General features: G+C 33.0%; 4 protein-coding genes across 8 annotated transcripts; all 4 read right to left on the reverse strand.

Moving 5' to 3' along the window:
• Positions 1-6755: 6755 nt before the first annotated feature.
• Positions 6756-22155, reverse strand: LOC105326469 (cholecystokinin receptor type A). Of its 3 annotated transcripts, XM_034482416.2 has the most exons (3): positions 21983-22155; positions 21706-21773; positions 6756-8751 (listed from the first exon to the last, which is right to left on the reverse strand). In XM_034482416.2, exon 3 carries the CDS (start codon positions 8728-8730, stop codon positions 7573-7575), a length of 1158 nt encoding a protein of 385 aa, XP_034338307.1. In that variant the 5' UTR covers positions 8731-8751; positions 21706-21773; positions 21983-22155; the 3' UTR covers positions 6756-7572. The 3 variants fall into 3 exon arrangements, with proteins under 3 accessions (XP_034338307.1, XP_034338306.1, XP_034338308.1); XM_034482415.2 differs by lacking the exons at positions 21706-21773; positions 21983-22155 and adding an exon at positions 14167-14437; XM_034482417.2 differs by lacking the exons at positions 21706-21773; positions 21983-22155 and adding an exon at positions 9048-9309.
• Positions 22156-43227: 21072 nt separating this feature from the next.
• On the reverse strand, positions 43228-49483 carry LOC105322280 (uncharacterized). Of its 2 annotated transcripts, XR_010711965.1 has the most exons (3): positions 49335-49483; positions 43512-49120; positions 43228-43297 (listed from the first exon to the last, which is right to left on the reverse strand). XR_010711965.1 is itself a non-coding variant. In XM_066079048.1 (2 exons), the coding sequence occupies exon 2, from the start codon at positions 49038-49040 to the stop codon at positions 43698-43700; it is 5343 nt and encodes a 1780-aa protein (XP_065935120.1). In that variant the 5' UTR covers positions 49041-49120; positions 49335-49483; the 3' UTR covers positions 43326-43697. The 2 variants fall into 2 exon arrangements, 1 of the variants encoding a protein (XP_065935120.1); XM_066079048.1 differs by lacking the exon at positions 43228-43297 and having other exon boundaries at positions 43326-49120.
• A 13319-nt stretch (positions 49484-62802) lies between these two features.
• LOC105326981 (cholecystokinin receptor-like) lies at positions 62803-63879 on the reverse strand. The gene has a single exon (XM_066077832.1). It carries the CDS (start codon positions 63877-63879, stop codon positions 62803-62805), a length of 1077 nt encoding a protein of 358 aa, XP_065933904.1.
• LOC105319605 (uncharacterized) lies at positions 63778-103172 on the reverse strand. Of its 2 annotated transcripts, XM_066079049.1 has the most exons (10): positions 102420-103172; positions 99530-99709; positions 99250-99367; positions 97783-97950; positions 95591-95761; positions 93009-93161; positions 92558-92663; positions 92302-92420; positions 91604-91842; positions 63778-63892 (listed from the first exon to the last, which is right to left on the reverse strand). In XM_066079049.1, exons 1-10 carry the CDS (start codon positions 103019-103021, stop codon positions 63889-63891), a joined length of 1860 nt encoding a protein of 619 aa, XP_065935121.1. In that variant the 5' UTR covers positions 103022-103172; the 3' UTR covers positions 63778-63888. The 2 variants fall into 2 exon arrangements, with proteins under 2 accessions (XP_065935121.1, XP_011415504.3); XM_011417202.4 differs by lacking the exon at positions 63778-63892 and having other exon boundaries at positions 90755-91842.
• Positions 103173-103438: the final 266 nt, after the last annotated feature.

A 103438-nucleotide genomic window follows, 5' to 3' on the forward strand; every position in this document is an offset into this window, starting at 1 on the left:
ATATAAACTATTAAAAATGCCTTACTGAGGCTTTGTAAACATTAGAATCGTAAAAATATTTTTTGGCCAAAAGCGTGACCATGCCCCTTTAAAACTAGAGTTACGTCAGACGACAAATTGGCAACCAATTTGCTCTTATATTTATCAATTTATTTTATGTGGTTTAGATTTTGTTAAGTTCCGTTTTTCGCAGTAATTGAGAGCGTGTCTATTTCATGGATATCTCTTATCGTTCACATAAGAATCTTAATGGTCACAGTGGTATCTTAAACAGCCATGATAAAACAATGGTCTACAATAGATATCCCCGTCAACTGGCAAGCACAGCCGTCTGCGTGGCGATCATATCTTAGGATATTGCTATTCAGTTTTGATTTTTCCCTTGACTGAAATAATAAAAATTAAACTAAATGCTATTGTGTAATCCAGTTTATGGATTTGAGATTCACTGTTTCATCATGCGATCAAGATACAGTGATTTACTGCAGCCCCGAGGAGCGGACTGCCATTTACATGTACTTAATTAATATGAGTCTGTTTATGCATTGTTGGTAGAGATCGTATGTCGATTATAGAGTAAACTTCAAAAATGTCAATGTTTGTCCATGAATTTAGAATATGTTAGCTTCTTTAAATATTTACATTTTCCAGTGTCTTTGTTTGTGATAACACAGTGGTTCAAATTGTAACGTATAGTCCAATACATATCGTTGATGCTAGTGATAACGAAAATACGAAAATAACGTATAAATGTCAATAACTTGATATTTAACCGCACAACATTATATGAACATAAGTATTACGGAATCAGACTTTGAATAGTATGAGGTGATAATTATAGGCAGGGCTTTATTGGATTTGATCACGCCTCGACCGAAATAACTCAAAGAATGGTAACCTTATTCCTTTAAGAAAAAAGTGTGCAAGTTTGGTCATGCTATGCTTATATGTATATGTTTACATTCTACTGTTTTTCCATTAAATTCTGTGATCTTCAAATGCCTCTAAATGCAACAACCTAACCACTGCGTATGAATTTACATGTAATTTACATAACTACCGTAGTTCCCAATTATTGATTTCTATGTTACCAGTTAAAAATTATATTTCATACATATTGTTAAAACCCATGTTTTATAATGTTTAACTATAAAATTTATTTTATTGTTAAAGGCAAAATCAAGAGGTACATGTATTTTTCATGGACTATATTTTCATGCTCATCTTTAAGTAACAGTCTAAGTGATAACCAGTTTAAACTGGTTTTACAAAACAGCTGTTCTCGATGTTACTAATTTACTTCCTCCGTGATCTGCAATTTGTACCGATTTATTTAATAAAATAATTGATTTTATCAGTAAGGGAATGTAAATATAAGCATTGAATGGTTTATTTTTGACGTCGTCGTGTCAATAACTGCCGTCAGGTGAGAAGACAAATTATCATAACGCGCGTTATTCAATTTGTCTACTCACCTGACGACAGTTATTGACACGACGACGTCAAAAATAAACCATTCAATGCTATAATAATTTTTATTTTTTAGTGCGACATATTTCACTTCCTTCCTATTCCGGCACGTGCACATAATAGTACATGTATTTAGTTTGAAATTATGAATACTAGTATCTACTTTGATATTTACACGTATTGTAGACAACCGACTGAACCAAGCAAGCAAGACAAGCATTACAGAGAAACATATGATTGATAGCAACATCAGTATTTCTTGTTCATAATGAGCAGAAAAGTTGTTGGTCATTACATGCAAATAAGCTCATTGTTGAAGAACGCTTACAAATACATGTAATACTAGTATATTGTTAATAAATTTTGCATGTCTGTTACTATTTTTAAAGCGCAAGTACCTCTGAAATAACAAAAATACTCAGATATATTTTATGAATCTAATGGCGGTCAAATTTGAGATAGAGAGCGAATCAATGATTTTTACCCTAAAAAACATCGATGATAAGGCCAGCTTTGCCATTGGTTTGCAGTGATTCATCAAACAAAAGCTTCTTTTTAGAAAGGTCGTCAACATCCTTTTTTTTTTTTTTATTTCTATGCAATAAATTCAGAATAAAATAACCCTATCAATAGATTAACGAGGATTTATAGCTGCGAACAATTTGTCAGATTCATGAATGCCTCAGTGGTCATTGCCAAACATCCATTTGAGGACGTCAACCACTGGCTTCACCGGAAGAATGTCAATTTCGCCTGATTTACATTATCTGTGTTTAAATGCTTGTGGTCGACCATGAGAGGAGCTACAAGGTTAGCTTTTGTAACAAGTACATAGTGTTTTCAAATAGTTTACCGTCTCTAGAACAACTTCCAAATAGCTGTAAATCATCAAAGACAATTCAATTCTTTAAAATTTAGCAAATATATATTAAAAATTTGCGTTACTTGTAGAACTTTTTTAAATGTGTCACTTTTAGCTTGAATAATATAGTGAAACACAAATTCATTCTTCTAAGTAAAGTAGGAAATATACTGAGTATTTACATGTAAAGTACATCGTATTACTTTTATAAATCAAGAAAATATCTACATTTCTTTTACTTTCAGGAAATCCAATGTGGTTTGGAAATACGCCCCTTTTTTCGAACGGAGGTTGGCGAGATTTCTTCAGTTGGTAGCTCTCTAGAATTATATGTAGCCCCGTTATTAAATCGCAAAATAATTTTTGTATCTAGCCTTCTGTTAGTTAAATCGAAAATCAGACCATAGGCGCTCCCCATCTAATTTTGTATATGACGAATGATAAGTCTATATACCCTTCAGGCTCTATACTACATTAAAAAATAAACTAGATGGGAAGCGCGTATGGTCAGATGCATGCATTTGGTGCAATTGAAACCACGCGTATGAAGGCTTCCGCATTTTTCTCAAAAGTTTGCATTATCGCCGTAAATTGTACTATAGTCTGTCCCAAGATATTTTTGCCGCATATTTTCTTAAATTATTCAATATTTATAAATACCTCTTGATTCAGACGATGTTCATTCAATAGTATGAAAAAATCCCAAGATTTCCCCTTTGAAACGCCCCCTCTAGCTTGTCGGGTATCAGTACACGGCTAAAAACAAAAAGTCTACGAGGTTTTTCCATTGCCAGGGAGATGAAGACGCCCGGATGATAACGTTGAAAAATTGCGCGAGGTGTCCCGAGTACTTCCGAATGGAGAAAAGATGTCAACATTCCCCATTATAAATCTCCGTAGAAAATCTGTTTTCGTTCCTGTTAATTTTTTGATTATTACAAATTATTATTACAATAATTACAAATGATAATGTGTGAATGAAGTTATCTTGGGAATTTTCCCTTTCATCGATTTTAATTGCACTTCAGTCACAGGTATGTGTATTTTTATTAAAAATCGTTCAAATATGCAGCATAAATATCTTGGGACAGACTATAAACATTGTCGCCATCATCAATATTTCAATGAAATGTACTCACTATTCATCCTCGAGGAAATGTGCATATTGAAAACGCTGTTCGATATCAAATCAACGAAACATAGCAATTTTTATGTTGATCAATCGGCTTTTTCTTTGGTACTAGTTTTCAAGAACTGTTAACGTATTCACACACACACACACACACACACACACACACACACACACACACACACACACACATACACACACACACACACAAATAAAAGAACTCTGACCACTATCACGTGTTTAATATTCATTTGTTTGATTTTTACTTTTGTTAACCAAAGTAAATGACTAGTAAATGTCACAGCTATACTAGTCGATTAGTGCATATAGTGACAAGTTTCTTTTTTAATTCAAACAAATACTTGCGTACGTATACGTAGTCTTGTTTGTGTTCATGACATTATCACTTAAAACGAACGAGTTTTGCTTTGTAGCTAGTGGATTTTGAATTATAAATATTCATGAAAACGCGAAAAATTCAGAGATGTCCCAAGCTTAAGAGTGACGGACACTTGTCCTGGATTTCCGAAAATGCTGCAAAATTCAATTCAATTCAATGGTTTATTGACATCACCATGCTGACATACAGTCAAAATGAAATCAAATGACAGACAAAAGAAAATTATAACATAAAGGCTACAGCATGTAAGACAGTTTTATACAATACTTCATAGGCCCTGGAACTGTTTTCTCTGCATAAAACATTTATCCAAGTAGATACATAGACGTTTTGTAGTATTATAATCACATGGATTAACAATTTCTTTTATGGGTGTAATCTATAAAACATAAACTTTCTGTGAAACAGATCTTTTTATGACAAAAATCCCTTTCTGTTAAAGATTAGCTATTTTATAGTTTTTAAAGCAATATGAGCTGCAATTTTTTTTATATTACGAAAATGTTATTTTCTATTAAAATGACAAAACTATTATGGTTTTTAAATTTCTTTTCGCCAAATTGTTGTAAAAAAAGCCGTTAAGGAGCCTTAATGGAGCAAAATTGAATTATTAAAATTGATTTGCTATACGTTCCTTAGAGGAGATATCTTTCTTCTAAAAAAATTAATGATTTTTTCCAACCTTGTTTATCATAAAATTTTAAGTTATTTGTAGACTTATCATACTATCAGGTTTTTACAGAAAAATAAAATTTTAAAAAATACAGCTCATATTGCTTTATTAATAATCATTTGAAACTACTAGCATATCGGTATTCTGATTGAAAAAAGGAAACGTTTGTATACCAAGTATCTTATATGCAACGAAAACATCGTGTTGAAAACCGACAAATATCACTTTAATACGTTTACATATATGTAACGGAAACGTAGAAATAGACGAACAAGTTATAAAATACGATTTGAGTTAATCGATAGAAGCCGAGTCCAAAATAATTTCGTGACAACGCATAGGCCAATGCCTTGCTCACAAAGATACCATATTAGGCGTTCATTTCGGGCATTCAGATGCCTATTTTACGCCACCATAAAAGACGTAAATTTTTATATCAACCATTACCCCTAAAATATGGTAAAAAGAACATCTTATCAATGACATTTTCTCTTCCTGAATCTTGTAAAAGACATACACTTGTGTTAAATTAAGTTGGTAATGTAAGCATGGAGTCTATGTAAATTGGTAATGAATTTAGGATATATATTATAGTACGTGTAGTTTTTCAAGTAACGCAGGTAGAAAAAAAATTACTGTCATCATTCAAACTAGAGGTCAGACTTTGATTCTGTTAAATGGGGCCTCAGATATGCCATGATAATATTGTGATGGTGACGCAATCTCCGTAGCTCAAAATTAAAGTTGACGCAGGTCAGAATGAAAAAAAAATTACAAAATTTTGTAGCTGAAAGTAATTTCCTTGGTCTAGAACTCATCACGGAAATGACTTTGTCAAGCAGCTCCGATGACCTGTGACTTTGTCAGCTTGAATATTGATTTGATTGCTGATGTTCTTCGCAGACAGTAATAAAAAGCTTGCATGGACACAGAAGCATTGCAATTCTTCTCTGAGGAAACCTGTGTGAGAGTGAAGGGGGAAACAGGCCTTCCGGCATCTGTCGTAAGCACTAAGTAAAAGGGCCCCTTTGGTCGTATATCCAGCACCAAAGGAAGCCATTTGAACCAACCTTGGTAAAAATCGATTGAAACGTCCAAGGGAAATAAAGCGAAAAGAATAGTAAGAGGCATTTCAATAATGCAGTTTCCTAAATTCAGTGCCAGACAAATAATATTAACGGATGCATAAATAAATAAAATTCATGATAAAAAAAAAAACAAAAACAAAAAGCAACAACATACGTTTATTTCTGAGGACTAGCACATTTTTGAAACGATATACCGGTATTTAAACAAAGATTCCCGCAATGTTTTGAAAATGTATGAGGTTTGAACTGTCTGATGTTTGGTAATTAACGAAAAACTACTTTTCGCTTAATCCACGTGAAAGTAAAAGTTATTTTAAAAAAGAATAACTAAAAACCTCTTCAATAGACATTTTCCTAACAAAACGTTTCATCCATTTGGAATGTGCAAGTAAGATGAACTGCTGCTAGTTTATAATCTCTCGAATAAAGAATCCCTCTAAACAAAAGATAAAGTATGCCATGCAAAAAAGAAGAAGAAGAAACAATGCCTTATCTTTTAGTGTGATCGATTTAAATGAGAATGGAAACAGAAAACTAAATTCGTCTTATTCTATTTTTAAAAGACGATTTTGTCTATTCTGGTGGGTGGTTCCTGAGTAAAACTGTCCATTTTTTTGAATTGATATTCACAAATGTCGAATTGAATTACAATCGGTTGTCATAAGAATTCGACGAGTTTCACATTGTTGAAAGTTATCTCCCATTCTCCTACTGTATCTATTTTTTGTATTTGCTTCAAAATATTCAAAACCTCTGACGTCGTTTGACAGTTTTGTGCTATCCTTTCATTGCCATCGCATCGGCAAACAAACTGGAAGAAAATATTAAGATTTCATTTGCCCCATAAAATGGCAATGTACTCCGAATGATCCCAGATTTACCATGCAATGGGAAATATCTTTCCTTATATTTATATCCCTGAACAATATTTTTTTAATTCAAAAAATGAATGCAAAGCGATTTTTCTTGTTGTTTATCGTTTATTCAAATACATGTTCATCTACAGGGTGTAATTCTTAGTTTGCTTACCTTTTATTTTAGGTCCGGTTTATCATTCGTTGAAATGTACATCGAATGACGTGGAAATACATGTCTTCTAAGATTACACACCCACAAAAAAATTTACAACTTCAGATGGGGTTGTCCACAATTTTATTATAAGCTGAAAACATTTATAATTGAGTTTCTTGATAAAATGCGTGGAAGTTTCTACACTTACATGTCTTGTACACGAAGTTACCTCCCGTTATACACACTTTTTTTTCATTTCGTAACTGAATACAAATGACATGTATTGTACATGTATATCAAATCTCTATTAAAGTTGCGGTAATTGAGGTTGTCGACATGTCTAGGCTATTTAAAATCAACACAGTATTTCGTTGAAGTTTCTTTCTTTACGAAAGAATAGTGTAGGAAAATTATTTTGATATGAATGTTCAGACATATTAACGTTCAATAAATCAATATAAAATCCCCAGAAGCCAACCGGCATACTTAAAAGTTTGTAAACTAATATTTGATTTCAGTAATTACCAAAGAAGCCCATTCAAAAGTTGTTGACATGCGTGAATTCTTGTTTTAACTCGGTACTTGAATAAAGGACATCAAACAAAAATAATACTTTCTCAAACTCATATTTCAAAACGTAAATACATTGTTCTCCGCACATGTTTATTTTCTAAGGAAAAATGTTTACATTTCCCTAAAAAAAATTCGTTATAATCAATAAGAAACAATGCACGGAAATTTAATACTACTTGACAAACATATCTCAAATTCACCTTTAATTTAAGGCACTGCAGACAGTTCATTGGCAATTGGCGAAAAAAACCCCGCAACTTTAATACTAAATAAAATCTTAAAACTTTGTAATTATGAACTCTCAAACAAGGACTCGTTTTGATAATAAAAATAATTGAATAATTAAATGAATAAATCAATTAATCGTTAATGTTTTCGACTTCCGTTGCACATCTTGCTGTACATATTTTTCAATTCTATCCGAAACGATTGATTCATAAAAGAATATATAACTGGATTTGCCGTGTTGTATACAAAATAAGTGTAGAAAATCACAATATTGTACGGTATGAGTTCTTGGGTCATTAGCAGGGCCGGTAAAAAAGCGACCAAGAAAACAATAGTGACAATGAACAACATGGCAGCAGTTCGAATGTTGGCATAAAATTGCTTTTCTTTTAGAGTTGCGCCTATTTTTCGTCGTTTTGAGGAGTGACCGTTCTTAGTTGGTTCGTCTGCGTTTCCGTCCGACATGGGCCCGGGCATTAGTGTCATATGGGTGTCGCCCAGCGAAGCCTCGGGGGCACAGCTCTGACTTGGATATAGACTAGACCGCTTCCTTTTGGCTTTTCTTGCCCGTCTTACGTGTATTTCCCGATAGATCAAAGAATACAACACAACGACGAATATGAACATGAGAAGGTATAGCACAGCATGGATTTTGGAGAAAAGTAAAACAAAATCTTCATTGAATATATCATAATTTGGCGAACACATCCCATAGCTATGATTGATTAAATCGTCTGATAAATTGGAGGACATGTTGGCGTTATTAATTGTTGAATTACATGTCACTTGTTGGTATGAAGAAGATGTGTTGGAGTAGCAGGAGTTATTTGATTGGGAACTGGGATCCGATATAATGTCATTAATTCCGTACATTAGTGCTACCATGATTCCAAGGATTCCAGCAAAGCTGAGCAAAATAAGAATGATCAGTTTCGCTCGAAATATTGTAATCACATGAAGGAAAGGATGACATATACAGAAGTATCTATCAAAGGCAATCGCCACCATGATGAGGGTAGCAAATGGCACACCACCTGTTATCAAGAACATATACAGCCGACACATCAAGTCGTAGCCGTGTTTGTAGTCCAGATACAAAGTGACTATATTGAAGGGAACTATCACAAGGCACGTGAAAAAGTCGGCCCCCGCCAGCGCTAAGATGAATATACTCGATGTTGACTTGTCCTTTTTTCTGAGATAAATGTACAACACCAAGGAATTTCCGATGGTTCCGATCACGCTGAAGATGCTCTGCATGACATACACAGTGATTTTCTGTTGTTTTTCATCCATTTTGAATCTCCTCTCCTAATTCTATAAAACATAAAAAGACACAACAGTGTAAGTATTGTGCATCACATTTGCAAACAAACTGGTAATCATAGTCAAAAATAATATTTGGCTTATACAAATTATTACATAAACGAGCTCGAGTATAAATTATATATATTTGACAACGGAACAGGTTTGAACATATTAATAAGAAAAGCAAAGGTACATGCTGTACTTGCACGTGTAATATGCCAAATTTTAAGACCAATCACAATCTTGGTGGCAACCCTGAGAGTTTGAAACAATTTGTCTCTAAATATATTTAATAAAAAAAAGACCTTTTAACTTTTTTTCTCCAAGTCAGTCATTTAACAAGATTTATGTCCGAGCAACTTCATACAGTCCACTAATTTTCGCTCCGTCAACGTGCATGTATATCGGTATAGATAATGGAGGCATGCTATAACAACCCAATTAAACCAGGCGGACCAAGGAAACAAGAAGCATTAATCGATTTACAATCAAGGTAATGCCATTGGTCTAGTCGTTTACACTAATGGGAAACAGATCACCTGTTCCAATATACAACTTTATTACCCCTTTTATTTAAACTGAAGAACAAAAATATTCCTTCCCTCGCGGACAAAAAAAGAAATTTAAACTACAAAAGTAAATTAATTAAATGATTATCTACACGGCTCAAATAAATAAAGACAAAACTTTTGTCTTATAATTGAAGTCCTTAATTAAGAAGTGCCAATTTTGTTTCCTATTTGATTTTTGTCGTATTGATATCAAAATTGACCATAATCATTCCACTTCATTAATCATTTGATATCAAAAATTGAATCTGAAATCGGTTTATATTACTAATTGAATTTCACTCTACACAGAGAAACAATACCTCACGGGTAGATACGGTGAATAGAAAAGCTCAGTGCTGAGAGAAAATGCTTCAAAGATCGATTTTTTTAATTTCATAAACGCACAAACGCCCATTGAGTAAGGCTGTTCAATTAATTTGTAGATGTTGTTTAGAACTAACTGGAATAGTTAAAATGAAATCGGCAGGTATTTGAAAAAAAAACCACAAAGGAAAAATTGAAACTGAAGTAGATTGGGGGAAAAGAATTATGATTGGATTAATTAGGATACATTTTATAATTTCTATTTCCAGCAGCGATAACCACGGACATTTCGAGTTACACGACAATGTAATTAACATGCTTCCAGTTGGAATGTGTATACGACCAGAGTGTCGCAACAGGCGCAATGAAAAACATAAAGAGCAGGGTTGCGTTTTACAAAAGGACTTACGACAAAATTAATCAATGCTAATTAATCACCAAATAATCAATGATTTATTCTTATGGCTGGAAAATATAATTATGGGAATTGAAATATTTGTTAACAAATGGTTTTATGTCAATTTTGTTCTCTTAAACCATTTTAAGAGACTAAATATTTACGACTTTGTCGTAATTTCTTTTGTAAAATGCAGCCCAGCAACGCCAAACACAGAGGTGTTCCGTATAACACACAATTTTAGTAATGGCTAATTTTTGAGTTTTCGTTCTAATACATGTATTTGCAAGATTCGAAGGAAAGGGGTCATAAATGTTGCAGTCTTTAGCCTATTTCTCTTTGGATGATAAGCACCAAATTTACTAAAATCTATATTGGCCAAGTAGTTTCTGAGAGGAGCTTAGCTTATCCTTTCTTAAAAGATAATCGGGATCAAGATAAAAGACAATAAGATACTGCAAAATATTGCCACGAATATTCTGCCATTACATGATTTGAATGAAATGTGGGAAAATCTATTTGGTTTTTACAATATCGTTAAATAATGTCTCATTCGTATTTTCTTAACCTTTTTTTTTCATGGACTACCGGGTATTTCAAAATTATCGATATACTCTTGAAACATTGCAAACGACGGATACACTGACTATATCGTCTCCAGTGACCTCTGTTCGGAGTCCTCGTTCTCTCATCGTACGATGTCTGCTGGAACACTTCAGGTGTCGTCTCGCGTAATAAGACGTCAAGTATTCTACTCACCGAAACTGTAACGTACGTGTTTTTTGTAAACTGCAATTAACGGTCACAACAAAGGTTAATAGGTTATTTTGCTTTACTCGCAAGGTCAACATTTGTTCTCATCTCATGCAATATGAGGCGTGTTCAGCATGGATGCTGCTAGCCAAAATCCCCGTATGTCTGTGACGGTTTTGGCGAGCGCTCGTGAGCACCCGCTTTGCTGACCAAGCCTCGGATCGGATCATACATTTTGATATCAGTTTGCTTTGATGCACTCGCACTGACGACATTCTTTTTAGCTGAGTGGTCTATGTAATATTTAATTATTAACAAAGTATTTAAAAGTCTTCTTTTTTTCATTTTATATAAATATGATGAAAGGATAGTATGATTGTAAATTTACACAGCATAATGCGATCAAGGTAGCGATCATTGCAAATTACTAGATATAATCAATAATGAACCAGCAAATCATTGAATATTAAACTGGTGTAAAATGAAATACTAGTACGCCATCACGATTTGACACTTAGAAATATGATAAAAAAAATCGAAAGACAAACGTTAAACTTTCTCTCTCTCTCTCTCTCTCTCTCTCTCTCTCTCTCTCTCTCTCTCTCTCTCTCTCTCTCTCTCTCTCTCTCTCTCTCTCTCTCTCTCTCTAATGAAAAACATTAGCGCGAAGCCATAAAAGAAAAAAACCCAGTTACTTGTACATTTTTACGAACTTGCATATAAAGGACACAAAGATCCAAAGACGTACTCTTCCCGCTATATGCAATAAAGGTTTGCACAAAATGTGCATGTCTTTACTCCAACACTATATGCGGCGTTTTTTGTTGTTGGTTTTTTTGCACTCTATTCAACTTACAAAGTCTTCCAGTAAACTACAACAATATAGGTACATCTTGTTTGATGTTGAGACGCATTCAGCAGGTATCAGCATAGGATCTGAACCACACGACAAGAGTGGGATTCAAACTCGCACCGAAATAGAATGCATAAAAAATGAATGCTCTAAACATGTTAGTAATGTTGCATTTCCTTGTTCCGACGCAGACCACTTTATACCAAATGCATTAGTTACGAATCAGGTGGGTGTAATGACAACGTACCTTGCACAATTTCTATTTGTGAGAGCAATTCTTTAAAGCATTGAGCTGCAATTTTCATGTTGAAATTTTTTTTTACGAAAATGTGTTTTTCTTCCAAAATGACAAAAAAATCATGGTTTTTGAATTATTTGTGGAAAAAGCCGTTAAAAAGCCTTTATTGGAGCAAAATTGAATTATTGTCCTGTACAAAAATTGATTTGCTATATACTCCTTAGAAGAGAATTTTTTTTCTGAGAAAATTAATGAATTTTTCAAACTTAATTTACCATAAAAGCTTAAGTTACATGCAGACTTATCATACTAGCAGGATTCAGCAGCAAAAAAGAATTCTAAAAAATACATCTCATATTGCTTTAACAATTTACACTATGTTTAATATTTAATGATAAAATTTCAGGATATTGCTTATTGCACAGATAACACCAGGAAACGGTCTGGGGTTTCTCTGATATTAATACGAGTGGTGCACAGGTGCAGCATTGGTTGTCACGACTCCCAAACAGTGCAGTGTGGACTACACAACAAAAAGTATTGTATTCCAAATGTTAATAGGGCTGGAGGATTTGTTCCAACAAAAGTCGTCTCTCCATTTACTGTATTACGTCTAGTCAATTTTAAGTGATGTGTCTTTAGTTCTATACAGGTACATTGAAAACTCTTATTGTGAAGACGCACGTTTTGCTTGGTAAATGAAGACTTTATTATATATGACGTCAATTCGGTCAAACCTATCCAGGAATAGAATTGTTTGAATGTCCTCGGTCGCAAACCTGCGTGATATTCGCTGCATGCGACACCTTTGGGTAAGAGACCGAGAATAAAATACGCAAGTACTTCCATAATTTTAATTATCTGTTAAGAGTACAAATGAAATTATATAAATAGGAAAATGGTAGATTATCATCTAAACTCGAAGCTTCGCACTGTCAACCATCTTTGCTAGCCAAGCGTTTTCGGTCCACTCTCCCCACTGTTTGTGAGGAGAGGTGTGGGTCAGAAACCGTTGACTTGGGAAGATGACTGTCAACAGACCACAAATACTTTTAAACTCATACATTGTTAGGCATGTTATCTACTATGTTTAAAATGGCAAATATTACTGCGATTTTATTTATAAACGTACATGTAGGATATAAAGGGGAAACATGGCAATGAGTCCATCTCTATATATTTTGGAGTCAGAATAGCTTCGCACAGGGTGAAGTGGCGTGATCTGTCAAATGCAATTTAGTAACGTTTCGTCAAAAACGTGTTCAAAACAAAGTAGCATTAACGCTTTACGTTCACTTTTACAACACCTACACCAACGTTTTATGGTAATATAGATGTTTCCAAATTTATTTCGATCCATATTTTATCCAAAGGGGAAACATTAAATGTGTTCAAACAAATGAAATGAATCAGCCGACGTTACCGAAAGCGATGGTTATATGTACGCAAACGCCTATTAAGTAAAGGCATGACGACAAACGATCTAAGGATTATTGGGCTAATCGGATGTTTACGGATTTGACTTATAGATTATACATTTACATGCATCCTGTTTACCCCATATTACAATTGCCGATATTGATGACAACTCATCTGAATCCACTCAAAACGATAGCAACCAATTTGTTGTATTCTCAACAACAAAAAATTCTACCAGTAAGTATCCTATCTATGGGTATATGTATCTAGAAAATACGTATAACAACTAATTCTGTATTTTGCTTCCATGACGAAAAAAAAACCAAAAGAAATGAAAACACAGTAAATGGATATCCAGGAATATAAAACAAGCATAAATCATTACACAGTTCCCGTAATCTGAATGCAGAATAGAGATAGCAAAAAAAAAAAAAACACCCAAAAAAACGTACCAAAACGATACTTGGGAATCAAAACACAACCCTCACGCTAAACTAGCACTCAAATTGTTTCATGTATGAAGGCAAGACAATTTTTGTGCACTGCCCAAAGCATGAAACAAAACAAAATTATTCTTAAAATGAGTTAAAAATCACGCTCAAAATAATTAAGGTTTATAAATGTAAATTGGTTCCTGTTTAAATCCCTAAAAATGCGGTAAACACACTATCGAAATACTGTCACAATTTTAGGAAAATTCTGGTTTGCAAAAAACAAGATTTCAGCGTTTATTCGTGTAAAAAATGTATCTAAAATTTGTAGCATAAGTGATGTCTTTCATTTTTGTGTAACTTAATTTCAGAGTGATTGACAATAAATGAAATGAAAATTTAATCCTTTTATCATAAAATCAGTGGAATACATTTAAGCTCAGATGCGGTTTTCTTACCTCTGGGATGACAATTCTCCGTTTGAAAAATAAATCAAACCAGATTAAAACACTATCTCATTCCGACAATTTGCAATCGGAAATCACTGAAGAGTGATACTATACTGTTCCGCTGCGGAATAAAAAGGATTAATAAAATGATTGACAGTAACTATGACACGTGACACTTGAGATCCTCGTTATCATCCCGCGTCCATTTATCAGGTTTATCTTTTTTCCGCAGAATACACACATCTGTCGGTGTATGATTAACTTTCATAAATATGTAAATTAGTTTTTCTCTGACAAACACGGGCTTCTTCCATCGACTGCTTTAGTCGGATTGTCGATATAGGACAGAGATGTGATACTGGTCCGAATATTGTTTGACATTTAATTAGTTAATGTAAAACGTTCTTCAAGTTAGCATTTCATGGTTACAGGACTCACACAAATATATAATATTGGATTTGTTAAAAATTTCTGTGCAGAAAGTTGAACAAAACCTTCGCTAGATGATCTCTTTATCGCCGCTTTCATACAGTTCCATACCATCACAGCAGCGACTTATCGGAGAATCTACCCGGCGGCGAAGCTATTGGAGCACCGGTCATGCAACTCCATCAACCAAAATGTCTCATACCACATGGATCATGATATTACAAAACTGATATCAACTTAAAACTGATATCAACTTTACATGCTGGTGTCAGCTTTACTTGCTATCAATTTTACATGCTATTAATTTTACATGCTATCAACTTTACTTGCTATCAACTTTACATGCTACAGTTATAAGCAAATAAATATTTCTAGGTGGGTAAGTACCTACTGTTCTGACAGTATTAAATTACATATTTAGAGAGTGTTTTAAAAAATCCATATCTAAATGAACCTTTAGAAAAATGACCAATAACATCTACTTGATTGCCGTGAAGCCTATTCTCTTTCGAGAAGTGGACAGGCATAGCCTACATGGATGGACACTATGCCTGTCCACTTCTCAAAAGAGATTGCCGTGGGGCCCTCATTGCCAGACTTGATTATATCCAATGTTGGTTTGATTGAATTCTTCAATATCCTTGAAACGTTTTGTTTAAAATAAAATCTTGTTGACTCCAGGACAAATACCGATCAAATTCAGGCCGAAAATATAAAAGAATGAAAATACACTCGAAATTAAAATCAGTATATTTAAATAAGGACTTTAGGACAAATACCGATCAAATTCAGGCCGAAAATATAAAAGAATGAAAATACACTCGAAATTAAAATCAGTATATTTAAATAAGGACCAGTTTATTTGAATGATAATTTGTTTATAAAGACGATGTGCAAATATATTTTCTTCCTTACGGTTTCTGTTGGGCTTTCATATTTAAAAACTTTGCAAGAAGATATGGGTATCATAAAAAGGGAAAGAAATAAAAAAGAGAGAATTTTTCAGGCCTCTGCACTGGCATGTCGACTCCAAGTTAGCTGACGCTTACATCGTTGGAAAGCGGATGTCTTGAACCGACTTTCCGAAAGAGAGAGAGCCGACAGCATTCCACTAATTACAACTGCATGCTGTGTGTCCTAAATGCTGCAGCGTACCTTAATCTTGTCCCAGCTATACATTGTTAAATCAGTACAGGGTACCTGGGAGGCAAATGTTGAAGAATCCCAGACCAAAACAGTTGTTAAGAATCAATAAAAATCGTTTAATTAATCTGCTATGGAATTACATTGAACATTGCTCTATTTGAAATAAATATCACTTGTATTTTTTTATTTTCGCCCTGCATTTGGTCGTTATTTTTTCTTGAAGTTAACGTTTTTGTGTTCCTGTTTTAACCAATTTTTTAAAGAAGATATATTATCACATAAAAATATTCAAGTTGTTTTCAAACTGCCATTAGGCAGCAGTGGGACGAGGCTCCTAGTAGTTTTAATTGGCGTACATTTTCAAGTTTGCATGTTCTCTACAAGCTTAAGTTGAGCTCATGGTGTTAAAAGATTCAAGGCGCATCCATGCTACCACGGGCAATGCAAAATTAGATGATTTTGATAGTCGGAAATTTTATTAAAAAACGACATCGTAAAAACAACTTGTTATTTCATTAACCTAATTTTAAATTGCAATAAAACCACGGAGATATTGACATCTAACTGTGAAAGTATCGATAGGCAATTAAGGACTGCATAATATGCACAACGTAATGCACCATCTAGATATCTGTAGGGAATGCGTTATGCGTGTATTCTTAGTTCCCGGTTCTTCAATTTTTTGTTTGGATTATATAATTCAAAAATGGGTTTTCTGTAAACAAGAACCAATACGTCTGATATTTAAATACAACGATAATCATTAATTAAAGAAAAAAATAATAAAATGCACCATAAGATATTAATTAATTATCAATATTGATAAGACTGCTAAAATATATCAGCATTACTACATGTATATCTTCCTTCAGTGTTATTCAGGGACATACTTTCATTAAAGCGTTTTCAGCATTTGCTGTTATTGTATTATTAACATTTCTTTCATTCTAATCAACACAAGTTGTGACAATTTAACAGAGTGCATTTGTTTGATTATACAATGTAAAAGCAAAAATATTAAAATATTCTTTTTCGTAAGATAGCCTGTTCTATGTACCAAATGAACAGAAATTCAGAATAACGAAGTCTGTCTGAATTAAATGAGTGCTTACAGTAAGGGTTTTCGCCGACAGACATTAGATAAATAGTGCCTGTTTGGGAGGGTAACAGTTGAAATTGACACCCCGAGGTAACCATTGTCAACCGACGCGAAGCGGAAGTTGACAATGGTTTTCAAGGGGTGTCAATTTCAACTGTTATTCTCCGAAACAAGGACTGTTTATTTTATCATACTGAGTGTCTTAATTTTATAGAATATTTTACTGCTTTACGTGAATTCTACGGCGAATCGTACGCGCATAATTTATGGGCATGTCACAATTCGTTGTGTTACCCGTTGCTAAGTGTGTTGCTAACGCTGAGGGTAATAGTATATAAATAGTGCCTGTTTGGGAGGGTAACAGTTGAAATTGACACCCCGAGAAAACCATTGTCAACCGACGCGAAGCGGAGGCTGACAATGGTTTTCGAGGCACTATTTATTTTGTTATACTGAATGTCTTAATTTTAAAGAAAACATCACTGCTTTTAGATAGGAATAACGTGAATTCTAAGGTGAACCGTACGCGCGTGTAACAATTCGTAATGTTACCCGTTGCTAAGTGCGTTGCTAACGCTGAGGGTAATAGAACAGAATCAACAGATTATGAACTGCGTCTTAACCAATCAGATTTCAGTATTTAACATGAAAGTATAACAAAACGAATTGTTATACTTTCATGTTAAATACTGAAATCTGATTGGTTAAGACGCAGTTAATAATATTTTCTATTACCCTCAGCGTTAGCAACGGGTAACATTAAAAAATGTTACATGCGCGAAAATTATGCGCGTACGGTTCGCCGTAGAATTCACGTTATTCCTATATAAAAGCAGTAAAATTTTCTTAAAAATTAAGACATTCAGTATAACAAAATAAATAGTGTCTGTTTGGGAGGATAACAGTTGAAATTGACACCCCTCGTAAACCATTGTCAACCTCCGCTTCGCGTCGGTTGACAATGGTTTTCTCGGGGTGTCAATTTCAACTGTTACCCTCCCAAACAGGCACTATTTATATATTATCAACTGCGTCTAAACCAATCAGATTCCAGTATCTAACATGAAAATATAATAATACTAAATACCCGTATGCTACCACATACAGTACAATCATACTGCAGTTATTGCCGAGAACACGATAATACTTAGAAGTCAACGTAGCCACTTTTCTAATACGATCTCCTTTGACACCACAAACTATAGTTTGTACGTAGTAAATGTAAATTATATTTAGCTTATACCTAAAATATCAGCATAGTCACTTTTTGACACCTGAATAGGACATATTTATTATTCACAAGAAAGCGGTGCAAGTAAATAGTAATTATACCGGTCAGCTATGTACAAATGAAAACTTTGTACAAAGAAAAAAAATACCGTTAATAGTCAAGAGCTCTATGGGCAATTCTATAAAATTGAGCACAATATTTAAACAAAAACAAACATATTTCTTATTAGAATACTATTTGGTGTCATATTATTTGCTACTTCGCTGACGAAGCTAACTTAGGTCATGACGATCTCTTTAAGTTTCATTTGCCACCATTGTTCCTGGATGGAGGAAATGAGTGGCAGTTGTAGGGATTAGGGGGAGATTGGAAATGGTCATCATCATTATTATTATGGTAAAATTAAATTAAACCCTGCTAAGAACAGGGCTCCCTACCTATGCAGATGTTCGATGAATAAAGATTGGTCTAGTTTTTGAATATAGGTGATCAGAGACAAACACCATAAAAGTACAACCAAGGTGGAACTGTACATGGTTAGACAATACCTATAGTATATTATATTCGTATTGTAACTCTGTCATTTGACAGCAGAAACCCGCGTGTCACTTGCACTGTGTAATGAAACTGCCTTGGTGTGGTATTGCCCAAACGATGAAAGGATGGAAAAATATAAAATAGTTTACAGATGCCAAGTGTTATTAAGCGTTTTAGACTAATGAGAGAGAGAGAGAGAGAGAGAGAGAGAGAGAGAGAGAGAGAGAGAGAGAGAGAGAGAGAGAGAGAGAGAGAGAAAACGTGCCTTTAGTTATAGATCTTACTACTGGTACATACAGAAGGCGCTAAATAAATGTCTCTTCTTGAGCCACTCTATATATAACGTGCATGTAACAATATCATGCAGTGCACGTTCTTAACTTGTTTAGATGATAAAGAAATCATACTAGTTTCTTGAGAAGGTCATGGAAGTTGGAACCTTGATTATGGAAAGAAGGAATTTGCATAAATGTCTCTGTCAGAACCACTGAAGGGTACTCAAATCAAATGGCCATAAACAGTTTTAGATAGAGGGGATATTGAAGAAGTTGTGGGATTCACATGAAGCTATTACATCAGCGATGACCTATATAGAATTCTATATAGAGCTACAAATGAATAGAACAATTTAATGATAAAATTGTTGAATAAGTAGAAATGGAGAAAAATGCTTTGTGATTCGGCAGTGATAATAAAATGGTTCAGCAGTTATCTAATAATTATGATTCTCATCGGACATTATTTATTCATTATGATGGTATCTGACAAAGAATTTGATAGCTGACGTACAAAAATGTATGGTTACTTTTTATTAACTACTAGTATCGTGAATAATAGAGCGTGTAATTTGGTTAAAATGCTAAAACCCTTCAAAAAAGAGATATCCTACTCCATCCATATCATATGGCTCATATATTGTTCTTCACTGATTTCTAATCTAATAATGGGCAGTTAACGGGATGCCGTAACCTGAGCGAGTTTATGGATCTGACTCCGCGTCTAAAGCAATCACATGTCATGTAAGTAAGAGACCTATAGACAGGAGAAATAGTCGTGATCTAAAGATGCGCATTAATGTAGTCCTTATGTCTTCAAGCTAAGTTTATCTTGTTGACTATCAAACTCTCTTTAGCGATAGGAACCAAACAGAATTTTATGCAGTACGACTATAATACTAGCACATACCGGTATATCTCTCTGCATATCAACCGTATGTTATAGTGTAGTTGCTGTGTTTCTTTATCAACAGCTTATATCATTAACTAATCCATAAAGATATTTCGATATTGGCAAAATGTGTCTCGTGCATTAAACTTACGAAATCATTGAAAATAATTCATGTGAAAGATTAGATAAAGTGCTAGTGATTAACATTAAGCCTCAAATAATGTGATATTATTGAAAAAAAAGTTAGAAAACTGCAAAACAGACTTCTTCAATTATGACTACTTCAAAATTACAATATAGAGACACTGTTCATCAAAACTATTCCAATTCTAAAATTGCTTTCAAAGGAAGTCAATAAATATTTGCATTACTGCTAGACTGCAGTCTTTCATTTGATTTATTTGACCAAAATTATCGTCCAAAGTATAATTTTCTGAAGATGATTAAATATAAAAGCGTCGTTTTTTTATCATTCTGTTTTAAAAGTAAAATCGTTGCAGCCGATATTGACGCTTGAAAATCAATGTAACATCAATTTTAACATCCGATTTTTTCAGTCCCAAGCAAAATGACTATCAAAATAAAGGAAACTTTGATCATTTCTACCGGACGCAGCAAAAACCAGGTAATATTTTCTTTACAAAAGCATTCAGTCAACTCCAACCGAATAGAGAATTCTTCAACATTCACCAGAATAACTGGAGTGCAGAACTAATTCTTAATAAAGACGACGTAAATGCATCGAATATATTAGTAAAAAAAAAGCAGTTGGATTCATGACGCCACAGGTGAAATATCACAGCCTCATATGCATACAAATCAAACAATGTTAATACATGTGTAAACGTCAACTACATACAACCAGTCTTTAATTTTCTAATTGAAGTATTCTGTATTTATCGTTCACCCGAGGGTTTGTCAGAAAATACCTGGATATAAATCAAGCAAGCTACGACTTCTGAATAATTGTCTTATAATGTTGTTGAACGCAAAGCAAAGGTTGCTTCAAATTCGAAGCGAATCTCGGTAGAAGTCAGAGAATAAAGAGATTCTTTAACAATAAGTGACAGTTTGAAGGGGGAAAATTAAATTCTGAACACCATCTTCGAGTATCTATGTGGGCAGTGTAATGTTCTTATCGGCTGCGCATTGACTTGCTGTCGTTTCAAATGATGCAAAAAGAAATCACTTAGTTTGTAATTCAGAATATAAAAACGCATTTTAACCGATTTATGTACATATGCAATGCTTTTTTTAGATCTGTATTATCAATCAGTAAATTCCTTATCATGGGAATTTGATTTAATTTTGTTTTTTATAAACTTGAAAGTGTTTCTTCTATAGACAATTTAGAGCTGATGTCTAAATATCTCAATGTCAGCAAACACCCCGCTGTACATCTGTTGATTGTTCTCTCTGTGGCGTGGCATGGCTGATTACTAGCTGGGACATCCAATATCCCTGTTGATATCGCCACACCTCGGCGGTAGTCCCTGTACATTACTTGTGTTCCGGGAAACAGAGCCTCGTATCTTGGTTGTAGTTGTGATTACTTTAAACGCGCTTGTCACTTTTATCTAAATATTCGAAGCAGTTTCTTAATATCACTTGATCTATTTATAGTAAACAATTCCTCTGACAGATTTTTGGTTTAATGATTTCTCTGAACACCTGCTGTTTTATTTATTCTTCTTTATAAATTCACTGAGTGTTTCTCGTGTGCTTTTTTGTCCCTGTTTTTTGTAAGCCACTGAATGTCACTAAATATATATGAGTATAAATGTTAATCACATAATTGCTTTATACGTGTAATATAGTAGGACTCTAGCTATTCTTTAGATCTGTGCAAAAAAGCAATATTACAAGATTTCAATTAAAATTTTTTTAAACAATATTCTAAATGAACAATGTAGATCAAAACATGAATTAAATTTCTTACCTTAAGTACCAGATTAGTTACACAGATGTACTTCCTTCCCAAAACAAACTTTTCTGCATTAACACAATCTAGGAAAATTGAATTAGTTTGTGATTTGGCAATATCGACATCCGTCGTTTTCCTTGTGTCCCGCTAAGAGGAACATCACAGATGTTGTCCGTACTTTTTCTTACATACATATACCTTCTAGATCGATGCCTTCCACCAATAAAATTAAATTGATGAAATCAATACACAGCCGATAAATTTGTTTATGCTACCGGCAAGTACCAATTACCTTGCGCTGATCGAGAGAGGTTTTCACTCTTCGAGTGAGCTCAAACATTTTACTGCTAGGTGATAACGTATTTGTTAATCTCCCAATCAGAGATGAGCGGCCACTGTGCTGATCTTGACGCTGAACCCTTTTCCCTGTGATAAATACGAGGAGAAAAGGGGCTACGTATAAGTGGTATGAGGATTGTAGAAAATAGAGAAGTCAAGGCAAATTTCAGAACTTCCGTAACAATATAAATTTATTAAAGATCTGACATCAAAATACATTTTTGCAACATTCAGGAAGAAATGCGACTTTAAATAAATTGAAAAAACCAACAAAACACAAGGATATTTTATAAAGGTATGCTTAAAAATCTGCACTTATGAATTTGCAAGTTTCTACAAGCCATTTGCATACACTGTATCTAAAAATCTAAAAATGATACGCTTATCTGGAGAAAAATCTTTGAACAAAGATCGTTTATAGAACTTTTAGAAAAGAAATAGACGAATGATCATTTTTTGAAAGTGCTGTAACATTAACCAAACCACAATACTGAAACACACTAAAAAGTTATGTTACATTGATCATTCTAGCTGTAAGCAAGTCATAAGGACATAGCAATGAACAAATCTATAAAATATTTAAATATGCAAATACATTACCTTCAGTGACAAAAGATAAACTGTACTTAAAAGGAAAGAAAGGAAGATATTAAAATTGACATTTCCTGTTTCATCACTTCTCCCTGATATTGATATTTTGTTCTAACATTCTGTTGTCAAGTTGCATTATAATAAATAAAATTTTGTACCTTTGTAAAATCTTTACCTGCATTATCTATGAATTTAATCTTAATTCGCAGACATCGGTCCGAAAATATTTTATATTCTCGTGTGTACTTGTTTCTGCTACGTAGACACAGAGGAACATGATATGATACATGCATGTGTGTCAAATTGACACCGATAGAATCTGGCAATGGTGAGCATTTAAGAATGAAGTTTTTTTTTTTAATGTTTAAATTCCTACATGTATATGGATGCCTACATTTAGAATGAACTTCTAACAACTTTCAAATACTAACACTAGTTACCCAATGTTAATTCTACCGTCAACGTCCTCGACAAAATCCTATTGAGGGGATTATTATTGATAAGATTAAAACAAACAAAATTTCAAACAAGTGATTTTTATTCCTTTATATTAATACAAGTAAAGTGAGTATTCAAGCAATATGTCAATTAATTTCTTATAATGATCTTTCCTCTGTCAGTTTTAAAGACAATCGCATTAAGTATCCGATGTACATGTATAATCCATAATGTACCCTTGAACATTTCGTATTACAACAGATTGTAGATTTGAGTTGCAAAAAGGAAAATCCAACTGGAAAAAATAAAATTGAAAATTGGGGTTTGTTTGATTTTTTTAAACAATTATTTCTTCTAAACGTACTCCCACGGGTACTGTTAAACGAACTATAATTAACTTTGGACATTAACTCGATTACAGCCATTTGCAAGATGTATACACCATAACAAATGTTTTAAAACAAGCTAAAAATTGAAATATTTAGATGTTTGACTTAGCGTGGGCCGAGATTGAGTTGTATTTGAAATATTTCCATAAAATCTGCTCATGACTAATGCATGCTTTTGTATATTATATCTTTCTTTGCTAAATGAAATCTGACTTTAAAAAACCTAGATCTAATTTGATTGTGTGATGCAGTTACTTTAATGTAGTTCGGAATAAAACGCCAGTCTTTTTGTATTTTTTGAGAACTCGAGAATTCTTTTCTTAATCAACAATTATAGTAATTGTCCGTGGGGAAATTATTACCAGGGTTTCAGAAGTCTGATCTTAACATATATTCTGATGGGAACAATGAAAAATTATTAAAAAACTTGCAGCATATGAGAAATCAACCACTACTGAATGCTGTATTCCATTGATTCGTTCGTGCTCATTAATTTTCCTCTAAAAAATAATTCAGATGAAAAGCGATTCCATTGGAAAGAGAGTCTCCAATCGACCCAGTCCCACAACGATGATGTGACTTCAGGTTTAGAAATCTTGACATTAAACGTTAAAAGTTTTTAAAATCCCCATCTCTTATAGGGGCATGGCCACGATTTTGGTCAAATTCAATTTTTAATATTTTTATTATTTACAATGCTTTAGGAATGAATTTATAATGATCAAGTGAAATTTAAGAGTCAGTCGTACTGTTATGAGCAAGATACATGGGTCACAACTTCTTGTCTGCTAAACAAGGCTCGTGCCCTGTTTTTGTTTATGTAGGGTCAATATACCAGTAAAAAAATTTTTAAAGCTGATTTGTCAATCTTCTTATTTATTTTAAGCATAAATAAACAGTTTCTAATGTTTAACACATTCATTTTCAGTTTAAAAATGGAATTTTTGCTTCAACATTCCAAATGTAAACAAAAGCTTTGTTTACATAACAAAGAATTGTAGGCTCTGTAACTCGCTTATAACTCAACAAATGATGCTCAAATTTCAGTTGCCTTTTACAAATGTCTTACTAAAGCATTGTAAACATTAATATCGGAAAAATAATTTTTGACCAAAATGGTGACCATGCCCCTTTAAAAAAAATCCAGTTCAGGCTATAGAACAATGCAACCGTTACGGTTTTATATTTTATCCTTGTACATTCAAATGTAGACAGTCGATCTCAAAACATGACGCGTTTAGATGCAAAAATCATATTGCATAACGTATGCTGGTAGCATCCCTTTTTATTGTTTCTTTTATTCCATCTTTTGTTTTGTTTGCGGCTTTCTTCTTCTTCTTTTTTGCCAAACAAGCTAATTGCTGAACTTATATCGAACAATGACTATTGTATAATTAAACAAATTGTAACAAACAATAACCACATGATGCACAACAGCGGCGCTAGCAAGGCACTCAGAACTGTTGTATTGCTTATTAATGGGAACAATGGTAGCAGTTATACTTGAAAAATTGCTGTGTTTATTTCCACTATTCATTTTCTTATCGCCTAAAAATCTTGATGATTACATGGAGAAATTCGGAATTTTGTCAAAGATTTGTATCGTTCAGATTTACGTGTATTTAAAGAGACTTGATGCATATTACAACTTCAGGATATTAGCTGGCAGCCTGACGTCCAAACCAGATTCTCTAGAATTTACATATACAATTAATATGCATTAACTAAAGAAAACATAGTTTTTTTTAGAGTTTTTCAAACACATATGGTGTCTTCATTTATGTTCAATTCAAAAGTTTACTAACTTCAATTATATAATGAAAGATATCATATGAATATCATAAATAAGGGGTTAAAGATTAAATGCAGAAAAAACAACAACAAAGAAACAGGCTGAACTAGCCATCTATAGATTTCAATTTAACAGTATTTGTCAGTAAAGAGGAAAAAACACTGTGCCGGATAATTATGCCAGACTGAGTGCCAAGGTGGCATTTTTGCACCCGCTTAAGATGCAGTTTCGGAAAAATCCATTTATACCAAATGATAGACCATTGTCTAGAGAGTATATAACCACTTTTGATTTTAATGTATTTCACCTGACAGGTGAGATATTTACCTTTAAAATTAATATCCCATAGGAAAATGATAATTCCCATAGGAGAATTGAATCTCCTACAGGAAATATTGACAATCCTATAGGATTTTTTAAAAGTCCTATAGGAATTATATTTCCTGTTGGAGAATGGTTTTTCCTGTATGAATTTGATTCAGAAATCCTATAGGATATCATGTTTTCCTATCGGATTTTATTGAATCCTATCGGAATAAAAATTCCTATAGGAAGTTTTTGTATTCCGATAGAAAGTTTATAATTACCTATAGGAATATTGTTTTTCCTATGGGAAAAATTATTTTCCTATAGGAATTTGTTTTTGAAAGGTAAATATCTCACCTGAGAGGTGAGATACAATGATAACAAAGATGGTTGTTTACTCTGTAAGCAATGGTCTATCATATGGCATATTTGAATTTTTCGATATATGCAGCTTAGACGGGTGCAAAAATGCCACCTTGGCACTGGCATAATTATCCGGCACAGTGTAAAAACAGTATAGAGCATTGATCTGAACCTTAAATTCCGGGATAACAAAACACACATACTATACTAATGGCTTTATATTTATATATACAAACCATACGCCATTATTCATTCTTCAGGAAATTAATGACATCATTACCCATTATTTCTCAATCAACAATGATTATATCAATGTATGTCATCGGAATAAAATGTCTTACTGCAACATCAACAAAATATAAACGATCTTCGGAATGTGCATCACTATCACTTCCAAATGTCCGATTCCAACTTTTATCCGTAAATTTGTAACTGTAAAAATTACAAGGCTTTTCGACAAATGTTATTTATATACTGTGGTGACATACATATTATATAAAACTACAAACAAAAAATTTTTAATTCTTAGAATTCTAATCTTTCATTTTCTTAATCTATGATGTAAAGATTATACATTGTATGCAAATAAAAATTACGTTGGGTGCAATAAGCAATGTCGGGAACTAGACCACTAGAGAGTTTAGCAAGGTGTTTTGTAATTTGAGTTAGATTTCCTATTCTTGGGTCATAACATTTATAATTATATCAGGCAGTTTTATAGTTTTTCCAAATATAAAGTCAGTTTCTACTCAGTTTCAGTGAACTAAAACAGGTTATTAAACATAATATACAGTAACACGTTATGACCATTTTAGCCCCGTTTGATAGAAAAATCCCTACTCCTGAAGACATGAAATTTGAATTTAAGGAAGAATTCTTTTGAATTTCTTTCATCTTTCAGATGTGTAAATTTTGAAATAATAATCAAATTTGGCTCTGTCCTTAAGAAACTTACAATTCCTGATTCCTTACCCCAAAGATGCATCATACATGTATCACATTTGAATAGGATTGGCCATGTAGTTTTCAATAAGTTAAAACTGTTAATTGTTATAACGCTCGTCGAACGTCACACGGACGGAAGACGAATACCACTTGCAATAGGTACCCCAAAGTTACTAAAAACCTCAATGTGGTATGTCATTATCTCTAATGACTTGCTATTAATTGGTGAACCGCAAGAACTAGCTTAGAACTTTATTGAATCTAGTAAACAAATTATTTCACTCTTATTATTATTTCGTAAAAGTCAAAATTTCATTGATTTAAAAAATGTAGTGACCGCTTACGGCCTGGTACATGTATATTGATGAGATCATGAAAAGCATATCTGTTTTCCTTTTCTATCCTTTAGATCCGATTATTGTTTGTTGGTTTTTTTTTTCAGTAGTACCCAATCACCCAATTCTCACATCCATATTTTAGGTAGAAAATAGCAGTTGTTTATTAAATGATGAAAAGATTAATCTAGCAATTTCGTGTTCATTACAAATGACCAACGACAACGTTCTAATCTTTTCTCGTTCTCTCAAATCCTTTTAAACGTTAAAGAAATTTAAAATTAACGGATAGGATGATTATTCTATCACTTGCAGATCTGCTATCGATTGTGCTTAGGAGATTCCTTTTTTGTAAGAGTTCATTCCGCTCGAAGCTCCTTTGGCGTATTCGATATTTTTACGAAACAGGTAGTGATCACTGTGCTTTGTTCACCTACTCGCTGTGATGTACGACGAAAAGATGTGCTGGATTAGAAGACTGGGGAAAAAACAATGGTCTTCGCTTAAATCTCTGAAGCAAAGCCCGCGACATGAAAAAGATTTTGAAGAGAATTAATGAACGAAAGCTGTAGAGCTTTCCGTAATCATTTAGCGATTTAAGATATTCTTAGCTGATGAATGCCCAGCTGAGCAGAATTTCAAGAGTACTAATATACTTATATCACATTCTTTGGGTTATGGCATCCTTTATACATAATGAAGAATAAATTGTTACGAACGACAAGGAGATACCAGATTCTTTCGAAAAGCTTTAGTTATAGATGGAGAAAACAACAATTTATGTATTTAGAACGCAAGCAAAAGCACAAGGACCTGATTTATGATGGTACCAGAACCCGAACCCTTAGAATGTGATCGACAACAGTGCAATTATCTTGAGTATCCATTACACAGAAATGAACTTTAAGGGTTTTTTTTTTTATTATTATTAGACATGTACCAAACTCTCTTACGTGCCTTTGTAAGACACCCCCTTCAATCTATATACTACATGTAGTAACAAGAATAATATACAGAAGAGCAAGCAAGCAAATTTAAGTCCAAATTAAAAAAAAATAAACACCCCCAAACCATTTAAAATATACATTCTTTACATAGACCATTGAGAATAAAAACTATATATAACTTCAATTTAATTATCATTTATCAAGGAAGCCTAGTTTTAGATCTATGTTACAGCTTTAATTACCTTTTTTTCAGTTAAATGGGTCTCTTGAGTAATTGTAATAAAGACAAAAGGTTTTATAGAATTATTCAATTAAGGAGCTTTGATTAAAAATAACTATTCAATTCTTTAACCAAAGACCCACCCACATTATACATCAAAGAGTTACTTAACAAGAACAAAAAGAATTGAGAATAAACATATATCTCTTGAGTTAAGGGTCTTCTGATTTAATAAATTATTTTCTAGCAAATTCCAATTTGAAAAGAAAAATCCAATTTTGTTGACAGAAAACGGATTGATTGTGTCGAAACAGAAGTGAACATACGTAAACATATTGACTTTAGAGCAGACACCAAAAAGCATTATTTATCTATTGGACAGGTGGATTAGCAGGGATCGCATCAATCGACAAAACTGCACTCATCTTCTTGACAGCAGTGTAGTCGGTGAAGAAAGCTAGACTGCCAAACTATCGTTTAACTATCTCTGAGTCAGGGTGCTACTTTATCGAGACAAGTCACGAGTCTTGTGCTGCTATTATTTCGTGTTAAATAGTAGAAAATTCTGAGACAATACGAGGATATCAAAATGACACTCATGATTTTCTGCGCAAATAATATGATATGCTGAAAATGGAGAAATAAGAAAGGTAAAAAAAAAATTGTGATTCAATTTCAAATCACGTTTGTGAATCAAAATCATTGACTGTAATATGTACACATAATTTCAGAAATTCTTTCTTTTAAATGTTGCTACCACAAAACTTTTAATGATTACCAGATTTTCTTAATTAATCACGATGTTTTTTTTAAATAGACTTCTGTTCTGCGGGCGCCGTCATTTACGCCGATCAAGTCCGTCCGTCCTACATCACTTGTTCGGTGTTTATCTTCCCTAGGCCCAATGACATACTTCCCCCGCAGTGTGCTTTCTGGTATGGGATGTGCATTTACCTTAAACAGAATTTTCTCACACCCATCTATCCTTTGCCCGGACCATATGTTCTCTCCCCTTGACCTTACATGTCTCATACTTCATACTAGGCGGTACTGGCATTGTATGGCATTGTAATATATTTTGTATATGGAGAGGACATTTTTTGGAACTTGTGTCCAATCCTTTTGGCATTAGTCAATAAAATATGTTCAACTCAACACTAGGCGGTACAAATGACGAGGCTTGCCTTATATGTTTTATTCTTATAGGTCTACTCAAAGTAAGAATTCATTGTTTAATTACATACAGAGATTGATCCAAAAGTAATGTTACATACTTTAACGCGCTTCTCATGGGCGCTGTATTACTAGGATATAAAATGTTATAACAAAAGCTGCCAACAAAAGTTTAGATTCAAATTAGAAATTTTATGACATTTCGTTAAATAATTATAACAAAGAGATAGAAAAATATGAAAAATCTCCAGCACGGATTAAAAAAGTACTGATGTTTTCACTTAAATAGTTACATTGCTATACATGTGAGTGGAATACATATTTTATCATTGCACACAAATTGAAGTTTAACACTTGCTACGGTTGAATGTGGTTTGAAGCTTACAGAATCTCCTGGGTCCTGGCAATTTGAAAAAACACCACTGGAATTTCAGCACTAAACACACGAATTTTAATTATAAATTGCAACTCCTCGGGCCTCTCCGGAAGAACCCCGAAAACCCGACAAACACCTCATATGTATTAGTCGCTTCCCATCATTTTAATTATTGTTTAGACAGCATTAAATGTGGGTTTTTTGTGTGGTGTTTTTTTTATTTTTTTGGAAGGGGGGGGGGGGGCTACGTAATACATGCAAGGTTGTTTTTCCGCTTATCAGAAAGTCCCGGGAAGTTGTAATTGTCATTTTTTGTCTACATCAGTTGTTTGTAAACCGCAAACATATATAATTCACTAGAATTTAAGGAATATAAATATCCCGATACAATAATTTAAAACTTCTCCCAAAGAACATAAAGAATAATACAAATGATGCAATTATTATCACTTGAGTGTATCGCTCTCTCATTGTGTGTAGAATATTCAGATGATACAAATAATACCATTACTTAGAGAACTTCTCCCAAAGAATATAAAGAATAATACAAATGATGCAATTATTTATTACTTGAGTGTATCGCTCAACATTGTGTGTAGAATATTCGGATGCATAAACCTTCGATGTTTCCTTTATATTTCTGTGCTATTTGGATTTCAACTCCTGGGAACGGTCTTCCAAAGAACCTCCCCGACTTATTTCCTGGAATACAATTTAATTGATATTTTTTTTCGCCCCCATGTGTCGACATGTACAAATATGATCCAAGTTAAATAAATTGTCGATTGTTTATCCCTTACATGCGACAATACATCTAAGGTTAAATGTTGTCAGTTCTTAACACAATATTTTCATAGCGTCTCTTATCGTCTGCTCTGCAGCTCAAGTTCAAAAGTATATTTCCGGTGGGTTTTCCTTTTATAGAGACCGATTTATCAGAGAGAATCGATTTTTCTATGAAATAGGTGAACACGACAATTCAAGACAGGCTGACCGGCTGGTCCTCATCAAACAGGTAACAACAAGAAGTGTCGATTCGAAATGATATTTATATTGACATGTATGTCTTGTAGTTTAGAATTCCTTGTTTTATAAACAGGGCTAGAGTCTTTTTGTTGTTTACTGTCCATATGTGCTGTAGTGGTAAAAGTTTCAATCAAACCTGGTTTCTTTTTTTTACAATTCTATTTACTAAAACATTGCATCAGTTTATTTTGTTTTCCTGTGGTAAAGGACATGCAAGAGCGTACAAAGGCCTGACAAATCCCCCCGTACCCAGGATTTTGAAATGGCATACACACATATACAAAAATCTTTACATTTGAAAGTGTGCATCTGTTCATGTACATGTATGATATAGAACTGCATTCTCTGACGAATAAATAATATACGTTAATAGATGTACTTGGTACTTATCTTCTTTGTTCGATTTATTTGCTTTCAAAAAATTACAGCATGATCTCATATCTGTGCTAGCTATTATTATTTGGCATTGTGTGTACAGAACATGAACATTACGTAATTGTTATCATTATATAAATGGTATTGGATATTTTTTTCATAACGATCCAATAAAAAAGCCAAAAATGCTTTACTTGAAAGCAAATGAATTAAAAATGAAATGCTGTCTATACGATTCGATCACCCTGTTTGACAATAATTATTAAAGTAAACCGTTTTTGGTGAAAACCACAAATTTGACCCATTATGGGTCTAGACTCCATTTTGATAAATCAATTATAATAAAAACAAATGAAAACTAATACTTTAAATATAAGTACTTTTAGGATGGAGTCAAGACCCATTCATACCTAAATTTTGCAATTAAGAACATTGAACGGTCCCAAATTTTGGCATAAAAAGCTGTGCAGCTTATTTTGAAATTAGAATGAAAGCACAATATTTACTTTCATCGTGAATCTTATACTAAAAACAACACATACAAGCCAACAATTAATATTCTAACCCAAACCGAAATTCTTTTGTCGTCACTGCCACGAGTGGGGGTTATACAACGCCTTGTTCTTCATTCAAATTGAGGTAGTGTATTTCCTTAATATTACAGTACATTATTTTTAAGCAAAAACGAGACTCGAGCTTTGTTTACATAACAATGACTTCTGGCTCCTGTATTTCGCATGTAACTAAACTTCTAATGTTCAAGTTTAGATCAAACATTTAAAATGCTCGAGTAAACTATTTTATACATAAATGGAGTACTTGGTACTAAAATTAAAAAATATTTTGATCTCAAATCATGTCTGTCTAAGTTTCATATCCCAAAAGCTATCTTATCGTTTATAAACTCCATAGTAAACATGTCGATTATATATGAACCACCACTTACTTGGAGGAGAGGGCACAGATATCTACACCATTTTAGTGTAATGCCATGTCAAATTAAGACTTTACATGTATTTGGACAATGACAAAGGCAATGAATAAGGAATCCTTCTTTGAGTATTATGAGGTGACAATTTTGATCGGGCCTTGATCAAATCCTAGAAAGCCTAAATGGCACTATGATACCTTTGATCATGCTACGACCATATTCATCACCTCAAAATTAAAGGAAATAAATATATAGATATATATTCATATATATATTATAAGAAGGATTCCTTATCATTTAATCACATTTATAAAATTTTCATCAATTGTATGATCAAATATAAAATTATTGACATTTTAACGTGTTTTTTCGTAGTTATTATGAAAACCCCGCTCGCTCCCCCGCATTACGTCATTTGCATCATGAATGAAAAGTATTAAACTTTAAGTTACACATTTGATTCGCAGTGTAATCTGGGGCTCGTAGCATAAAGGGTACTTAAGTCTGTGACAGTGCTTAAGTAGGACTTATGTAGGTCCTAAGGTTCCGCCTAAGTCCTTATTATGACGCTACTTAAGTCAACATCTAAGCACGCTTTATGTTACGAGCCCCTGATTCGTAGTGTTATCATAATATATTAAACAAAGACAAGAATATTTTAATGTTTTCCATTGACTTAATAAGCAATGTCTATACGCATTTTCATTTCCTTCTATTTGAGTCTTTTTATAACAAATAATATACTTTAAAGTTAATAAATATGAATATATGGATGAATTATTCATGTATGCCTCTATGTCATTGAGAATACGTTTCCAAAATTTCGAGAAGATTTTTCATCTCAAATTTATGAGAAATTTGATAAGCGGCGAATTTTCTCTGATCGTAATGTAATGGTAAATTGATAATAAAAACATTATTAATAGAGATTAACCAATTTATCATATAAGGAAAAAACTCAGTATTTTCACTTGAAATATGTATCTGCATTTTTTTTCTTCCATAAATGGGAGCACCAGCGGTAGTTGAAATGCAATTTAAAATTGATGAACACATCATAAATATCATGACATATACATGTGTATAGATACACATCACAACCAAACAAAATTACTGACAAATCAAACTTTAAAAAATGGAAACCTCATAAATGGTTTTAGCACACTAAATTCTCCTTACCCTATATTTTGTAGGTTTAAATTACTGGCAGTCTGAAGTTATCTGCGATATCAAATTTGAAAAACAACATAAAAACCATAAAGGGATGAATTTGTAGGAACAATTAGAAATTCTGAACATGTTTTCCAACAATATACAAATATATGTACATGTTTTAATGTTTATCTGTTTTAAAGATGAACACATACATTGTGTTATATTTGTGTAACGTTCATTCAAACTATGAAAAGTACAGGATCATTCTGGTGTTGCGCCATTAAAAGTTTTGGTTTTAAAGTACATATAGGTTCCTTTATTACGAGAGGTCAAAACATTACGCCACTAATTCATCATTCGACTAAAAAGGAAATGTTTATTTTAGGGGTAAAAATATCGATACCAAATAGTGGTGAGAAACTTGTATTTATTTTTTACTTGCAGCATGTTTGCTTTTTTGCATAGACACAAAGCCATTTAATTTTTTAAGTACATGTACATGTAGATTTATAATCTGATATTTTAGAGCCAATGTATTACAAAATGCCAACGAAAGTAATATTTTTTCAACTTTTCTAAAACGGTAATATTGATTTCTTCTTGGAGATCAATGAACCATACTATGTACTGTAATAATTGCAATAATTGTTAACAACAAAAAGATTCATTTGCGTAGCATTAATTGCTGGACTCCTGGTGTTTTCATGATTAATGGGTAAACGTTTATTAAACAGGCCAACCTCAACGATCTATGATCGATTCGTCCAATTTCATTTTTTTACTGCCAAATTATAATATTTTTAATGGCGAGTTTTTCGTATTTATTGAGAATACGAGACAATATAATGATTAAATGTGACACATGAAGCTGTCATTTAACCGTGCTTGAAATATCAATTAAATTAATGAATTGATCCGTCACTATCTGCAGATCTATAGCGTTGTTTATTCCATACAGAATAAATTGTTCATTCAATTTTTTTGCAAGAAGCACAAATCGAATGCAAGGTAAATTACAAATACAACTGCAATTTAAAAAAAAATAGATATATCTAAATTTAATGTTGAAGTGGTCTTTAATTTCTTTCATTTTACTATAATAGGATGTCAGTTAGTTTATTCTACGTTTAACGTCGCCATCAAAATACCAAAAGTAGGAGAGAGGAAAATAATGTTCATACAAGTGTTTTTGTTTATTTACATTTAAACAAATACAATGAGTATTCAAGCTACAAATATACAATTGCAAGGAGAAAGCCATCTTTCTAAGTCAAGAGTTTCGGATCAGAAACTCTTGACTTAGGAAGAATGGAAAAGTTTAACAACAACTAGTTAGTGCAGTCTTATTTCACACGAGAATAATTCTACTCTTTGTGATTCTTTTTTTTAGTTTCAAGTTGACATGTCTTTTGGAATAAAGGATAGAACAATGCAAAATTGTTCAACATCTTTCCAAGATGGTTAAAAAGAAGGGAAAAAAGCTTTTGTATCTTTTAATTAATAAAAATTTAATTAGAAGAGAAAATCAAGGTTTGTTAAAAAAAAAGCTGAATTGCATATTTGCCTTCAGTGATGTTTCAAAGGCTGGGATTATCTGGTCTGCATTTGACGTAGTCTCATTCTCTCTGTCTTAATGGTAATGGTTGTCGTTTTTTTGAGCAGTTTCTGTTTTATTTTCTGCTTAAGATCTCGTTATCAGCTGGTTATACTAGTAGTTTACCACATTTAGCTATACACCGAAATATTTTTATATTTTTTATTTCGTTTGTATTTACTTTGTATTACAACACTTATCTATTTGCTTGCTTACTGTAATTCATTCATTTCAATAGCTTTTATTCCTCCAAATAGGCACCGAAGATGCGGCAATGATTGGTCGTTTACAATGTGCCAATCTCAACCTCTCTATTGTCAATTATGACCTTCATGGTTAGGGTTTTAATTCTTTATTTCTGCTAGCTTACAGCTCATCAGTATAGCACATGTATAACATGATTTGGTAGTGTATTTACATGAAAATTTATTTTACAATATACATATACTACTAAATGTAAAGGTTGAGAAAATAAATTAAAAAAAACATAAATAAATAAACAGTTTGTATTACAGTAGTATCTTAATAGCATGTATTTTGAAACGAATTTATCAAGATTACAGAGATCTTTTATAACATTTTCAGTATTAAAAAGTTTAATTAATCTTAACATAGAAGGTTTCTTATAATAGTATTCTTTCATTATAATTTGTGCAATCTTCTGTATAAAGGACATTCAGCAAAAAAATAAAAATAAAACTAGACTCTTGTTGCTATAGCAACAAAAAGGTCTTCCGTTCCTCATGTATTAATCTGTACAAAAAGTCCATTTCTCTTGTAAACAGAAAATGGATATAACATATACTGTAAATTCCAAAGAAATAAAAAAAAACAAAAAGACAAAATGTCAATTTTTGAGTACTTTCTGTGACGACCGGAAGTTACGCCGGATCATTTAGAGCATAGTAAAGATATCTTCATACATTGTTTTGTCTTTCCTCGAAGTTTTGATGTTCAAGTTTTTGTAAGTTATAATATCTCTTTGAAATTTTTTTTTTAATCTCGGTACCGGAAACGAACAAACGGAAGTGATTTAAGAAATTAAAAGAAGATGTTTTAGTTCATTTGCCTACGGTACGTTTATATTAAAACAATATTAAAACATTAAAATATAATAAAACAATATAAAAAGAAATCAAAAGTTAAAAAAAAACTTATATTCCTTGAACGCTTCGTGTGAGAACCGGAAATGACGTACGACCAAATGGAACCCGTAAAACACATGTTCAATCAAATGTTAATCATACCTATAAATTTTGTTTCTTGATCTCTCACAGTTTCTGAGATCTTGTCGGTACTTTGTTTTTTAAAAAGAAGGCTACTTGAGATTTTTTAGATGTCTCACCGGAAGTAGAACTTTTTGTTGTTTATTTATAATGTGTATATGACCTTTTGTATTTCTATCGCTTAAATGTTACTTCCTTGCTAATTAACCAAATATTTAAAAAAAAAACAAAATTGGGTGTACTGACTGTGACGACCGGAAGTTACGCCGGATAAAACAAACTAATGTTAACCCATGTACATACATAGATCTATCATCCCACAATGTTTGGTTGTTCAAATTGTTACCGTTTTTAAGATCTCGTCGAAATAAGGTTTTTTGTCTCGGGACAGGAAACGGACAAACGGAAGTGCTCAGTGTAAAATGTATTAAATATTTCTTGTATACTTGCCTTTTCTACATAATTGATAATTAAAAAAACTTAAAATATCTAAGGAAAACAGTTAAACTGATAAAAAGCTTGTTTTTTTATTACTCTTCCTGTGTGGACCGGAAGTGACGGAGGACCAAATGAAATCGGTTAAACACATCTTCAATCAAAGGTCTATCATTCATGAAAGTTTCATGATTTGATCTTTTATAGTTTCTGAGATCTCGCGGGTACAAAATGTGTTTTAAAAAAGCTTCCTGAGATAATTGAGATATCTCACCGGAAGTAGAATTTTTTTGTTGATATAACATCGCATAGATAACTTATGTATAGAATTATAGTTTTATGTTTATTCTATGGAAAAGAAATCTAATGCGTGAAAATAATAATTTTTGAAGTGTTTCCGGTGACGACCGGAAGTTACGACGAACAAAACAAAATAGTTTAAACACATCTACAGCTATAGGTCTATTATCCCACAAAGTTTGGGTGTTCAAAACTTTACCATTTTTGAGATCTCGAGGTGACAAGCTTTTTAAACGCGGGACAGGAAACGGACGACCGGAAATAAATTTTGAAAAAATGAAAAAAACGCCTAGAGATATTATCATTGTCTTTCATCCCAGAAAATTTCAAAAATATCTATCCAGCTATCTCCGAGAAATCTTGTGGACAAAAAAAAGGAAAAAAAAATAATAATAACTAGACTCTTGTTGCTATAGCAACAAAAAGGTCTTCCGTTCCTCATGTATTAATCTGCACAATAAATCCAGTTATCTTGTAAACAGAAAATGGATATAATATATATAAGCTTTGTGTCTTGATCTATCACAGTTTCTGAGATCTTATTTATACTTTGTTTTTAAAAAAGAAGGCTATCTGAGATATATGAGATGTCTCACCGGAAGTAGAAGTTTTTTTTACCATGTGTAGATGACTTTTTGTATTTTTATAGCTAAATGTTACTTCAATGCTAAATAACCAAAATATTTTTAAAAAAAAATCAAAATTGGGTGTACTTCCTGTGAAGACCGGAAGTTACGCCGGATAAAACAAAATAGTGTTAACACATGTACATACATAGGTCTATCATCCCACAAAGTATGGTTGTTCAAGTCGTTACTGTTTTTGAGATCTCGTCGAAATAAGGTTTATGGTTTCTGGACAGGAAACGGGCAAACGGAAGTGTTCAATCTGAATTGTATTCAATATTTCTTGTATACTTGCCATTTGTACATTATTTTTCATTTATCTAACTAAAAAATATCAAAGGAAAACAGTTAAACTGATAAACAGCTCGATTTTTTTTAACTCTTCCGGTATGGACCGGAAGTGACGGAAGACAAAATGAAACCGGTTAAACACATCTTCAATCAAATGTCTATCATCCATGAAAGTTTCGTGTCTTGATCGCTTATAGTTTCCAAGATCTCGCGGGTACAAATTGTGTTTTTAAAAAGCTACCTGAGATAATTGAGATATCTCACCGGAAGTAGAATTTTTTTGTTGATATAACATCGCATACGTAACTTATGTATAGAATTATAGTTTTATGTTTATTCTATGGAAAAGAAATTTAATGCCTAGAAATAATAATTTTTGAAGTGCTTCCGGTGACGACCGGAAGTTACGACGAACAAAAAAAAATAGTTTAAACACATCTACAGGTATAGGTCTATCCTCCCACAAAGTTTGGGTGTTCAAAACTTTACCGTTTTTGAGATCTCGAGGTGACAAGCTTTTTCAACGCGGGACAGGAAACGCACGACCGGAAATGAATTTTGAAAAAATGAAAAAAACGCCTAGAGATATTATCATTGTCTTTCATTCCAGAAAATTTCAAAAATATCTATCCAGCCATCTCCGAGAAATCTTGTGGACAAAAAAAGGAAAAAAAAAAATAATAATAATAAAAAACCTTACAATCACTATAAGGTCTTCCGTTGGAAACGGAAGACCTTAACTAGACTCTTGTTGCTATAGCAACAAAAAGGTCTTCCGTTTCTCATGTATTAATCTGTTAAGTCCATTTCTCTTGTAAACAGAAAATGGATATAACATATACTGAAAAAGAATTCCAAAGAAATAAAAAAAAACAAAAAGACAAAATGTCAATTTTTGAGTACTTTCTGTGACGACCGGAAGTTACGCCGGATCATACAGTACATAGTAAACATATATTCATACATTGTTTTGTCTTTCCTCGAGGTTTTGATGTTCAAGTTTTTGTAAGTTATAATATCTCTTTGAAAAAAGGTTTTTAGTCTCGGTACCGGAAACTAACAAACGGAAGTGATTTAAGAAATTAAAAGTAGATATTTTAGTACATTTACCTACGGTACGTTTCTGTTCATCAAATTAAGTAAAATATTAAAACAAATCTAAAGTTAAAAAAAACTTCTATTCCTTGAACGCTTCAATTGAGAACCGGAAATGACGTACGACCAAATGAAACCCGTTAAACACATGTTCAATCAAATGTTAATTATACATATAAATTTTGTTTCTTGATCTCTCACAGTTTCTGAGATCTTGTCGGTACTTTGTTTTTTTAAACAGAAGGCTACCTGAGATATTTGAGATGTCTCACCGGAAGTAGAACTTTTTGTTGTTTATTTATAATGTATATATGAACTTTTGTATATCTATAGCTTAAATGTTACTTCCATGCTAATTAACCAAATATTTTTAAAAAATCAAAATTGGGTGTACTTCCTGTGACGACCGGAAGTTACGCCGAACAAAACAAACTAATGTGAACCCATGTACATACATAGATCTATCATCCCACAATGTTTGGTTGTTCAAATTGTTACCGTTTTTAAGATCTCGTCGAAATAAGGTTTTTTGTCTCGGGACAGGAAACGGACAGACGGAAGTGCGCATTGTAAATTGTATTAAATATTTCTTGTATACTTGCCTTGTGTACATAATTGTTCATTAAAATAACTTAAAATATCAAAAGAAAACAGTTAAACTTATAAACAGCTTGATTTTTTTTAACTCTTCCTGTGTGGACCGGAAGTGACGGAAGACAAAATGAGACCGGTTAAACATATCTTCAATCAAATGTCTATCATTCATAAAAGTTTCATGATTTGATCATTTATAGTTTCTGAGATCTCGCGGGTACAAAAAGTGTTTTAAAAAAGCTACCTGAGATAATTGAGATATCTCACCGGAAGTAGAATTTTGTTGTTGATATAACATCGCATAGATAACTTATGTATAGAATTATAGTTTTATGTTTATTCTATGGAAAAGAAATTCAATGCGTAAAAATAATTATTTTTGAAGTGCTTCCGGTGACGACCGGAAGTTACGACGAACAAAACAAAATAGTTTAAACACATCTACAACTATAGGTCTATCATCGTACAAAGTTTGGTTGTTCAAGTCTTTACCGTTTTTGAGATCTCGAGGTGACAAGCTTTTTCGTTGCGGGACAGGAAACGGACGACCGGAAATGATTTTTGAAAAAATGAAAAAAACGCCTAGAGATATTATCATTCTCTTTCATTCCAGAAAATTTCAAAAAAATCTATCCGGCCATCTCTGAGAAATCTTGTGGACAAAAAAAAGGAAAAAAAAAATCATAATAATAAACTAGACTCTTGTTGCTATAGCAACAAAAAGGTCTTCCGTTCGTCACATATAAATATGTACTAAAGATCCATTTCTCTTGTAAACAGAAAACGGATATAATTTATACTGTAAAGGAATTCCCAAGAAATAAACAAAACAAAAAGACAAAACGTCATTTTTTGAGTACTTTCTGTGACGACCGGAAGTTACGCTGGATCATACAAAACATAGTTAACATATCTTCATACATTGCCTTGTCTTTCCTCAAAGTTTGGGTGTTCAGGTTTTTGTCTCGGGACCGGAAACGAACGAATGGAAGTGATTAAGAAATTGAAAATACGTATTTTAGTACATTTACCTATGATACGTTATTGTTCATCACATTGAGTAAAATGTTTAAAAAATTCTAATGTTAAAACAAAACAAAAAACCTTTTATTGCTTGAACACTTCGAGTAAAAACCGGAAGTGACGTAAGACCAAATGGAACCCGTTAAACACATGTTCATTCAAATGTCCATTATCCATACAAGTTTTGTGTCTTGATCTCTCACAGTTTCTGAGATCTTTGGGGTAGTTTGTTTTTTTTAAAGAAGGCTACCTGAGATATTTTAGATGTCTCACCGGAAGTAGACCTTTTTTTTGTTTTTTTTACCAAGTGTGGATGACCGTCTGTATTTTTGTAACTAAAATGTTACTACCATGCTAAATGACAAACATATTTTTTAAAAATCAGAATTTGGTGTACTTCTTGTGACGACCGGAAGTTACGCCGGATGAAACAAAATAGTGTTAACACGTGTCCATACACAGGTCTATAATCCTACAAAGTTTAGTTGTTGAAGTCGTTACCGTTTTTTGAGATTTCTTCGATATAAGGTTTTTTGTCTCGGGACAGGAAACGGACAAACGGAAGTGGTTAATGAAATTTAATTTTTTTATATCTTGTTTACTTTCCTATTTTTTTTTATTATTCATCGAAGTAGCTAAAACTATCAAATAAAAACAGTTTAACAGATAAACAGTTTAATTTGTTTGAACTCTTCCACTGTGGACCGTAAGTGACGGACGACAAAATGAAACTGTTTAAACACATCTTCAATCAAATGTCTATGATTAGTGAAAGTTTCGTGTCTTGATCACGTACAGTACCTGAGAACTTGCGGGTACAAAATATGTTTTAAAAAAGCTTCCTGAGATAATCGAGATATCTCACCGGAAGTAGAACTTTTTTGTTTATTTAACATTGCATAGATGACATATGTTAGGATCTATACTAATATTTTTATTCTATGGAAAATAAATTAAATACGTAAAAACCAAATTTTTTGAAGAGCTTCCCGTGACGACCGGAAGTTACGACAAACAAAACAAAAGTGTTTAAACACATCTACAACTATAGGTCTATCATCCCTCAAAGTTTGGATGTTCAATTCTTTATCGTTTCTGAGATCTCGATGTGACAAGCTTTTTGTCGCGGGACAGGAAACGGACGACAGGAAGTTGATTTTGAAAAAATGAAAAAAACGCCTTGAAATACGATCATTTTCTATCACTCCTGAAAACTTGAAGTAAATCTATCGAGCCACCTCTGAGATATCTTGTGGACAAAAAATGGGAAAAAAATAATAATAAAAAACACTAGACTCTTGTTGCTATAGCAACAAAAAGGTCTTCCGTTCCTCACATATAAATCTGTACAAAAGATCCATTTCTGTTGTAAACAGAAAACGGATATAATTTATACTGTAAAGGAATTCCCAAGAAATAAACAAAACAAAAAGACAAAACGTCATTTTTTGAGTACTTTCTGTAACGACCGGAAGTTACGCCGGATCATACAAAACATAGTAAACATATCTTCATACATTGCCTTGTCTTTCCTCAAAGTTTGGATGTTCAAGTTTTTGTTAGTTATAATATCTCGTTGAGAAAAGGTTTTTGTCTCGGGACCGGAAACGAACGAACGGAAGTGATTAAGAAATTGAAAATACGTATTTTAGTACATTTACCTATGATTCGTTATTGTTCATCACATTGAGTAAAATGTTAAAAACTTCTAATGTTAAAACAAAACAAAAAACCTTTTATTGCTTAAACACTTCGAGTGAAAACCGGAAGTGACGTACGACCAAATGGAACCCGTTCAACACATGTTCATTCAAATGTCCATTATCCATACAAGTTTTGTGTCTTGATCTCTCACTGTTTCTGAGATCTTGGGGGTAGTTTGTTTTTTTAAAAGAAGGCTATCTGAGATATTTGAGATGTCTCACCGGAAGTAGAACTTTTTTTGGTTTTTTTACCATGTGTGGATGACCTCCTGTATTTTTGTAACTAAAATGTTATTTCCATGCTAAATAACCAACATATTTTTTAAAAATCAGAATTTGGTGTACTTCCTGTGACGACCGGAAGTTACGCCGGTCAAAACAAAATAGTGTTAACACGTATCCATACACAGGTCTATAATCCTACAAAGTTTGGTTGTTGAAGTCGTTACCGTTTTTGAGATCTCTTCGATATAAGGTTTTTGTCTCGGGACAGGAAACGGACAAACGGATACTAATATTTTTATTCTATGGAAAATAAATTAAATACGTAAAAACAAAAATTTTTGAAGAGCTTCCGGTGACGACCGGAAGTTACGACGAACAAAACAAAAGTGTTTAAACACATCTACAACTATAGGTCTATCATCCCTCAAAGTTTGGATGTTCAAATCTTTATCGTTTCTGAGATCTCGATGTGACAAGCTTTTTGTCGCGGGACAGGAAACAGACGACAGGAAGTCGATTTTGAAAAAATGAAAAAAAACGCCTCGAGATACGATCATTTTCTATCACTCCTGAAAACTTGAAGTAAATCGATCCAGCCATCTCTGAGATATCTTGTGGACAAAAAATGGGAAAAAAATAATAATAAAAAACATTACAATCTCTATAAGGTCTTCCGTTGGAAACGGAAGACCTTAAAAACCTTACAATCACTATAAGGTCTTCCGTTGGAAACTGTATAGCTCAGCAATGAAAATTCAACCATCTGTTGTAACCATTTATTCCATTGTTTCAACCTAAAATTACATTTCAATAAATCAATGCCAATTTATGATGATAACAGTATTCCATAATTGTTCATGGCTTGACAAGTTTGTTCAATTTATGACGATAACAGTATTCCATAATTGTTCATGGCTTGACGAGTTTGTTCAATGTTATTCTAAGGCTTAACCAAAATTTTGACTGTCAGATATTTACATATACTCAAATAAATCACTTTTCACTCACACTTTGATGGCTCCAAATTTACTGAGCTACAATATCAATATGTGTGTTCAGAGAAAACGTGGGAGTATCTATCCATGTACACTTCCGTTGATGTCTATAAAAGAAAACCATTCATGTCCGATTCTAAAATTTCCGGAATATCGTAAACGATACACTCCCCCCCGACATTACTTAACAAGTTCACAACTAATTACAGTCCTCAATCGGTAGTATAACTACAAGTCTGTGAACAGATCTGCGAACGAGAGTTCCAGTACATCCGACATATTTTGCACCTGGGCCTATATTTTTGTATTGCACTGTAACATCTCGTACTTTTCCATCTTTTCCTGGCTTAGCCTCAGTAACTTGAGCAAGCTTCCATTTTCCGCGAATAATGTTTGTATCTTGAACTAACACCAGGTCACCTCGTTCCAAGTTCCTCCTGCTAGTATGCCATTTCTGCCTGACAATAAGAGTGGGAAAATAATCCCTAATCCACCTCCTCCAAAAAGTATCCACTACCTGCTGAATAAATTTCCATCTCAGTCGTGGATTGCACCTGTCATCCATTTGCATTTGAGGAACCCGCACACTAGATCTACCCAACAATAAATCATTTGGGCATAAGTATGTTCCTTCATTTGGGTCACACACTTTGGTTCCAATAGGTCTCTCATTGATCAAGTTTGCGACTTCAAATAATACACTTTGCAATTCCGAAAAAGTCAAAATTGAATCCCCAACTGCAATTTGCAAGCATTTCTTTACAGACTTGATCAACGATTCACTACACCCATTCTCCCATGGAGCATCTGCTGATTTGATGACATTCCACTCTACATCATACTTCTTAAGTTCCTTTCCTGCAGCTACTAGTTGTGTGCCTGCATCAGAAATTATTCGCTTTGGATTGCCACGAATAGAAACAAATCTTCTGAAGACAACAATGAAATTCCCTGTGTCGTAACCTTCAGCCAAATCAATGTAAACACCCCTGCAGTTAAGGCAATTAAACAATACACCATATGCCTTTCCATGTGTTCGTTTTTTAACCGTGTCTCGTATAGTGAATGGTCCAAATATGTCAATGGCACAGTTGTAAAATGGTGGTGATGGGTGAAGTCTGTAAGAAGGTAAGACACCCATCTGCTGTTGTATTGTTACCTTATCCCGTTTTCTACATATAACACAATTATCTTTAATTCGTTTTATGATCTTCCGAACACAGGGAATCCAGTATCTACTTCTTATCTTTGCCAAGGTCACTTCTAATCCTGCATGATCTTCACAGTGAACACTGCGAACAACTAACTGGGTAAAACGACCCTTTCTTGGCAATAAAAAGAATTCCCTCTGATTCCATGATTGTTTGATCCATTCGGCCATGCGTTGTCCAACACATACAATCCCATCTTGATTAATAAATGGGCCGAGTCTCTGAAATTTCTTCATGCAGTCCTTAGGTAATTCCTTTTGTGCAAACTTTACCCACCACGTCTCTGCTTCCACTGATGTTTCCGACTTGACTTTGTCACAAATACCCCTAAAGGTCCTCCAGTGAACAATGGACAGAATAATGCCCGTCACTCGAAGTAGTTTCCTCAAACTGGAAAATCGATCAATGTCTATGATAGTACTGCTATGGATAGTGTGATTATCAGAGGTGGCCGACATTGTGACTCCAATAATGTCAGGTATTTGATCATTATCCAAGGTGTTTTCTTGACTTATTGGCCATAGTTCAAATGGAGTTCTCAAGAAATCTGGACCTTTTTGCCACTTGGAGTCAGCCCCCAGAGCACTTGCTGGCGCAACTCTTGTAGTCATGTCTGCAGGATTGTGATCTCCCTGCGCCCACCACCATTCAGTTGGATCTGTAACACTCTGTATTTCAGCAACACGTGTGGCAACAAATGTCCCAAACCCATAACTCTCTCGTTGTATCTGTGCTCTGACAATCATGGAATCAATTATGTGCACAATTTTGCTAAATCTAAAACTCATTTCTGTTATGAGTTTTCGACGAAGTCTAGATGCAAGTACTGCTCCACACAATTCAAGACGAGGGGTAGACAATTGCTTTACTGGTGCGATTCGATTTTTTGCGATCACTAGGCTTGATTCATATGTTTTATTGTTAGTGTGCCATCTGATATAAGCACATGCACCATATGCTTGTTGACTTCCATCAGAAAATATAACAAGAACTGGATCACCTTCAGCATTATCTGGCATAAGACACCTTTTGAATGTCAAAGTTTGTAATTCATAGAGCCCCCGAAAAAACTGAACCCATTTGGCCCTAATATCTTCACTCATAGGTTTATCCCATCCATCCTGAACCTCTCTGGAATATAAACTTCTCATGAGAATTTTTGAAGACAATACATATGGAGCAACCAGCCCAAGAGGATCATATATGCCTGCAACTTGACTTAGGACCATTCTCCGAGTAAGATTCTCAGGAATAAGATGCAATTGTCCCTCTGTGAGATCATCTTCTACATGTACGCCGCGTCTTTTTGATGAAAAATTCAGTTTCACCTTGAACACCCAGACATCGGTTTTGGGTAACCAACACATTCCAAGAATGTTTTCCTGTTCAGCATTTAGCACATTCATTCCTGCAAAATGTTCATCTACATCACCAGAAATTATCCAATGCTTAACACGAAATCCTCCATAGCTTAACAGCATTTCAGTGTTGCGAATTATTTTCTCGGCCTCACAAACAGTATCCACCGAAGTAAGTAAATCATCCACATAACTGTTTTTAATTATTAATTCAGCTGCCTCTGGATATTCAGTTTGGAACATTTCAGCTGTCATTTGCAGGGCCATAGTAGAGATTGCTCCGCTTGGTTTATCTCCAAATGTCACTGATGTTAACGCATAGTGATCCGGCAATCTGTCCATCTGCAAGTTTCTCCATACAAATCTGTGTGTATGTTGATCTTTTTCTGATAATTTGATCGTGTTGTACATTTTGGTAATATCTCCCGCAATAGCAATTTTCCTTTGCCTAAATCTGAAGATGACTCCCAAAAGGTCATTAATAACATTAGGGCCTTTTGCCCAATATTCATTCAAAACATGACCCATATATGATGATGATGAATCAAATACAATCCGTACAGGCGTAGTCCTGGAATTCGGTTTCAAGATTTCATGGTGTGGAATGTAGTGAATGGGTCCTTTGTAAGTATCCATTTCTTCATCCGTTAACTTTCTTGCTACACTCCTCTGCACCATATCTATAATCTGGTCACCATATGCTTTGCTGTATTCTGGTCCTGCCTTTTCCAATCTTTTTTCTGTGGATTTTAATCGGCATACTGCTGCGCTTAAATTGTTAGGGAGAAATTTTGGATCTTTAACCCATGGGTATGTAGCAGTCCAATATCTACCCGTTTTATCATACTGAAGTCCATCCTTAATGAGATGTAACTCGCGTTCTTCTTTCAGCGTGTAGTTTCCATTTCCTGGTGGACACTTCCCACACTTGCAACTTCCACACTTTGGAATACAATGTGTTCCGAGACTCTCTATGTCGAAAAATTGGTTAAGAGTGTTCTTCAAGTTTTCTTGATTTAATCGAATTGGTTCGATTATCCTTCCCGAAGCATGATGAATGCACACAAGATTTGATTCTGTCGTAAGGGGCACATTTAAATTGGCATGACTTCCTCTTAAACAGTATCCAAATTGATTTCGCATCAATTGGAGGTTTCCAATCTGATCAATTTTTTCAGGCAATAAGATGCAACAATCGGCTCCTATGAGAAGATCCACCTTTCCTTCTGGTCTAACAATGTCTCCTTCATTAATCCCTTTAAAGAATTTCACAACTCCATGTACATTCACCTTTGAAATGTCTGCTGTAATTTTGTTCATTCCATACACTTTAATTTTCCAGATCTTGCCATCAGTATCTGTCAGTGGTAGTAAATATTCCTTACTTTGAATACACTCAGAGGTATTTCCCACCTTTGTTACTGATAATGTTACTTCACGCCCCTTTAATCCAAGTTTCTTTGCTGATTCGTGAGTCAAAAGTGAGATATTGGCGCCTGGATCCCATAAGGTAGTTAATGGAATACTGTTGCTCTTTACTTTACTGATCATGAGGATGACTCCCTTCTTCCCCTGCTCTTCATTAATTATGTTCACACTATGATGATGTGCACTTGCATTCAATATTGCCCCGTGTAAAAATGGATGGTGAAATCTGCCACATTTTCGTTGATTAAAATCAGTGATTTCACAAGGTTTTCTGTTAATACACCGTTTTGAGAGATGACCACTTTTTAAGCAACTAAAACAGGCACCATTTCTCTTTAGCAATTCCATCTTTGTTTCTCCATCCAGGGCGGAAAAGCCTGCGCAGTCTCCAATAGAATGAGTATCAGTCTCATGATACCAACATTTTTTCCTGAGAGGGGCTCCATTTCTTTGAACATCATGTGTCACACCTCTTTGCTTTCCATTAAGCAGAACATCTGTTACTTGTGCTAGTCCATCAATCACTTGTTGCATTCTCTGTTCATTTTGCTGCATTTGACTTTGTATAACATTAACAATCGCATTCTCAAATTTATCATTATCTTCCTCCTCGGTATTTGTTATGGTGTGAACTTTTCCTTTACGAGAGACACTGCCACTATCGCTATCTCTAATATCTGAAGTCATGTATTCAATTGCTGTTTTTTCATCCAAAAGGAATCTCAAGAAATCAGAAAAAGCTGTATGCTTCAGTTTTATTTTCAGCAATGCCCATTCTCTCTTCTGAATAGATGGTAATAACTTTTCAATCTCGCTGATCATTGTAGCATTATCCATTTCCTTTCCCAAGCCCATCCGCTTTAGAGTAAGCCAACATCCTTCCACAGTGTCCACCATTTCAATGAATTTCTTACTGTCTCCTTCCGGAACTATTTTTAGTGCCTTTATGTCAGTCAGAACAGTGTCTGCTAATTTTTCTGGCCTTCCATACTTCAAATCGAGGCGTCTAAACATTTCTTCAAAATTGTTATCCACTCCCTTAACAATTTCTAAAGGCTCTCCAGATAATGAATTTTTCAGAGCAAAAGGGTCCTCCCCATAAGTTGGAATCATGTGTGTTGTATAATCTGACTTAAAACTAGGATAATCTCGAATTTTGCCACTGAAGTGGGGCGGATCTAATTTTTTCACCTTGAGGGATTGTTTCTCAATATGGTTCTTTTTCATTGTATTTTCCTTTGAAGTTAGCTTGAGACAAAGAGATCTTGCCTTGCATAACTCTTTATATAAAGTGTTCATGTCATGGTTCACTTCGTTTGCTTTTGCTTTGTCATCTTCATTGTCTGAATCAAAGTTCTCTATATACTCACTATGCCGAACTTCCATGTCTTTGTATGAATGTTCCAGGTCATCTAACATCTGTCTGACTACACCAGCTTCCTCTTCATCTTGAATTTTCTCCAAAAGACGTCCATATATCCTGTGGAATCTTCCTTTCGCAGTACTCCGTTTTTTCTTTAACGTCTTCCGAATTTCCTCTCCCATATTGTACAGAGTGTTGAAATGTATAGCTCAGCAATGAAAATTCAACCATCTGTTGTAACCATTTATTCCATTGTTTCAACCTAAAATTACATTTCAATAAATCAATGCCAATTTATGATGATAACAGTATTCCATAATTGTTCATGGCTTGACAAGTTTGTTCAATTTATGACGATAACAGTATTCCATAATTGTTCATGGCTTGACGAGTTTGTTCAATGTTATTCTAAGGCTTAACCAAAATTTTGACTGTCAGATATTTACATATACTCAAATAAATCACTTTTCACTCACACTTTGATGGCTCCAAATTTACTGAGCTACAATATCAATATGTGTGTTCAGAGAAAACGTGGGAGTATCTATCCATGTACACTTCCGTTGATGTCTATAAAAGAAAACCATTCATGTCCGATTCTAAAATTTCCGGAATATCGTAAACGATACAGAAACGGAAGACCTTAATAAAATAAAACTCATCTTCAACACTTGTTCGGCAATGCGAACAAAGTCTATTACATTTGTGTTATTATATCTACCAGTTTATAAGGCCAGGCGACAGTCGTAGTTTTGTTACAAGGTATATTTCTGTAAGTTACTGGGAATAGGTGTCCTTGAATAGTATTGAGGATATATTCCATCGATTAGATATTTATAAAAATAACGATTTTTTTTTAAAATTTCCACATTTGCAAAAATATCTTGTTTTGCCTGATCAAAATTTTTTGTTTTACAATTTGTAAAATACCTTTGTTTATTTGTTGGTTAGTCCATATATCAACAAAATCGAGGTCCATTGGGATTTTCTTTACATCGAAAACTTAAATTTTACAACCATATTCTTCACAATTAATATATACATTGTACATAACTTCTTAGCAAATGTCTAATTATACAACTGTCACTAGTTAAGACATTTTTCCAAACCTTAATAATGTTAAACATTCTATAATGTACAAGGCGCGGCCCAATTCAGCATATAAATAAGCAGTATTTGTACTTTTCTTCACTCCGAGAATTGGTTTACAAAAGTCTGTATGAAGTTTCTCGATATTGCAACATGTATTTTCCCCCATATATCTGAAAAATAATTAACACTTTCGTCAATAAAACAACCAAAAAGCGACAATAAAGTTTTTAAATGACATTCCCCGTATTTGTTTTAAGAGCAAACAACTTGAATGCTTATCTGATAACTGCTTTTTAGCTTTGGCTTTTTTTTTTGGTTAAAGTTGAAAAGTATTCTTAAATAAATGATTTACAAATTCTAAACCATCATAAACAATGTACCAACACTCACTATTTTGCAATATACTATATCTAGGTTACCGTTATATCTAAAAATTACATTTTTTTACTTTCCACATTAACCTGCATTTTCCAAGTATTATAAGAGCTATATAATTCATTCAAAAGACATTGTAAACCCTCAACATATTCAGAGAATAAAACCATGTCATCAGCTTCCTAAAATCTAATATAAATAGAGTTTAGGAGGATAACTCGTAAAAAAAACAACAACAAGCATTTAAAAAGCTATTTTCAAAATCGTTGACATACAAATTGAATGGAATGGGTGACAACATTTCGCCCTGCATTAATCCTAGGTTATCAAAAAAATATTCACTTAAAAATCCTTCAACACCAATACAGAATTTCACATGACGATAAAACGCTTTAATAACTTCCAATGACTTTCCTTCAATGGCAACCTTTGAAAAATGAAGACACAAAAGTCGTCTATCAAACGCTTTTTTGAAATAGATAAACGCAAAATATAATCTCATTTTTTTTTTGTTTTTACTAATAATAGAATGTTGAGCAAAAATAGCATCACGTGTACCATACCTTGGTTTAAAACCAAATTGCATCATTATAACTTCATTGTATTTTGACCATTCCAACAACCTTTTATTTAATATTGAAGTAAATACTTTACGCATATTACTGACAAGACTTATGCCCCTATAGTTGTAAGGGCCTGTAGAGTCATCTATTTTTAAACACTTGAACAATAATTGATGGAGACCCACATACTGGAAAAAATACTAGTATTTTAAATACAATTAAAAAGGTTATGTAATACAGGTAAAAATAGTATAGGAATTCAATAAAATATTCATTCAAAATCCCATCTTCGCCGTGGGATTTTCCAGGCTTTAGGTTACCGATAACCTCTTTGATTTCATCAATACTAATAGCTTTATCTAACTCTTAAAAAACCCAATTCATATGCAAACCTTCATTTCCACTTTCGGTGTCACCGTCATCCTGCGTGGTAGCAATTGATTTAATGTGCTCATGAAAATTTTCTACAGAAATTTTTGCACTAGTTTTAGACCTTTTTTTTTAATTTGGCGAAAAAATATTTTGGGTTGTTTTGTTTTAACAAAGATAATTGGTCACTTTCAGTATTTTTATAGATATGTTTGGCTTTGGATTCATGTTTTTTGTAGGTACGTTTTTACTCAAAAGATCGTATGATTAGAATTACTTTTGAAACTGTTAAATGCGCAACGCGACAAGATTAATCTTTTATACAAAAATTTTAGTTTTCAATCAAACCAGGGTTTATCGTCAACCGGTAGGTATACTATACATGTACGTCTATGTTTACTGCGTACTTTATTTGTTTGTTTCGGATTTTTAAATTTAAGCTAAAATGATTGCCAAAAGAGAAGTCTTACGAATTTAAAAGTCCTCGTCAAGTTCGTCTTGTGACGTAATACGCCCTAAATATACGGACTTTCTGGCAAAAAGTGCTTTTTTTTTTTTACACATTTCTTAACAGCTAGGATCCCATTTATATAAAAACATCACGGGATCTTGAAAAATCATTGTTTACAAAATTGTAACCATCCAAAAAGCAATGAGGTCCAATATGTTGTGGAGCATGGTCAGAAAACATGATTGTAAAACTACTTACCATATACTAATGGTATCATACATGTCAGATGCTGTTGAAGGGTGTTGTTAGATGACAGTAGCCGTGTTCCATACTCGTTGTGACCTACATCTGGGTTGATCCGCTCGATCAGCTGATCGTCGTTTAAATACGACAACACAGAAACAGAATTACATTGTATGTACAGTTCATTCACAAAATATTAATATGTTTGTTCCACTTTTAAAATCCCCAAATATGATGGTATCATATAAGGATTCAACAACAGATAGGTAAGAGGTATATTCACCTTTAATTAAAATAATTGAGCCTCCTCCTTGAGTTGATTTGGATTTCCTAAGGAAGATATATGCTTTAAAATCTGGATCATCCATTGTAAATTCCTTGTCTATCCAACATTTTGAGAGACTAATAACGTCGTACATACACAAAAAGTTTTTAAATTTGATTCTTTCCATTAATTTTCAAAGCCTCCTTGGATATTCCATTCTATGATTTCTATGTACTTGAGGTTGTTCTTTAGAGTTACAGTAGCATGGCCACTGGGCTGAAACTTGGACTTGTTGTGTACCAAGTCAATTGGTATCAGTAAAAATCCATTGTTCGAGGTGTAAGAGATGTCTAAAGGCTGTATGTATTTTTAAAATCCGTTTTCGACTCTTTTAAAGACGATTCAATACTTCATTCTTTGTTCACTTTAGTCTTTACAGCCCACCTATTTTCATGTAGATACAATACATATTTTATACATATAAGCAAGAGAACAGGAGATTAGACAAAATACTTGAACTGAGGTTATAAATCATTTAGTAATTTAAACTATTACCAATATACTTTCCAAGATTGTTATTTCATTCTTTTTAGCTTAAAAGTTGTACAAGTTTGACCATTGAAGGTCTCCCTCAAAAGGTAGGTTTAATGTATTTTTTTTACGGAAAATATCATAAAAAGGACGTACATGTATCAATATAAAACGAAATTCATCTTCCACGAAATTAATATTACGATTTATGCATGATACCTGGTGGTCCTATTGAATCGACCAGTTTCAACAGCAAGGGTAATAGAAGACTAAATTTTATAAATACATTTTTAAGCTTAGTAGGTACGACTATTGTAAGCAATGTTGTGAAATAGGTATCGATAAAATGAACATTTACTAGAATTTTCAATGCATGCAAACATGTCTTGTTTTGCATTGTTAAATATTATTAAGGTAACTTCATTGCATCTCTGAACATCAGTAGCAAGACGACACATCAACGGAGAATGGTTTAACCTTGAATACCGGGGCCTTATGTCTTGAAATAAGCACTTGATACTAAGCACTAGTACTTTTTGTCATTTATAGAAAGATAAACTTTATGTTACACTGCTTATTTCAAATATTATTGATTTATTGAAAAGATTAAGTATGATTGTACTTATAGTGTAACAATAATGTATCCACTACAATTACACCAAAATATAAGTGTTTGAAGATTATTTGGACACAGTTAACGATTTGACAATGCAGTGTCAAGGTATTATTTGCAAGTATTGTTATTTGCATAATACAAAACACACTGGAAAACCATTCCAGTTCTTTCCGAGATCGATTTTAAATAGTGCTTCATCACGATCACATTTTATAAATTCAGTATGCATGCATCTTTATATCTTCAGACTTAGTTACTTTTATTGTTGATACGTCAGATGGACAACTGCTAACCAAGGTCTTCCTGATAAGTTAAAATGATAAGTAAAACAAATTCAAGATGTGGTTGTGTTCTCTGTGTATTCTCAGTGTTCTCTGTACTCTATCCTGTCGATGCCAAGGTTATAACGGGGGTCTACATCTGAAGATCAGACTTAGATAAATCAAATTCTCTTGATAAAACGGACATGGTTTTGCAATTTATTTATGGACGTTTTGGAAAAACATGGTTCTCATACAGTTAACCCCTTAGGAATGTCTCCGGCATTTTTTTGTGTGATAGGAACTTGTTTTTATGCCATTCGAACCATAGGGTTATTTTACTCCAACGTCTCCATATAAACGGAGTATTCTTGTGGGGATTTGTAAGGCCAATTACTGAAACAATCTTAATCCGTCAATAGACGTTTCAATAACGCTGCGAAGAGCAGACTCTTTTATCACCAGTAGGTAATACCTACTTTATAAATGCCCATTTTGCAAATAGATTGGTCTTTTGACTCGCATGTACTGCAGTGTTTGTCGTATATTGGTAGTCTTGTACACATACCCTGAGGGTATTGTCTTTTACATCTAGAATTATTCCTGTTTCTGTGCCAAATCCACTTAGAACCCCGATGGGTGTCTTTGGTCTAGATTGATCAAATCATCATCAGAACTATAAATATGCAAAATGTACATTGTAAACAAGGCATTATGATAAAAACCAATTTTCTTAGCTTGAGAATTCCACTTGACGACAAAATAGATTAGTGAAATGTTTTTGTAAAGAGTTAGAATATCTAACATTGAATGCAAAACAATGCTTTAACATCAAATAAATAAGAGGCCAATAAGATACAACGCTCATCTGAACAACAGCTATTTTATTTCTTTATAAATTCTTATAAATAAAGTTCTTTTAATAATCTCATACATTCCAAAATTTGACAATGAATAAAAATAATATATAAATAGAAACTCACTTTTCGGACATCATACCCTAAGATAAAAGATGTACCAACTGACCAATCTAGTTGTGTATAAATGGTAACAAAATTGGAAATGAACTTCGTATAATGTAAATAATATACAATGTATATAAAAGGTAAACGGAGGTCACTGTGACTTGATATGAGGATATAAAGATATGAGGATGCATAAAAAGTAAAATCACCAGACATTATGATAGCATTGGTTCTCTTCAGGAATTTTTTAAAAGCATTTTTCCTTTAATATATTTTTGCTTTGAACTTTGAACCCTTATTGGGGCCACATCATTAGTCCGGGGTAAGAGTTAGTAATCTCACAAGTTTGCAAATGTTAAATCTTAAGTTTATCTGCCTGTAATGAGAATAAATTCATTTATACAATTGCAAGCAACAGCAACCGCAACATCAGTCGTGATCCTAACGAGGATCGGGTTAGCTTCAGCTAAACCATCGGGTTTTTGATTTTTGCAATTCAATCAGGCTTGGCATCCTTTTTCATCAAATTATTCCATAATGCTGGATCATCTGACGAAATTTCTGGGTTTTTTTTTTACATGCATTGCAGGTTGACATTACGTTCATTGGTTTTCTGATTTAGTATAAACACATTCCTGGCTTATGCTCCCAGGTGCCCCTGTATCCCCCCTTACCCAATCACTGGTCATGGCTTACCATTAAACTTGCCCTCATCCCTATGCTCGTCCCTTCAAAGGGTTTTGGGTTGCAAATCGTCTGACGGACAAACACCTTAGATGAGCTGTTTGTACTGCAGAAATTTGCAACATGGCAGAGTGTCTCAGGTCTTTGATGTAGGCAACTGTTCTCAGGGCCTGCTCAAAGCTTGTGAGTAGGTGGTCTACTGCTCTCAGAATCTACCTAACGTAGCCATCAACCTGCTTTAAGCAAAAAGCTATTGATCTACTATTTGATCCATTGATTATTTATCTTCTCAATTCATTAATTGAAAATGATGAGTTACATTAATTATTGATTGATCATGGATTGATTGAATAATTCTTTTGCTAATGTTATTAATTTATATTGATCGATCAAACAATTTGATTAATTGATTATGGATTGATTCAACAATCCATTGCTGATATGATTGACTTACATTTATTGATTGTTGATGTGATGATTGATTGATTGATTTATTGTACAGCCATATTCCTGTTCACCAATTGGGTGGCAAGTCGGTTGTATTAAAATGCATGTTCAATTTTGCTAAATAAGCCATGACCAAAAAACGCCAGTTGGTATTCAGCTGCTGTTTTTTATCATGTTGATAAAAATAGATTCACATCTGCAAACGAAAATTTACATTCGTTAACTACAGTATAGAAGTGTTTATCATAATATCAAAACTCGTGAAAATATATTTACATGTATCACATTGATAGCCTTCAAATTAGGTTTCAAATCGTGAAACCGTATTTTTCAGATAAAATATGTTTTGCAATCGCAAGTCATTGTTTTCAGTGTTAATTATAGTTTATACTTCTAAATATGGATCATTGCGTCAACTATGGTTTACAGATGTGAAATATAGATTAACATCGTTAACTAGAGTTTACGGTCCGTAAACTGTCGTTTACACCTGGTAAACCTAGTTAATCGACTGTGAAACTATATATAGTATCATAGTTTCACGTGAAGTGGGGATCAGATATGAATTAAACAACGGGTTTTCTTTCAGTGTTGTTTTCAAAAGAGTCTAGAGAAAGACAATTTCAATGTTCAACGTATCGTATTATAAAATTCAAGAAAACTTAACAAAAGTGAGATTTAATAATACGGACAACAAATCTTGGGGAATCTCGGTGAAAAGATACTTTATAAATAACCATAAGTCCATTCATTTTGAATGAAATTATTAAAGGAACCCTAGAAGTAAATGATGGGTGAATTTGCATCGTAGCAGAGATCACTTTAATTCAATTTACGTATAAATTGTTATCGTTCGACATACTCAGACGAATCATAAGTATTCTCTTAGTCCCACACAATGGGATAACCAGACAAGATAACATTATATAGTTTATTCATCCATTGGGATAAAAGTTCTCAAAGTAGAGGTTCACAGGAATTCAAATCCTAAGATTGCTTAATGGAGGACAGTAATCCTATTAACTCCACTGAGGGCAGATAATTCCAATTAAAGCCGTTATCCTTTAACCTCGTGTTTTCTTCTCCCATGGGATTTTAAATAGGATTAGTTTAAGTGGGAACTTTCCCCAATTAGATGATATCTGCAAGTGTGGAAGAATACTAGAAAAATGTGTATGTTCAGGGTGACATGATGTGGTCAGAGTAAGAAGTCTAACAGAAATACATGAAAAAATAAACTTACGTCTCAAAGAAAGTTTTGGCTTAGAGCCTGAACTTTGTCAAAAGTAGGAATCATTATCATGTTAATTTGCCTTTAGTGGTTAATTGTGGACTGAAAAAAAAAATGGTCAGAGATCACATGTAGAATAATGCTTCATAATATAAATACAATATATATCTCTTATAACTAACACTCTTTGTCCTCCTACAAAAGATTTCGTCTTCAATAATTACTTATCTTGGGTTTAATACTTCTGTTTTAGTGTTTGTTTAGAGTTGCCTCGCTTTGCCAAATCGGAAAAGTATAACTTTTGATCGCTGTTTGGCATATCTCTAAAAAAAAAAAAAAAGAGAAATTCTTCAATAAAACAAACATCTTGAAGTGTCACCGATAATTTTACCTTGATGGTGAAACCAAGCTGACATTGAAAGAAACATCGATAAACCTGATCAAAAGAAGCAGCACAAAGTCACTGATGATATCGACATGCATAGTTCATATGGCGGCCCACCCAAAACGGCAAATAAATCGACAATGGATTTTATCAGATGATTGTCTGTTTCCTACAAGCGTACGTTTTCTATTCAGTCAATGCAGATCTTGTAATTACGGTTAATTTGATGAGATAAAAAAATTAATCGACAGATCTGGTAAACCATGAAAACTACATACAAAACAAGAATTGCTAAGAGAAAGAAAATGATTTGTTCGTTTTAATCCTTGGCCCAATAAAATATTACACAATTATGCTAGCGTCATTCCTATCTTGGTTTTGATTTTACAATGCACCTTTCACTGTTCTGATTCTTTGAAAGATAACACAGTCAAAACAAATGTCAACAAACTTGGAAGTTTGGATCGACGTGAAAGAGAAGCATCGATCACGTAGAAAAAACGTGAAATATTTCGACATGCCTTGATTGTAATTAATATAAATCACGAAAAAGCAAATATATTATGGTCTCATAACAAAGGGTTATTCGCGGATAAACGCGAGTACCAAATATAACGAGTTTATTTTCTTGTAGACAAAAAGTTCAACAAGAGAAAGTTCACAATATCACCGTGTGTGGCAACGCACTTTGACAAAAAATACGCACTTTGCACATTTTTTTTCAAGTGTGTTTTGGGAACATCAACGCATTTTGAATTTTTTTTTTCAAAGTGCATTAAAGGATCTATTGCGAATAACAATTGAATTGACCTTTAGGACCAGTATTGGTTTTTGTCTTTACAAAAAAAACTATTACTATAGATTTTCGTTCCACTTCTTGATTTTAGGCCATACTCTGTAAACTCTTTGGTTCTAGTTCTTATAATGTATAGTTTTATTGAAAAAAAGTTTCACAGTCGTTTTCCGGGCAGTATGAATTATGGTTGCTTTTTACTTGATTATTTTTAAATTTTATATTCAGTTAACATTTTTATACGATCCATTCTTTATATGCCATTATCTACAACCAGAGATATATTAGCGACTATCGAAAGTCTCGTGTTATGCAATTTCAAAGTTGCTGAATATCGTTTGTTTTGGAAGGAAAAATGAAGGGTAGGGGACCTTCTTCTTGCAATCAATTCAATGACGTACTAGTAACTGACCTGTATCTTTGGTTCACCCCCCCCCCCCCCCCCCGTTCTCAAAGACGGTAAATTGGATTCACTAGTGTTAACAAATCATCATACTATCAACAAATTAGAAATTCAGTTCCAGAATTTGTGATTTATGATTTTTTTTTCAAAGTGCGTAAAGTGTTTGATATAAAAAATGTTGATATACCTTCATAAATAGCTGCAGGTCCGTAGCACCCGGTCTAAAATAGTTTGGATGGACGACCTGGGAGCTACAGTGCCACCCATTGAAAAATTGTGTATTTATTGCTTCTTCTTCATGTAACAATTAAATGATGTACTAACAATTGGTCTGTATCCTTCGTTAACCCCCCCCCCCCACCCCCAACAACCCCCCCCCCCCCCCATCTTCATCCCCGTTCTCAAAGACGGTAAATTGAATTTACTAGTGTTAACAAATCATCATACTGTCAACAAATTAGAAAATCAATTCCAGAATTTGTGACTTATACATATTTTTTTCAAAAAGGAAAGTGTCTTGATACTAAAAATGTTGATGTTCTTCAAAACGCACTTAGAAAAAAGTTTTCAAAGTGGGTTAACTTGCAATTGTTCCCAAATTGAACACAAATTGAACGCACTTTTAAAAAAAAAATTCAAAGTGCGTTGCCACACGGCTTGTCGTCAAAGGCAATTTATCTATTTATTTATTATGCGTATATTTCAATTTTTACTTGTAGTTTCTTGTTAATATTCTTCTTCTGATCCGCTCTCCTGTATCAAATTACCATACATTTACGTCTTATATATCATCATTTTCATACACGCTTTTGTACCAACGTTTCTCATACCTCTGACAATTTTTGTTGATGTTTACATTTAAATTTGTTTTCTATGTTTTAATCACTGAAACAATTCGTTTCCATTGGAAACGGAAGACCCTAATTTAAAGAAACAGTAGAGTAATAGAATGGTCTTCCGTTAGAAACTGACAACACTAATAGTTTTATACCAGCACTACCAGTAGAAGGCCCTTGGTTGGAGCGGGAGACTTTTAAATAAATGGTTCAAGTTATGGGGATGGTGGAAATTTCAGTTAATTAAAAACAAAAAATAGATGTTATCTGTATGAATAACAAATGGCAATGATGTAATTCTAAAGGCAATCAATTAGTAAACACGTGTACAGTAGTTGTTATTTATTCCTACAAAACTTGGTCCGTTTTCTGAACTTTTGTCAGTGCTTTCAATTAATGAAATTGAATAATAATAGATCATGTTAATCCCATTATAAAAACATAACTGTACGTCAGATGCGTTTATCAATGCTTCCAATTTTCCAATTAGATTACTCCCTTTCTCAGGTGACGTCCAGCAGATGTAATTAATGTATGATTGATCCAAAATTAATGGACAATTCCTATACCTCATCTATTGATCGAAGGTGGAAAAGTTCTTGTACATCAAAGAAATCGGTTACCTGCCATGAGATGTTTTGTCTCAACCTTGCCAAATCAATTACTGTCGACCCATTGCTGTAAAGAACGCGGTAATATGTAATAGAGAGAATCACAATGTCAATGGAATTGACATGCAGTGGACTGATTCGTGTCCTGTTCATTAAGAATGACGATTATTAAGTGTGAGTGTGAGAATAATTCTTCTTTCTTGCTCCATACTTTAAGTTTCTTTACGCCATTCCCAATGTTAATCTACACAATTTTTTATGGTATTTAATTTTTTATGCACATGTTTTGCCATCAACGACTCTCCAGATAAATCACAGTCTAGAAAAATTGTGGAATCAGATTTTTTCAGCCTTTGAATTTATCATAATAGTATTACAAATTCGCATTCTGCGATTACCAAGTCAGATAAAAACCAAAGTAGTGAAATTACTGAGGGATTTCATTTTTGTAAGAATTTCGTTCGACAAATGCCTGAACATTGCTGATTCATTGTCAGTTGTTACAACTTATATGTGAAGGGAAAGTCTCTGGGAAATTCTAATAAAATTTTACCCTTTATTATAGTCAATGTGTTGCTCTTCAGTAAAAATTTTTAAAAAAATCAAGTAATTGCCATCTGATTTTATTGCTTGATAAATAATCTGCCAAACCCAAATGGCAAAAAAAAATAAAAAAAAAAAAATACTACAAGCGGGTCAGATTCTTTTTTTCCTTCATTTTCAGTTTTCAGTGATGAGACGAGATTTCGCAAGGTTATTGATCCTCACACTCGGTAACAATGCAACAGCTGTAAAAATAAAGTAAACCGACCTTTTACTTGGTGTTTTCATTGTTGCAACAAATGATGGTAACTAATTTTGGGTAGAATGCACGCAAATATGATTAGGAAATTCTTATATTGCTATCTTGTTAGTAAACACGTAAAAAAAATTCTTTACAGTTACGTAGTTTTGGGAAAATCTACATCCCCAAGCTTTGCTTGAGATGAGCATACATTACAGTTCCTGATTGATTATCTAAAGATATGATGTTTGATAAGCGAGGGATAGCGTTCTATGGCCGACAGGGGATATTGTCTTATTGAGTTAAGGTTACTGAAGTAACGAGTGAGTGGGTTGAAGCACTCAGGATTGCAATAAGACTTTCGAAGATTTTTTTAGTTTGTTGTCTCGTAAAAGAAATTATATCTAACTTTAAAATGGTTCAGATTAATTTTTTTTTCAACTGTAGACTTTCTTTGCTTATTCTAAGAAAGCCGCACAATTCATCATTTGGTTTATACGAGACGTCGATTGGGTCAGAAGTAATGATAAGCGCTCTGTTTTGTAAATGGCAAATAAGAAATGATCTCTTCTGTCTTGCAAATGGCGGTGAGCAGGGTTAGGGAACCAGTTTATATAGCTGGTTGTGCAGATAGAAGACGCGTTATATAATGAAACATGGAAACATAAATCATATACCGGTATATGTCAACATAATATTGATAGGCAATACTTAGGACAAGAAAAAGAATCCCACTCCTCGCGCTTCTAACTTGCAGTAATCACATAACGGTAAACAGATATATTGCGAGACTATGTTAGACATTAAAGCGAACGCCTCTAACGTATATGGTTAGTACTGTGCATCAATAAATCTCACTCTACATACCGAAAACAACGCCAAAGGGATCTTAAACTGTTTTATTTTGAAAATAAAGGAAAAAAATCGACCAGTCTTTTTCCCAGAACTTTTCGGCTTCAGAAGTCGTTTTAATTAAGGTAGAGGTATATCACGAAACCAGCTGCCTATCGCTGACGTTATAAATACTGCTGTTGTAAAATCTGAGCAAATGCAAATGTAGAGTGAATAATTCATAAAACTTTATATAACAAATTCATGATCATTTATCCTTTGGGCTAGCTAGTCATCACCCTATTAACCTTTTGTCTGACGTGTATGTAAAGCATTCTCTCTCTCTCTCTCTCTTTCTCTCTTACTCTTTCTCAGATTTATATAAGATAGATAAGAATTGTTTTATTAATTTATTTTATCAGCTTTAAATTGCAGACTTTTTCTTTGATAACAGAATTCGTTTAATTAATCTGTCTTCATATCAAAATTTGAGTATTTGGTCTACGTGAATCTAAGAGAATCGGCGGCGATCCATTGCTGTTACTTCCTGAGTCGTCTGAGGCCATTGGCGGAGTGATGATACATTCTTTTGGGGATAGCTGCAACCTTTTTTTGAACGCATGCAAGTATGTAGAAGTGTTGATCGATTACAAGTCTACACAACACCGAGTCTGTGCTCACATTAATGACAAGAAGAGGCGTTTTCACAATTTCTCTGATCTAAAGTCAACATTTTTTATGAAACGCCCTAGAATCAGATGTTGAGTTCATTTCATCAAAATTACAACACTGTAACACCCAAAGATGTTAACAATTTGAATTTGAATATGATTCTTACCAATCATTTATAACATGCGTATATTTTGATATGACAAGCAATGGTCAACAGACAACGCCATAAGACAAATCATATTTATTCATAATGATAGAAACCAAAGAATAAACGTTATCTTATGATAAACACATATATTAACAAAACGTTCGTATGATACACGAACCCGCTCTAATTCCGATTTTGTTTGGCAATATATATATATACATGTATGTTATAGTGCGGTATGGAAAATTTTTCGCAATATAATTTGGCGTTCTGTTTTCAATTACCATTTATGATTTGGGTAAATAACTAGATGCTGGATAAATTTCTGTTTTGTTTCATGATGAAAGAGGAAGGCATAAATACATGTATGTTATAGTGCGGTATGGAATTCAACATTTGAACACGATTTTTAACTGGCGTCTGAATGCTTTGTTCATAAACGCATATATAATAGGGTTAGCAACATTATAGGCGAAATACATGTAAAATATGACCCGATTGTAGTCAATTATTTGGTGTGCCATTAACCAAGCAGGTAGAAAAACTAATATGAAAACAGCTGTAACAACAAATAACATCAAAGCTGTTTTAATGTTGGCGACAAGCCCGCGTTCCCGGATGGCTAATTGTCGCAAAAGTTCGGACTCGACTGCACTATTACTTTTCTCATTTTTCTCCTCTGAATTTTTCCTTAAACTGGACACCATCGAAAATCTGTATTCCTGAAACCAGGATTCTTTTGAAGTGGTGTATGAACACATTGAGCGTCTCTGGCGTCTTCTTTTGGCCCGCCGGATTAAAACAGAGCGGTAAATCAGAGCGTACAACACCATGACTACAAGGAGAGCCAAGAAAAACAGCGCTGTGTACAGTCTCTGATAGTACAGTGTAAACGTATGTGGAAGTAAGATTTCTGAGGTTTTGCAAACCCCCGTGAATTTCACAACACACGTATCGTTCACACCTCCACAACCCTCGTATACACTGTAGTTCAATGCCGTGATTATGCCCAGCGTGAACGCCAAAAGAGCCATGGATGCTGTGATGATCTTCGCTCTTTGCGCGTTCATTAGGTGTTTGAACGGATGAACAATGCAGAAATATCTATCAAAGGCAATGCCCACCATGATAAATGCAGCAAAAGGAACGTTCGATGTTATGAAAAACATATACATTTTACAGAATATGTCGTACTTGACATAGTAGTTCAGGTATTCTATCACAATGGTATACGGCATGACCACAATACTGGTCGTCAAATCTGTGGTGGCCAGTGATATAATGAACACGGTCGCCGCCAGTTTATTGCGTTTCCTCGTGTATACATACAGAACAAGAGCATTCCCAGTAGTTCCGATGACGCTGAAGAAAGACAGCATGCCCACAACGGCGTGAATGGGTCCCCCATCTCCAGAACCCGTACTGCTGATGTTAGCCGTCTCTGTGGACAGGGCAGTTGTATTCATAACGTTATATTACCTGAAATCATAAAATATTCCATGTCATATGCAACATTATAAACATACAGCAGTCCACAAATTGTATTTTGAAGCTCGTAAATTATACATGTGCCAAGAATCATAAATGTGTAAACCGTGGATCACTTTAACAAGTGCCTTTGAAATTAAAAAAATCGAATACTTTCATAAAAGATATTTTTTCACTTTTTTCCTAGATTAAAGGATCAATTTGTCGAAATCACAAATCCATATTTTATTGTAAAAGAAAAATAGCACTAAATGACACTTCTTCAATGTACTAAAATATACTACAATGCGAATGTGTACAAATGTGTACAAAACTTCTCAAAACAGGAGTATTGTGTGTTTCATAATGAATGCGTACATGTAATTACCCAAACAAACATGGTAGATGTCAGATTTTCTAAAGAAACGAACTTTTGGTTATATTATAGATACGCGTTCTATTGTTAAATTTGTGACTCGTATAGGCTCTGCCAAAAAGTTGAACCAGTACCTGTGCCAGCACTGCCGATGCGGCTTTTTCTTTTTTTTTTACACCTATCTGATGTACATATTTTGATTGAAAAATTTATGCATGCAATATGATACTTGTAAAAATTACCTAGATAGTGTGTATGTTAATTGCCTTTCGTGTCTAGCTTGACAGAAGATATACTTTTGAAAAACCAGAAAAAAAATTATCAGACAAATAAATGTCTTTAAGAATACTTTGATTCTGTAGGTTATTTATAAAAAAAAAAACAAACAGAAATGTTATTTTATTTCCTTACCACTTAAAATACATTCATATGAGACCGTTGGGATTGATCAGAACTTTAATTACCATAAGGTTTTAACATTTGAAAAATCTGTAATTTATTTTTCCTAAATATAATACGATAATTATTAAATGAAACATGATATTTTTGAAAAAGATATAAATATTCCATGCCACTTGACAGGTGATATTCACCAACCAGGAAAGTGGTTCTTATCAACTCTTAATGGTCTACTATATAACATATTCTAATTATCTAGAAACTGCAATGGGTGCACAAATACCCTTTAGCAGTGACAATATTGTCCGAAACGGTGCTATGCACTGGTCAAGGCAATGCATCACATTAAGACTTGTCATTTTGTTTAACTAGTATACCACAATTATAGTTCCAAAACAGCAAAGTAATTCAGTTATCCATAAGATGAGAAGTTTAAAAGTTGAGTTAGGTTAGTCTTGGTGTTGTTAATTATTAAGTAGCTTGAACAGAACAATCAATCAACACAGTTCCATGACCAGAGTTCAGAGACACAATTGAAGACCTGAAAAAAGAACCTAGCACATTCTAGCAGTCTGTGTAATTAATGTGTTTCTATCTTTAATGGGACTACAGACATAGAGATGATACATTTGTCAGATCATTCCTGTCGTTCGTGCGGTAATGCTTTTTGTGGGTTCAGGCAGAAAATCAAATTATCTAAGATTGATATAAAACGGCTTCATGATTTTGAAGGAACACCGACAATTACAATGTTTTGTGCTAAATGGGTTTTATATTTTACAACCAGAATTGCAAAACGAATTTTAAAAAACAATGATTTAAAATTCTACAATAAATGGTGCATTTGCACACAACACAAAACTTAATTCATAAAGAAAGATAGTTTTAATAAAATAATTATAGTCCTTGTTTTAAAAAGAATATAATCATTAATGTCAATCAGTTCAAAAAATACTCTGTTTAAATAGTACCACTTTGAACATCTAAAAATCTGAATAATACATGTATAATTAAAAGACTCAAAGAGAGAGAGAGAGAGAGAGAATGCAGTGTTGAATATAATCATAATTGAATGAATCATTTTTTTTTCTTCTGACAGTGAACACTGTTTTACTTTACAATTAAATCCGATTTTGTGAAATCGGTTCATTTCTTGCATTGTTTGACTTCTAAATTAATGCCAATATACAAAAAAATTTGTTTAGAGAGAACACGAATATAAAGAAATCAAAGATACTGCCAAGTTTTATTACCTCCTTTGCTAAATTTTCAGTAATTTCAGGTAAAGTTTTACAGTTACTATAACAAACCTCGACAAATTAAGCGAGAAAGTAAATTAATTTAAAGGCACATATTGGTCGAAAAAAATGCAATTTTCATCTCTTTGAACAATTTGTTTTAAAGCCCTAAAATTTTTAAACATTATCCAGTAACTTTTAATTAGTTTCCCAATATAAAGAATTGTGTTAAAACTACTAACATGTCAAACATACTTCGTAATAACTGAAACTGACTGCAGCAAAAGTTAGTCAAACCCAAAAAAAACCCACCAATAACAATTTTATCTTCTTCTTTTTTTAAATATCACCGGCACACGCAAATGTGATATCGTTCAATAAGATGAAAAGGCAAGAAAAATTCTTACCTACAGGTAAAGCCTCTAGGCACTCTAGATCTCATTTCTGAGGCAGAGGAAAAAACATTTCCCGCTATCACATTTATCCTATCAAAATCTAACCTCCAATTATAACACAAATTCAAAATACACAAGAAATGACAAATAATCTGTTTCGCTGCTGCTGTTTCGTTAGCTGTAACGCAAGCAGCAGGGCGCTGTTAAAATGCATCATTGATATTGATCGGATAACCCTGAAAATCCTAAGCCTGCTAGAGTCGCTCAGCGGACATCAAGTGGTGTCCTACATGCATGACAGACAAGTAGTTTCTCGTGGTGTTTTTTTAATTTAGGAATAATTTGTTTCTCAATCATATTCCTATATGTGTAGTAGCTTTATGTAAATTGTAAGATGATATGTGTTTAGAGACCATATTGCAATTGTGTGTCAAATTTAATCCTTCTTCAAATATTCGCTGATTTTTCACAAAATGACAACTTTAAAAAATAGACGCTAACAGCAAATGAATTAGTGACATAAAAAAATATATACTTGTAGGATGTATAGTTATAAAACTCTGATAATATGTCATCAATCATAACGGAAAGCACAAACTAAATGAAGGATTCTTTAAAGTTTCAAATGAACTAGAACAACAGAAAGCAACAATAAGTCCTTGCAATATTGCCACATGTTGATGACCGAATTAATGTGACGACGGAGAAGCTTGCAAAAACGTCATTTGATATTAAATCCCACAACAATGTACTGTTTAAGATCTTTCTTAAAAGATCATAGAACAGTCCTGGTGATCTTTTCATTAAAAAAATGTACGTTAAAATCGTAGACGTAAGTTTGACTTAAGATTTTTTGGTAAGATTTTGGTTATTCACAAAATGTCATACGTGTGACGTTACGTCAAAAACAGTCGTAAGTTTACGTCTACTTTTGGGTTGAAAAAAATTAATTATTTAAGGTAGACCCAGCCTTTAAGAAATTTGTGTCTAACCAATTTTTTTTTAAACAACTTTTAAACTTATTAAAAAGACCAAAATAGTTATACCTTTGCACGTTTGTTTTTCTATAGTGAGCTTCAGCTTACAACAAGGTCCAAATATTCAACCGCAAATGTTAATACAATGAATCATGATTTCATAATTTTTTTAAATTATGCACAAAAATAAAAATCTAATGGTAGTCATGAACTAGATAAATTCTTATTGATTTTTCTGTAGAAAAAATATATAAAAAAAAGATATTACATTTATTCTTCAGACGACCTTTTAAAAAATTCCCAATATCGAAAGGAAAATAATCAATGGACACGCCGACGTGGGTGATAACACCTAGTAACTATATTATCGCTGAAACAGACAAAAAAAAAGCATATTTAGAATGTAAATGTATCGATAAACTGACAATAATTTTGACAGTATTTTAAGTATGCCACGTTTTATTACACACAAATTCTGTGGTAGACTTTTTGGAAGTTTAAAACATGAAATAAATTTCATACAGAAATAAGATTTTCTCATATGCGTATGACGTTAAAAATATTTGTTTTTATAACATGTTATTCCCAGGAATATAATAATGCTATGATAAATCAGGGAATTATCTTTATTTTATAATAAAACATATTTTTAACGTCAGGCACATGTGGATTTTCTTTCCGTCGATAATTGTAAACATACGCACATTAGAATAGGCGTATGGAAAGAAAAAAAGTAACTTCTTTATATATGTCAGTGCTCAAATGCGCTAAAAAATGTTCCACCAATGTAAATGCGCGAAAATACAGCGTGACGTCATTTCTCCACAATGCTTACTGCGCATGAGCATGGTCGGTAACTAAGAACTTAGACGCACTTACGACTGTAACAGACGTACGGCAACGCTATCATCTTACGATAGCTTTTTTGAATAGCACAATAAACATTGTCAATATATTGACCCATAAGATGCTTAGTGTACATACCTTTTATTTAATATCATTTTGGTATTTGCACTTACTATTGGTGAACCCATAGTTTTGACTTCATTGTTGGTGCTGTTGTTTTAAAGTCTAGAGTTTGTTTTGATTACGGCCTTATCTTGCTTGCTAACAAAGAATCTTCTTGCATAATAATGATTTTAACTTGTCATAATTTCGATCGTTTTTATACTTTTTGAAGATCCTTGATCCTATCACTCTTTATACTTTTAAGTTTTCAAACTCAATATTGATTACTTCCTATCCTTTTGACGACTGTGTGAAGTTTTTAGATATGAAATATGAATATCACTTTGGTTATGGGGTAGTGTCTGAAATTTGAATAACAATGTGTTTTGATCACGAATATGAAAAGTAAGAACAACCCCGCGAGATATAAAAAAACATTATAATTAGTCATGACCGTAGATGGTTCTTCAAAGAGAATACAGACTATCAATGTGCTGCCAGCACACGTTTTCTTTCAACTTTGATCATTTTTATGTAGGAAGTTGAATTATCTAACGAGAATTGCAAATCAAACCAAGGCCAGTTTCTGACTGTTTATTCTGAAGAACTGTTTTGATCCATTTCATGAACGATAAACTGATGAAGTCATGTGGACAAAATATTTATTTAATCAGCTATAAAAATCAAAGTTTCCTTAAAAAGCTGTGTGTGTTTAGTTTACAGGAAATATTTAGATCGAGCAGTGTCTTGATTCTATTACCCCTTTTTCACTGTGTTCCTTGACGAAACTATCCCCCATTTATTTAAGCGTTGGATGCTTATTTTGGATGTCGTCGGTCCTGTAACATTTAAAATTGAATACCGCGCGTTAGCGGTGTGTGATAATTTGTCTGCATCGCTTGGTGTGTTACAGTACCGACGGCATCCAAAAATAAGCATTCAATGCTAATATTTATATTCATACTGATGTCTGTTTGTATAAAATATATGTGTATTGTTGCTGTAAAGCCATAATTTACGCTCTCAGTCAGGGAGATGAAACGTACATGGAACAGCAATATTAACATGTTATTTCGCTTCTACGACCAAAAATATAGTGCCAGAGACTCAAAACCCATGAAGACGTTTATATTTGTACTCATGGTGCATGAACTAGCAAAGTGTACTCATAGGAACTTGAACTTCGCAGATTTCCAATGCAAACATATGGGGAAATATACACTGAATATAAATACAGCGACATGCAGTTTGATGATATATAGAGAAAAAAATCTCAAACCAATTTCTAATCATAACGTTCCATTAGTAGTGCAATGTATATCAATAAATGTCAACAACCGAAATACATTGAGGAAAACAAATGAGTAAATAGCCTGGTTATTTTCACTTTCCTTTTCCCAGAGCCGTTAAATTTCCTATTTCGAGTGCTAGGTTCTTTTTCATCAATAATGAGTAAATGATGTTAGTTGTGTTTTGGCGTTTACCACAGATTCTCCTTTTAATAAAGTTAAACGTCAGTTAATGATAACGTTTAAGAAAAAAAAACCAGTTTGAGGCTCTGACTGTGTGATAAAATAATGAAACCGTCTCTCAAATAAGACAACAAACTGAGAAAAAAATGTGTTTGTTGCCGAGCAACAAAGCAAAATCAAGTAAATAATCGAGTAAAGGGATCCACTTAAACAAAGAATAAGACACATTATCTTTCATTGCTTGTTATGCTAGGCATACAGCCAAAACAACATTTACCAAATTTCTCAACTGTGTCTTTTAATAGTATCACTCTGAAGGCAGTTATATAAAAACATGAATAATAAAAGATTACGGAGCTAGCCGAGACGAGACACCACCTTTATCATATTTAATGAAAATCAAAGTTCATGGTTAATATCAAAATATCATTGTATGGTTTGACACATTATATTATCATATTATACAATATTGTATTGTATCACTGCATGTACAATATCACATTGTAACGTATGTAATTGTCATTTGATAATTAAATATGAGATTATGTGGTATTATATCAAACAATATGAGTATGTATAATATCATATTGTATCATATGACACAATGTTGTATTATGAAATCATATTATATGTTGTTATACTTTCATGTTAAATACTGAAATCTGATTGGTTAAGACGCAGTTAATAATATTTACTATTACCCTCAGCGTTAGCAACGCACTTGGCAACGGGTAACATTAAAAAATATTACATGCGCGAAAATTATGCGCGTACGGTTCGCTGTAGAATTCACGTTATTCCTATATAAAAGCAGTAAAATTTTCTTAAAAATTTTAAAAAAGACATTCAGTATAACAAAATAAATAGTGCCTGTTTGGGAGGATAACAGTTGAAATTGACACCCCTCGAAAACCATTGTCAACCTCCGCTTCGCGTCGGTTGACAATGGTTTTCTCGGGGTGTCAATTTCAACTGTTACCCTCCCAAACAGGCACTATTTATATAATATCCAACACACATGGCTTCAAGCTTGTCGAGTACATCAATATTCAAATATGCATCATTTGCGCAAGTTTAGTAAAGTTATGTGCAGTAATAATTAGACATGGCCAGCAAAGGGTACCTGCTTTAAAAATTGAACCAGTTACAAAAACTATAACCCCCTCCAGCATCCGAAATCTATGGACAAGAACTAGCATCAAAGCCAGCCGAGTGTATTAGTATATAAATAGTGCCTGTTTGGGAGGGTAACAGTTGAAATTGACACCCCGAGAAAACCATTGTCAACCGACGCGAAGCGGAGGTTGACAATGGTTTTCGAGGGGTGTCAATTTCAACTGTTATCCTCCCAAACAGGCACTATTTATTTTGTTATACTGAATGTCTTTTTTAAAATTTTTAAGAAAATTTTACTGCTTTTATATAGGAATAACGTGAATTCTACAGCGAACCGTACGCGCATAATTTTCGCGCATGTAACATTTTTTAATGTTACCCGTTGCCAAGTGCGTTGCTAACGCTGAGGGTAATAGTAAATATTATTAACTGCGTCTTAACCAATCCGATTTCAGTATTTAACATGAAAGTATAACAATATCATATACTGCACCATACATGCAAGTATGATGAGGTAAATATGACTTTGTCCCCGTGAGCTAAAAGGAAATGTTGAATCTTGACGAAGGACAATTTCAGAAGTCAGTGTTGAGTACACTAGATAGAAAAGGGTAACCGAACCAAATGCCGCAAGGTACAATCATTAGTTCATTATTTTCTCGTGCATGGAACAGCTTCTTCTCTATTTGACCAAATGACAGATTTATTAATCATTTACATTGTTTGTGAACAAAAGTCGGTGTTTAACAAACACTTGTAAATACCTTTAGAGCAAACAGATGATACAAAACTTAAAATGATGAATTGCATATATTGTGAACATCGATTTTTGCACACAAAATAATCTTCAAGCTGTTCCTAAGATATCAAAAAGGGGTCATCTTTAGATATCTCAAAAGCTGATGCTCTTTGTAGTTGACATTTGACTTTTGATTTAAGGTTGCAAATTGTTGTTCAACAAAGATGCAAACACCTCATTTGAATAATTGTTTAATCAATGGTTGAACCTTTATTTGCATTTCTAAACATTTAATTAATCATGGTAAATATATATACATATTTTCATACATCAATATAAGGTATTATATTGTATTGAACACCCATCTGAATGGGCCCAATTCTTCCAGCATATCTTTGATTCTATTACCACTAAACCACTACGTCACAACAGTTGAGTGCGATTGAATACTTTATCCTCAAATTTTATTTCTTTACACGTTAAAATAAATATAATATCGTATTGACAAAGGTCTTTCTAATACTTATATATACTTTATAATTCATATAGTAGTTATCTCTATTTTATCTTGTACAAACTGAAACTTTTATCGGAAATAATAACAAGAGGCCAAAGGGCCACATTGCTCACCTGAACAACAATAGTCATAACTTTGATCAAATCAGCATCACAGTATTTAATTCAAAATATCTTGACAATTTAGTAAAGTAGATCTTGCAATAAAAGTTAAAAAATCTTCCTTTTTATCCACATATCTATATCTTAAAATTCAAACTCTTTTGTTGTTTCAGTATTTGTGAGGAGATTTTTCTCTATTCCTATTTTTGTGGCCCCACCTTTCTTCAAGGAACAGTGATTTGATCAAACTCTATTCTGCACAACCTGTGATTTTACACAAGTTTCAGCTTTTTGGCTTTTCCAGAAGATTTTTAGAGGTTTTCTCTATGTACGAGGGTTGTTAAAAAAGTTCGCTGACAAGTTCGATTGTGAGCGGACAATTCGCATGGTACCAGCGAAACTTTTCATATTTAATCTTGACGTATTTTCTAAGAATTATGTAAAGATTTGTTTATTTTAAATGCACCTTAAAAAATATACAGATTAATTATTTTGATAAGATAGGATTCACGGAGCATGTCAGTTTTTTCCTGTTTTATATTTTGGACGCATTTTTCCTTATTAGGAAAATGTCAAGTTTAAGCGCATAAAAAAATCGATATTTCATATGAGATCACAATGAGTTATGAAGGTCATTTGGTGAAAATTTCAATTAAATTGGAGAATTTCTGACCGTTTCGTCGCCAAATATGGACGACCAAGCTAGAAAAATGAGTCAAAAATGTTATCGTAAATGGATACCTTGGAGCACCGGGTCGTCATTAAATTTTGTGTGCACGCAGAAAAATCTCCGATGGAAACCAAAAGGTTCTTAGATGCTGCTATTTTTTTTAGGACAAAGGTTTATAATGGGAACCTCAATTGGAATTGAAGGTTTGAAAATGAAAATACTGATATATTGAGCTCTTGCGGCACCCCGACCCCCCATACGGCCCGGATCTTGCACCTACGGATTTCGCTTTATTTCATTATCTGAAGTCGAAACTGCATGGACAAAGCTTTTCAGACCTAAATGATCTACAATATGACACAAAGACTTTATACAAAAAATTGACAAATAATGGTGTGAACATGCGTTTTAAAAATGGGTTAATGGCATGAAAAGTGTGTGAAATAAAAGGTGTTTACTTTGAAAAAGAGTGCAGGTTTAAATTGCCTTTCAGTAGTTTGACATCACCTGACGTCGTGGAAATATGAAATAGTGCTCCGTAAATCCGATTCATACAAAATAAAAATCGCTGTATCTTTTGAGAACAACTTCAAAATCATATGATTTTTGGCATACTTATTTTCAATTGGTATTCATTTAATAAAATATACGTCATCCTACCAAGTTCACAGTAATTTTGCCGTAAATAACTTTGTCCTCGAACTTTTCTAATAACCCTCGTATAATCGTATGGTAAAAAAAATCGATCCACCCCCATCGTGGCTCAACCCTATCCCATGGGATACTAGTAATGATTTGTACAGACTTGAATCTAAACTACCTGAGGATGCTTCCTACAAGTTACAGCTTCTCTGGCTAACTGGTTTTGGAGAAGAAGATTTTAAAAGGGTTTTTTTTCTATATAATCTGTATAATCCTTTGAAAATATTTTTTTCTCTCTGTAATTTCCTATGTAAATCCACCCCTTCCCCAATTTTGGCCCCATCCTACCCTGGGGGATTATGATTTTTTAAAAAGAACTTAAATCAACATTACATGAGAATGTTTCCGTACAAGTTTCAGCTTTTCTTACCAAATGGTTTATAAGAAGATTTTTAAAGATTTTCTCTATATAACACTATGTAAAAATTCATTCTCCGATTGTGACCCCAAGCTACCCCCGGGGATCATGATTTGTACAAACTCGAATCTACACTACCTGAAGATGCTTCCACACATGTTTCAGCTTTTCTAGCCAAATGGTTTTTTAGATTCTAGAAGATTTTGTAAAATACCTACAAATTTTTAATAATTCTAAATAATTTTCCCTTTAAAGAGGGCGTGGCCCTTCTGTTGATGAAATGTGAATCCCCTTTACCAAATGATACTTTGTGCCAAGTTTGGTTGAAATTGGCCCAGTGGTTCTGGAGAAAAAGATGAAAATGTGAAAAGTTTACGACAATGACGACAGACAACGGACAAATATTGATCAGAAAAAGCTCACTTGAGCCTTCGGCTTAGGTGAGCTAAAAATGAAAAGTCTTTTTTGTAAGTTCAAACTGATAACAAAATGAAACAATTGAAATATTAAAATGTTTATTGCATATATATCTGCATGTCAAGGTTTTTTTTTATACAGTAAAGTTTGGTTGATTTGTAAAATTTATGGTCGTTTTTAATAACTGTTTTCCTATCATTTCCTGTGACGATAAGAAGTAACGGGCGGTCAATAAGATACCTACAGATATAATGTACATGCACACATCGTGATCCGATAAATAGGACGGATTGGTTAAACAGCAAAAAATAATGAGATAACTGGGCTATCGTAAAGAAAGGAAAAATCTTTGTTTATGATCGTTAGCTTTGCTGTTCTTCAAAATATAAAATAAAACTTTAAAGTCACATTAAAAACCTTCAAATAATAAAAAAAATGTTTTTATTTTCAGTGAAAAGTGATACCTTTTTTGCACATGCTTATTTCGAAACTCTGTAATACTGTAACCTTTAGTTACATCTCTTTTGTACAAATTTAGAATGAAGGAAACTCAGTAAAATACTTAAGATACCTCAACAGAAGAAGAAGACATTATATTGTTTATGTATTAAGCATTGATGTGTTATATTGGACACCTTGTACAACCTGGAAGTTTTGTCGAAAGCAACAAATTCTAAAAAAAAGAAAAAAAAAAAAGAAAGCTTCTGGTGACGAAAGAAGAAACAATCAAAACATTAAAGCTTTGTTTGCATATCTTAATGTCAAGGTCTTCATTAAAGGCAATGTTTTCCAAAAGCTGTCTCATACAATATTTAGAAGAGACAAACATTGTGAGACAACTTAGAACAAGAAAATCGAACTTTATGTAGTAAAAGTGTTTGTCATTAACATCTCAAACATAAAAATCATTTAAAAGATTATATTAATTAAAAAATCAAAACGAGAAAGAAACCCAAATTAATTACCTGAGCAATAAGAATTTTGAAGACGGAAAACGTTAAAGATAGTGGTAATATCCTCTGATACCAACTATAATAGCCTTTGCTGAAAATGACATACTTAGAGTTTTGAAGATGAATACTGGTAAAGATGTACTTTTATCAATTTGTATACTTGTCGACTTGTATAAAAAGTATCTTAAATTAATGCACATGTCCTTTAAGCTAGAAATAAATCAATAAAGAAAACCCTGCAAAATAATTCACTTTCTTAACGAGTTTTCTATTATTGATAAAAATCTATCCAACTGTTCACAAACGCAGCTAGACCACACAAGATTTATAAGTGTAATTAATGTAGGTAATCAATTTCTATAACCTCTTACATAGAGTTATTTTTGTTAACTATAGAGGATAAACGACACCTTACTTGCAAACGTGCTCGTTGTGTCACGAGTCTTTACATATTGGAGTATTATATATATATATAATTATACGTGGTACAACTATTCAAAACTTGGACGTAAATTGATGGCTTGGTACTGTATTACGAACAAAAGTTTCTGTATTTTCTGAGGTTGCTGTACTGTTGGGTCTATCATTGTTAGATAAATAGTGTAATTTATTGATATAAAATGTTGGGAGTTCATCTAAAATTCTATTAGCCATTGTGTGCACTAAGTGAATGCATGTCAAACATAGGAGAGTCTTTCTATCATCAGGGCTACCTGTGTACAACAAATGGATGAAGAACGTCACGCCCTTTAGAATAAGATTACATTAGTCACGAAGATTGCTATATTTACTCAACATTAAAGAAAAACACTTTCCTGGGCTTTAATGATACGCACACACTTTATACCAAAGAAAAAAAAAACACTCTTAGAAGAATGGCGTTGTGTAGGACGAAAGAATAACATTAGTTTAAGGCATTGGAAATGCAATTTTAAGGCAAAAAATGGTATGTCCACAGTTTTTCATTTAATGCCATCATGCATTTTGTTTCATCCAAAGATGCCCTTCTTTGAAATAAACGTTTAATTTTGTGGATCCTCTCAACATCGATTTCCACGAAAATTGGTGCTCAATGAAAAAAAAATTATGAAATCACGCTATACGATTAATGTTTGTCTTTTTGGGGGGATCAATGAACATTTATCTTCTGATTCATTAAATTCTAATCTAATTAATTGATGAATCGAACCAATATGGTCAGCATATATAAAATACATTGATCAATTAAATGTAATACATCATTTTTTAAGACGTCTAAACGACCTTAATCCATATTTTAAAAAAAACAAAACAAAAACGTATCATTTTTATCAGCCATCTCACAACAATTTCCAAACACTTGGTCTGTCTTGGTTTCTTTTTTTTGAAAAGTCCATAATCTAAAATCATCATCTGTCGCTAACATTATTGAATAAAATCAATCACTGTTTTTAAAAAAAAACCACATTCACAATATAAATGGTTGATATCGATAAAGTATATACATCATTGTGGCTCAAATGACCCCAGGTAGATTTATATCTCTGATTTCTCAAGGCAGTACCTACAACAACTAATGATCACTTACCACATACATGCGTCTGTTCTGATCCGTGTTGAGAAACTGGAGAGAATTGTCTCGTTTCCCATGAACCCTTTGCTTTAAGCCGTGTACGGACTGTCGTAACAAGGTGTCTAATAGTGCTATGTACTGTTCTGTCACTGGACATTAACTCCAATGTAGAATCTGTTATTGGTATAAACAGTTACTAAAGCAGATGCGTTCATCACACATCGATTTGAAAATAATCAGCAGAGATTCCTGTCAATACAGAGTCATTTATGAAAATAGTAATAGCTGATGGCCGCAATCATCCAAGACACTTCCCTGCAATTAGCCTTTTGGTCGTACATTTGGTGTAGATTTACGAGCAATACTGTTTAAGAGTTACTCGCAGTGCTACAACTTTCAATTCAAATTTTAAAACGCATGAAGAATAACAGAAATATAGTGAGACGTTTGTCTTGAAATGTATTTTCTCCGTGTTGCTGTTACTAGCAAAGGCGTTTTAGCTTTTAGGGTTGCTTTGATGACGTGAATAAATCGTTAAAGGGGTTTACCCTTTATTAGATCATCAATGCATTTTATTTCAAACAAATTTTATGCGCTAATACTTCTTGTGGATTGCGCAAAAGTGGTTACTCTAATTGAGAAATATTCCATGTTTAAAACAGAATTTTCAAATTAAAAGGAATTATCGGGTATAAATGGCTTATGCTTAAATGTTTTGTAAATAATTCACCAACTCTATCTAAAAGGACTGTCAGGCGCCAATGTTTAAAGATAAAACTATATTTCAACGATTATTTAGTTACATATTTCAGAGAGTGTTGTTTTTATCTAAACATCTTAATGACTACACAGAAAGTACGTTACAAACAAACCATTAAAAATAATTTGACAAAAATTCCATTTAATCTTGACTGTTTATTTGGATCCTTGCTTTTACCACTTAGTAATTATTTTTATTAAATGATTTATATCAGTCATCGAGATGTACGGAAGCTCAGTGAGGCCAGCTTAGCAGAAACAATAATTTCTTTTGCGTTTAAATGGAATAACTATTGCGTTTAATCGCAATCTTTTGTGTTATATCGCGTTTAAACGCAAAAGATTGCGATTAAACGCAATAGCTATTGTGTTTAAACGCAAAGGTATTGGGTTTAAACGCAATAGCTATTGCGTATTATTGCAAAACCGTTTTTTAATTTGAACATGACTTTTTTATTCAGACCAAAAGAATAGGTTTATGTAGTTAGGACATACTAAAGTTATGCCACAATAATCTGTCAATCTGTCCATCAAACGTAATGTTAGACATTTCTCGCTTTTCTCGTCGAGCTCTCTCCTCTATTTCTAATGGTTTTACATATTGTTCTCATAAATGGAATTTTAATTATTCAATAAAATCAAATAGTCCGCACATACACTGTTTAACTGCCATCCATAATGCTTTATTATATCATTGTCAAATGAAAGTGAAAATGTTTATTCAATATGAAAGACTGATTGGCATTTATTGTGATTGTTATATCACTGATTTGAATTAGTGATATCACCTTTTCAAAAAGTGATAGCATTTATTAGAATAGGTATTACCACCTATCAAGCACCTATTTATCTTGTGATTTGAACAAGGGATATCACATATTTGAAAAAAATGATACATGTATCACTCTTTGAGTTTGAATAGTTGAAATCACCTATTCAAATAAATAATTTTACTTTTTTGAAAAGGTGATATCACCTATTCAATTTGGTAATATCTTGGAGACAATAAATTTTCATAGTATAGCCATCAATGCAACTGTTTGTGCCATTTGTTTTAATTTGTCACGCGAATCGACATGCCTTCATTAAAAAGGCCCCTTAGCATAACGCTCTTTGCAAAGGAGTCTTTTCCGTTTTTTCAATTTAACTGTTTCTCACAGTCTAGATACCAAGTATCCGGCAAGCAAACATCACTGGTGCATCCATCAATAGCCATTTTGCATGTCACCTTTAAGGAAGAATTTGGAAAAAACAAATATAAGCAAAAACTTATTTTTTCTCTTGTATTTATTTATAGCGCGATCCTTCTTTTCATGATATGTTTGCTTAGAAGTGCCTGATGCTTTTAAGTTATGACAGCTTATTATTTCATTGTAAGTTAATCCACGTGAAAACCAGAGATTGAGTCTATGTGATGTGTCAAGTGTTGCCATCACATCAAGGACTTGGTACATAAGTAAGCAAATAAATTGATTGCGATTTAACGCAAAAATCATTGCGTTTAATCGCAAAATTATAGCGTTTAATCGCAAAAATTATTGCGTTTAATCGCAAAAACTTTTGCGTTTATTCGCAAAATATATTGCGTTTGAACGCAATAATAGCTTTGCGTTTAAACGCAATATTTTTGCGATTAAAACGCAATACTTTGCGATTAAACGCAAAACTTTGCGTTTAAACGCAATCCACTTTGCTTTTAATCGCAATACTTTTTGCTTTTTATCGCAAAAGATTGCATTAAAACGCAATAACTATTGCGATTTACCGCAATATGAATTAATTTATTTACTGAACTGGCCTTAATAAGCTTCCGTAGAGATGCCTTACGCAACTAAATAAAACATTCACTCTAGTTTATATGCCAAAGAGAGAACACGCTTTTAATGCAGTTAACTCTCTATGAATTATAGCTTTAAGATAAAATAAATCAGTCTCATATTTCAAAAGCTATTTGTTTACTGCCGTTTAGATATTAAGGATATGAATATTAAATTTAGACACATTTTAAAATGCACCATAAATGGGTAACAGTAGTATCATGAATCCTTTATGAATTTTAATGTATCATATATCAAATGTTATTATACTTTCATGTTAATTATTAAAATCTGACTGGTCTAGACGCAGTTGGTAATCCGTTCTATTGCCCTCAGCGTTAGTAACACACTTGGCAACGGGTAACACAACGAATTGTTACATGCACTTAAATTATGCGCTTACGGTTCGCAGTAGAATTCACTTAATTTCTTTATAAAAGCAGTAAAATTTCCTTTAAAACTAAGACATTCAGTATAATAAAATAAATAGTGACGTCAAATACGCCATCATTGAAAATTTAGTTATGAAGATTTTACGCCCACAGCATTATTTGAATGTTGTGCATTTGATTGTGAATTAGCGAAAATGCACGCTCTGTGTAAAATAATTAGAAAGAAGGAAGTTTTGAAACAAAATTTGATAAAAATAAGTCCAAGAAATTTGAACAATCATTCTCGAGTACAATTTTTAGCAAGATTTACATGTACTTAGCATTATGCACACATTAAGTTACACATTATTAACAATTTTGTTAATGATTAATTTGGGTTTTGTGGTTGTCCTCTTTATAAGAATATCTAATAAAATGACGCAGTCCTTGTTTTTGGGAGTTGATTGTAATCAACTCTCCTATGCAGTTACTCTGGCAAACCGATAGTGAAAAGTGTTTGGACCGGGACATACTAAAGACCTAAAAAACTAAAGACCTGAATGACCTGAAACTTCAAATAAATGATATACTTTTTATATGTTGCGTCAAATAAAATGACTTTGTGTGTGTGGTTATTATATTTCCTTATGAATTGGGGTAGAAAAATATCATGAAATGACATCCATATGAATTATTTACGCAAAAATATGAAAAACTTGATAATTTGAATTAACCTGAAAATTTCAGCTGACCTGGAATTTTATATAAATGATACGTTTCAATGTTATGTGTCAAATTATATGACTATGTGTAAGGTTTTACCATACTAAACATGTAGTTCGGAATTCTTTTTGGAAGAACCAAAAAATTCATAATACAAAAAATGTACGCAATATTATTCATATACAGCTAAGGAACTACTTGCCAGGCCAAATAACATATTTTTGATTTTAGCATAAAAATAATCAATAAAATCAACTCCCGTCAGTACTTCAGTACTTTGATTGTACATTGCATGCACAAATCAACACACATGCATTATCCTCACTCTCTTTGGCACTATAAAACGATCAATAAAATAATCCCATTTAACTTGCAAGAATCACCGCCTTTGATGTTGGGCTGCAGTGTTCTTTTAAGACGATGGCTTAAAACGTGTGTGTATATATATTATGCTTTGACGTATTGATTTTTAGAATTCAGAGACAAAATGGTCTTTTGTTAAAAAAAAAAATTAACAAGACTGTGTATAATTGAATAAATTTTCAATAAATTTGAGCTGCTTATGAAAAAAAACAACTCTATCTAGATACATAAGACTGAATGTTGCAGATATCTCAATATAAATGAAAGACTGATATAATATTCGCAAGTTTACACGTATAAACAATTTAACACGCATGTTGGTGTCTACTTGACAAATCAAATAAAGGTTTATTTTAAGGTGATATGGGACAACTGTCGATATTAATGTGGATAAAAGTACTTTATAATCAAAACACTTTCAACGTTTTAGAATATCCAATTTTTACAAAATTTGACCAAAAACTATATTTTAAAAATGTTGTAAGGGTAAAAACTATAAAAGCCCCAACGGGGTTCGAACTAATGACTTACAGGTTCGTAGTTATCGCTCTACCCACTGCGCTACGCTGTTAGGTGACAAAATTGGAACGGAAAAATATTCAAAATTATACTTGAATTGATAGATTATTTCGATAGGAAAGGTCATTTTTGTCATCTGAGTCGCCCAGAGGACTTATTATCGTTGGTCATTTAATCGTCATGCATGATGCATGATCCGTCGTCCGTTGACAATTCTACAGTTTAAACTAAACTAAACTAAACTAAACTCTTTTTTGAAACTTAAGGGCCAATCTTGACTTGATTGATCATCAGTAAAGATAATGGAATAAGAACAATGAATTTCATAGTCTAAAGACTAAAAGACTGTAACTAATCTTTTAATTTTTCACACTTGGGCATCTAGCAGAGAAACTTATGACTTGGTTATGATGTCAGTTACAAATGCTTCAAACCATTTGTCGCTGTTTCCACTGCATGCAGAAATTTCAAACACAAGGAGGAAAACTCGACAGTCAGCTGCGTAAAAAGCGGACAGACACGAACGACAACACAAAAGCTAACTACACAATAATAGCTAAATGGAGTGGAACCTTTCGTTCTTTGAATTCAAACTGATTGCCTACTTACCGTTATCAGAACGGTACTCAGCGTTCCATAAATGACATGTATGATGTGTAATTTTAGCTAGAAAAGGAAAGCATCGGAAAAATGAAGTACTTGCACGAGGGACTGATAATGCTTACCGAATAACACCTTAAGGATGACGTTTACTCAGAATGAAAAAAAATTCCACTGATGATAATGAAACCCCATCTATTGTATGTGATAGACCTATGATTGTAGTGTTATTTTTCACTTTCAAAAAAGTAGGTCAATGACCTACTTTTTGAGTAAATGGCCATTGAATATTTTTTGAAAAATCAAGAAAAATCCCATAAAATTTTACACTACAATTGACATTTTCTTAATTGTAAATATATTTCAAATAATAAAGCACTTTAAAAAATGTAATACATTTTATGGATGGCAGTGGCACTAAATAGGTACAAAACATTAAGATTTCAGCTACAATTTGAAAAAATATTCCAGTCCGAATTTCCTCTATCAGTTTTCAAATTCCTACCCATTTTTGATCTAAGTTTACAAAAAATTGAATGATGATAATACAAAAACATTTATAGCATTGAACTACTTATATTGTCCTTATTCTGTTGGCATAAAATTTATATTAGGTAAATGATCAAAATTTTGAGATATGGTGTCTTTTATCGTTTTTAAGCATTTTTTAATATTTTCGCAATTCGTGCCATACAATTATTTTAATGAATAAGTGAGGTAAAACCAGCAGAAAATATGAAAAATTATATAGACTAAAATATAAAATCTTAACTTTCAAAATTAGAGTACTTCCAAAATGTTTTAGCGGAAAACAAAATCTGCAAAATTTAGTCCGAATTTCCTCTGTTTGGCTAAAAGTCTATTTTTGTTTGAGCCTAATTACGTAATAAAGTAAAAATATCAAATGTTTTGTCAATAATAATTCATTTTATTAATACTTTTTTTGTTTAGAACAAATTTTACTCATTACATTGAACTTTATAACAATCCGAATTTGAGAACTCAAATCCTGAGTAAACAACACCCTTAACCTCACAGTGAACAAATAACACCTTAACCTCACAGTGAACAAATAACACCTTAACCTCACAGTGAACGAAGTGCAAACTGTAGAAAGCAAAACTTGGAAATGTTCAAAATCGTTGTACATTATAGGCAATGAAATCGAATTCTACGATTCATTATACTGTTTTGACATTTTTTTTCAACAAATGAATGTTTTGCTGATGATTGTCAATGTCTTATAAGGCGCATCCATCTTTTATAAAATTCCGCTGCCCCTTCCCCCTCGCCAAACATGAATGCTACACGTATCACCTCTGATTTCTATCATTTCTATGAAGTTTATAAGCGAGGTCAAAATTCTATGGGGTCAGTTTTCAACGTATGGGGGTCGTAGATTTACAGGTCTGGAATGGATTTCTACTGTAGAAAAAGGACCCTACTTGTCACAGAATACTGACCCTGTGTCAGTTTTCCCCGTTGAAATTTGACCACCGGGTCAATATTCTACAGGGGTCACTTTTCGTCGTTACACCAGATCTAATATATGTATATAAACTAAGCCAGTAAACTGAACATATAAAGCACTAAAAATGAAATGGCGAACGACATGAACAATTGAAATTGTACATATTCTGTGTAATTTGTGTATATCATAATTCAGCACACAACTGTGCCTTAGTTTAGTATGAATGATATCAGTCACTTTTTTGCCGTGAAGTAACTATTTTGGAAGTATTGCATCATTATTCTGATAAGGATATATATCTTTCTTCAAAATTGACACCTTTGTGTTGCTTTTTAGCACCCAAATTTAGTTGATAAACACACTTCATTTCAAATAGTCAGAAAATGTCTAGATGTTTTTGACAAGAAACTGTACCTGATTGACAATCTTGAAAAAACAGTTTTTGGATTTCATTACGTATTGATTTGATAAATAACACAATTTTGGTTTTATTCGAATTAAATTTTAGTAACCAATCATCAGACCATTTCCCAATATCTAAAAGTCATGATTAAACACAATTTCTTTATTTCTTGAGTTTTTATACGTCTACGGGATTGAATTATCATCCGCGTATAATCTACAATAGGACAACATAATTTGTGCAGCATCATTAACTTAAATTAAAAACAGAAGGGGTTCAATTACAAGTCCTTGTGGCACCCCAGCAATTATGCTTAAGCTGGATGCATATCGCAATACATCACTTTTTGATATCTGTAACACAGATAGCTACTAAACCACTGAAAAAATTGCAACAGATACCATACATTTTAATCTAAAAAGAAGATCGTCACGCCATACTCTATCAATGTATTTTCAAAAGCAAAAATTTTGAAAAAAACTTTCACTGATTTTTGGAGGGGCCTAAAGAAGTACATGTATAACGATCGCAAACAATGTTGCAACTGGACCAAATCATTTACTCAAACAAAGAGTTCTTCGTTTTCTTAAAAGGCGTTGTCCATTGTTATTTAGTTATGTTTTTTGGGGGGGAAATGAGCAACAAGATGTTTCACAATTATAATTCAAAAATAAATTTTCTGAAATCTTCACCCTTTCTAATCCCCTTTGAAGTTCTGCATTTTTAAACCTACACAAGAGTATCACTATAGCTATTGACCCAATCAAGCACATTTTCCATAAGCTCTTCCATACCGTGAAAACACTTTTTTCAATCAAATATTTTTCTTCTCTCGTAAAACTAATATAGAAAAGAATTACAATAAGTGAATAGAATTAATAGTATTTGCAGATGTCTCAAATTTTTTCTCCCGTTCAGCAACGTAAATGCTGGTTGAAAGGAATACGACGAAGCTGCGATGACTTATGCCAAATATACTCGGTATTTTCATGTTGCTTGGCGGGATCGTTGAATAAAATCAGCATTTACGTGACGTCATGGAATGAAAAATTACAGGGTTTTTAAACAATGCATTGAAAACGCCGATGTTACTTTTTTTTCTATTTTTGTACTTGGTCTTATAAGGTTTTGCACACCAAAAATGATTAAGTAGCAAAACCTTGTAAGCAGTACTGTTTATGTGTTTCTAAATCGCTGTAAATCTATGAAATACTGTTTGATTATACATTCCCTTGCAATAAAGACCAACATTCAGAGATTTTATTAGAACATTTCTCTTTCCATTTACATATTCCATCTGTATCTCACGAACCTCGTATTTCTTGTAACAATGTTACATCTGAATCGGATTGCCAATTTTCAAAAAGAAGACGTTTGGTAACATCGATACAATGAAACTAATCAATTTGACGTAGATGAATATTTATGAATCTTTTCATGAATATTCCCTAATGCAAAAGGACACAAAATAACAGAATACAAAAAAAAATTAAAATTGTGCATTATTTAAACCATAAATTTAAGGTGTCAGCTCGAGGTGAATTTTGATCAAAACACATTCATTGATACATAAATATAAAAAAAAGTATAAAACTGCATGCTTCATGATCTAGATGGAATCTAAACATTATAATAAGAGACTTAGCGGCCACATCGCCTACCTAAGCAAACATAACCATTACGCTGATAAAATCAAATACAAAATATATGGACAATCAAGTAGAGTAGATCTTGTTTTAAAATATTATTCAGATGTTCTTCACATAATGATTATTATTGTGTTAAACATTGAGCTCCATTCTTTTTGTTTTATCTTTTGAGAAGATTTTTGACGACTTTTCTCTATTTAAGGTCAGACGACACGTTCCTCGAGCATCTTTTTTTGTATCTCCTCGTAATAAAGAGTTCCAATAAAAATTATTATTTTTATAATAATTTTTAAAATGATTAAAATTTACTTGTATATAGGTATATGCTTAGATGGCCGAGTGGTTAGAGCCGTGGCCGCTCTCTGACAGGAGCGTAGGTTCTAGAGGTTGTGAGTTCAAAACGCGGTCCAATATAGTGAATTTCGCTGTGCTGTATTATTCATTTTTATATCAGCAATTCAAGTATATTTTCAAGAAGATTATATAGGAAATTGCATTCTCTAGTATTTTGCAGAAATGCCTGGTAATGCATCCTAATTTTTTGCAAGAAAGCTTGTCAGAGTAGTAGTAAACCATTAACTGTAAACCATAACCTGTAAAAATGTTATATAAAATTGAGGAACGTGTCGTCTGACCTTAATTCTAGTGAAACATTCAATATCCACATTGTGACCCCACCCTACCACCAGGGATCATGATTTAAACAAACTTGAATTTACAACGAGTGGATTTTGAGAATACTTTTAAAAACTGTCGATTAATTTTTAATATATGTGAATTATTTTGCTTTAACAGAAGATATAGCCCTTCATTTAAACAAAGAATTGTTTACACCAAAAATGCTTTCAAATTGTATCAAATTGGTAAAAATTAGCCTAGTGATTCTAGAGGAGATGAAAATTTGAGAGGCCAAAATCGACATACAATGAACAAATTCTAAATGAAGTTACCATTTTTGATCTTTTTTAAAATTAGTTTAAATAAGTGTTTTATAAACTTTTCTTCACTGGTATAGGCCTAAATGTATTTTATTTTCTACAGAAAATCGACAAAAGATGAAGGAAACAGGAGCTTGAGACAGACATTTATTGATTTGCATATCTCAATTATGTTTATTTTGATATTTTAGGCTTTTATTATCAGAAAATTTTTAGCCATGTGCGACCTATTTTTTCATTCTTTTTCTAAAAACTAATACTTCAAAATGATATCAAATAATTAAAGAATTGGAGTACATCAGTATTCATACAGGACACTGATTTAGCTTTAAAATAGTGTGATATTCCCCCTTAAGATACCATGGCTGACTTTTTTACGCTGTACTGGTATTGTACATTGTATTTCGATATAAAATAGACAACTATATGTAGCATAATTTGGCCATGGATAATGACATAAAAGATGAATTCTATGTATGCCATTTTTTTTACTGGCAGTCAATGTTTGAACGGAATTGAAACAACAAATTTACTGATTAATCCAACAAAATCAGATCCGAGAGTTCGATCTACACATAATTAAATGTACTGGAAATGAATCTTGTTTTGAATACATCAATACATATTACAAATAGAATAAAACAAGCTTTTCTGTCAAAATAGAACTCCTTACTGTAAAAAAAAAAATCCCTTGACATCATATTGTGATGAATAACGCTTCAATAAGGTTTGAAAAATGAAAAAAAAGTTATTTAAGGGCACTGCTTTGATATATAACGTCTGAATTAGAAATAAAGATCACAATCACTGGATATTCTTATCTAACAAGCAGTTTATGTGTTGAATATACGGTAAGAAGAGCACACAGAAAAAAATAAGGTCACAACAAGGATTTACACATAAGTCTGTGACCTTAACCTTGACATTTAACTGAAAAATTCAAGATTATTGAAAACCCATTCCCTTCAATCAGTCTTTTGGTAAGGTTTGAACAAGAAGAATGAAATAACGGTTCAAAACTAGATTCCAAATACATTTGCTATGACCTTATGATTCAACATTGTTCAAAGTCAATATAAACCTGTTTCTCACAGACACTATTTATTTAAAATATAAACTAGCTAGAACCAAGGAAAGAGAATACATGTATATATATATATATATATATATATATATATATATATATATATATATATATATATATATATATATATATATATATATATATATTATATATATATATATTATTCCAGACAGGATTTTGCTTACTTGTCTGATATGACCTGATATAACTTGACGTTTGACATGGAAATTTTGTTTATGTCTGGTTATGGTCTAATAAATGAAAACATGGTTTAAGGTCACTGTGTACCATTTACTCAATATGTCACCGGACAAGTGATGGCGACGGACAAATACACGGACAGACTGACCGCAAAGCGGGGCTCAAAATTAAAAATACATAAATCAATACCTACAAATGTAAATGAAAACCTGCGTCTGTATAAAGAGTAGAGTTACAACATTTCTCATTCATATTTGTAAACACACTACAGGGCCTGTGCCATAAAACTTAGACCAGCTTTGTTTTGATCTCAGTCTCACTTTTCCACTATAAGTTCCTTTTGTAAACGTGAGACTTAGATCAAAAGTGAGCTCGTCTAAGTTTAATGGTCCCGGGGCCAGAACACTACAAACAACCACCAAGTTGTTGTCGGTTTATATTTAGAATCCCCTTACATTAGCACTGGAAGTCTGTGACGTTCAATTTTCAATAACACACACGGCGAGCACAAGTGAACATCATCACGTGTTTTGAATAAATTTATTATTGCATAATTAAATAAAACTTATATAACCATTTTGATATCTACTTTTGAAAAATAGTCGTTAAATCATATCTTTTCTATCTCAAAAAAGAGTTTTCCAAACAAAGTCTAAGGCACATTATATTTTTAGCCGCGGAAGCTCACTAATTAAATAACATGAAAGATTTATGGCTGTTCCATCAATTATTAATATCACTTATAAAAAGCGGATATCTAATGGCTTTAAATTAATGATACAAAAGAAAATACAAATAAACAACAATTGATAAACAATATTATAAACAATGGTATGGTGTATTATAGGACCGACAATATCCAAAAAACAAGCATTCAATGCTTATGTAAAAATAATATCATGACAAAATAGAATATCAATAACTCAATGCAAAAATAAAAAAAATCACTGGTCTTCATTGTCAACAATACATATACATCAGTACAAAAATATTTCGCATCAATTATGATACATGTACTTGTAATTGTTAAAACAAGCTTCATAATGATGAATATTTTGGCAACAATACATATATACAACTGAATGTTTAAAGTAGAGCCGTCTTAAAAAGAACTTAAGGTGGTATGGGACATCTGTCGATATTAGTACTTTATAATTGATAAACTTTCACCGGTTTAGAATTTTCAAATTTTACAATATTTAACAAAAAAGTAGCTTGTAAAAATTTTTGAAAAGGTAAAAATTGTAAAACCCCCAGCGGGATTCGAACTCATGACTTAGAGGTTCGTAGTAAACCCTCTAACCCACTGCGCTACTTATGTAATTACACTTTATTTAATTGTTTATTTCGATAAACAATACTTCACAACATGGAAGTGTCCCATACCACCTTAAAAACTGTTTATTTGAAGTATGACCCAAATAGGACTAAGTGGAGAGTATAAATTATATGCTCTGGAAAAAGAATTTTTGCGTGGTTCGATATGACATTGACACTTGGCCTACAAACTTCATGCAAGGTCACTGCACACCCTTTGACTTGGACTTTGGGCAGTACGTGAAAAACTCCGATTTTATGAAGGCAGGGTCAACTCGTGGCAAACTGTTCAGCCATTGATTAATAGATATGAAAACATTAAACGTAATGACACTTGTCTGACTTTATTCAGAGCTATATATTTTAGTTGAAATAGGGCCAATATCCCACAACAAAGCAGTTCTTGGAGAAAAAAAAAACATCCCGAGTTGACAGTCTGTATATATCAAAATTGGACAGCTTGTTTTGGTGAGCAAACTAGATATATAGTAACATCCTACCAAAATCCCAAGCTTTTGTTAAAGGGACATGGTCACGATATTGGTCAAAAATTATTTTTCCGATTTTAATATTTACAATGCTTCAGAAAGGCATTTTTAATAGGCAACCGAAATTTGAGTGTCATTTGTTGAGTTATAAACGAGTAACAGAGCTTGACATTCTTCGCTATGTGAACAAAGCGTTTGTTTACATTTTGAACGTTGAAGTAAAAAATTCAATTTTTAACCTAAAACGAATGTGTTAAACATTAGAAACTGTGTATTTATTCTTTAAATAAATAAAAAAGATAGACAAATAGGCTGGGAAAGATATTTTACTGGTATATTGAACCTTTGTAAACAAAAACAGGACACGAGCCTTGTTTACATGACAAAGAATTGTGAGCACTGTGTCTTGCTAATAACTCTACGAATGATTCTCTAATTTTATTTGATTATTAGAAATGCATTTCTAAAGCATTATAAATAATAAACACATAAAAATAGAATTTGATCAAAATCGTGACTATGCCCCTTTAAAACGGCTCTACCCTCCCATCTTTATTATGTACACGAGAAATCATGTCAAACCATACGTTTCACAATTCACGTTCTGTCTCACCTATACATAAGTCTCCGGCAGTGATTGAGTCGGATATGTATATTCAGAAAAAGGTTGATTATTGCATAAATTTTTAATGGTTGATGACGGAAGAAATATAAGAACTTTTAGCTAGATAACAATAGCCACATTCAATACCTAACTAATCAATTCATACGATGATACTTTCAAAGAGGAGTTCAAGATGATGCTTTTGTGCTTGTAACAGAATACATAGTTGGCAGCTGCCTACTAATTTCTCAGAGTATATCAATTAAAGACGCGGATTATATATATATATAATATATATATATATATATATATATAAAAAATTATGTATGTATGTTATCTTTCGGACCACATAGGTATTTAGTTCAACAATTTGACAATTACCTTCAACGCAAAAATTATTCGCTATTGAAGATATTGCCCATGAAGCCACAAAAAAAATCAGCCATATCTGCGAAATGGGTTCATGTTTGGATTTTTTTTATCTTGAATCCGCCTTTTGTTCTTTTCGTAATCGATCCAAGACGATTTGTTGAAGCCAAAAACATGAAGTTTAAATAATCTCATTTTATAGATTATGCAAAGAGCAGTAACAAGAATTAGCGTGCTATAAAACAGTGAACTAATCCACCCCTGCTAATTTGAGAAATGCGGAACTTCGCATAAAACGACGTATGATTCTATAACATTTGATTAGGATTAAAAACACTGTAGACTGGCCAGCACCAATGATAAGAAGGTTTGCAATGGTAAGATATAGTTCATCATACAGAGATATAATTCTGTGAAGCAAAAGAAGGCCTACTTCAGCGAAAGACTTTCCGTGTTCATAGTTTGTGGTACATGCAATGATTACCTAGTTGTTGCTTAAAGACAAACTGGCATCAGATAAAGTTTAAAAGACAATTGCTTCATATCAAATACCGTCGATTTTTACCCACTGCATTCCAATTACCCTTAAGAGATCATAGTTCTTCAAAGTTCAACTTTACTAAGCTATGTATCATTTGGGTAATTAAGATATCTGGCATTGTAGAAGATGATGATGTCGGTAAATTTGTTTGCTGCTGCAAACTACCTGCAAAGAAAACCTCAAAACAATCGCCAAAGTCACATCACTTGTGCTGCTTTGCCATTCAATATTGCGTGTTAAAAATGTTGGCAAGCAAACGTTGCAGAGAGAGATTGTACAGGTATTTATTACTTCTGAATATTACCAATAGATCGGCACGCTTGGTTTCACTATAGATGCGGCGAATAAGCTGTCCACTGACCAAGTGTAAGTTTTCCTTTGCCAATATAACAAGATGGAGAGCGTCTGAAGTGAATCTAGATTTAAATTCACGTGCCAGCCTATTCACAAATTAATACATACAGGCTTATCGAAATTCATTTATGTACACTTTTGGTGTTTTTTTCTTCATACAAACTTTACGATTATGAAGATATGCTATCAAATTTAACTAAAGACAACATGGCGGACACGTACGTGTAGGGATCTGAGTTCCAAAAAGGAAAAGGTCCTCTTTCGGCGTTATACCCATGAAATACTTTTGGAACATTAAAACCAAAATGTTTCCTATACAGCTGCTTTCTGTACCACTCCGGCGATTCCACTCCTTCCATTGCAATAATTGTATCCGAATTTGGTATATGGGACTCGTCACTGAACGAAGTTCCGTTCAGATATTCTTTCCTGTTTGATGGATACCACCAAGGCATAGAATTCTGATAAGAAGAATTACAAGATAAATGACATGCTATTTTATCAAACAAAAATGCATGCAATTGTCATACTTTAAATCAAAAAGAATATTTTGATTCAATTAAAAAAATAACTACGTGTAGTAAGTGAGACCTAACGTACATGTTATTTATAATTAAGAAAATAATTTCATTTCTTTAGGAACCATTCAACCGACATTTTTTTCAATTCATTATTTATTTTTTTGTCTGATATTTTTCTTTTTTGTACTGACTTTGAAAAAACCAACAGCAATGTTAAATGATAAATAAAGAAGCGCAAAACTATTCAAACTGCAAATCAAAATACCGTTTACTTGCAATTATTATTATTCAATAACATTAAAAATTTGCAACTTGTAAAATAATTCTATAATATTCTGCATATTTTTCAGTCTTTCATGTGGGACATTTTATATTAAGAAAAATCAAATGTATACTTACAAAACTTTTGACTGATCCTGAGAAGAAAGCATTCCAAGGACGAAATCTTCCAGACAAAACGTTTCTATATAGCCAACTAACACCTCTCTTAACCACATCCACCACCTTTGCTGGAACATCTAAATTTAAATATCACTCACTCATACGTTTACAAATAAACTGATGTCAATTTTTTCTTGTGCAGTTTAATTTCATGTAATACCACAATTTAAGAAATTTTACAGACTTTACTTCAAAATTGGGTTTCCTCTATTACCTTTAACCCATGTTAGCTGTCTTTTGGCAGGGTCATAGATGGTCCAGGTTGTCATCAAGGCATTCACCGCCATAGACGTAGTGAATATTCTATCTTCACCTCTTTCCTAAATAACATGAATATAAAAATGTAGATTATCCAGCTAAAAACTATGTTACGGTTTCTTAAAGCTAAAAGAAGAAGATAAATCACATCATCATATGGTGTCACCTATTTTGGTGCTTACACTTTTGTCAGAAAGAGGAGCTTTTTAGGTTCGTCATCATATGCAACGAGTGACGTAAATCTTATCGGTTTCCATCAAGTTGTAACTCAAATGCAGGAGTGGCTGAGTTTTTGACAAGAAATTACGACGTTTCCACTTGAACACATCGGCCAACTGAAGAAACTCATTTGCACTTATATGTAGATACATAGAACCTAAAGAATCTAAATTGTTTTCTTTACATACTATTGTTTTATTTAGAGATGATATATCGCCGTTTCCCAGAAAGTCGTCATAGAAAGCAAAACCTTCCTCGTCTGTCTTGTAGGACTGCAGAAGTGAGGAGGTCATCTGACCGCAAAGAGCCTCTCCAAGAATACCGTGGACCTGCTTCATTACCTGTAAACAGAGAAAAATACATTTATCTGTAAACCTGCTTAATGGAACTACACTGTAACTGTAAGGGAACAAGATTAATTGTCTGTTTTACATTAAAAATTGATTTTAAGGTATACATGTATATGTAAATACAATATGCTACTATGTTCATAACTGTCAGAAAAACGTAGAACGGTTGATTGCAAAAATGGGCCGAATCTCCTTTCGTCCATATGCCAACAGAAAAGTTTTCTAGTCATCCAAATAAACTATCAATTCAAAGATTTATTAAACACCGTGTTAGAACGTTTATTTTTAATCAAAAGAGGTATAACGCCTTTTCCCATTTTTTGCCTACAACCGTGTTTGAGAGGAAAGTACACGTTACTAAAAATAGATACAGGTACCTGTTGTAAAATGATTTTCGCAACCCTGGTACTGATTTTTAAAATGCATTGTGTCTGTAACCACTGATTTGTCAAAAATTCAGGAGACCATCGATAAAAGAATGTACATGTATACATGTAGAACTCTGTGTATAAAAACAGCTGATATTCTGAACCGTGATAACTTTCAGCAAATTTCAATGAATGTAAATGTAAATAGAGTACGTGCAAAATGCTACAGACGATTCCCAGGGAGAGTCTGATGCGCAGTTTGACTTATTTAGAAACTGGCCAGTTTTCTTAACACGGAATGCCTAATTTCTTCCCAGAAATCCAATGAACACAGACGCAATCGAATTTTTATCCGAACTTGAATTAGTCAGTTGACACTTGATAAAAAGGTTAATAGCAAAAAGGCTGGCCTGGCGCTTTCGGTACTTTGATATATGTGGCTATATACATGATAGTATTAGAAAAGTCACTCATCGAGATATTTGTCTTATTTTCAGTACGATGACTACGTTAAATTAAAATTAATTTGATATAAACATGTACTACAATACCTGTAGAACATAGTTTTAATCGTCTTTCATTGGTTTAAAGTTTATAGTGGTTCAAACAGTCAAATATCCATTTTTTATATCGTTTTCTAACTATTTTCCCTAACAAAACTTGAATATTTTAATAATGTCGTGTAAGATTATTTAGACTCTTTTAACGTGGTGATTGCGTAAACTGGGTTCATTTGAATATACTTTAACTAAAAAACTCATTATATAATATTGAAAATGCTCGATGTTTTCAAAAGCGGTATATATTAAGCGAAATCGTTATGCTGACTGAATAAAGAATCGACGGTCGTCTAGCGGTTATATGTTATCAAACACAGAGGGGTTATCACACTTGGGTTAGCAATTGATCATGATTGTTCGTCTAAGTTGGAACTAAACTTTTTGTAAGAATTTGCAACTGGTTGAATTGTGTTAAATGACAAGACACTCATAAAAAAGCATGAGATTAAAAAAAAACAATGTACACAAACAAAATCCTAACATTTGCAAAATTTTAAATAGGTGATAATAATACACCTATTTAAAATTTCACGTAAGAATCAGGCAATATCTTTAATTGTTATATTCAGTAGTATATTCTCACTATATAACTCTATATAGACGAATAGTCTATAATTGTAATATCAGCTCGTCCGAAAAATATTGACCGGTCAATATTTTTTAGATATTGACCTGCTAGGAATAATATCTAGAGAACATTCCCTCTATTTCAAATAATCGCCTCTGATTTGTTGATTTGTAAACGGTGACGTAAATAATTCTTCGTGACTCCAAAACAAGGTGACGTCATAATAGACAGTCAGTCAAGGCAAGTAAACAACGAATGCGCAATGCGACGGTTTGCTATCATAACGGATATAAGGATTTGCGAATTACTGTGAAGTAAAATCAGGTAGAACACATGTCTGATAATTCTTACGGTCGGCGGAATATCACAAGTGACCGTTTGATGCTGAGGATATTTTGGAAATGAACTTTGCACAAAATTGAATTCGTGAATTCTTTGTTGAGCTGAAAAAATTACGGCGATCTGTTTTCAATTAATTTCTTAAATTTTGGTTTGTTTTTTCATATAACAAAACAAATGTTGACTGTGTTTTCGGGAAACATTGATTATACTAGCCCCCTTGGGACGAAACTATTGCCCTCCGCTTCGCGTCGGGCAATATTTCGTCCCTCGGGAGCTAATATAATCAATGTTGCCCTCAACCCCAGTCAATATTTGTATATTAGTGCACAGGTCCACTCCACTTCCGGTGCGAGTGATTGCATAGAGGAGTTAATTTAAAAAACAACTTCAATAGAGGAAAGAAAAACTGAAAATGAAACCGCTGAAAAACTTTTAAGATGAGAAAATACTAGGCGGATATATATATATATATATATATATATATATTAAATGTGTTAAACTTTTGTGGTAAAGTAAAAATATATGAAATAAAAAAATTATTTCATATAGCTACTATACCTACAAGACCTGTATAGAACTTACTGGATGTAACCGTTGATGCTGGGAGTGTTCCTGTAGTTTACTGAACGTCCTCGAAACAAACCAGTAAAACTCATACTCTGAAGGGTAATATGTCAACGCCAGATCTTTTCTATTGGTTAAATTTGTCTTGATTTCATGAGCTATCAAAGCTGAAGTGTTCAGGTAAATTTGCTGCAAACAAATTGCAATCATGAGGAAAACAGTGCAGAAAACAAAATCATATCTAAATAGTAATGACATATTTTCTTTAAAATAAATATTATATAACAGCATATTATAACAATTTTTTAAAACTGTTTTCTATCTATTTATCTCTCTTTGAAATATCTGAGATAAGAAATAATAGGCCCATAGGCCTTACCGTCACCTGATTACCATAGCCCATCGATGGACCTGTCACAGTCTCATGTATTTTGAGGTCTAAACCCTAATCCAAGACGCCTCTGCGGGTAACCACCATTTACATCATTTAATGTTTGCAAACATCATTTTATAACGGTGTAATAAAAGTCAGATTAATACCCTTGTGACTAAAGTGACCAAAAAGATTTTCAACCATATAGCCATATTTGTCACACACACACACATCTAGGCCACCAACCTATCCCCCCCCCCCCCCCCCCCCCCCAATAATAATAAGCTCGAACTCATGCCCCATGGGCATACATTTCGCAACTTAAGAAAAGAACATTATGGACAAATCAATTCATTTGGCTTATCTCCCATGACTGTGAAAGTCATAAGAAAATAGAAAATATTACAAAATTTTATACATTTTCACTGTATGGCCATGTTGGCAATTCTACTCAATGCCCTATATGGCCTGACCCAGGAGTAATGAATTTCACAATTTTGGTAAAGGGTTAACGTTATATGGAGATTAAAACTATGCATTCAGTTTACTTCCCCCTGCTGTGGAAGTAGAGAAGAAGATTTTCTAAGACTAAATACATTTTCACCATATGACCATATTTACTTTGCCCAAGGGCCTGAACCCCATGACCCAGGGGTCATGTATTTCACGAGTTAAGTAGAGGGCATCATGGATATCATAACCAGGTATTTAATTTAAATTTTTTAATGCATGTACAGTTTGCCGACTTGCCAGGGTAGTTTAAAATGTGCTCTTTCTTACTCAAGAGTTGAAAGATTTCCTCTTCCAGTTTTTGGGGCATACTCTAAATAGTACTCAGTTGAGAACAAACTTCAAAACTTATGTTACCTCAGTTTTTAGAGTTGTACTCAGCTGAGCACTGTGAGTTTGAACTATAATTTGAGTACAAATATGAAAACAAGAGAAAAGCTGTGACAGCAGACCAGGCTTTGTTTTGTGTAAATCCTAATCCATTTGTCAACCCTGAATTAACAAACACTACTTATACAGAGAAATGGGGTACTCTATCTGTAATATTTTGCCAAAAATGACTAAGTTCAACAAGTTCTATTTTTTCATAAATTATTAAAACTCAAAATCCAAGTTACCTTTGAGATGCTTAAAACCAAAAATGGTAAAAATTGGCCTTGTGGTTTTCAAGAAGAAGTCAAAACTGTAAAATTGTCAATGAAAGACTCACAGTGACAAAGACCAATGGCAATAGGTCACCTGAGTCACTCAAGTGTATTGAAAAAAGAAATGTAGAATATTCAGATGTCCTAGATATACCTGAAATACTTATCAAGTATGGTACACTTATTCAACCAACTATGAACAACATCACAACTTTTCCATGTTGTTGCATCATTGGGAACTCATGGCCAGTCTTGTATAAGGTATCCTTAACAAATGCAGGCCAACTCATTGAACAGACTTCTTATTTTCTATAAGCATTCCATATTCTCAATCCACTAATGCAAATGCAGAGCTACAGCGAATCTTGGGAGGTGTAAACACAATGATCATATTACAAAAACATACCAATGTTTGCGGATGTATGCACAAGCAATAATGTGATTGGTGAGATTTCCTTTGGGAAAGTGTGAAGGTTCCTCTTTGTTATTCATATTTTGAACATAATAAATTTAACAAGTTGGCCCAGGGCAAGAGGGCAATATTAGCAAGATTGTCCATGGTTTCCAACAATGCATTTTTTGGCATTAGTGTTAAACTTGTTTATTATCTTAATTTGAAATTGTACAATAACATGTGTGTATTCTTATTAATTGTACATGTAATCATTTTTTAGATATCCTACCTGAATATCGAGATCCTCCAACATAGAGCTTGGCAATAGGCCTGATAAAACACCATTGGTTATTCCGTAGATACCATTGGCTGCCACTGTCACATCCACATTATTAACATTAAATGGCATCACATTTCCCTTGTAATAGTCTTTCCTAGATTCATCTAAATTCTGAACCTGCATATTTAAAATTTTAGTTTTTATATATATACATGTAATAATGATACATATTTGTACAGAGTATAATGCTTATTTTCAAAGCTATGGTCAGATTTGAAACTGAAACAAATTCATTTAAGAATTGAATTTTTTGAAAGATGTGGTCTCATAACTGCAACGGTGTGTGCATACAAATTGAATAACGCGCGCTAGCGCGTTATGAAAATTTGTTTGCACACACCGTTGCAGTTATGAGACCACAACTTTCAAAAAATAATGATTCAATGCTTATATTTACGTTTTTTAATATTTATTCCCTTCCTGCAAATTTGATTTATTTTTTAAAGTCTCTGTCTTTTTCAACAAGTAATGCACAATTAACGGAAGAGCCATTGAAACAGCCGGAATATGCTGACAAAAATAGTCCACAGCGTTTTAAATTATAGTTACACAGTTCTACTTTTAAGTATGTATTTTTATGAATTTACATTTGGCATACTAAGACATAAATCAATTGAATTCATTTAACTCTTAAAATATATTTATATACACCAATGAAATATCAATCAGTGTATGCATAATATCAGGTCGTGATCCGGTTTGAAGTCGCGAAGAGAGTCGGTCACGTTTTCTGGGAAATAATAAAGGAAGACTGAATATATTCATACGCGCCAGATTTGGTGATTGGGTCTTCTGTGTTATGCGTAAATATCACTCAAATCAATCAATGCAATTTAATAGGGGGAAAGAAAGTGAATGTAAATATTGTACTATGATATACCTAGAAAACTATAATTTCCTATAACAAATAACAAATATTATTAAAACAAAACTCAGTGCAAAAGTATACAAAGTGGTTTACATAAATGAATTTTTTTTAACAAAAATCTGTTTTAGTGTTATATAGTCAGTAAAGTTTTGTGGTTTATTCAGACTTGCATTCAAACATTGCATTAGGCTTACATCTGGACTTTGGATTTCATTACTGGGTATTATGTTTATCACAGCAACTCTAATGAATTTTTGGACTTAAACTGTAAATACATGATGTTAGAACAATTTCTATCTATAGCTAAATTTATTTTTGCAAATTATTTTAAATAAGTTGTTACATCAGTTACATAAATAAAGTTGATTAAATATGCAAATTTTGTGAAGGAATTTTTGTCTGCATTTCAAGTTACAATCACCAATAACATATTAGTCAGTTTAACACTATAGCAAATCTAGCAACTCATGCACCATAATTCTATTCAATGCAGGTCAAAAACCCACAAATAATAATGGTAGTGCAGCATTAAAAGAAGAATATCATACCCATGTGGGAATAAGAACAATAGTCTCTCCTGCATATTTGGATTTTTCCAGGAATTCTCGTAAGTAGAAGTATGTCCTTGGGTCAACTGTATTAGTGTTCCTGTCAGCTGACATTGGTCTAGCAAAAAAAAATTGTACATTAGATATACATGTATTTTAGTTACATTTACATTGTCATGCAATTATTTTATAAAAGCATCATACAAATTATGAAGCACTGATACATTTTTAACATATGAATCATACAAAATCCACATACAAAAAGTAATGAGACATTTACCTGTAAGCATACTTCTTTAGAGCTGTGAGAGCTGAGTTTAAATTGGAATTTCTTTTTGTCCAAGACTTGTAAGACTTTGGGAAAGACTTTGAATTCTCCTTTAGCAGTGAACCTAATCCAATGTTCACAAATGTGTCATCGAAATCAGCAGGAATGTGGAAAGCTTTGATATAAGTATCCCTGAAAGACATGAAAAATCTTGAACAAACACATTGAAATTAATAAAATATTCAATAGACTAAGTGATGATTAAAGCAAAAAAACTTTTATCAGTTTAGTTCTAACTTTAAAGCATGGATTAAAATAAATGTATGTGTATTGTGGATCTGCTCATACATTATCATAATCATTATGGTACATGTAAATGTTTCATATACTGTGGTTTCATCAACATTCATTTAACACCAATTTTTTGGAATATTGTTGTTGAGCTTAATTCACCTACAAGATCAAATGTTCATTAAGTATGAAAAATGTTAATGATATGACAATTGACTACAAAGGTCTATATGCAGGATTAAGTGTTAATTTATGCACCCAAAATCAAAGAATGTCAGACACATCGGCCCAACGACACATCGGTCCCAGGACACCTCGGCCCCAGGACTCCTCGGCCAAGACGGGTCGGCCCAAATTTTGAGACACCCCGGCTCAAGCAAAATACATCTCGGCTCAAGCAAAAGACATCTGGGCTCAAGCAGAATTAAAATAAAATTTCAATGATTTTCATGTTTTATTTTTATTTTATTGAATATAAATTATATGATATATATAATTTGTGACTAAAATATTATTTATCGATAACAGTTGTAAGTTTTTGATGTTGTTTGCTTTTTTTTTTTGGTTTTTTTTTTTTTAACAATTTTTCCATTTTGATGGTAAAGAGCTCGTAAGATGCAAGAACTTGTGTCATATATTAAAAAAAAATGAGACGCATGACCAATAAAATGGATACACATAGTTTGATTGACAGGTTCAGCCACATTAAGGTGTGGCCCGATGTCCGAGGGGCATGCGCCTATCGATGTAATTTCTATTGCTGTCGACAACAAGTTTTAAAAAAATTGAGACGCGTGACCATCCAATAAAACAAATACACATATTGATATTTTAAGAATCATTGTTGATATAAGATACATATATAACCTGATGAACATTTAACAATGGAGTTTCCCAATATAATATCATACATTTCATAAAGATAAAAATATTTCTTAATGAACTTCTATATTTATGTCATATTGTAAATCTAAAATTTACAACATACATTTAGCTAAATTGAATCAAGACACAAACCGTTATTATTTTAATACAAATATGTACGACATAAATGACTAGATAAGGTAACTGTAAGCCAATAAGACAAATCAAACGTCTTTTCTAACAGTTTATTTGGTACAGGTCCAGATCGTATGGAGGATCGTATAGTGGCTCTCCCGCAAGAGTGCCGTCGAGTATCTTTTATATGATAACATACATAACACTCATTTATGTACAAAATAAACAAATAAATATTCAAGTAAACAAATTCCATAATTATTTGTACTATAAAGTTCTATAATAGATCATGATTAAATCCTAGAAACTCACAAAATAATTTATAATATAATATAAATTTCTGCTGTCTTTAATTTCACGTCACAGTCTTATTTAAAAGTTCATATAATGTTAACATTTATAGTAATGTTCAATTATTGTTCCTTTATCGGCTCCTCTAAAAAGATGTACATCCTGGTTTTGTTTACACTGTCCTTAATCCGATTAACAGTTTGTTTACTACTTCGGAAAAGTCTTACACTTTTACATCCTGATCAGATTTTAGGTCAATGTACCTAATCGTAAGTACATTGTAAAAGGTCAATATATTATATCGTAAATATATTATAAAAAATGATCGATATGTTTATTATTATTAGATTAAAATAATTGTCTCAAACCCTACACACACACACACTGTCCCTGTTTATAATTTAAAACGCTAACGACAGTTTCTTTGGGCCGAGGTGTCTTGTACATATTTTTAACTGAAAATTTCTGTGGGCCGAGGTGTCTTGTACATGGGCCGAGGTGTCAATAGTTTAGGGCCGACCCGTCTGGGCCAAGGTGTCAACAGCCCTGGGCCGAGGTGTCGTTGGGCCGAGGCGTCCGTCTACCAAATCAAAGCTATGAATAGAACTTTAGAAATTTGCTACAGTCAATGGATTAAAACATACATGTATATAATTCAAGTATATAATAATAAATAATCTGATCTATATCATTATGAAAATATGTTTATGATTAACTAATGATGATCTTATTTTACAAAATGTACATAAAAGAGAGCAAAATTTCTGTATGTCATGAACATATAATAAAATAAGAGGGCAGAAAAAAGGCTTAGTCACATTTTTGAGTCTCTGCTTCATGTGGAGAGAGAGAGAGAGAGAGAGAGAGAGAGAGAGAGAGAGAGAGAGAGAGAGAGCGCAAAATATTTTAATGTTAAATATTTCATTTATGTAATATAAGTAAATGATACAAACGTGGCTGATTTAAATACAATATTAAACCTTCCAAATTTCCTTTTGTAAATTGTGTGCATACTTCTGCATATTTTTTTTCTTTTTAAATAACAGAAAATAGGAAAGTTAGAAAAGCTCGACCAAAATTGAAAAACCAAGGACTCCAATATTTCTTGTCTGATGCTTAACAACTGAGCTATTCAAACCAATATTTTTAATCTTTCGAACAAATTTACCAAACAGTCAAGGTATTTATTGTGTTCTAGACAACTTTCTGTTACATCCATATGTGGTTTCTAATGAAGCAGTAGTGCACATTGTGTATATACATGTACTGGTTCATGTACATGAGCATGTATTTTATCAAACTAACAAAGAAGCTTTCTTACTTTTCTTGCAATAACTCCTCGATGGTTTTGATCACATCAGTATCAACTATGCCTAGTTTCTGCAAAAACTTTAGAATCGTTGACCATGGAATATCATCAACAAGTGCGAAAAAGTTCAACAAATTTTGTGGAGTGCTTTGCCATACAGTCACTGAATCATTAAACTCCTGAGGCCAAAACGTACAAACAGAAGAGTTGAATCGGTTTTTATCAGCAAAGTTTCCTATAGCCTGCACTGCATTGAATATTAAATCCTCATGAACATATGTTTCATTTGCATCTAACTTGTGCATTTCTAGAAGAGCCATTGTAATCCAGGCTGAGGCAAAGTTGTTGTTGTCATATATTTCAAATCCTTGGCGTAGAATATATTGACTGAATGATCCATGGAAATACAGTTTGACATGGCTTTCAAACAGCCCTTTATCTTTTTGCCATGAAAATGGAGGAAATCCTCTTGATGACTTTTTTATTTGTGCGTCACTTACTTTCTTGTAGAGCTTTCTTGCCATAGATGGAATGTCCATACCACATACCGAATACAATAATATAAACAATGCAAACGTTATTAAAAGAATTCTCGTTAGATTAAGATTTTTCATGGCGATCTTGCTTTAAAATATATATTTGGATACCACTGTCTGTAACTTTTTTTAAACTCAGGCTGTCAGAATGAACATTAACATGATGAACATTCAATAACAATGATACATTACATACAGACTACAGTTGGCTATATATAGTGAAATGCACACCGGAAATGGTTATTTACCTTATAATATTAAACACGATTCGCAAGGAAATGTTTTCTCCGAAAAAAATGTCTACTTTGGGAAACCTTAGATCTTATAAGGAGACTGGCAATAAATTACTCATCAGATCCACCTTAAATTTTTAGATATGTAATGTTTTTGAAGCTATATACTATTATTAAGGAAAGAATAATTTCATTCTTAACTTGAGAAGATCAGTAAAAATGGCCACGAGTCGACCATCCAAACTCAAAATATCGGGAGTTG

This window comes from Magallana gigas, chromosome 3, assembly GCF_963853765.1.
Source record: "Magallana gigas chromosome 3, xbMagGiga1.1, whole genome shotgun sequence".
Lineage (NCBI taxonomy): Eukaryota > Metazoa > Mollusca > Bivalvia > Ostreida > Ostreidae > Magallana > Magallana gigas.

Coding starts and splice junctions, on each gene's coding strand:
- LOC105326469 (XM_034482416.2), bottom strand. CDS start 8,730: ATGGATGAAAAACAACAGAAAATCACTGTGTATGTCATGCAGAGCATC.
- LOC105319605 (XM_011417202.4), bottom strand. CDS start 103,021: ATGAAAAATCTTAATCTAACGAGAATTCTTTTAATAACGTTTGCATTG. Junction 92,664..93,008: donor CATCTCTAAATAAAACAATA/GTATGTAAAGAA, acceptor CATGTTATTTAG/GAAAGAGGTGAAGATAGAAT. Junction 92,421..92,557: donor ACAGCTAACATGGGTTAAAG/GTAATAGAGGAA, acceptor ATTTAAATTTAG/ATGTTCCAGCAAAGGTGGTG.
- LOC105322280 (XM_066079048.1), bottom strand. CDS start 49,040: ATGGGAGAGGAAATTCGGAAGACGTTAAAGAAAAAACGGAGTACTGCG.
- LOC105326981 (XM_066077832.1), bottom strand. CDS start 63,879: ATGAATACAACTGCCCTGTCCACAGAGACGGCTAACATCAGCAGTACG.